This window comes from Podarcis muralis, chromosome 4 (assembly GCF_964188315.1).
Source record: "Podarcis muralis chromosome 4, rPodMur119.hap1.1, whole genome shotgun sequence".
Classification (NCBI taxonomy): Eukaryota; Metazoa; Chordata; class Lepidosauria; order Squamata; family Lacertidae; genus Podarcis; species Podarcis muralis.
In genome coordinates this window covers 14,341,793-14,475,079 of record NC_135658.1, presented here as the reverse complement: position 1 = coordinate 14,475,079, position 133,287 = coordinate 14,341,793, and the positions used below count along the sequence as shown (strand labels likewise).

At 44.8% G+C, this 133,287-nt stretch overlaps 6 protein-coding genes and 1 long non-coding RNA gene across 24 annotated transcripts in view; 4 read left to right on the top strand and 3 right to left on the bottom strand.

The window, feature by feature from the left end:
* Positions 1–368: 368 nt before the first annotated feature.
* CCDC83 (coiled-coil domain containing 83) lies at positions 369–19,330 on the bottom strand. Of its 2 annotated transcripts, none has more exons than XM_077926973.1 (11): positions 19,202–19,330; positions 16,156–16,303; positions 11,013–11,097; positions 9,186–9,354; positions 8,900–9,067; positions 8,601–8,692; positions 7,554–7,622; positions 4,667–4,788; positions 2,717–2,784; positions 1,445–1,623; positions 369–749 (listed from the first exon to the last, which is right to left on the bottom strand). In XM_077926973.1, exons 2-11 carry the CDS (start codon positions 16,272–16,274, stop codon positions 573–575), a joined length of 1,248 nt encoding a protein of 415 aa, XP_077783099.1. In that variant the 5' UTR covers positions 16,275–16,303; positions 19,202–19,330; the 3' UTR covers positions 369–572. The 2 variants fall into 2 exon arrangements, with proteins under 2 accessions (XP_077783099.1, XP_077783100.1); XM_077926974.1 differs by lacking the exon at positions 19,202–19,330 and adding an exon at positions 19,074–19,187.
* Positions 19,331–31,447: 12,117 nt separating this feature from the next.
* On the top strand, positions 31,448–92,948 carry SYTL2 (synaptotagmin like 2). Of its 15 annotated transcripts, none has more exons than XM_077926952.1 (20): positions 31,448–31,592; positions 49,824–50,219; positions 62,332–62,480; positions 65,576–65,705; positions 68,371–68,452; positions 69,899–69,986; positions 70,453–71,322; positions 72,705–76,859; positions 78,212–78,313; positions 79,004–79,051; positions 79,661–79,699; positions 81,126–81,220; positions 82,214–82,333; positions 83,541–83,710; positions 85,183–85,285; positions 86,225–86,395; positions 88,316–88,394; positions 89,906–90,005; positions 91,417–91,622; positions 92,512–92,948. In XM_077926952.1, the coding sequence occupies exons 2-20, from the start codon at positions 50,119–50,121 to the stop codon at positions 92,655–92,657; spliced, it is 6,954 nt and encodes a 2,317-aa protein (XP_077783078.1). In that variant the 5' UTR covers positions 31,448–31,592; positions 49,824–50,118; the 3' UTR covers positions 92,658–92,948. The 15 variants fall into 15 exon arrangements, with proteins under 15 accessions (XP_077783078.1, XP_077783085.1, XP_077783076.1 ...); XM_077926959.1 differs by having other exon boundaries at positions 65,573–65,705; positions 72,705–72,770; XM_077926950.1 differs by having other exon boundaries at positions 65,573–65,705.
* A 1,066-nt stretch (positions 92,949–94,014) lies between these two features.
* LOC114595598 (uncharacterized) lies at positions 94,015–94,945 on the bottom strand. The gene is made up of 2 exons (XR_003706298.2): positions 94,844–94,945; positions 94,015–94,420 (listed from the first exon to the last, which is right to left on the bottom strand). It is a non-coding gene; the product is annotated as an uncharacterized LOC114595598 (long non-coding RNA).
* CCDC89 (coiled-coil domain containing 89) lies at positions 94,410–100,731 on the top strand. Its single transcript, XM_028725998.2, has 2 exons — positions 94,410–95,138; positions 98,953–100,731. Exon 2 carries the CDS (start codon positions 99,262–99,264, stop codon positions 100,351–100,353), a length of 1,092 nt encoding a protein of 363 aa, XP_028581831.2. The 5' UTR covers positions 94,410–95,138; positions 98,953–99,261; the 3' UTR covers positions 100,354–100,731.
* A 1,224-nt stretch (positions 100,732–101,955) lies between these two features.
* CREBZF (CREB/ATF bZIP transcription factor) lies at positions 101,956–106,503 on the top strand. The gene is made up of 3 exons (XM_028725994.2): positions 101,956–103,140; positions 103,792–103,870; positions 105,231–106,503. Exons 1-2 carry the CDS (start codon positions 102,212–102,214, stop codon positions 103,838–103,840), a joined length of 978 nt encoding a protein of 325 aa, XP_028581827.2. The 5' UTR covers positions 101,956–102,211; the 3' UTR covers positions 103,841–103,870; positions 105,231–106,503.
* A 4,344-nt stretch (positions 106,504–110,847) lies between these two features.
* LOC114595593 (transmembrane protein 126A-like) lies at positions 110,848–116,612 on the bottom strand. The gene is made up of 6 exons (XM_028725995.2): positions 116,255–116,612; positions 115,876–115,927; positions 114,341–114,466; positions 112,880–113,073; positions 111,887–112,001; positions 110,848–111,071 (listed from the first exon to the last, which is right to left on the bottom strand). Exons 1-6 carry the CDS (start codon positions 116,610–116,612, stop codon positions 110,861–110,863), a joined length of 1,056 nt encoding a protein of 351 aa, XP_028581828.2. The 3' UTR covers positions 110,848–110,860.
* A 24-nt stretch (positions 116,613–116,636) lies between these two features.
* Positions 116,637–133,287, top strand: part of DLG2 (discs large MAGUK scaffold protein 2) — a 901,719-nt gene continuing 885,068 nt past the window's right edge. For 2 of the 3 annotated variants that reach the window (XM_077926964.1, XM_028725975.2), the window contains exons 1-2: positions 116,637–116,757; positions 121,230–122,273. In XM_077926964.1, the coding sequence (XP_077783090.1) occupies positions 122,255–122,273 (19 nt within the window). In that variant the 5' untranslated portion in view covers positions 116,637–116,757; positions 121,230–122,254. Of the gene's footprint in view, positions 116,815–121,229; positions 122,274–133,287 lie in introns of all 3 variants that reach the window. The other variant, XM_028725977.2, reaches the window with a different exon arrangement.

Below are 133,287 nucleotides of genomic sequence, written 5' to 3'. Positions count from 1 at the left end.
AACATGAGTTTTAAAATACAGTAATGCAAATTGGGTGCATATGACAGAGACGCACGCATCCCGCTGGGAAAACTTGTCAGAACAAAAAATATAAATGTACATTTGATGTGATCTCGTCCCTTTCTACAAACTCCCAAGGCGGTTTTAAACAAGCCACTATCCTGCAGGTTGATTGTAAGAACTGAGAACACGTGTGAAGGTCTTCGACGGCCCTGATAACACTGGTAAATGTAAGTTGCTGCCATGTCTTGTGAGACTCATGGGTCCAGGAGCACTGAGGATTTTTCTCCAGTCGAACGGTATAAAGATTTCATGAAATGGCTACATAAACCTTCAGGGAGGGCAAAAATCAAACCAGAGCCACTTGCAATAGTAATTCAGATCCTGTATTTGGTGCACAGGAGGAAATGGGAATACAATATACGCAATCTACATACCCTTGTAAATGTATCTAATATTAACATCTTTGCTATGCAAGTCAACATTTAAGTGTCATACGAAGGGTGGGGGAGTTCCAACAACCGGAAGCCTATTTTTGAAAAGAAAAGCAGTAGCCTCTACCTTCCTCGCTCTCAATGAAATACGGATTTGATCATCTGGTAGGTGATACGCTGCTGAGGCCGGCTGGCGTCATATTTTTCTTCAAGCTTCGTTCTGCTTGGCATTTCCCTGGCATCCTCGTGAACTGGCATAGTCTGGCCCACCGTAGTCATCAATTTCACTGCCAGGGGCCCCAAATCCTTGTACTCCTGGAGTTCAGATGGACACAGATTAGCATATTACCCAGTAGAAAACATTCCGCCCTCTCCTGCGTCTTAAAATGACCACAGCATAACCAAATAAGCAAATCTCTGATAGAAATAATAACAATCCACAACCGCCACGCTGGTAGTGGCTGCTGCTGGAGGTGTACTAAACAGCTCCTGTTCAAATCCTTGCTCACTGGGTAAGCTTGGGCCACTTGACCCAACCCCTCAGGGTGGCTTGTGAATAAAATGATGGGGAGAACTATATATGCTGCCTTGGGCTCCTTGGAGGCAAGGCAAAGTTATAGATATGATAATTAAACGCTGGGAAATATTAAGTTGCTGCTGCATCATCAGCTAACGAGCACCCAGGCACAAAGGGCCAACTAGCCAATTTCCTGGGGTGCCAAAATTTCAAGAGTGGCTGCCTCAACCCTGCAAAATGTCTTAAGTGAGAGTGCAGGGTGAGATCTCTGCATTCCGGGTAGACTTTGTTGATCATGCACAAGGGGAGGAAATAATATCCTGGTCAACTCCTGACCGTTTTTAGGAGCTATGTTCCTGAGGACATGATCAGGCTCAAAACATTTGTGTGTAAAAACAAATTGCCCAGGTCAGCACAAACCTTTTGGGCACATTATTACCTCACCCTTTCCACCTAAAATCCCAACGCAGAAAAGAGGAAAGTAGATGCTTGCCTTGAAATCATTTGAGTCTTCGTACAGGATAGGGGGTAGAAGTTGACCAACAGAATCTGTTTGCATTTGAATCACTTCATAACTGTCATCTAGCAGATTTTCTCCCGCCTCCTTCCTGTCTGTCTGATCCACGTTGAGGACCATTTCCGATACTAATGATGTACTTTCAGCTTGCACTTCTGCAGAGGCGAGGGGAGGGAAAACACTTTGTGCAATACTCCTGTTAATAAAACTTTGCTGCAACAATGGCGGTGGCGGAGGGGAGGGAATTCTATCTATTACTGCTTGCTGGGCTTTGAAATTTATTCTGCTATGCAATGGGGGGCGGGGAAGCTCAGTCCGAGGGCCACATTGTTTCCTGGGGAAACTTCTGAGGGCCATATGCCAGGGCTGGCAGGGCCGGATACAAAGCTGGACACCTTTGTACAGTAGTCTAATTTCTCCCCCTATGTCCTCCATCTGGACCGACGAGGCATTTTTTTAAAAACCCAGATATTGCCAATCCACAACTAGCAACGCTGTTCATGCCCTGGTATTCATTAGGATGGAATAATAGGACTGTCGCATTGGAAGGGACCCTGAGGAACATTTAGTCCAAACCCCTGTAGTGCAGGATCTGTCCCACACAGGGACTGAACCTTGGCATTATCAGCAACATGCTCTAACCAACTGAGCTGATATATTTACCTGTGTTCCTTCTGAAGCCAAATGAGAATAGTACAGCCTGCCTGGACCTGGTCTACTGCACTTGGCCTAACCATGCAGCGATCAGCTGTTTTATCAGGGATGGCAGTGAAAACTGAACATAACACCCATTTCACTCCCACCCGTGAGAAGCTTGCTGGCAAGATTATTGCAGTTTTAGGACAGCTTCAGTCCTACAGCAAGTGGAATGAAGAAAGGCAATACACACACACAGGACATATTTTGTGTGTGTGTGTGTGTGTGTGTGTGTGTTTTCCTTATCCAGATAGTGATTTGTACACTATTAAGTTTTCTTCCATGCTTGTTTGACCCTTGCTTGCGAGGGGCAAAAGCACTTAACCATACAGTAATGATTGAGTTCAACCTTCACAAGTGAGGCAGAGCATGGCAGAGTTGCTTCTTAAGTCCCAACTTCCTAGCTTTCCAGTTACACCAGCTTCCAGGATGTCTACAGTGGGATATTTCTTACCGAGAAACTATCACGGGGCTGTGAGGGCCGTTTCTTAGGGAGGCAACGCTGTAACGTCTGCATCACTATTACAATGAACTCAATAGAAAGGGGATTACCAGAAAGGCCAGCATATTCCTTGTCTCCAAGCATCTGCAGGCCAGCTCCCTGGGTAAGAAATAACTTTCTGGAAAATTAAAAGGAGAAGAAGCAACATCAAAAAGTTTGAAATTCTGTCTTCTCTTGTAACGTAGAACGGTGGCACATCTTTAAAGTGCATACTCAAGTTGTTGCCACTGGAATTATTCCCATGCATGCCCTGAGCTGTTAACGTTCATATTTTTCTTTAAATACTTATAAACTGCGCTTTCATAGAAATACACGAAGGCAGTGAATAAAACTACAATAAGGCCATTGAACATGGGACTTTTTCCATGAAAGCATACGTTCTGCTACTGAACAACACCCTCTCACCTTCGAAGGCAAGGATCAGGTACCTTTTTGGTTCCCCGGCTCAAATCTTCATCAGGATTGGCCATGTGGACCAAATTTGGCAGGTGGGTGGAGTCGCCCACCTGATGTCACAACGACACCATATGAATTGGCCACCTTGAAGTCCCCAAGTCGGGACTTCAAAGCACCTTGTTGAAGCAGAAGGGGGGTAACCTAAGTTTTAGCAGCGAGGTTCAGTGCAAACCCCTTTGCAATCTTTATGGGGCTTGCAGAAATGAAGTGTTTTCTCCTGCGTTTTAGGAGGAACTTCACTGCAAAACTCTTCCTGAATCATTAGCTGATGAGTGGGAAGGTTATAAGGCTTGCTCAGTGTGGCCCATGCACCAGTTAAATCATGTCGCGTTGGCTGAGCATGCCAGTTCCCCATAAGGAAGTGACTTGCGTAGCCAAACTAACAAGGATTGGGTGGGTGAGTGGGAATCTTGCCCTCTTGCCTTCATTGATTTACCATTTAAAATGCCTTTTGTTTCACAATTGGGATGGTTAGCCAGCAATGAAAGCGGGCAGGGCTTTTATTCCCTTGCCAAGAGCAATTTGCAGCGACTCCAGTCAGCGTGGCAATGATAGCTACTCGTCCAAATTACTGATTAGGGGAGACGACTCGTTTATTCAAAATTAATGCGAAAGAGAAGAGCTGCAGCTTGTTAATTCTGTCCTTTCCATGCCAATGCTGCTCCTCTGAAGGATATTTTCCTTCGTAATTATCAAGTGGCTTACAGCTTTATATTTAGCTGTTTGCTTGCACATTTGTTTATGTATTCGATTTGTCAATCGCTTCCCATTAAATGTCTCGATGCGATTTTGCAGCAAAAGAACAATAATGACGCCAATTGAAAAACAATTTCAAATCCAGTACAGGTATGTATAGACTAGGAAATCGGCTTGAATGTCTCCAACAGGTGCCAGAAAGACAATAGAGACGGTGCCTGTCAGAGAAGCACTGGAAGCTTACATTGGTAAGTAGGCTTTTTCAGTTAATTTGTTTTTGTGAGTGTATGGAACCCAGTTCAGCTACTGATTGATTGATTGATTGATTGATTGATTGATGAGTGTGGCTGTGGAAATGGATAAAAGCTGCCCATCCAAACAATGACTATCTTCAGTGCAGGTAAGAAAATAATGAATTTTAATTTTTATCATCTACAATACTGTCTTATTTATTTTATAGTACAGTACGTTGATTATTGCTTTCATTTTATGGATCAATGGTCTCATTAGATAGTAAAATTCATGTTAAATTGCTGTTTTAGGGGTTGTTTTTAAAAGTCTGGAACGGATTAATCCATTTTGCATTACTTTCTATGGGAAAGCGTGCCTTGGTTTTGGGACGCTTTGGTTTTCGAACAGACTTCCAGAATGGATTAAGTCTGAGAACCAAGGTACCACTGTATGTGTTTTAGTAAATAATAAAACATCAGGATATTGATTGATTGATTGATTGATTGATTGATTGCTGTTTGGCATACTGTAGTTTGCTCAAGGGCCAAAGAGTCAAGTCAACTCTTTAGCTCCTGTGCTTCATCAGTGTTTGTGCAATGCTAGGAGAACACCTTTACCTGGGAACTTTAAGGAACTGCATCCTACGCTCAAAGAGTTTGTTGATGAGGTAGATATTCTCCTTCTCCAGTTCATGGACCGAGGCTTCCAAATCGCTCACTTCCTTTTTGTACCCTGCCACCTGCCACGAGATATGAAACCCAGTGCTGAAGTCCTTTGCCTTCTGCCAAACCAGACCGTTGGCCCACCGAGACAGCCCTATGCTAGGCATTCAACCTGGAAGCAGCTCACTTCTGCAGGTGGCCCAGCTGTGTCCCTACCTGGACAGGGACAGCCTAACTTCTGTTGTCTATGATCTGGTAACCTCTAGGTTGGATTACTGCAATGCGTTATACATGGGGCTGCCTTTGAAGACGGTTCAGAAGCTTCAGTTGGTGCAGAATTTGGTGGTCAGGGGCAAAAGAGTTTGAGCATATTACAGTGGTACCTCGGGTTAAGAACTTAATTCGTTCTGGAGGTCCGTTCTTAACCTGAAACTGTTCTTAACCTGAAGCACCACTTTAGCTAATGGGGCCTCCCACTGCCGCTGCTGCGCGATTTCTGTTCTCATCCTGAAGCAAAGTTCTTGACCCGAGGTACTACTTCTGGGATAGCGGAGTCTGTAACCTGAAGCGTCTGTAACCCGAGGTACCACTGTACATCGATCCTGGCCCGACTGCATTGGCTGCCAATGAGTTTTCGGGCCCAATTCAAAGTGCTGGCTTTGACCTATAAAGCCCTAAAATAGCTAAGGACCACAGTTCCTCAAAGACTGTGTCTCCCCATATAAACTGTCCCAGACTCTGCATTCATCATCTGAGGCCCTTCTTCGTGTGCCTCCTTCACGTGAGGTCCGGAGGGTGGCAACATAAGAGCAGGGTCTTTTCTGCAGTGGCTCCCCCAGGGAAGTTTGGATGGCGCCTTTATTGTAGACCTTTGGGCGCTAGGCAAAAACATTCCAATTCAACTCTGCCTTTGGCTAATTGACATCCGACGCCCTTTTAAATGTGACGTGTGGACATTATTGTTTATTGGTTACTCTCTTTCTTTACTATGTATTTTGTGGTTTTTATATTATAATTCTATGCTGCGAAGGTCAGTGTGGTTGCTGACCTTGAGCCAGACATCCTGGAGAGTGAAGTCAAATGGGCCTTAGAAAGCACTGCTAATAACAAGGCCAGTGGAAGTGATGGTATTCCAGATGAACTATTTAAAATTTTAAACGATGATGCTGTTAAGGTGCTACACTCAATATGCCAACAAATATGGAAAACTCAGCAGTGGCCAGAGGATTGGAGAAGATCCGTCTACATCCCAATCCCAAAGAAGGGCAGTGCCAAAGAATGCTCCAACTACCGCACAATTGCACTCATTTCACACGCTAGCAAGGTTATGCTTAAAATTCTACAAGGCAGGCTTAAGCAGTATGTGGATCAAGAACTCCCAGAAGTGCAAGCTGGATTTTGAAGGGGCAGAGGGACCAGAGACCAAATTGCAAACATGCGCTGGATTATGGAGAAAGCTAGAGAGTTCCAGAAAGACATCTACTTCCGCTTCATTGACTATGCAAAAGCCTTTGACTGTGTCAACCACAGCAAACTATGGCAAGTTCTTAAAGAAATGGGAGTGCCTGATCACCTCATCTGTCTCCTGAGAAATCTCTATGTGGGACAAGAAGCTACAGTTAGAACTGGATATGGAACAACTGATTGGTTCAAAATTGGGAAAGGAGTACGGCAAGGCTGTATATTGTCTCCCTGCTTATTTAACTTATATGCAGAATTCATCATGTGAAAGGCTGGGCTGGATGAATCCCAAGCTGGAATTAAGATCGCCGGAAGAAATATCAACAACCTCAGATATGCAGATGACACACCCTTGATGGCGGAAAGTGAGGAGGAATTAAAGAACCTTTTAATGAGGGTGAAAGAGGAGAGCGCAAAATATGGTCTGAAGCTCAACATCAAAAAAACGAAGATCATGGTCACTGGTCCCATCACCTCCTGGCAAATAGAAGGGGAAGAATTGGAGGCAGTGGGAGATTTTACTTTCTTGGGCTCCATGATCACTGCAGATGGTGACAGCAGTTACGAAATTAAAAGACGCCTGCTCCTTGGGAGAAAGGCGATGGTAAACATAGACAGCATCTTAAAAAGCAGAGACATCACCTTGCCAACAAAGGTCCGTATAGTTAAAGCCATGGTTTTCCCAGTAGTGATGTATGGAAGTGAGAGCTGGACCATAAAGAAGGCTGATCGCCGAAGAATTGATGCTTTTGAATTATGGTGCTGGAGGAGACTCTTGAGAGTCCCATGGACTGCAAGAAGATCAAACGCATCCATTCTTAAGGAAATCAGCCCTGGGTGCTCACTGGAAGGACAGATCGTGAAGCTGAGGCTCCAATACTTTGGCCACCTCATGAGAAGAGAAGACTCCTTGGAAAAGACCCTGATGTTGGGAAAGATGGAGGGCACAAGGAGAAGGGGACGACAGAGGACGAGATGGTTGGACAATGTTCTTGAAGCGACAAACATGAGTCTGACCAAGCTGCGGGAGGCAGTGGAAGACAGGGGTGCCTGGCGTGCTCTGGTCCATGGGGTCACGAAGAGTCGGACACGACTAAACGACTAAACAACATGCTGCAAACTGCCCCGAGCTCTATGAATGAATGTCGGTATACAAATTTAATTTATTGTTATACTATTATTATTATTATTATTTCCACCCAATATCCTTTGAACTGTGGGTGTCGGGGAGTCAAACTGTATGTTCCACCTCTGACCACCCACCACCCTTCCCTGTCTAGGAAGCAGTGGGAGAAAATCGGTCCATCTAGTTCAATACTGTCCACACTGATTGGCAGTGCCTCTCCTTGGAAATCCAGATTACACTTCCAAATACGCTTACCTCCTCCTTTAGCCACTCGTATTCTTTAATCTCCCGGCAGCTGGTCTTGTCGATATGCTTGACAGCATTCTGAGGAAAGAAAGCGTGAAATCGCAGCTGAAGCTGGAACCTTTGCATTGAAGGAAGTGATAGTCTAGACAGGATACCCACAGAGTAACATCCAAAACTTTGAACCATAAAAACACAAAACTTCCTTCTATATATCTATTTTTACATAGAAAAAAGAAAGTGCTCCGATCATGCCTGTCAGGGGTTCAGGAGCAGAGGCGAGGGCAAGGGAGGAAACAGAGAGCGAGGGGGAGGAGTCCGAAGAAAGGATGAGTGATGACGACGACCCGAGATCTCCGAGTCTTTCCAGTGAATCGGAAGATTCACAGAAAGGAGCGCCAGTGGCCAGAGCAAAGGGGGGGCCTAGGGGGACACCCCAGGAGGAAGGGACCAGCGGGGGTTCAGAGGGCAGCAGTTGGAAATCGGGGCCAGCGTCCCCACCAGAGCGCAGTGGAGAGGAAGGACGTCAGGGATCGAGCCCTGGCAGCTCGCAGCAGGGAGGAGGGCATGAGTCAGGAGTGACCACGCCCCCATCGGGGAGCGAAGAAACGGTCAAGCGGAAAGTGGAAGGCTGGGCGCGCGCGCCAAGTTCAAATGCACGGGAAGGCGGCGCAGTAAGCAGCCCGGAAAGGGAGCCAGGTCCTAAAGCCCGACGCAAGGAGACAGGAGGGTCTGGGGGGTCAGCGTCAGAGGAGTCCCGGAGGGAGGAGACCACGGGGGGCAGAGGGACCCAGAGAAGGACGGTCAGGCGGAAAAGGTGGAGTAAGGCGAGGATATTAAGTTGGTGTACGAGGGGCGGAGATTCAGACGGAGCTTCGCCGGTCTAGCCATAAGACGTAGAGTTGCACGCAGCAGCTTGGAAATGGAAACTGTAACTCAATAAAGACTTTTATAAAGCGAACGCTGGCTAGCGTGATCCTCTGTGAGCTGGGATCGGAGAGCAGCTCTGACAATGCCCATAATGATCAAAAGACTAGAATTGCAAAGCCGTATCAGTACCTCAAGCGCCCATTCTTTTTTCAGCTCCATTTGCTTCAGCATGTATCTGTCGGTTCTTTCCTTCGTCTCTTCCAGGGAAATCCTAAAAAACTCTTTAGGGGTGAAAACAAGAAGACAACCCCGGCCATCAGAAAAGAGAAAGGTAAAGCAGAAAACGGGGGAATACGTTTTAGAAGAGACTGAAATACGTGTTCCTTTACGCGCACGCTGGAAACGATAATTATTTCTGGTTCTTGGCCTCCAGGCCGACATCTCTGGTCTTCGGTCTCTGGTTTAAGTACAAGCCCAGGTCAACTCACCAGTCATTTCCTCAAGGTCTTCCTTCAGCTTCTGGATGTCCTGTTCCAGGCACTCAATCTGCTTAGCGTGTTCGGCGCTCCCGACGTTTTTGTACGCCAGCCAGTAATCCACTTCGGCTTGCTTTTGAACGAGTTTTTGTTCGAGGTAATGTATCTGGCACCGCATGTCTGGGGAAAAAGGCCGTGTTCGGAGTGATGGCCTTTGCTTACCCAAATTGCTAATAAGAAATGATCATCTCCCCCTGGGATTTGAGCTAGCAACTGAGGGATTTCAGCGCCAGCTCACCTTTAATAAGTTTTTCCTGATCCCTAACATACTGCCACTTCTCCTTCATTGCTTTTTCTACATCGTCTCTGGTAACAACTTCAACTTTCGCCAACGCCTCTTCCTGCTCCTTCAGGGCAACTAGGAGTGCTCGGATGTGTGAAGTCTGTTCGTTCTTTAGCTGCTGATTCTGAGGGGAAAAGTTTTTTGAAAAAATGTTACTTGTTTCACTTTAATTGTGCCTTTTCTTTGGGATGGTCAAGCTGGCTAGCGAAGCAACATCCAGTGGTACCTTGGTTTATGAACTTAATCCGTTCCAGAAGTCCCTTTCTATAACCAAATTTGTTCTTAAACCGAGGTGTGCTTTCCTTAATGAGGCCTCCGGCCGCCGGTGCCCTTCCACCGTCCGACTTCCGTTCTTAGACTGAGGTAAAGTTCTCAAACCGGGACACTGTTTCCGGTTTTGCGGAGATTGTAAACCAAAGCATTCTTAAACCGGACTGTTCTTAAACCAAGGCACCACTGTATATCGGAATACATTATGGGAAGGTGGGGTATAAATTGCAAACGGAAGCAAGAAATTGCAGAATCGAATATCCAAAAAAGCAATTCACAATAAACCAACATACCCCTCCCCCACCCCTGTCCGCCTCCTGCAATGGTGACAATTGTCAGAATAATCCAGTGGAAATAAATCGATGGATCTCTATCATTCTATTGCATGCAACAAATCTACTTATATACATGCATGTCATTTTCCTGAGTCCGTCGCCTGTCTAACATCATTACCAAAGAAATTAGAGTAGTGATTTTTATCCCCTATTTTGGTTCACAAGTAGCTTCCAAACTTGCTAGTAACTACACCAGGCATAGGGAACCTATTTCTCTCCATATGTTGCTGAACTGGGTCTCCCATCAGCCCCAGCAAGCATGGCTAATGGCCAGCGATGATGGGAGTTGTATTTTTCAACATCAGGGGGACCAAAGTTTCCCCACACCTGAGCTACATAATAATAATAATATACAGCACCCACTTAGAACTCTCCAGCCCCCTTCCCTTTATACAGTATTGAGCTAGATCAGGCACCCCCAAACTCAGCCCTCCAGATGTTTTTTGGAGTACAACTCCCATCATCCCTAGCTAACAGGGCCAGTGGTCAGGGATGATGGGAATTGTAGTCCCAAAACATCTGGAGGGCCGAGTTTGGGGGTGCCTGAGCTAAATGGACCAATGATGTGATTTGGTATAAGGAAGCTGCTTTTCTTCCAAAGAGAGAGGGCAAGTAAACAGGCAACAGCGAGGGCAAGGAGCCCCCCCAAACCGTATGGGCAGAGCCCCTCTTCCTCCTACTCCTGGAACTAGCACTGTTTCCCATCTCCTGATCTACCTGATCCTTTGAACTGCAGATGCTGTCTTGCCTATGATTCCTGGAAGACCAGCTCCCTGCCTTGCAGGCCTTTTTCCAACTGGCCTGGACTGACTCCAGCTACAAATGTGGAGGCTGCTGAGCAGACTCTCTGGCTGGGGTGTTGTTGTTGGGGGAGTTGCTGATGTTGGTTTTTTGAATCTTTATTTTAGACCTTGTTGTATGCGGAAGTTGTTCAGTTCAGTTATGCATTTTTTAAATCTTTTGAAATTTTATTACTACTTCTGTTGCAGGTGTGTATTTTTTGCATGTTGTAAGCCGTCTTGGGCATGGTTTGAATTGTGGAGGAGGCAGCATACAAAGAAAATTATCTATGCATGTGAATAAACCAACTGGGGTTGAACCTAGATTCTTCCGCTTGCATGCAAAGCTGAGCTGTGCTCCCTCCCCCAAATCAAAACAGAAGCATATGTTTACTTACCCTTTCTTTGTTTCGGTCATTCTGCGCTTCCAAGTTTTTTATTTCAAAAAGAAGCTCATCGATGATCTCTTCCTTTATCTGAATTCTGAAGATAATTAAAATGCAGAGGATAAGTGCTACCTGAGCCTCTTCGAGAAAAAGCAGGATACAAATAAATTCAACATTCAAATATTTGTGCACTATATTTTATTTTAGGGACGCGGGTGGCGCTGTGGGTTAAAGCCTCAGCGCCTAGGACTTGCCGATCGAAAGGTCGGCGGTTCGAATCCCCGCGGCGGGGTGCGCTCCCGTCGTTCGGTCCCAGCGCCTGCCAACCTAGCAATTTGAAAGCACCTTCGGGTGCAAGTAGATAAATAGGGACCGCTTACCAGCGGGAAGGTAAACGGCGTTCCGTGTGCTGCGCTGGCTCGCCACATGCAGCTTGTCACGCTGGCCACGTGACCCAGAAGTGTCTGCGGACAGCGCTGGCTCCCGGCCTATAGAGTGAGATGAGCGCACAACCCTAGAGTCTGTCAAGACTGGCCCGTACGGGCAGGGGTACCTTTACCTTATATTTTATTTTTAAATACCCTTCAGTTTAAAAGAAGTGTTAAGACACAAATTCATGTATCCGAAAGCATGGAATATGTAAGTTTCTAGACACCGCAGGAAGCCAGACTGCTCTTGTACTTGCATTCATCACAGGTTTTATTCCTGAAATGTGACATTATACCTTTCACACTGAGGTCCAGCTCCGAGGGCCTTCTGGCGGTTCCCTCCCTGCAAGAAGTGAGGTTGCAGGGAACCAGGCAGAGGGCCTTCTCGGTGGTGGCACCCGTCTTGTGGAATGCCCTCCCACCAGATATCAAGGAAATAAACAACTATCTGACTTTTAGAAGACATCTGAAGGCAGCCCTGTTTAGGGAAGTTTTTAATGTTTGCTGTTTTATCGTGTTTATAATCTTATGTTGGGAGCTGCCCAGAGTGGCTGGGGAAAACTAGCCAGATGGTTGGGGTATAAATATATTATTATTATTATTATTATTATTAATTCAGATTCCCCATGCCAAATTTACTGTGGCAGCTGTGTTCTGCTTCTGGTGTGAGAGGCATCGTGCCAGAGGCTGATTTAGGGCAGTGCGGCGATAGGTTCCAACCCCCCGGGCGCCAAGCCTAGGGTGTCACAACTACGACATAGCGAATTGAGCAGAATGGAAGGCAAGAGGCAGGTTGGAGGGTGGGGGGGACACAGAATTCTGGCCTTGCACAGGGCACCGCTGAAATGTGAAAGACCAAAGTCTGCCCCTGAGTATTCCTCTATCAGTTGCTGAGAATCACAGGGGTAGGTAACCAAACAAACCCCTGTGTTGCAAAGAGAATGTCAGCAATGTCTAGGCAACACGATGTCCATGTACATACGCAATAGACAATCTTTTATAGCATTCCTTCACATAACAAGTCCAAAATGAAACCTTTAGTCTCAAAGTCTCTGAAAATCTTTAAATGAAGCGAGGTACCAGGCTTTGTACGATGAAAGACAAGCTGTGAAGCTTTGTGTATTCAGCAAATATGATGTCCAACTCTGAACAGTGATTCCGGATATGGACTACTGTTTCGTAGAATTCTTTGTCAGCGTGGTGGGAGGATATAGAATTGCTTCATAAACCCATCTTACTTTGAATAAATGTATGTAAATGAAAATATCAAATGCTGTGGAACAGTGCTCATGTAATAATGTAGTCACTAGTTATGGTTTGAAGGAATTCTATAAAAGATTGTCTATTGAATATGTACATGGTGATTGTGTTGCCTAGACATTGCTGATGAGAATCACAGAGGGGCAGACATCTGGTTGGCCCCAGGGAGAAAAGGATGTTGGACTAGATAGGCCAATGATTGATCCAGCAGACTCTTCTTATGATGGGGGGAGGAAAAGTCCTACTACCCACATATGTACAATAAGGCAGAAGAGCCAGTAGCCCCCCAGATGTTCCTAAAGTGAGGTTCTTAATTTACTATACATACTGATAGCACGCACGGTGGAGACTAATAGTGGGTTGGTTCAACGGTCAAGAAAGTGGTTTCTGCACATGCTGTAGAGCAGGGGTCAGCAAACTTTTTCAGCAGGGGGCCGGTCCACTGTCCCTCATATCTTGTGGGGGGCCGGACTATATTTTGAAAAAATAAATAATAAAAGAATTTCTATGTCCCACAAATAACCCAGAGATGCATTTTAAATAAAAGGACACATTCTACTCATGTAAAAACACGCTGATTCCTGGACCGCCTGCGGGATTTAGAAGGCGATTGGGCCGGATCCGGCCCCCGGGCCTTAGTTTGCCTACCCATGGGTAAGAGTGTCAATGGGAGCAAAAGAAGGTGAGTGAGTGTAAGAGATGACAACAACAACAACTGGTGTGCTCAAGCTTCTAGCACCTTTTATGCTGCTCTTCCATATCAGGCTTCTACTCCAGTGTCTTTGTTTTCATGTTTTTCTTTTAATTTGTTTCCTTGTGATTTTAATGACGTGCAAGCCAGCCTTGAACCTTTTGAAGGACAGGTTATGAATAAATAGCGTAAGTAGGTAAACAGCTTCTACTTCCCTAGAAGGGTTGAGATGAGGGTCAAAGAGATGCCAACCTGTGTGTGTAATATATATACTTTTTTTTTATTTAAATCAGGGTGTGTTTTTTAAATTTAAATTGGATTTTTAAAATAAAATGCTTTCGGGGGGGAATCTTTCTAAAGATAGTTTTCTATTTAAGTTACATTATTGTCAAAAGGCTATTCATCAGGAAATATGGATTTGTTTTAAGTTTTTCATGTGTGCTAAAACTCAAAGCTTTTTTTAATTGTTTAACCACATCAGCTAACAAACATGGATACATATGCTATAATGTTATTATTTTAGTTAAATAAGTTGTTTAAGTTGTTCTTAAGGAAATGGTTGTTTTTCTCCTTCCAATAAAGTACAGCAGAAAAGTTGTCCAAATATAAACAGTTAACTGGGCGGGATACAAATAATAAATTATTATTATTATTATTATTATTATTATTATTATTATTATTATTCACCATAATTTCATAACTATCTGTCTATTATCTGTCTAGTATAACCAAATCAGCAATTTTCGATATAACTGTAAAAACTACTCTGAAAATTTATTATTCCATCTGGCTGTAAATATTAAGATTATACCAGCAAGAATGAGTCTTTCTATATAAAAAAAGATTTAAATCAAGTCCTACTGGCTAGTGATTTAAATCGTGATTTAAATCAATTTTATTTAAATCAAATCCACCCTGCTAAGGGGGAAACCCTACACAAATCCAGAGTGGAATCCCTAAGACAGGTGCATGCCTCCTTCCAGCAGCACCTGAAGCCCGGCTGGTGCCAAACGTCTTGCTCTGCTTTCCTTTGTGTCATATCAAGAGGGGCCTTGTCATCTGGCCAGCCCATGATCTCCATACACACCGCCCAGGCTTGTGCCCAGGGCCAGATTTAGGTTTGGTGAGGCCCTAAGCTACTGAAGGTAATAAAAGGTAAAGGTACCCCTGCCCGTACGGGCCAGTCTTGACAGACTCTGGGGTTGTGCACCCATGTCACTCAAGAGGCCGGGGGCCAGCGCTGTCTGGAGACACTTCCGGGTCACGTGGCCAGCGTGACATCGCTGCTCTGGCGAGCCAGCGCAGCACACGGAACGCCATTTACGAGCCAGCGCAGCACACGGAACGCCGTTTACCTTCCCGCTGGTAAGCGGTCCCTATTTATCTACTTGCACCCGGGGGTGCTTTTGAACTGCTAGGTTGGCAGGCGCTGGGACCGAGCAGCGGGAGCACACCCCGCCGCAGGGATTCGAACCACCGACCTTTCAATCGGCAAGCCCTAGGCGCTGAGGCTTTTACCCACAGCACCACCCGCGTCCACGGAAGGTAATGGGGCCCTTTATATGTCCAGCTATCCTTTGTCAACAACAAATTGTCACTGTTTTTTGTGTTGAATATATGCTATATGGTAATTTATGGACCTAATAGGTATCTCAAGCCATTTGCACATGTTGCCATGCAAGCATTCCATGCAGAATGTAGGCACCCTATATATAGAAAGGAGCAAACCAGTGATATTTTAGGGAGCAGGCTAGCAGGTGGGGCCCATTCCTTACATCATAGGAGCCTGCACAACACAAGACACTGTTGCTGGATGTCAGGGTACTGCCATCGGAACAGGGTGGGGAAACAGAGGAGCAGTTGGGTTACAGTGAACCTCCGAAAATCTTGCGGAGCAGTTCCTCTTCCTGTGGTGAGGAGAGCCACACCTCCAGTGGAGGAAGAGGGGAAAGGACCAGAGGATGCTGCTAGGAGCCTCAGCACCGCTCCTGGCCAAGCCGGCCAGGTGTTATGTACTGAAGTTCTCACCCTGGGCCAGCAGGGGGATACTGTAGATAGTTATGCAAATGAAGGATCGAAAGTGACGTTCAGTGATTGGATAGTTTTAGAAAGTTGCTGCAGTTACGTTGTTCTGGAGCTCTATATAAGCAGGCTGACTGAGCTCCTCAGTTCAGTTCTGTTCTGGCCTTTGAATAAACAAGAGCTGTTTGAAGAATCACTGTGTTGTCTGATATTTTCGTCCACAACTTAACAGGAAGCACGCCTCTTCCGTCGCCCACCCTGCGCAGAGGTGTAAAATGCAAAGAAGGAAGGAAAAGGCTGGGGGTGACGAAGCTCTTATGTTGGGGGAGGACCAGGAAACAACCACTCCTGGATTCTGCTAGTGATTGAGGCAGACATGAACTTGTGGCTCTGCACTGTAAATAGTTTTGCACCCAAATAAAACCTGTAAAAGACAGGTCTGAGTCCTGGCTGGTTACTCATGAGCAACCACCACTGCCATCTGACACTGCATGTAGGTTTTATTTTATTTGTTTTATATCTTATATGTTGTAAATGTACATCTGGTTTTTTTCCCCTTTAAATTTTTTGGGGCCCCCAAGAGAGTGGGGCCCTAAGCTATAGTTTGTTTAGCTTATACGTAAATCGGGCACTGCTTGCACCCCAGGGAGGTCACTTTGGTGCTGCGAACAACTGTGGTTTGACTTCACCCCAAGAGGCATACTCCTTTGCTTCTCAAGACAGTCGGGTGCCAACAAGCAACGACAATACCTACTGATACTCTAGCAGAGCTTCTGGAAAATAAACTCGAGGCTCTTTGGACATGTGTCCTAAGGGCTGTTTCCTCTTCCCCTTCTTCTCCTTCTTCTCCTTCTTTTTCTTGTCTTTCGCCATGGTTTAAGTCTTCAGAGACTGAACGAGACCTTGGGGAAGCAAAGAAAACAGATCAGGGCAGCATAGAAAGGTTTTCTCTTGTTTTCCTTGTTCTTATTTTGTTCTGAAACCATTGCATGCATTCTGCAGTCACGGCACCAGTGCTTTTTTTGGGGGGGGGGCCACAGGGGTACACATTTTGTGAATCTAAGTTTGGCCTCATTGAGGGGCAGTATTTCAATATGAGTGGGAAAATGAGAGTACAGTGGTACCTTGGTTTGCAGACTTAATCCGTTCCGGAAGTTTGTTCCAAAACCAAAGCGTTCCAAAACCAAGGCACCCATAGAAAGTAATGCAAAACAGATTAATCCGTTCCAGACTTTTAAAAACAACCCCTGAAACAGCAATTTAACATGAATTTTACTATCTAACGAGACCATTGATCCATAAAATGAAAGCAGTAAACAATGTACAGTGGTACCTCGGGTTACATACGCTTCAGGTTACATACGCTTCAGGTTACAGACTCCGCTAACCCAGAAATAGTGCTTCAGGTTAAGAACTTTGTTTCAGGATGAGAACAGAAATCGTGCTCCGGTGGCGCGGCAGCAGTGGGAGGCCCTATTAGCTAAAGTGGTGCTTCAGGTTAAGAACAGTTTCAGGTTAAGAATTGACCTCTGGAATGAATTAAGTACTTAACCCAAGGTACCACTGTACTTCAGTCACACAATCAATCAATCAATCAATCAATCAATCAATCAGTCTGTCAGTAGCTGAACTGGGTTCCACACAGTCACAAAAAAAGAAAGAAAAAGAGCCACAAAAATGCAAAATAGCAAAAACAGACAGCACTCAGTGTAACACTCAAAACAGAAGTGTGGCACTCAAAACAGAAGCGTAACACTCAAAACGGAGCACGTTTGGCTTCTGAAAAATGTTCGCAAACTGGAGCACTTACTTCTGGGTTTGCAGTGTTTGGGTTCTAAGTTGTTTGAGAACCAAGGTGTTTGAGGACCAAGGTACCACTGTACCCCTAAACATTTTTTTTAGAAAAAAAGCACTGCACGGCACCGTGTGTGAAGTGCTGAAGGCAGATAATTTTAGACCCTGGACATAATTAATGTTTTCGTGCATTATGACGTATCTGAATACACAATTTAAAGTATTGGGTCAAAATTACCATACACAACAGAGCAACTGCAGGTCCTGCAACCTGCTAACATTTATACAACGTGAGCTCAGAGACCCCAAAAGTAATACAAGACTCCTGTGCTTTTAATAATTGTAAGGCAGTTACAGCAAAAAGCAACCCCCCAACTAGTTTTAAAAACACAACTTGTAAGGAATTCTGCCTGTCTATTTAAAAAATGGGTTGTCTCTTCAAATAATCTCCCTGGATTTAATTAGGCTTTGCTGTCCGTTGCCCATGCAAGTTTAAAAACAGAGGCAAAAATTGAGGTGATTATCCCTTATCGTCCTTTGGATTGATACTTATTACATTTACATATTGACCCAGAGATAAAGTCCCGACCAGAAAAGAACAGCAGATTAAGTTGATGGATTATGCTAAAAAGGAAAAAAATGTCTGGAAGAATCAGAAATCAGGAAAACCAAAATTTTAATAAAGAATGGGGAAAAAATTATATATAAACCACTGTAAACAGTTAAAATTGTTAGTAGGATTGGAATAACACTTGTAGTTTAATGGTGAATTTTGGATATAATGGAGATGTAAAAGATTTGGATTATTATAAAAGATGCCGGAGGAAATGATTAACTGTAGGACCCACAAAAGGGAGGAGGAAAGTCCAGGAGATTCTTTATGTTGTATGTAGGGCATGTGATTGTAAAACTGCAATTTGAAAAACCAAATAAATATTATAATTATAATTTCAAAAAATATATTTATTACATTTATTCGCCGCTTTCCGCAAAACAAAAAGAAGTCTTACAAATATGGAAAACACAAAACACAAAAATTTAAAACGAAGGCTATTATCGATTGCTATTGTTTGTTATATTTATTCATTGCTTTCCCCAAGCAAGCCTCGAAGCAAATGTCATAGAATGCTCTGGACCCTCCAATCTCTCACCTATGAGACGACACAAAAACCCTGCACAAACACTATGCAATAGAATGAAAAGACCATTATTCTAGCCCCCAACCCTCTCCCCTCCCTTCCCCCCAATGTCTATGGCAACAGAGTCTCACACCGAATGTAAACTCTGAAAAAGACTCTCTGAATTGGAATTGCTGACTCTATATGTCCTTTTCCTTCCTTGTTTGTTTGTTTTAGATCACAGAAAAATAATGTTATATATATACACACACACACACACCCACACCCACACACACACACCCCTAGGCATTCGCTCCATAACATGCACAGACATTTCCCCTTACTTTCTAGGAGGAAAAAAGTGAGTGTTATGGTGCAAAAAATATGGTATATAGGAAACTGCCGCTCCTCCAAGACATTTTAAAAAAGTTTTTAATTGAAGATTTTCCTGTGTTGCAAAATAAACAGAAAAGGGAAAGTACACAGAGTCTCCACTTTCGATTCTGCAAGTCTTTTTCACAGCTCCTTAATGTCCTCCAAGACATCTGAGTTCAAAGGCTTGAGTAAAAGAAAAGTTTTTGTTTTTTTTTTGGGGGGGGGGTGGCGGCCCAAGCCATGAAGCAGGGGTTTAAAAACAACCCAAAGGGCTCATGGATAAGGTGCGTAAGACAGCCGATCCCAACTCAGCCTAGGATTTAAAACCAGAAGGGGAATAGAACGAAAACTTTGCACAGGTGAGAGCAAGACTATCAGTTGGTACCTATAGCTCAGTTGCAGGGGATGCCCCAATGCACAGGTGTCTCAACATCAGGATTGCGTCATTCCCTTCAGGGGTGTCCCTGGGGGAGCTTCCCACCCCCGCACCCCCGCCCAGGGCAGAATCCTTACCCTATTTTTCTCCTGGGGGCTGGTAGGCAGAGTCTATTACCGGCTGCTGCCTCCTGGTTGGTTCCAGACATAAACTCTCCCGGTCACCATGGTAACCGCATCAGTATGGCCGCCCACAGACCTCCCCATTGATTAATTGTTTCCTCCTACTTTTTTCATTCAGAGAAAAGTCCTCGGCAATTTTTTTGTTGTACAAAAATTAATAAATGGGGAAACATCTCCCTCTTGTGCTTCATTGAGGAACCTCCACGTGGAAAAGGCAAACATTCAAGGCAGCGCAAAGGACAGGGGGAAAGCCTTAGAAATCAGCGTTGTGATAAAGATTTTAAGAAATAAAAACCAGCATTTTGTAGGGCTGTGTTTGCCTGTTACAGGACGCCAGCCTCTTAGTCATCTGCCTGTTATTCCTGGCCTTATTCTGACTTGTTCTGCTGTGAAGCATTTAGGAAATGACCGGCGGGGATTAAGAGACTTACGACTTGCACAGGTTTAAATTGAATGGTTTTTATCTGTTTGTCATTTGTTTGTTTGTTTAATGTGCATGCCACACTTTGTAGATCCCAGGGCTGTGCACAACATAAAAATTCATATAAATGCATATTACTTTCTGTGTTTATGTCATACCCTTTCTCCAAGATCTTTCTCCGTCCCCAAACCTCCATTTTATCAACACAACAAACCAACAAGTTGGGTGATGTTGGGAGATGGTAGCTGTTATGTACTGAAGTTCTCACCCTGGGCCAGCAGGGGGATACTGTAGATAGTTATGCAAATGAAGGATCGAAAGTGACGTTCAGCGATTGGATAGTTTTAGAAAGTTGCTACAGTAACGTTGTACTGGAGCTCTATATAAGCAGGCTGACGGAGCCCTTCAGTTCAGTTCTGTTCTGGCCTCTGAATAAACAAGAGCTATTTGAAGAATCGCCATGTCGTCTGATATGTTCACCCACAACTTAACAGTAGCTGCTTCAAGTAACTCTCCAAATTCATAGCGGCGGGAGGGTTTGAACCCAGGTCTCTCTGGTCATGGTTCAACACTAAAAACCGTAACAGAGGCTTGTTACCACTTTTTCTTCTTCTTACCGCTATACTCATGAGAATAGCCTGACCCTCAGACATGTAGCAAACCCTCATGCTTGCCTTCATAAATTTAAATTTAAATTTTTGTGTCTCACCGCCTCAAATCCACAAGCATTACAAATGCGAAATGAAACAACTGCCAATTAAAACCATCAAAACGAAAGCAAATTTAAACTAATCAACTCCTGGGAGGCTTGTCAAATATGGTCTGTTTTGTTATTTTCGTTCTTATCTCATTGCTTTAGAATAGTGGTGGCGGAGTCTACATCCTGTTCTTTTCCAGTCAAGTCATTTTTTATTCTTATTTTTTTGCAAGCTGCTACTGTGCAGCCGGAACTTCTCCTGCTATTTGATTAAAGGTTTTGATAGTTTCTGGTTTGTGGGTGGCAAAGTGACGGGTGGCGAGTTCGAGCTTCCTTTTTCTGCAGGAGTTGGGTGCACAGTTGAATTCTCCATAGGGAACTTGGTCGCTCCGGTGGATCCGGTGGGCTTGAACTCGCCACCCATCGGCTTCTGGGTGGTGAGCTCACACCTGTCTCCTGCAGGGATCAGTAGCACAAAGTGGTTTGCATCAATGCTTCAGCTAACCTGGCACATTTCCCTTCTATTGTAGCAGCAGTTTCAATGCAAACATCTTTGTCTGATGCCCCCATTCATCAGCTGATGGAATCACAATTAATTTATTATTATTATTATTATTATTATTATTATTATTATTATTAACAATAATAATACAGTAATAATAATTTATTTATAGCCCGCCCATCTGGCTGGGTTTCCTCAGCCACTCTGGGCGGCTCCCAGCAGAATATTAAAAACAGAATAAAACATCACACATTAAAAACTTCCCTCAACATGGCTGCCTTCAGATGTCTTCTAAAAGTCAGATAGTTGTTTATTTCCTTGACATCTGATGAGAGGTGCCACTACTGAGGGCGGGTGCCACTACCGAGAAGGCCCTCTGCCTGGTTCCCTGTAACCTCACTTCTCACAGTGAGGGAACCACCAGAAGGGCCTCGGAGCTGGACCTCAGTGTCCGGGCTGAATAATGGGGGTGGAGATGCTCCTTCAGGTATACAGGACCAAGGCCATTTAGGGCTTTCAAGGTCAGCACCAACACTTTGAATTGTGCTCAGAAACGTACTGGGATCCAATGAAGATCTTTCAGGAGTGGTGTTATATGGTCTCGGCGGCCACTCCCAGTCACCAGGACTGTGCTTTTCTCCAGCAAAGGAATAATTGGGAGCTCACTTTAAGCTCCCGGTTGTTCCTTTGTAGCCACTTGTACCTGCTCCACACCTGATGATGTCACGTATAATGTCACATGTCGGAGTGGATAAGCGTGGTTTGGGGAAAACAGCCTCATGGGCCAAATTGGGACCCTTCTGGGCCAGAAGTTCCCCACACCCACTTTATATCTTCAACACACACACACCAGGCAATTGTGAGGCACACACAATATCATATGGACGACAATAGGAGCAGTGGAAAGGCACCCAGATGAATGGAATGACTCCTAAGGAGAACATAAGACTGAACTGGAGGATATGTCTGTGTGCCCCAAAGTGGTCAGGAAATATTTCAAATAGTATATTCAAATGGTATATGCAGACATGCTTTTCCGCTTGGTTAAAAAGCACCAGTGAATCTAGGTGGCGCTGCCTGAGTCATTTATTAAACCATCTGCTTTCTCGCTCTCCAAGATCTGTTTTGCAGGTTGACCGGTGCTACCACATTCTCTGTTGAAAGATCCACTCCTACAACATCAATATTTGCCAAAGGTAACTTTCCCTTTGCTGGAGAAGGAGGACGTTTGTTTACACTGCCTTCCTGTCTATTAAGAACGGTTGGCTTTCAAACAGCTGCTGGATTCTGTGGAGGTGGCAAGACCGTGCCTTTAAATCAGTCGCCATTGTCATTTGCTACGAGACAGGGCAGCCCCTAGAATAGAATCATAGAATCATAGAATCATAGAGTTGGAATAGACCACAAGGGCCATCGAGTCCAACCCCCTGCCAAGCAGGAAACACCATCAGAGCACTCCTGACATATGGTTGTCAAGCCTCTACTTAAAGACCTCCAAAGAAGGAGACTCCACCACACTCCTTGGCAGCAAATTCCACTGTCAAACAGCTCTTACTGTCAGGAAGTTCTTCCTAATGTTTAGGTGGAATCTTCTTTCTTGTAGTTTGGATCCATTGCTCTGTGTCCGCTTCTCTGGAGCTGCGGAAAACAACCTTTCTCCCTCCTCTATATGGCATCCTTTTATATATTTGAACATGGCTATCATATCACCCCTTAACCTCCTCTTCTCCAGGCTAAACATGCCCAGCTCCCTTAGCCGTTCCTCATAAGGCATCGTTTCCAGGCCTTTGACCATTTTGGTTGCCCTCCTCTGGACACGTTCCAGTTTGTCAGTGTCCTTCTTGAACTGTGGTGCCCAGAACTGGACACAGTACTCCAGGTGAGGTCTGACCAGAGCAGAATACAGTGGCACTATTACTTCCCTTGATCTAGATGCTATACTCCTATTGATGCAGCCCAGAATTGCATTGGCTTTTTTAGCTGCCGCGTCACACTGTTGGCTCATGTCAAGTTTGTGGTCAACCAAGACTCCTAGATCCTTTTCACATGTACTGCTCTCAAGCCAGGTGTCCCCCATCTTGTATTTGTGCCTCTCATTTTTTTTGCCCAAGTGCAATACTTTACATTTCTCCCTGTTAAAGTTCATCTTGTTTGTTTTGGCCCAGTTCTCTAATCTGTCAAGGTCGTTTTGAAGTGTGATCCTGTCCTCTGGGGTGTTAGCCACCCCTCCCAGTTTGGTGTCATCTGCAAATTTGATCAGGATGCCCTTGAGTCCATCATCCAAGTCGTTGATAACGATGTTGAATAAGACCGGGCCCAAGACAGAACCCTGTGGCACCCCACTAGTCACTCTTCTCCAGGTTGAAGAGGAACCATTGATGAGCACCCTTTGGGTTCGGTCAGTCAGCCAGTTACAAATCCACTGAGTGGTAGCATAGTCAAGTCCGCATTTTACCAGCTTCTTTACAAGAATATCATGGGGCACCTTGTCGAATGCCTTGCTGAAATCAAGGTAGGCTACATCCACTGCGTTCCCTTCATCTACCAGGCTTGTAATTCTGTCAAAAAACGAGATCAGGTTAGTCTGACATGACTTATTTTTCAGAAATCCATGCTGACTATTGGTGATCACAGCATTCCTTTCTAGGTGCTCACAGACTGTTTGCTTCATGATCTGCTCCAGAATCTTCCCTGGTATTGATGTCAGACTGACTGGGCGATAATTATTTGGGTCCTCTCTTTTCCTATGAGCTTCCTGCCTGGCCTCCAGCATTAGTCCTCAGCCTAAGAAAACTGATACCTTATTCCCTGTAGCAACTTACTCCCAATGAGTCAGGGGCTGCCAACCATTTTAGTCACACTGGCACGAGTGATGGAAAGATGTGTCAGTTTTGATTCTCTCCGTTGCTGATTTATCCAATCTTAAATTCAGCGATCAACATTCCTGAGGCAATTTGTAAATTTTACTCATCCAGTGTGAATTTATCCTAATAAGCATATTTGTATGTAGTTTGGACTACAAAGATTTGCCAGCAATTCCCTCTAATATAATGCACTTTGTATGTCATTTTCATTAATATATTAATTTTATGCACTTCCCCCAATAGTTTTTATTGTACGATTAAATTTAAATACAACAAATAATAAGTGGTTTTAAAAGGTAAAGGGACCCCTGACCGTTAGGTCCAGTCGTGGCCAACTCTGGGATTGGGGCGCTCATCTCGCTTTATTGGCCGAGGGAGCTTGCATACAGCTTCCAGGTCATGTGGCCAGCATGACTAAGCCGCTTCTGGCGAACCAGAGCAGCACACAGAAATGCCGTTTACCTTCCCGCCGGAGCGGTACCTATTTATCTACTTGCACTTTGATGTGCTTTCAAACTGCTAGGTTGGCAGGAGCAGGGACCGAGCAACGGGAGCTCACCCTGTCGCGGGCATTCGAACCACCGACCTTCTGATCGGCAAGTCCTAGGCTCTGTGGTTTAATCCACAGCGCCACCCGCGTCCCCATGTAGATATAGATATAGATATAGATATAGATATAGATATAGATATAGATATAGATATAGATATAGATATAGATATAGATAGCATTTTTTGCAAGCACTATTGCATCAGAAAACTGCATTGCAAAATTCAGTTAAGTGTGACTTTTGAAGGATTGCTGTGTTTTGGTTATTGCTTTGGAAAGTGTGAATTAGGTAGGTTTACCTTTATATGCAAAAGGGGTCAAATTTCTTTCCAATACATAAGTAAGCACATTTGGATTTGTGAGTGAATGCCATGAGTGTCACCCTCTTTCACTTCTTTGGTTCTCCCCAAATCAGTCCCTGCCTCCCAACACAGAAAGAATAAGTATGTGTGCACACACACTTCACTTTTTCACTTGACCTGGACAAAAGTTGGATCCAGTACAATTACTCTGAATCTTGAAAAAAAACCCGAAAGAGGAAGTGGGAGAAAAGAATTTTCCCAACTCCTTCCCTTCAACTCTGTGTCCTTTTAAGAAGGTAACCACTCTCACCCCCTCATGATCAAGCAGATAGTGAGCAGGGGGATCCCAAGGTCTTGGGGGCACCAGGGGAAGACCTCAAGAGCATCACTGCACCCAAGGGTGCTACCTTGGCAACAGGGGCAGAAGAAGGGGGTGCGGTGGGGGTGGGAGAGACGTGGTGGCTTGGGTGTGCGCAGGCTTCCTCCACCACCACTTGGCAACCCTGGCTAGATGTAGTCATGGAGGACTCGGCCAAAAAAACCTCTGTCCCTGTTCACACTGGAGCCAGTGAGTGGGAGAGGAGAGTCACACTTGAAAATATTGGGTTTCAAGAAGTTCTGTGGCTGCAGTTCAGCTATCATCCGCCATTTTGTTTGCCCGCCAATGCATTGGCCCAACACAATGCCCAGTGCACTGTAGGAAAAACAAAATGGCAGCCATCAGGAGGCTGCCTCTGAAGTGATTTGTGGCTCCTTCTAATTAGAAAATAATATAGTCCACAGCTCTGCCCTGAGGCAGAGCCCTCCACAAACCTTAAGGGAGGGGGCGCCCATCCATCGCTCAGCAGACAAGACCAATGTGGAAAAAGATTTCTTGTCACATCTCAAATGAGAGTCTTGAGGCAGGGGGATGAAAGTCAATGGCCAGAGTATCAACAGTTAGTCAAATGACATATGCTGCGCTAGGCCTGCAAACAGATGACTCAAGCTGACTCAAGACGCTCGATTAAAGCATTTATTGACTAAAGGATGATAAATCAAACATGACAGGCACGCCATTAAGAATCATGAGAACTAGAAACAGGAGAGAGGCAGGCTTTAGGACTTGTAGCTGAAGGAGCATCTCCACCCCCATCGTTCTGCCCGGACGCTGAGGTCCAGCGCCGAGGGCCTTCTGACGGTTCCCTCATTGTGAGAAGCAAAGCTACAGGGAACCAGGCAGAGGGCCTTCTTGGTAGTGGCGCCCGCCCTGTGGAACACCCTCCCATCAGATGTCAAAACGATAAACAACTATCCGACATTCAGAAGACATCTTAAGGCAGCCCTGTTCAGGGAAGTTTTTAATGTGTGACATTTTAGTGTATTTTTGGTCTCTGTGGAAGCCGCCCAGAGTGGCTGGGGAAACCCAGCCAGATGGGTGGGGTACAAATAAATTATTATTATTATTATTATTATTATTATTATTATTATTATTATTATAGCATTCGTATTGGGAGCTTTGCCTGTTCCAGGCCTCAGGAGTGGACCCATTTTAACTAAATGGAGAAACATTATTTCAGGCCTGATTTCTTTCTTTCCCATTGTGAATGCGAGTACCTCAGCTTCACTTCCTCCACCCCCATCCAGCTCACATCATTAAGATGTCCCAAACATTATGACTGACCATTAAGGCAAGCCACCCAACAGCACTGTTATCAAAGCAAACCATTCACGAGGCACTTGCGTCTTGCAGAAACCCTGAACATATAGCTAAAATAGGAGTTCCTTCAAACGCCCCAGCTTCCTTGAAAACTGAATTTTGCTAAATCTGAACTGCTAGGAGACTTCGGTCTTACAGGACCTTAGTTGCAGTAGAAAGTCATTTGTGTAACACCGGCTAAACCTGAGTTGCTAAACAGCTCAGAGAAAAACTTTAACCCTCCCTGAGTTGGGCCCAACACTCTACAAATCCCCCCTGCCCCATACTACCTATATCAACCTCTGGATTTAGAAAAGCATTTATACGCCGCTTAAAATATAAAATATCTGTAAGCGCTGTACAGAAAATTAAAAAAACACGAATATTATAAAGATAAGGGACACAGGTGGCGCTGTGGGTAAAAGCCTCAGCGCCTAGGGCTTGCCGATCGAAAGGTCGGCGGTTCGAATCCCTGCGGCGGGGTGCGCTCCCGTTGCTCGGTCCCAGCGCCTGCCAACCTAGCAGTTCGAAAGCACCCCCAGGTGCAAGTAGATAAATAGGGACCGCTTACTGGCGGGAAGGTAAACGGCGTTTCCGTGTGCTGCGCTGGCTCGCCAGATGCAGCTTTGTCACGCTGGCCACGTGACCCGGAAGTGTCTCCGGACAGCGCTGGCCCCCAGCCTCTTGAGTGAGATGGGCGCACAACCCCAGAGTCTGTCAAGACTGGCCTGTACGGGCAGGGGTGCCTTTACCTTTACCTATTATAAAGATATACAGACACCCCCTACACTTATGGGGGGGTTACATTCCAGGCCCCTCCATGCAATAGCGAAAATTTCGTAAGTGGGGAGCACCCTCTAAACGCCCCTTTTTGCTGTTCTCCAGCTCTCTTTCCAATCCAGACAAAAATATCTGGAGTTGGATCTCTGGAGCTGGCTGGAGGCTGCAGGATGTGCAGGAAAGCAGCTGCTTCTGCTGCGCTGCCCCAAGTGCCAGCCGTTAGGCAGGGAGGCTGAGCAGCATAAACAAAGCCCTTCTGCATCTATGGCCTCTTTGGGGCTTTCTCTGCCCTTACTGATGGGCTCTGGGGTCTCCTCACAAGCCACAAGGACTCTTCAGCTGTTTCCCACCATTTTCTGGTATGATTCAAATAATTTGTTTCCCAGCACCACACGTATATGCGGTTGTGTGTGAGCCGATTGCACATGTGTGTGGGGGTATGCCTGTACAGCTGTACCTTGGTTGTCGAACTTAATCTGTTCTGGGAGTCCATTCGACTCCTGAAATGGTTCGAAAACCAAGGTGCGGCTTCCGATTGGCTGCAGGAGCTTCCTGCACTCAATTGGAAGCCGTGTAAGCAGCGTCGGACATTCAGCTTCCAAAAAAGCGTTGGCAAACCGGAACACTCACTTCCGGGTTTGCGGCGTTTGGGAGCCAAAACATCCGAGTACCAAGGCGTTTGACAACCAAGGTACGACTGTACAATAAAAGCATCACTGCAGACTACTAAGAATAGCAATCAGAAGCGAAATAAAACATTCTAACATAGAAAAGGTATGTCTCAACTGCAATGATCAAGGAAAGCCTTGGGGTGGAAAGGTGTGTCTTCAAAAAATGACCGAAGCAGTTAAACCAATGGTAATAACAGAGGCGGCATCATACTAAGCGGTGTTTTAGCAAATTTGCTCACTCCTCACTTTGATTTTGGGGAACTGTCCCTAAATAAGTAAGGACAGCTAATGGCTCAACATGAGGGGATATAGCAGGAGATTCTTATCCTGTTTCAGAGATAAGAAGTGAGGAAACGGTTTTGCTTATCTGTGCTGCTAAAGCCAGGGGTGGGAGGGAGATGGCAGCCCAGCTTCATGCAGACTTCCATGGTTTATTACTACAAGTTTTATTACTGCAGCCTTCCAACGGTGCTTGGTTCCCAGGCAGAATGACCATCTTAAATTGTGTGATCAAACTTTTAAAAAGTCAGTTTTGGTTTCGTTCAAATGCTCTGGGGCAGGAGAGGTAGGGGAGGGCGTGGCAAGTTTTGTTGCAGCTCACTGAGCAATCGTGCATGCTTTTCACACTCACTGAGCAATCATGCATGCTTTTCACACTCACTGAGCAATCATGCATACTTTTCACATTGAACACAAAAATTGCAGGAATACCTTTGCTTATACATTACAGCATATGTATCCATGTTTGTTAACTGATGTGGTTAAACTTAAAAAAACCCTAAAACCTTAGACTGAGTTTTAGCACACATGTAAAACTTAAAACAAATCCTTCTTTCCTGATGAATAGCCTTTGGACTATAATGTAACCTAAATAGAAAACTATTTTTAGAAAGATTTTTCTTCCAAAAGGATTTTATTTTAAAAATCCGATTTAAATGAGAAAAAAAATCCGATTTAAATGAAAAACAATCGATTTAAATATATGCTTTTTTATTTTTTTTAAAAAATCTTTGATTTTTATCCACCCTGATGTAGGATGAATGCTGAGTGTCATATAACTACCTTTATAAAATCAGGAGGTGGGGAGCGGGGAGCTCAATGAAGGCCAGATATAATCTAACCTCCGCATAAACAGGTTGTCTGGAGGGGCCGACAGTCCACATTCCCTGCTGTGCTTGCTTTCTGAATGCAAAGTTGTTTTTTTTTAATGTAGGGGAGCGCTGAAAAATTCCACTGCCCATCTGCAGCCTGAAAACATAACAGCTGATTGTACCATGTGTTTTGTTAAGACTAGCACCTCAGGACCACAATCCTTTTACGCACATACAACAGGTCTCCATATGCTGGGGGGAAGCATTTGAAACTTTCCCTAACAACAAGGCTGGGAGAGGAGAAAGCTTCTTCCCGCTGCTGCCCAACCAGCGTTTATCTCCTAGCTGAAAATATTCCCGCTTGGTCAAAAACAACCACATATTCTTCCTATCTGCTGCATGCTGCCCTTTCTGCTCAGAATACTGACACGACCACATTCCATCGTCCCAAGTCAGGCCGGAGAAAGAAATGCAATTAGCCTCTTCTAAAACAAACAGAAATCAGCTTAACTTCCTTGTTCCAGTTTATGCAAACCCTCAAATATATCAACACCCTGGTTTCTACTTTAGCACAAGAATTATGCATCTACACTGTGATGGACACCCCCAGATTTGGAGCTGATATTGGTTCAGCTGCTCTGAGGACCCTAATTTCCAACGTCTAGTTTGTAAAAAAAAATGAAGTATCAGTACAGTGGTACCTCTGGTTGCAAACGGGATCCGTTCCGGAGGCCTGTTCGCAACATGAAAAGAGTGCAACCCGCAGCAGCGCGTCTGCGCACGCACAGGTTGCGATTCGCCGCTTCTGCACATGCGTGTGACATCATTTTGCACTTCTGCACATGCGCGAGCAGCGAAACCTGGAAGTAACCCTTTCCAGTACTTCTGGGTCACCGCAGGATGTAACCTGAAAGAACGTAACATGAAGCGGATGTAACATGAGGTATGACTGTACTCAGGAAAGATGCCCTGGTGTGATTAGGGTTGCAACCAGTGTGATTTTTCTAGAAAAAGAGGTGCTGTAACTCACCATGAACACCTCCTTTGTTCTCTTATAATGGCAATGGCACCCATCTGAGAGGTGCCAGAACTGTTCTGAGTTCTGACAAGTTCTGGCTGAAAAATAAAACCCTGGTTGCAACTTTTTTTAAAAAAGGATTCCTGTATTTTTTCACATGGCAGAAAGCTGAATTTTGGTTATTGGTACGCATGTAATCCCAGACTTCAGCACTTCAGCACAGAGGAAGCCAAATCACACATGAGATTGAAGGCTGAACAGAGAGAGCTTACATTCCCCCTTGGCACACTTGAATAACTGAACTAATAAGAGGGGAGGTCCTCTTGTGGAGCAGGAATTGGTTAAGTAGCAGCAAACAGAGAGCAGGAATAAATGGACAGTTCTACATAGAGATGTCGGACATGCAGAAAGGTGAAAGAATATTGGGAAATGATTTATATTGAGCTGAAAAAAATGTTTAAATTTACCTTCCCCCCCAAAAACCAGAATCCTTTTTGTTGGGAATAACCCAGACAGAAATTCCCAGGTGCCAGAAAAGTTTTTTTTATGTGGGCAACAACAGCCGCCGAGTGTTTTGTTGCAACGCCCAAAGGAAAGTAAGTGAGGTCCCTTGTAAAGGAGGTTTGGCAACTTAAGATGTTAATACGCAGGTTCAACTTACAGAATAAGAGACAAAGAAGAACATATATTTAAAGAGTGGAAAGTGTTTATTGAATGTACAGAAAATATTTGTGCACAGCTGAAAGCACTGGCAGCGTTAAAATAAATTCAAGAGAGGGGAAATGATATTTGATCAATGTAAAAGTGGGAAATTGATTTGAATGGCTATAGTAAAATATTGGTTGTTGGGAAGCCATTGGCTGTTTAATTTGATATGTAGAAAAATGAAAACTGAATAGAAACTATACATGTATGTACGTATATGTATATGTGTGTACAGTGGTACCTCTGGTTACAAACTTAATTCGATCCGGAGGGCTGTTTTTAACCTGAAACTTTTCTTAACCTGAGGTACCACTTTAGCTAATGGGGCCTCCCGTCCCGCTGCAGCCGGTGCACAATTTCTGTTCTCATCCTGAGGTAAAGTTCTGAACCTGAGGTACTACTTCCAGGTTAGCGGAGTCTGTAACCCGAAGTGTTTGTAACCCGAGGTACCACTCTGTGTGCGTTTGTGTGTAGCCTTTACCAAAGGTGGCTTTGAAGACACTCAAACTCAGGACGCAAGGGAGAAACGCGCTAAGAGGAAGGCACGCTTGGCGAATCCACACCGTGATCAGCTCTCGCGTGGAAATCAATGTCCGCACTGCGGAAGGAAGTGTGGATGCAGAATTGGCCTCCACAGTCACTTATGGACTCATTTTTCAAACGGTGTTTATGGAAGGCAATCTTACTCGGCTACTAGTGATCGCCAAAAAAAGAGGGGAAAAAAATAAACACAAATGGAGAGATGTGAAAAGTGAAGTCTCCCAAGGAGCAGTAGGGAGACCTGTGCTTTTTAACCTGTTCACCAATGAGGAAACAGTGAGGTGGGGGCAAGCTTGCTTGAGGGCGTTCCCGCTTTGCCTCCGAGGGCCCTCCTAGTCCCCGCTGGCCTCTCATTGGTCCAGAGGGCCCAGAAGGGCGGGGGGGGGGGGCGTTGCGCCTGCCGCGCAGGCAAGGGCGGGCGGCGCACCTTTCGCCTTCTTTCCCCGCGAGGCGCCCGGCTGCCCTTGGAGCTTAACGCGTCGGAGGGCGGCTGCAGTTCGGGGCACATAAACAGAGGCAGGAAAGAGGAGGTAACGCTTTTACCCTGCTGCTCCTCCTCCTCCTCCTGGGCAGCGCGAGCCTCGGAGGTTTCTGCCGCTTCTCGCTTGCTTTCGGGAGTCGCTGCTGGCCGCCTCGGAAGCGGGAAGGGAAAGCGCTGGCGAGCGCCCGGGGGGCTCCTGAGGCGAGGCGGCGGAGACGGCGCAGGTGCGCGTTGCTGAGGTAACGAGGAGGGGATGGGGATGCACCAGCCGGGCGGCGAGATAAGACCGGGGGTGGGGGCGGGGGGCGCGAAGCCCCTTCCCCACCTGGAGGGGCGGGAGAGGGATGCGCGTGCGCGCAATAGAAGTTGGAAGATAAAAGTTCTGGTTGCCCCATTGGAACAATAACGCCGGGTTTCTCTCTATCTCGCTCTAGGATGCTGTCAATCTTTTTAAAAACTGTGCTCCCCCCAATAGGAACCAACTTCCCCCCAATAAAATATTTGTGACTCCCCCCCTAAAAAAAAGTTAACAGGCATTGCCATTCAAATGGTGTGCATGTCCCGCATCTTGTGATCCATCATGTGGACCAAGTCTTACCTGGCCTCCCCCCCCCCAATATTTTATTTAAGTTGGTTCCCCTCCCCCCCCCCCAATGTTTTTAGCTGTATATCTGTAAGCCACCTTGAGTCCCTGTCGGGAAAAAGGAGGGTGTGTCAGTAAATATATAGGAATAACCATAGGATGATTTACTCTGCCCTTAAGGCGTTGCTGCCAAATAGATGGGAATACTGTCTCTCTCTCTTGTAGGAATGGCATTTGGAATGCACTGGGCTTTCGGACTGGCTGTTGATACATGCTAAGGTGGATTGGAATGCCGATTAACATTATTTTTATTTATTAAAATTTATGGTATATCCTTCCCTTCCTTCCAAAGGAGCCCAGCTTGGGCAGCAATTATCTATCTATCTGTCTGTCACCAGACTATAGGTGATATTCAGTGTTAGCCTTACTCAGAGAAAGCCCATTGAAGTAAACGGATATCTAACTTAGGTTCATTAATGTCAGCGGGTCTACGCACTTAGCTGAATGCACAGCTCTCTGTTTTTTTCTTGTGGCACTTTTGTTCTGTTGAAGTAACTCACAGAGTGAAGAACAATAGTAGCCCAGTGGGTAGAACATGAAGCTCTGAATCTCAGGCTTGTGGGTTCAAGCCCCACGTTGGGCAAAATATCCCCACATTGCAGGGGGTTGGGCTAGATGACCCTTGGGCCCCTTCCAAGATTCTATTATTGTGTGGAAAGCTTCCAGCCAAGAGTGCTTAGGACTGTAGCAAGTTCTCCAGCAAAGGACAGAAAGAAGAGGGCACTGGTGTTTGCAGTGGATCAATATCTTGCATCTAAACCTCCAAGCTGGGTTTGTCAAAGTTTCCGCCTGAGGGAGTAAGGAAACAGGAAAGCAGTAATAAACATTTTAAGCTAAGCTAGTGGCTCTGGAATACATGCCAGCTCTTGGTTTACTTCCCGCAAAACGAGAGTTGGGTGTATTAAAGCAAACTTTTCAAAGCCTCAAAGCAAAATCATGCCCATTGCTTTTTCCTGGGGCTGATCCAGGTGTTTTTGTCACATGGAATTCATTGTTGTTTCCAGCCTGTTGTGGAGCAGCTAGACATATTTAGCCTAAGGTAGCATTTCTGCTGGTGGATCTCAGAATTTTCATGGCACTTGTAAAACAGGAATATTTTGTCCTACTGGCGCATGAGATCTCTCACGCAGCTCTCTTAAAACGAGAAGGGGAGTGTGTACACCAGGTGAGCACAAGCCCATCTCCTCCCTCTGCAGGAATGTCCTGACATACAGTGAATCTTAAAAATCGACTTAATTCAGATCTTTGGAGCGTGTGCGCTCCTGTTCACCGATGCTGGGAGTAGGAACATAGGAATGGAACTGAATCAGACCATTCTTCCATCTAGCTTTGTTTCATTGCTACTCTGGCTCTGGTTGGCCTGTGGCCAACCCAAAGGATTTTGCTGCCTTGGGCAAAGGACAGTTTCACCTGCTGAAATCAATTGGACTGGGCACATGAACCTTCCCTTATGCATTGGGATAGCATCACCCACTGCATCTAAGGGCAGCCTAGCAGAGAGTACAGGACAGATTGTGTGGCATACTCTGTACACCCAGGCAGCTGTCTCCTTCTACCAAATGATAGGGCTGGCCTTGTCTTCAGGGTTTCAAACCAAAGTTTTCCCCAGGAGAAACGGGGGATTGAATCCTGGGACTTTCTGCATGCAAAGCTTTCTGTTCCTTTATCTTTTGAGAATGAGGTGGAGGGGGACTTGGATGAGAAAACACAGGTGAGCAGATTATCTTTTCTACAGCAACTAGTACAGTGGTAGCTCGGTTTACGAACCTAATCTGTCCCGGAAGTCCGTTCTTAAACCAAAGCCGTTCTTAAACTGAGGCACGCTTTCCCTAATGAGGCTTCCCGCCGCCGGTTCCCTTCCACCATTCGGCTTCTGTTCATAGACAGAGGTAAAGTTCACTAACTGGAACACTACTTCTGGTATTGCGGAGTTCATATACCGAATAGTTCGTAAACAGGGCTATTCTTAAACCGAGCTACCACTATAGTAGATACTTTTCTAGCAGTATTTCTTAAACTTTATTCTCCAGCTGTTGTTAAACTATTACTCCCCTCACTGGTCCTGCCAGCTAAGGATGTTGGGAATTGTAATCCAATAACAGCTGAGGACCCAAGTATGAGAAACGCTGCTAGGGTAGGGGTGTGGAACATGCACGTTTCCAGGTGCTATGCAGTGTTAGAAACTCAAATATATATAATCTAATCGCCAAATGGCACCTTAAACCTGGGTTACAGTCTCCACAATGGGATGTCTAGGCACCTTTTTTTGTTTTTTGCAGTGGACTTTATTATTATTATTATTATTCATTTAATTTCTACACTGCTTTATATTATAAAGATCAAATCTGTTATAACACATAAAAACATAGAAATGAAACAATCCAGACTAAAACAAATTCAAGCCTCAAATGACAAGTTTGGAGATCCTTCTCTAAGTGACATTTCGCTTTCCTCAGTTGCCAACCAGGCATCCTGAGATCTCCACATGGTTGCAATTGGACCTGGGCCACTCGCAAAATGCGCCTGACGCCTGGCCAGTTTTGAACAGCGTGCTGGAGTACACCTGCCATTTACCCGGGCTGTGTGGTTGGAGTTGATGGGAGTTGTAGTCCTGCAGGATACGGAGGGCCACAGGTTTGCCACCCATTGCCAAGTTTATATTGCTGATTAATACAGAATAGTTGGAACCTTTGAGTTCTGTCTTCTTAGTTCTGTCTTCTCGGTAGTGGCGCCCACCCTGTGGAACACCCTCCCTTCAGATGTGAAGGAAATAAGTAGCTGTCCTATCTTTAAAAGACATCTGAAGGCAGCCCTGTTTAGGGAAGTTTTCCATATTTAATGCTATATTGTTTTTAACACTCGATTGGGAGCTGCCCAGAGTGGCTGGGGAAACTCAGCCAGATGGGCAGAGTATAAATAATAAATTATTATTATTATTATTATTATTATTATTATTATTATTATTATTATTATTATTATTATTAGTTCCTAACATAGATTTTCATATTTTTTTTACTTGGAAAAAAAAGGTGGATTGGCAGTTGTCGTTCTCTTCCCCCATGAATGTGGCAGTTCCGAGTTACTGCCCTGCTAGGGTGTCTGGCTTAATTTGCAGATCAAAAGTAAATTTAGGAACAGAGGAAGACGCCCTATACGGAGTCTGCTCCATCTATCTACACTGACTGTTAGCATTTCTCCAGCGTTTGTCTTTCCCAGCCTGCTGTGTGTTCATGCTTTTGTGTGGAAGCATCTGTGGAAAACTTGGGCTACCATGTGACCCAAGCATGGCGAAGCTGCCTCCCCCTGCCAGCTATTGCTGGGCTACAGCTTCCATCATCCTTGACCTATGGCTGCGCTAGTTGGGGGCTAATGGGTTCTAAAGGCAAGTCTTCAGGTGCTTATCTCAGAGGCTGAAAGCATTAATGGCCATGCATTCTGCCCTTGCAGTCTGCATGCACTTAATGCTTCAGCTTGCATTGGTTTCCCCATTGTCGCACGGCTTATGGCGATACTGGCAGCACTGGTCACGCCTGTGTATTCTGCACACCAGCTTCCTTGTGCTTGTAAAGGTGTATCCTTGGGCAAAGATACCTGCCCTTTCCAGGGAAATATTTGCACACCTGACCCGTGTGTCCAACTTGGGAGGGTGTTGGCGGCTTTCGTGCATGTGTGTCATGAGTTTGCATGTTCTGAGCACTGTGCCCTTTTTTCAGTTTTTTTGTTTTTTTACCTTCTTGAGAGTCTCTGTAAAAATTCGAATTGCACAACTTGCCCTGTTCTCATGCCCCAGTTAAAGGAAAAATACAAATGTTAAAAACAACCTTATGAAGAATTCTTCTGAGTTCATAACCTACTTGCAGCATCAGGAATTATTTTAGCCCTCCGGCAAGGAGATGAATGATGGATATGAACGTTGCTCTGCTTGTCACAGTCTTATCTCTCTCTTTTCTCCCTACCCGACTTGTAAACGTACTGTTCCAGATTAGTAGTTAAAAAAAAAAAATAGAGGGCAGGGCAAGAGACTTTTATGACTTCTGCCTTCTATGGAAGCACATTTATAGAATGGAGATTAACCAAGAACCCGAATGGAGAGATGGAAGTCAAGGGAACCCGCTGTGCTCTACCCTCTTCTGAAGTCCCGGGAGCACATGACAAAAATGTATCCGACTTTCCTCTTGGCAGAACTGCCATGTCTGAAGTTATTTCTGCTGTGCAGTATCAGCTATGGAACTGAAGTTCTCTGTTGTACGCCCAGAGATGAAATGATGTACGCCGCTTTGTTTTGTGTGTGTTCCTCAGGGTTAGCATGCATCTGTGGAGGGGACATTAGAAGCCCCGTCCAGCGTTATATCCTGCTGAAGGTGACATAAATGCAGGGCCGGATCAGTAGAGGCAGATGGCACCAGTTACTTCTCCTTAGCTTGGTGGACGGAGCCACCTCTCTGTCGTCAGCGCTGCCAGAGATCCTTGCGTTTCAGATTGTGCCTCAGAGGGGGGGTTCCCTGGTGCATATTGTTGTCGTTGTTTAGTCGTGTCCGACTCTTTGTGACCCCCTGGACCAGAGCACGCCAGGCACTCCTGTCTTCCACCGCCTCCCGCAGATTGGTCAAACTCATGCTGGTAGCTTCGAGAACACTGTCCAACCATCTCGTCCTCTGTCGTCCCCTTCTCCTTGTGCCTTCCATCTTTCCCAACATCAGTGTCTTTTCCGGGGAGTCTTCTCTTCTCATGAGGTGGCCAAAGTATTGGAGCCTCAGCTTCAGGATCTGTCCTTCCAGTGAGCACTCAGGGCTGATTTCCTTCAGAATGGATTGGTTTGATCTTCTTGCAGTCCATGGGACTCTCAAGAGTCTCCTCCAGCACCATAATTCAAAAGTATAAATTCTTCAGCGATCAGCCTTCTTTATGGTCCAGCTCTCACTTCCATACGTCACTACTGGGAAAACCATAAAAATACAATTAAAAATGTGAATACTTAATGAAATGGATGTGCCAGCTCCTGTCTTCAACTGCAAATCCACAGCCACACCTGGATGAAGCTCATGGCCCACGGATCACAGTTTTAGAACTGCTTCTCTAGCCTGATGAAGCGTTTTGCAGACCCTGAAATTCTTGCACACGTTTTGGTTGGCCTAATAAAGGTGTCGCTCTGATACGGAGTTTGGATTTCCCCCCTATATACTGTATGCTGTTTGCATGATTCCCTGCCCTTCATCCCAGTGAACTGGCTGTTTCCAGTTCGCTTGTTTTTGAGAGTGTCTCGTGAAATTGGCTGTTGCTGCAGTTTAGTGGCTAATTCAGTCCGTTCTTCATTCCTGTAGGAGGGAGTCACCCACCTTTGCCCAGGCATGGTAACTTGCTATGTGGGATTCTGGTCTCTCTTGAAAGTATGCTGTGTACCTTTTCTCAGGTGTTGTTGTTTTTTGAAATTTTCATTCTAAGCTGTAACTTGATCTGAACTGAGGGTGGTAAGAGGAAGAAGTAAGCTGAGAGAACAAGAACGTGACCCCTTTTGTTGTTCTGCTTTCACAGTCTTAATGCAGAACTCGGTGATGAAGCTCATTATGTTATCCTCCGGTGACCTAAATGGTGGAAGCACATGGTTTTTGTCAGTGTTGCCACAGTAAGCTATTAATGGTACTGCTCTATTCTGCTTTGGTCAGACCACCTATGGAATACTGTATCCAGTTCTGGGCACCACAATTTAGGAAGGATGTTGACAAGCTGGAATGTATGCAGAGGAGGGCAATCAAGAGGATCAAGGGTCTGGAAACTAAGCCTTGTGAGGAACGGTTGAAGGAGCTTGGTTCCCCATCTTCTTTCTCCAAACCATGGAAAGTCTTCCTCTGGAGAGTCATGGAACCCCTCCTAAATTGTGGGGGGCAGCTGGCTGCATCATGGCAAGGCTGTAGGAGGAGGAGGAGTTGTGGATAGACTTGCTGTATTATTACACACATAATATTACCTCTCAGCAGCAAAGGTGCATTATGGGGTGCATTTGAGCAATCTGTTAAAGGTGGAATTTTGGTCATGTTAACAGAAGCATAGGCCATAATTATAGGCTGACGGAGGAAAGCAAGAATTGACTGACAACTGCTTTTGGTTTCCTTTAGCCTTTTTTTTTTAAAAACAAGTGTCAGCATGTATGAGGACAGATTGGTCTATAATATAGTTATGTCCTCAGCTGGTATGCGGAGACTGCAGGTTGTCGCAAGACTGCAGGTTGTCGCAAGCGAAAGAATGCTCCCAGGTGGAATTATTGAGTGCTTGAATGTTAACTGATTCCTGCTTAGCACCTTCAGCTAAGGTGGATTATTTCCGTTTGTATACTTGCCAGGAAGTCACTTCTTAGTACATGCAAAAGGCAAGACTGAGGGCTTTTCCACGCTTATCTTTCTCCAGCTCTTTCCAGGCACAGGTCCTCACTTTAAACCTCCATTTCTAAGCATGGTTTTTCTCAATTTGGATTGAAAATTTAGATAAGATTTTTCTGTGGATTGATGTTTGTTCCGATTGAGCACTAAAGAGCAGGTTTTCGTGCTGAAAGCTCTGGGGCAAACTCCCCCCTCCAACAACAACCCACACTTAGACATAGAGTTTTAAAGTGCAGACCTCATCATAGAGTTGGAGGGGACCCTGAGGATCATCTAGTCCAACTCCCTGCAATGCAGGAATATGCTGCTGTCCCATACGGGGAATCAAACCTGCAACCTTGGGGTTATCAGCACCACACTCTAACTAAAAGAGCAGAGGAAAGGTAAGTGTAGATAAGCCCTTAGTTCTGTCCCTTTCACAGCTGGCACCATCCTGAAATATTGAAAGCTTTTGCATCCCTTAAATGTTTTGCTGTTGGCTGTTTCTAATGGCTTTTGTAGTAAATCATAATTATAAATACCGTATTTTTCGCTCTATAACACGCACCTGACCATAACACGCACATTGTTTTTAGAGGAGGAAAGCAAGGGAAAAAACATTCTGAATGAAACAGTGGATGTATCATTTTTGTGCTTCATGCTGTGGCCACAGACATGTGATCTGATGGTGAATTTGGGGTGACCCAATGCAAAAATCCTGAGGATCCCTGTGGATCCGTGCTTTGTAACCACGTTTTTGCACCATTGCAGCCCCAGGCAACGGTGGGTGCGTGATTTTTTGGGTGCAGGCTGTAGCCATGGACATGCTATGTGATCTGATGGTGAATTTGGGGTGACCCAATGCAAAGATCCTGAGAATGCCTGTGGATCCATGCTTTGTAACCACATTTTTGCACCATTGCAGCCCCAGGCAACAGTGGGTGCGTGATTTTTTGGGTGCAGGCTGTAGCCATGGACATGCTATGTGATCTGATGGTGAATTTGGGGTGACCCAATGCAAAGATCCTGAGGATCCATGTGGATCCATGCTTTTTAACCACGTTTTTGCACCATTGCAGCCCCAGGCAACAGTGGGTGCGTGATTTTGGGGGGGCAGGCTGTAGCCATGGACATGCTATGTGATCTGATGGTGAATTTGGGGTGACCCAATGCAAAGATCCTGAGGATCCATGTTGATCTATGCTTTGTAACCACATTTTAAGTGGGGAGCGAAGGAAAAACAAAGAAGGGACATGAGAGGGGTGTGCAGAGAAGCAGCTGGCTAAGAATGAGGGAGGGATTTAACTGGAAGGAGGAAAGAAAGGCAAAATCCCCCCCCCCCCCAAGCCAGCCATCTCTCTCTCTCTCTCCCTCCCTCTCTCCCCCTCTCTCCCCCTCTCTCCCCCCTCCCTCTCCCTCCCCCCTCCCTCTCCCTCTCCCCCAGCAGCCCTGGAGCACAGAGAGGAATTAGAAAGAACGACACTCTGCTTGCCTGGAGGGGAGGGGCTTTCCCTGCTCTTTGTTCCGTTTCAGCAAACAGAGCAAGGAAACAGAGGAGGGTGGGCAGTAAGACCCTGAGGCAGAATGCAGGAAAGCTGCAACTTCCTCTTTTCAGGTTTCCCTTCTCCGTGAAGCCCGATTCGATTTTTGTCTGATTTTTTGGCTCCAGGGACCACACATTCGCTCTATAACACGCACAGACATTTCCCCTTCCTTTTTAGGAGAAAAAATCTGCGTGTTATAGAGGGAAAAATACGGTAGGTGTTTCCTTGGCCTCAAGTCTGAGGGTGAGAATAAGCGTTTTAGAGAGCCTCCCATTCGCAAATCTGGATCCTTCAAGGCAGATGGGATCACCCCCCTGTCACAATGAGAACGTATAAAGGGAAGTCCTACCTGCCAGCTACATAAAATCTTGGGAATAAAATGGGCTGGTAATTTGTTCCAGGCCTAAAACGTGGCAATCACTGTTGGACCATGGCAAACAATGCTTCTGTTTTAAAAGCATGAGAAATACAGGGTCGGTTGGTTTTAGATAAGTCTGGAAGAGGCTGGCCTGGGGTGCACGCTTGAAATTTCTGCAAAAGGGGAAGCAGTCACCTGCTTGTTTTAGACTCATCTTTGTCACCTTGCCAACAAAGGTCCGCATAGTTAAAGCTATGGTATTCCCAGTAGGGATGTATGGAAGTCAGAGCAGGACCATAAAGAAGGCTGATTGGTGAAGAATTGATGCTTTTGAATTATGGTGCTGGAGGAGACTCGTGAGAGTCCCATGGACTGCAAGAAGATCAAACGCATCCATTCTGAAGGAAATCAGCCCTGAGTGCTCACTGGAAGGACAGATCCTAAAGCTGAGGCTCCAATACTTTGGCCACCTCATGAGAAGAGAAGACTCCCTGGAAAAGACCCTGATGTTGGGAAAGATGGAGGGCACAAGGAGAAGGGGACGACATAGGATGAGATGGTTGGACAGTGTTCTCGAAGCTACCAGCATGAGTTTGACCAAACTGCGGGAGGCAGTGGAAGACAGGAGTGCCTGGCATGCTCTGGTCCAGGGGGTCATGAAGAGTCGGACACGACTAAACAACAACAATAATTGTCCTGGAGAGAAAACGCAATGTGAGAAAATGAAACTAATAAAAGGAGTCAGGAGGGAAGGGGCGAGGAGAGGAAGAGAGAGATCTTGTTTTGAATTCTGCACGTCGTAACAGGGATGTAAATGGACAGTTTCGCCAGGTGCTACCCTGAGGTTCCTTTTAGAGTCATATAATTTGTAGAGTTGGAAGGAACCACTAGGGTCATCTATTCCAACCCCCTGCAGTGCAGGAATATTTTGCCCAATGTAGCCAAACCATGGCCCTGAGATTAAGAGTCTCATGCTCTACCAACTCAGCTCTCCCAGCTGTCGTAGTCCCATCTGTAACTCTTAACTGAAAATTCAGAAGTGAGAGATAAGAACCTGAGAAGAGCCTTTTAGCCCATCTAGTCCAGCTTCCTGTTCCCACAATAGCCAACCAATGCCTATGGGAAGCCCCCAGCAGGGTCTGATCACAACAGCTCTCTCCCCCTCCTGCAGTTTACAGCAACTGAGATTTAACCACACAAGCCTATATACATATGCATGTGGAACAAAGTGCCATTGAGTTTCAATGGAGCTTACTCCCAGGTAAGTGGGTATAGGATTGCAACCTGGGCAAATGTGTGTGCTGTTGCGTGCAATGTAGCTTCAGTAAATTTTACTAAGAGCTTGTTTGGTGAATGAGCTGGGCTAATCTCCCTTAAAAATCTGATCAAGGTGCAGAAAACAACGAGGAGACTGCTGAAATGGTAAGAATAGCTGCTGGACAGTCAGACACACTGGCAGGATTGAGCCGTAAGAACCGTAGAGTTTGGCAGAAGATCATATCATTTAATCTGTTGCTACTAGTATATTTTCTTTGAATGATAAATGCATGGAGGCTGGAATCCGGAAAGGTAAACAAAGGCAGTTCTTCCAAAGGAGATCCTAGTCATCGTCCTTGTTGCTGGGCTCAGGTCTCGCAACACATCCCTTGCCAAAGGTTCGAGGAAGGCAAAGTTGTGCCATGGCATTAAAAAACAACAACCCATATCTTTGAAGTTGACGGCCAGTTCCGGCTCATGTTCAAAACAGAGCTTCTGAGTTACGCTGATAAAGAAGCAGGAAATTTAGAGACATGATGATAGGTCTTTCACTTTCTGGAAGATAAGTATCACGATCGACGAATCTATAAAGGTACACTGGCATTTTGTAATTCCCACACTGTGTTTCTCACATGACAACGTCAACCAAATTTCATATAAGCGCAAGCAGCTTGCTTGCTCCCCAGAGTCTTACAACCAACAATATAGACTGTCTCACCCTTTACATATCTAATAGATCACTTAGCTCTGCAGGAGAGGGTGCCTTGCAGATACCATCTTGTCAGGAAGTGTGTTTTGTTCTGTTGGGCGTTTTGTGGGGGGGCATATACCCTTTGGAACTCCCTCCCAGACTCTTACAGCTCAATCCTGCCAATGGGTCTTGCTGTTTAGTAATTGTTCTTACAATTTCAGTAGTCTTCTCTTTATTTCCTATTATTATTCACTAAGAATAATGAAAATGCTTCCATCATCCCTTCCAAAGCCTCTAGACCACTTAACCATGCGCAAAACAGGAAAAATAGTTTCTTACAAAAACACAGGAGGATAGTGTTGGTCCATGTTGTGCTATCATTCTACAAATGGTAGAAATGTATTATTATTATTTTAAATTAATTGAGGAGAACAATGTCTTGGAGAAGAGGTAGGATATAGCTGTAGTAGTAATAATAGAGATTAGCAATTGTGTTTCACTGGTCATCTGAATAATGCTAGTAAATAATAACAGGCGTCAACAGTTGCATCTGTCTAGTGTTGATTGAGGACTTGGGAAGAAGTTTCGGATCATGCCTTTATTATTAGTTGTTGTTGTTTAATTGAATTTAACAGCAGCCTTTACAGGAGGTTGCAAAGAATGATCTTATGTCTAGATGCATAGTCAGCCTTCACATTTATTACAATGCTCAAAGGGTGGGGTGATATTCAGTCTTGTGAAATAAATGCAGTAGCCTCAAAAGTGTTTTAGTGCAGACTGACTGTTGCACATATTGACTTTCATTTAAAATAAAAGCATTCTGGGCTTCATGAATGTCTGTGCTCATGTGTGTGTGTAATTTTGAATAATGTAATGTCAACATGGTAAAAGTTGGAAACGTGTGTGTGTGTTAAGACTGAATTATTATTATTTTCCAACTCCATAATTTTAAAGGCTGTTTTTCAAGGTCTGATGTAGTTCTTAATGCCTAACAATTTCTGAGGAAAAAATACTGCAGAGCAAGCTGAACACGCTCACCAGCTATAATTTGACATCCTCTGTGTTCATGAAACTTGCATTTAAGGCCTTAATTATGTGCAGCTAAATGATGCAGATTAGTTGGTTCCAGCCCGCAATTGTGTGTTCTGGCTTGGCCCATTAGAGGCTGAAGAAGGTCCCACCCTGGCTTAGTTAACAGTCTAGCTTTCAAAAAAAGACTTCAAAATCCAATTTTAATCAAGGTGTGGAAAAAGGTTTGCAAACTTTTAGTTGTAAGGAAAAGAAAAAAAAATGTGTTCCATTCGGAAGGAGCAGAGCTTTAATGTTCACAGTATTGTTACATCTCTCTTTTGGGTTTTGCATATTGAATCTTGGTTCTGCATAAACCAGGTTTCTTCCCTGTGTATATAGTTAGTTCCCAGGTCAACAGGAAGTACTTGAGGAGGTAACTTCCTGTAGAGGTGAGAGGAAGGAGGAAGCGATTGTGGGCTTGGAGGCCCACATTGGTGACATTTCAGTCCACTGTCTTGATTCAAAATGGTAGCTAGCATCCAAAGTCTGCCACCCCCATGTCAAAACCATGCATGTCAAGTTTGGTGACAATCTTTCAAGAGGCAACCAAACCTATGCCCCCCAAAAAACAGGCCAAGTCATGCCGAAATGATACTTCGAACTGCCATCTTGAATCATAATGGTGTTCAGCATCCGAACATTGACAGAGATCACTGCTTCCCACCTCAGGAACCCTTGTGCTAAGTTTGGCAATGATCTATTGAGAGACAAACTATTTTCCAAAATATGAAGTTGGTGACCTGGTGTGAAGGGAGGATAAGAAATACAGTTAAAAAGGATAGATTAATAATGTGTTATCTTGTTTCTCTGTTTCACCTGTAAAGATTGCAAAGTGGTTTACAAATGAAATCGTCTAGATTTTGAATGGCTAGTTGAAAAGTAGCTTATTGTGGTTACAAGGAATGCTTCATAAATACAGTGGTACCTCTGGTTACGTACTTAATTCGTTCTGGAGGTCCGTTCTTAACCTGAAACTGTTCTTAACCTGAAGCACCACTTTAGCTAATGGGGCCTCCCGCTATTGCCGCGCCGCTGCCGCATGATTTCTGTTCTCATCCTGAAGCAAAGTTCTTAACCCGAAGTACTGTTTCTGGGTTAGCGGAGTCTGTAACCTGAAGCGTATGTAACCTGAAGCGTATGTTACCCGAGGTACCTCTGTAGTCAGGTTGGAAGCCCAGGGCTCAAAAGCGTGAAGATGTCTCTGCGTTCTTCAGGTTTCATCTGTATAGTTTCCTTGTCTCCATTCTACCTGAGATCCTGTTAACTGAAGATGCCAGAGAGTGAACATGGAATCTTCTGAGTGCAACAAAACATGTTATCTGTCGCTCTGTGATCCTCTCTAGAGTAATGTTTCGGCTTACCCAGACATCTTCAGGATAAGAAGAGGCTAAAGACTGAACCCTGCACAAATCCAGAGTGGAGTCCCTAAGGTGGTTGGATGGCATCTTGTACGCCTCCTTCCAGCAACTCCTGTAGCTGAGCTGGTGCCAAATGTATTGCTCTGCTTTCCTTTGGACAACATTAGTTGAGGGTCTTGTTGTCTGGGCAGCCAGGAACCTCCATACACACTGCCCAGGCTTGCGCCCCAGAGAGGTCCCTTCAGTGCTGCTACCGCAGCAAAAACACCGCAGGAGTCAGCAGTTACGAGTTACCGGTCTCTGCAGCCACAGCAGGTGCTGTGATTCTCCAGTAGTTTGAGTTCACCCACAGAGGCACACTCCATTATCTTTTGAGATAGCTGGATGCCAACAAGTGGTATTTCGACATCCTGATTTGGCAGCCGCTTGCTTGCTCTAAGCGAGACCCTTCAGTCTCTTAGGCTGCCCAACATTTTGTGGCAGAGGAGAGCACACAAAGAACTTTCCTTGCAGTGAGAAATTCTTAAGAAGATTAGGCCTAAGTCCTTTAATGCGAGGTGCAGTGAAAGCCAGGAATGAACTGCTGCTCTGCTTCTATGTAAAAGTTAAAACGGTAATTACTGGAATGACTTCTGTTTAGCACCTTGCATGTGATAGAAGGTTACCTACTCAGAAGGCTTAAGTAGAAAATCTGGCAGGTAAAAACAACAGTGGGAGTTCTGATAGCGAAAGATCAGTGATGGGATTTAATGGAGATAAGAGAGGGAGGGTTGATTGGTAGTCTTTATAACCTTTCTAGCAAAGTATGAGAGATTCAATATAAAGAAATATTATGTTTATATTCTGGAGAAAATTCAAAGGGAGCAGAGAGAGAGGTTGTGGCCACTGGGGCAAAATCCCTATAATAGTTTGTGGGAAAGCTGTTTTTGGCACTCCCCTTGTCTTTCCCTTTCCATCATTCCTTCTTGCTAGCTCACACTTAATTGCACAAACCCAGACGTCTGATTAAACCCCTTGCAACGTGGATTTTAAAATGTGGTTTCTAGTGTGGATTACTTGTGCTCTAGGACACCCGTGGAATGCTAATGTCAAGTTTCGTTACCAACCCTGGAAGTTAAATGTGAAATGCTTATGAATGCCTCTGGACCCGGGACTGGCCTTCTGACTTGCTCACAAGTCATAGTCATAATCCCTTGGAGTTATCTGAGGTTGTGGCTGTACTTTGGTTTAAAGTTTTAACCCATTGCTGTGTGATAGCATTTCCAGAAGAGCAGAAAATGCTAATAGGACTGTAACAAAAAGTGCCTTTTTGGTCCAGAAGTCTTCAATCAATGATTTAAGGCTTAGTATCCCCCCTTTCCTTTTAACTGAGTATCTGTTAAGGATGGAAAAAGCCATGTTTTAGTTGTTGCTTGTGGCTCTCTTGTCTGGTCTCAATCTCCCTTCCAAGTCTGGCTGCCCCAGATGCAAACTCAGCAGGAAAAGTTGAGCCAGACTGTTCCAGGCTACTGGTGGTGGTGAGCTTCTCTGCTTGTTGCTTTTGGAGACTTTCCAGGTTATTTCAACATTTGGTGAGGGAGAAAAGAAGCAATCTGGCTGCTGGCTACCTGATTCTACTTGCCGTGGCATTAGCTTGAACTCCGGCCACAAGAGTGGAAATGTGATCTATTGGTTCATTCTTCAGTGGGGAAAAATGAGGCCCATGACAAGTTTTTGCCAGCAGAAGTGGGCTTGATTATGCTTGCACTGCTGCTCTGCGGATAGAAGCAGATTTGATTGCAGGCACGAGCCAGGGATATCTACCGAAAAGCCTCTGCAAAAGCCTCCATGACAGATGGCCATCCAGCCTCTTAAAACCTCCAACAAAGGAGAGCCCACAACCTCCTGAGGGAGACCTTTACACTCTCCAACAGCTCTTAACTGTCAGAAAGTTTTCCCCCCATATATTTAGTCAGAATCTCCATTCTTGTAACTTGAAAGCATTGGTTCAAGTCCTGTTCTCCAGAGCAGGAGAAAACAAACTTCTTCCCTCTTCCATGTGACAGCCCTTGAGATAATTGAAGATGGCTATCATATCTCCTCTCAGTCTCCTCTTTTCCAGGCTAAACATACCCAGCTCCTCCTAAAGCTTGGTTTCCAGACCCTTGATCATCTTTGGTCGCCCTCCTCAGCACACGTTCCAGCTTGTCAACATCCTTCTTAAATTGTTTTGCCCAGAACTGGACACAGTATTCCAGGTTTGGTCAAGGCAGAATAGAGTGGTACTATGACTTCCATTGATCTGGACACTAGACTTCTGTTGATGAAGCCTAGAATAGCCTTAGCTCCCCATCTCTGATCCAGCCATTTCAGTATCACCTTCCTGTTGTTCTTTAATAAGCAAGTCTGTTTAAAAAGCCTTCAGTACCATTTGCACCATTCCCAGAGGAAACCCCCGTAGAAAAACAGCGAAGCAGAAGTACTATCTTATTAACTCTTACTTGGCATGCTTACCATGGTGCGCATTTGGATATGTTGAGAGTGTGAGCTGGCAAGCCCCTGGCAAAAATTTCCATGAGCTTGTGGCTGAACCTTGGCAAGCCATTCTCTCTCTCAAACATCTGTGAAATGGGCGTAATAGCCATGGTCTACCTTTTCAGGGTTGTTGTGAGGATTGCTAGAATAGCGTTCAGCGCTTTTTCGGTGTTCAGACCCCTTCGTGTTAAAATAATTATTACGTGGGAGGCAGTTCTGTGTTGAAATGAACATGTTCAACCTGTATCTGTGTTAGAGCCCATCTCACCAGAGATGGGGAACCCATGGTCCACAGATATTGAACTCCCATCTTCACCCAGCCAGCAAAAACCAATGGTCAGGGATGATGGGAGACGTAGCCCAATAATATCTGGAAACATATTTATACGATTTAAACTTACTTAATGGCGCTTTGTTTTTCTATATCTTGTACACTAACCTGGCATTCTTTGCAACGAAAGGTGGTCTGAAAGAACAGCAAATCATTTAAATGGTGATCTCTGTATTGGCAAACTCTATTTATTTCAAAGCATTCCTAAGCTACTTAATAGTTAAAAATATCTCTATGTGTTATGCAAAAATGCAGCGTAAAAACATTAGCACGGTGTTATAAAACAAGTACAGGCAGAGAAACAAAAATTGGGGGAATTCCAGAGTTTTAAGAAGTAAAACAAAAAATTATTTGGGGAAGGGGAAAAACGTATCAGGCCCAAACAGCCCCATGACAACTGAGAAGGCTGACCTGGGATGGGGCGGAGGGTGAGGTGGGATAGGTTGGAATATCTGCAACCCTGAAGAGAAGCAGTTTCATACTGCAACATTTTGTTACAGCCCCCACTTGTGCATGTATAGTAACTGCTATTCAGGAATTGGTACCCTGTGTGAACTTTCATCAAGTGAAGTTTTTTAAAAGCAGCTTATCAGTCTAGCCTGCAGGAGGGTGTGCTAATGTTCTTGTTTTCCTCTTAGCTAGAGCTGGTTGTCTTGTTAGAGTTGTGTCTTGGGCAGCCTGGAAGGACAGGGTTGGCTCCCAGCCTGTTTATGTTGCTTCAGAGTCAGTCATTAGCTGCTGGAATTTCCCCCCTTGAGGGTGTTGGCTGTAGCAGCTTCTTAGAAGCATTTTTTTATGGAGGCTGCATCAATCTGTTGTGCTTACCCTGTACTGTTTTTTCTTCTTCTTGGAAACCACTGATTGGCTAGAGGATAATGTCTGTATTCAATTAATTCATGCATTTTATAGTATCTAAAGATCTCCTCACTCCCCATGAAGGTCAGATTAATCAGTTTGCAAATCGGCTTTGGCATCATAAAACTGCAAATTATTATTGGCATGCTAGAGACACTTGTGACTAAGTGCTAAGGGCTAATCCATACAGTGGTTGTTGTTGTTGTTTAGTTGTTTAGTCGTGTCCGACTCTTCATGACTCCATGGACCAGAGCACGCCAGGTACTCCTGTCTTCCACTGCCTCCCACAGTTTGGTCAAACTCATGTTGGTAGCTTCGAGAACACTGTCCAACCATCTCATCCTCTGTCGTCCCCTTCTCCTTGTGCCCTCCATCTTTCCCAACATCAGTGTCTTTTCCGGGGAGTCTTCTCTTCTCATGAGGTGGCCAAAGTATTGGAGCCTCAGCTTCAGGATCTGTCCTTCCAGTGAGCACTCAGGGCTGATTTCCTTCAGAATGGATACGTTTGATCTTCTTGCAGTCCATTGGACTCTCAAGAGTCTCCTCCAGCACCATAATTCAAAAGCATCCATTCTTTGGCGATCAGCCTTCTTTATGGTCCAGCTCTCACTTCCATACATCACTACTGGGAAAACCATACCTTTAACTATAAGGGCCTTTGTTGGCAAGGTGATATCTCTGCTTTTTAAGATGCTCTATACAATGGTACCTCGGGTTAAGTACTTAATTCATTCCGGAGGTCCGTTCTGAACCTGAAACTGTTCTTAACCTGAAGCGCCACTTTAGCTAATGGGACCTCCCGCGCTGCCGGAGCACAATTTCTGTTCTCATCCTGAAGCAAAGTTCTTAACCGGAGGTACTATTTCTGGGTTAGCGGAGTCTGTAACCTGAAGTGTATGTAACCCGAGGTACCACTGTACTTACCTTTTGTCCCACTCTTTTGTCCCTTCTCTGTTTCTGAGTGTCGTCGTTGGGGGGGGGGGTTGCCCAAGCTTTCCTCTCGAAAACCTGCTCTTTAAAGCTGAATTGGAGCAAACGTCACTTTAGGTTTCCCACGAATTGACGTTTGTTCCAATTGAACTTTAAAGAGTGGGTTTTCAAGGGGAAAGCTGTGGAACCCCCCCCCCCAAAAGGGGGTAGGTGCGTCAGTCATAGACTGAGCCCCAAAATAGTGCAGGAAAAGTACAGTAAGTGTGGACAAGCCCTTAGTTAATAAATAATTCTCTATCCCTGCTGCCCCAAAGCTTTGCTCCCTTGGCCAAGAGGGCTAGAGCATAATATTTCCTTCTTGCTTCTTCTCCGTAGGTGATGCTCACGTTGGACTCCGGAGCATGCAGTTAATCCCATGAGCTGCTGAAGCATGAAGCAAGGCTCCCTTGTAACGTACATGTGATGTGAGCAATCTAGGAATGCAGCGCCTTATCCACAGTGTCTCGGCGGGAGAAGCGCATCTCCTAGTTCTAACAAGAAAACGGAATTCGGGAACTTTTTAAAAACTGCCGCTCGCTTCGGTGCACGACCGCACACGCTCTTGGTGAAGGCTGCTAGGTTTCTTCTCTCTGTGTTGTGAGCAAAACGATTTCAATACAAAAATAGCAAGATGATCGACTTGAGCTTTCTTACGGATGAGGAGCAGGAGGCGATCCTCAAGGTGCTTCAGCGGGATTCAGACCTGAAGAGAGCTGAAGAGGAGAGGGTCAGGTAAGAGCCAGAAATTCCTTCATACTCGGACAAGTAATTCAGTGAGAGTGAATGAGTGTGTAAGAGAGCAACCTGCTAAGTCTTCACCCCCTTCTGGGTTTGCTCTGGCTTACTGCCACTAGTGAAGAGCTTTTCTTTCCTTCCTTTTTGAAATAATTTTTATTTGGTTTTACAAATATAAAATTATAACAATGCAAAATACATACCCATATTGGGAGATTCCTCCGAATCTCAGGACTTCCCGCCTTCCCCTCCATGGGTCCTACTGTCAACCTTTTCAACTGCGTATTATTCAGTAAGCCATATTTTATGTATTTTAATGTATTTTTAATCTTTGTTGGAAGCCACCCAGAGTGGCTGGGGAAACCCAGCCAGATGGGCGGGGTACAAATAATAAATGATGATGATGATTACACTCCATTTTATCCCTAATATTTGCTGCGCTACAAGTGTTATTGCAATCCTACTAATGTTTTCATGTGCTTACATTGGTCTCCCAGGTAAGTTATACATTTCCCCCATTTTTATTAAAGTTTTGGTCTTCTTTGTTCCTGAGCTTTCTGGTAAGTTTTGCCGTTTCGTCAAAAGTCCAGCAACTTAGTTTGCCATTCTTCTCTGGTAAGGACTTTGTCCTCTTTCCATCTCTGGGCTAGTTACATCCATGCGGCTGTCGTCACATACATAAAAAGCCTTCTCTGCTCCTTTGGAATATCGGTACCTACAATTCCTAATAGAAAAACCTCTGGGTTTGGGTTTTTTAAAAAAAGTTATTTTAAACATTTTTTTTCAATTCATTATGTATCATTTCCCAGAATGCTTTTATTACCTTTCACGTCCACCACATATAATAAAAGGTGCCTTATTTTTCTTTACATTTCCATCAGTAATTTGTACTTGTCTTATACATTTTTGCTAACTTACTAGGAGTCAAATACCACTGGCACATCATTCTCATATAATTTTCTTTCAGTGCGCAACATGCCGAGAATTTCAAATCAGTTTTCCATAACCTTTCCCAATCTGAGAGTTGGGTAAAGATAAAGGTAAAGGTACCCCTGACCATTAGGTCCAGTCGCGGACGACTCTGGGGTTGCGGCGCTCATCTCGCTTTATTGGCTGAGGAGCCGTGTGATGGCCTGGGAATCCGATTCAGAGGGTAAACCGGAGGAATCCCAGCCTGCACAGGAGTCCCCGCCTCCAGGGCCGGTTGAACTGGGGCAGGGCCTTGTACAGCTTCCGGGTCATGTGGCCAGCATGACTAAGCCGCTTCTGGCGAACCAGAGCAGCGCACGGAAACACCATTTATCTTCCTGCCTCAGTGGTACCTATTTATCTACTTGCACTTTGATGTGCTTTTGAACTGCTAGGTGGGTGGGAGCAGAGACCGAACAACGGGGATTCGAAGTGCAACTGCCGACTTTCTGATCGGCAAGCCCTAGGCTCTGTGGTTTATTATGCCCCAAATCCCTCGCCCAGTTTATCATTACAGATTTAACCTAGTGAAGAGTTTTTCTAATGACGGGGTGCTTCACGGTGTACAACGTCCATCAACCCCAGCCTGGGTAGCAACTAGGCATGGTGCCTATGTTCTACCTCCACTGTTGGAGGCTGTGTGCCTCTAAACACCAGTTTTCGGGAATTGCAAGCAGTGTGAGTGCTGTTGTGCTCCTGTTCTGCTTACAGGCTTTCCATAGGTGGGTCGTTGTGAGGACAGAGTGCTGGGCTAGATGAGCCAGGCACAATTTGCACCTGGCTTTTGACCACTTGTGACAAAGTGAAGATGCCTGGGCGACAGGATGGTTGCTTGATATTTCCACCATCTGGGAATTATTGGATCTGGACTGTTTTCTCACCCCATCCTGTAGAATTCTATCAGTTATATTTTATCTGCACAATCGGAATAAATTTATGGGACCAAATTGCTTTTCCTGTGAAGCCTGAGCAGAAGGAATCAGCATTCAGAAAAAGAGGTCGGAATAGGCCAATCTATATGTGGACTGTCCCTGGATCAAGTGACTTTTCTTCTTTTATGTTCTCAAAGCTCTTAACCCAGCTCAGGATTGTCGTCTGAACTGGCCAGATGTTTAACTGAGAATCAATCACTGTCAGTCCATCATTTGAGAAAACCAAGACTTTTGAGCTGTGTTGCCCCCAAAATGGCAACTAGGCATTCCGTTTTGGTGACTGAAACCTTGGTTTAAGGAGCTGCTTGGTGCCTAGCTTATATATCTGAATTTCTAACACTGCTTATGGCAGGCATGGCCAAACTTGGCCCGCCAGCTGTTTTGGGACTACAATTCCCATCATCCCTGACCATTGGTTCTGTTAGCTAGGGATGATAGGAGTTGTAGTCCCAAAACAGCTGGAGGACCAAGTTTGGCCATGCCTGGCTTATTGCCAACATTAAGGAATGGTGGGAATTGTACTCCAGAACATCACGGAGAACAACCGTGTTGGCCACCCTGTCCAACAGTTATTGCGTGGGGCCAATACTAGCATATTCATCACAAAAGCATGCTGGCAATTGTAGCCTTGCATTCTGCAGAGTCAGAATCGCCCTACATAGAGCAAGCATCCCTGGAGACAGTGTCGTTTCTCCAACTACACAAGCATTTGTCTTGTCCCACTGTTGCATCTGGAGAAAGGCTATAAAGCCTATGAATATGGGTGAGTGTAGATTCCATTTGCAGCCATCCTGGTTCCATAATGCCTTTAGGTCTGTTGGAAGACTATTGTCTGTCTCCCACCATAAGCAATGTGATCTCCGGACAGCTTGCATACAGCAGATGCCAGTATTTCAGTTTATGGGGCGGGGGCCCTTTCTGTGTTATCAGTCACAGGACCACGCATCTAACAGCACTTTAGCTCCTGCAGAATATTATCGTAAGCTTTTCTCAGTTAAGTTAGAGGAAGGTTCCTGCTGTGCATCAGTCAGGGTTTTTTTGGATGATAAAACATGGAAAGATGTGTGGATCCTGCTTCCAGGCCTTGGAACCCTCACCGTCTTGTGGTTGTCAGACAAGTAATTGCAGCGTAGTAACCCTTAACGATAAAAATAATCGGGCGCCTACTACTTGGACCGTCGTGGCCGCTGGCACCATGTAGTCTACAAGGAAGAAATGTTGTGGTTGCATTCTGGTCTTCCAGCTTTCCTCTCTTGACATATAAGCCCTTGGAAAAAGATAGTCCTGTTTTTCACTTTGTTTGTTTGATCCTGGAAGGAGAATTCCGAGGTGGCTGGTGCTTTACCTCCAAATGCCAAATGTGTCCCCGCATTGTGGTACAGGCCTCCTCCCGTGTCCATGCTTCCATGCAGTTGTGTCTAGGGCAGGAATAGGCAGTTGTCCCCTGCTGCAAAACACAAAGTGAACCAACACAAGCTCTCTATGGAAGGACAGGATGTCTCTTACCCCTGTTTCGTTCTCCCATCCTCTGACTCATGCTGACTCTGGAGCTCAGATTAAAGCTATAATCAGTGGGGAAAGAAAGGAATGGGAAACGTATTGGACCTCAGTTCTGCTTTGCAAAAATTCAGAAGGCCCTCTGCATTGCGAACTGAGAGCCCTTTTGTGTTTGGTTTTATGGTGTGTTTGTAAATTGCCTCGTGACTCCCGTGAAAGGTGATTCATAAATTAATGCTACTGCTTATAATCTAGGTTTAGCAAAACCTCTTGAAATTTTGCAAGACTGCTTAAGACTGGATTTTTGATTTTGAAATCTGGCACTCGCCCTCTTTGCCCTTCCCTCTGAAAAATGAAACCTTAATGTCATTATATTCCTTCCACAAGAGCATCTCTCGGCTCCTGTGGTTCCCAGCAGCTGGTATTCAGAAGCATTTGCTGCCTCCAGCTGTGGAGGGCAGAGCATAGCCATTGTGGGTAGTAGCTGTGAATAGCTGTATCCGCCATGAATTTGCCCAGTCCTCTTTCAAAGTCAGTGCCGCCTCCTGCAAAGTCAGTTCCATGTGGCCATCTGTGGGAGTGAGTTCCAACTTGGTGGCCATCTGTGGGAGTGAGTTCCATGGTTTAACTACGCTCTGCACAAAGGAGCAGCAGGCCAGCAAGCCAGCAAGTTCTCCTGAACTCACGGAGAACAAGGCCATGTTCCGAACCACTGCTGTCGGAACTGGTGCCCCTCTGAATCCCAATTGCTGGGAATCACAAATGGGGAGAGTGCTGTTGCACTCAGGCCCTGCTTGTGAGCATCCCATAATGGGCACCTGGTTGCCCACTGGGATGCTGGACTAGTTGAGCCCTTGACCTGAATCCAGCATGGCTCTCCAGGTGGAGACCTGCCGAGTTAGCAGAACCTCCACGCCCAGGGGACCAGCCTGCCTCTGAATACCAGATGATGGGGAATTGATATTGGAGAGTTGGAGAGTTGATATTGCCTGTGGGCTTCCCATAATGGGCATCTGGTTGTCCACTGTGAGAACAGGGTGACGGACTAGTTGAGCTCTTTGGACTGACCCAGCAGGCCTACTGGGTTCGTAAAACAGATTTTGATTTTTAAAACATTAGCTTTATCCTTCGCGGTTCCTCTGACATTTTGTTGCCTTGGGGTTGTGTCCTGAAAACGCAACGTGCAATTAAATCACCTCTCTTGCAAAGGCAGCCTAGCCATTGTTGGGTCCATCGCCCTGGGAGAAGTGTGCTATATCCTTAGTACTTTTGCAAAGCTAAGCAGCATCTGTTGTGGTTTCACACTGGATGGGGGATGGAGTGTTGAGATTCCTGCGTTGCAGCAGGGTAGATGGGCTGGACGACCCGTGGAGTCCCTTCCAACTCTACAATTCTATTCTATTTATTTCTTGTGTTACTTAGCCAGAGTAGTCTTCCATTATATATTGGAAGGCAGAACTACAAGTAAGCTCTGTGTTATGAGACATGAGGAACTTGAGGGGCTGTGTCAGGTGGTTTGCAGATAAGAGCTGCCAGATTGAAAGCTTGTTTTCCTAGGCACAATAATTAGCGATGGAGAATTCTTGTGGTCTAGCGGTGATGCAGCATGCGAGTCAGGAGATCTCAGTTCTGTGGCTCATTGGATCTGCCTCTGACACGCACCAGGGCTTTGAATCCCTTGCTAACTCCCACCCGTTCTGCCCTTGTGATGGGCACTGAATTGCAAAACAATGTGGAGTCGTAAGAGCATGCTTACTTTGATTTCATGTATTTATTTGGAGCTTTTGTACCCTGCGCTTTAGCCAGAAAGGTTCCCAGGGTAGCTTTCATACAATAAGTTAAAACGTGATAGTCCCTGCCATTAGGGTTACTATCTTAAAAAAAAAGACACCACAACACACAAGGAAAAAGGGATGGGGAGGGAAGAGGAAAGAATCAAACCCGAGCGCCAGTTCTTAAACAGTCTTTAACAATTGTGCATGTTTAGAACTCTTCTCTTGCTCCAAATAGTCTAGGGAGAGATAGCTGAGTCAGTACAGCATGAGACTAAACTAAACTCACACTAAACTCTTAATATCAATTGGAAAGTATGATTTTGTATTAAATTTCTAACTTTTTGAAACTTACAATTTCTTTTAATAATCTCTTAATTGAGTCATGGGTTCGAGCACCACATTGGCCAAAAATATTCCTGCATTGCAGGGGGTTGGACTAAATGACCCTTGCGGTTCCTTCCAGCTCTACTTGGTTTTGTTGACATCAGATGGTGGAACAGCCATCACAGATCAAATAAAGCAGGCAGAGAACTGTTCTGCAGTGTCTCCCAGAATCATCATCAGAACATTTCCCACTGAAGGCAGGTTGAGACCTACTTCAGCTGAGTGTTGAAATGTACTGGAAGAAAATAGGAAGCTGTGTTTATACTGAGCCCAGGCCATTAATCCAGCTAGCTTTGTACTGTCTATGCCAGTGTTTCTCAGACGGTGGGCTGGACCCAACAGTGGGCTGTAGACCAGTTTCAGGTGCTGCAGGCTGTCCGTTGCCTCCTTGCTTATCTGCCGCAGCCCTTAGAGATGTGACGAAAGCCTTTTGGCTGGACCAATTCCAACACCAGCAACATATTGTATGCTGAGGGAAGGTGGCAGGGAGGCTGGGAAGTTCTGGAAGAAGGGAATGGAAGTTTCCCTTTTCTGAGGGGTGATGGCTGTGCAATCAAAAAGTCAGGTGGAAGGTTGGTAATAAGCAATGACAAACCTAGACAGCATCTTAAAAAGCAGAGACATCACCTTGCCAACAAAGGTCCGTATAGTTAAAGCTCTGGTTTTCCCAGTAGTGATGTATGGAAGTGAGAGCTGGACCATAAAGAAGGCTGATCGCCAGAATTGATGCTTTTGAATTATGGTGCTGGAGGAGACTCTTGAGAGTCCCATGGACTGCAGGAAGATCAAACCTATCCATTCTGAAGGAAATCAGCCCTGAGTGCTCACTGGAAGGACAGATCCTGAAGCTGAGGCTCCAATACTTTGGCCACCTCATGAAAAGAGAAGACTCCCTGGAAAAGACCCTGATGTTGGGAAAGATGGAGGGCACAAGGAGAAGGGGATGACAGAGGACAAGATGGTTGGATAGTGTTCTCGAAGCTACCAGCATGAGTTTGACCAAACTGCGGGAGGCAGTGGAAGACAGGAGTGCCTGGCATGCTCTGGTCCAGGGGGTCACGAAGAGTTGGACACGACTAAACAACAGCAACAACAATGCAATGGCCCATCTAGTTCCGCTTCCTGTTCTTACAGTGGCCAACCAGATGTCTCTGGGAAACCAGCAAGCAGGACATAACAGCACTCTCCCCCTCCTGTGTTTTCAAGAAACTGCTAGCCATGCTGGCTAATAGCCATTGATATCTATGGATTTGACTAATCCTCTTCTAAAGCCATCCAAGTTGATGGCCATCACTCTGTGAAGTACTTTATCTTTCCTGAGCCTTCCAGCAGTCAACATCATTCGATGTCCCAGAGTTATAAGAGAGGGAGTAAAACTTCTCTCTATCCAATTCCTCCATGCTGTGCATTCTTTTGTAAACATCTCTCACGTTGCCTCTTACTCTCCTTTTTCTCTAAACCAAAAGGCCCCCAAAGCTGCAACTGAGAATAGAAAGGAAGGAGATAAGAGAAGAATGTGGCTAAAAGGAGGAAGAAGTGAGTGTCAAAGGACCAGGGAGGATGGATGGAGGAAGATGGCAGTTTGGGCGGGGAGGAGATAAAAAGTACAGGTTGTGTGTGAAAGGAGAAGAAATCACTGGAGATTTAGAAAAAATGCTTTGAGAGGCACATGGGTGCGGAAAGGGGCGGATACAAAAGAAAATGTATCCTCTGCTTTGAGCCTCAGGATCATAAAATCCTTCCTAATCAATTCTGCTGAGTCACAATATCTCCAAAGCAGGTGTTTGTACTTAGCTTGTAGAAAACTAAGGAGCAACAGTGATCTGCTTAGGGCAGCCTTTCTCAATCTTGAGGTGTTGTTGGACTACAACTCCCATCATCCCTAGTTAGCAGGTCAGGGATGGTGGGATTTGTAGTCCAACAACATCTGGGGACCCAACAGGCTGGCCCTTAGGGCACACTGACCCACAACCTCCGGAAGTTAGGCATATTGTTCTCAGGTGCCTTGAGTACAACATTACCGTATGAGGGAAAATGTATAACATCCCTTCATGTGATCTACAGGGGCTTGAAAAATACAGGGCTTTATGTTTCTTTAGTTGCATCCTTGCTGGTGGGGAGGTACTTGTAAAATTATGTCAGTCGGTTTTGTGCTGATAAGGCAGGGTGTGGTGTGCATTTAGAATCAAATATTTACTTTTAGATTGTTACTTCGGCAATGGGTTTGCTTAAAGGGCTGCTATCGCTGGCTTAAATGATTGTGTCAACAAGTCCTGATAATTCACTGCATCTGCACCTCCCTAGTATAAGGAGAACTTAGTCTCTACACAAATAGCAAATGAGTTGGTGAAACATTTCCTGGGTTTTACAGTTTCAGATCTTGCAGAAGGGGTGTGTGTCAGATGTTGGAATACTTTCCCCCTAGTCCTTTAGGTAGTTCCCCAGACATTCAAGGATCTCAGAGGGTCAACGCCAGCACTGTTAATTGAACTTGGAAAGTAATGGGCACCTAGCGAAGCTGAAAACTTTGTGGAGCGAGGGCCAGTTTTCTTCTTTGCTGCATTCTGTACCAGCTGCAAGCTCTGAACTTTCTTTAAAGACAGCTCCATGGTCCAGGATCATTGCAATAGCTCTACCACCAAGATATTTTGAGACTACAATTCCCATCATCCCTGACCACTGGTCCTGTTAGCTAGGGATGATGGGAGTTGTAGTCCCAAAACATCTGGAGGGCCGAGTTTGCCTATGCCTGCTGTAGCCTGTTTCTTTGATAAACGGGGTTAGCACAGGAAGAGTAGCCTAATGGCTACTTCTTGTGTTAAGCTGTCTAAAAAGCGATTTAAACCCTGCGCTTTTAAACACAAGCGGTAAGCTGATTCTTCTGTCTGTTAACCCACATATGTGGGTCTGTAGGAAGATAAAATATAGTTCATTATGTTCCCTCACCTACCTCATAAAGCCCATCAAGCACTAACCTCAGTGCTTTTACTAGCTTTTACACAGGATTAAAATCACTCTTCATTATTGCTCTGATCCCATAATTAACCAGCCCTTCCTCAATGAAAAATAAAAAAACCAGCCCCTCCCCTTTGGTACTTAACGCCACAAGCAGTTTGGCTCTGAGTGACTCATCCTTGAGTTGAGTACCTGCACTGCACCCTCTTGTCAGTCAGCAAGAGAACCTGGAGCCAAAGGAAGTGAATCAGGCATTTTCAGATGCATCATTACCCAAATCAGTGCCTTTCTATTGAAAGCAATTCAGATTGTCCTAGTGGCATTCTCAAACCAAGAAAATACCGTATTTTTCCGTCTATAAGACGACCCCATGTATAAGATGCCCCCTATTTTGGGGGACACAGATTTAAGAAAATGGGGGGATGTATCTGTGTATAAGACACCCCCTAATTTTTGACATTATTTTTTAGGGGGGAAACCTTGTCTTATACATGGGAAAATACGGTAATCCGCTTGGATAGCTCAGTTGGTTAGAGCCTGGTGCTGATAATGCCAGGGTTGCAGGTTCGATTCCCAGCTGCATATTCCTGCATTGCCGGGGGGGAGGCGGAGTTGCGTTATATGATCCTCAGGGTCCCTTCCAACTCTGCAAGTCTATGACTCTATAAAAAAATTCTTCTGTTCCCCATCCCCCTCACCACACACACATTGGCTGTTAAGTTGCGGGTGAACATATCAGACGACACAGCGATTCTTCAAACAGCTCTTGTTTATTCACAGGCCAGGACAGAACTGAACTGAAGGGTTCAGCCAGCCTGCTTATATAGAGCTCCACTAGAACGCAACAGTAACCATTTTCTGTAACTATCCAATCACTGAACGTCACTTTCGATCCCTTATTTGCATATGCGGACCTGAGTGAAAACTATCTACAGTATCCCCCTGCTGGCCCAGGGTGAAAACTTCAGTACATAACATTGGCCCCCCCAGTTCATAACCCTTGCAGGGGGGGGGGAAGGTTGCAATTGAAGGAATAGGGTGGACCCGGAATACAACGCATCTCAGGGGTCAAAGGCCACGGTAAAGATGTTTTATATGCTCTGTGCCATTGTAAAAAAGAATATAGATCTACTGGTGTTTTTATGATGTGGTGTCCTCACACTCCATAAAAGCAACCATTGATTTATAAAAACAGTGACGCAGGAGACAGAGCTGAACAGTTAGGAATCCCTTTCTGCGTCGGATACTTAAAGCCCCTAAACTAGAATAACAAAGGAAGACAAGTCATGTGTTACAGAAGCTGGAATTCTAACTCCCTTATGACCAGTCACGTTGATTCAAAGTGGTGCTTCATAACCGCAAGTGAAGAGGGCTGGGCTGGATTGAGAGAGTACATATGTTTGAAAGGTCACTCCCAAGTATTGCTACGAGTTTGTGGGTGCCTAGAAACCCCCTCAATTCCTGGGTTCCAGATCCTCCCCCTAAATTCCTGGGTCTTGGAGTTTAATCAATGCTTGGAGCATTGAGATGGGCTGCCGTACGCTGAATTTAGCAGTGTCGAAACACAAGCCAAACCCGTTTTTTCCATGCTCATGAAATTTCCTGGGAGTAGAGCCATTGTGGAGAACGAAAGGAAGGTAATGAGCGATTAACAAAGCGGATGCTCTATGGCGGGTGGCAGATGAGTATCAGCCCCTTCTTCCACTGGAGAGACAGCAGAGAAAAAGTGTTAAACACAGCAAGCTGAGCCTCTGCATAACAACAACAACAACAACAACAACAACAACAATTTATCATTTATACCTCGCCCATCTGGCTGGGCTTCCCCAGCCACTCTGGGCGGCTTCCAACAAAATATTACAATACAGTAATGCATCAAACATTAAACGCTTCCCTAAACAGGGCTGCCTTCAGATGTCTTCTAAAAGTCTGGTAGTTGTTGTTCTCTTTGATATCTGGTGGGAGGGTGTTCCACAGGGCAGGTGCCACCACTGAGAAGGTCCTCTGCCTGGTTCCCTGTAACTTCGCTTTTCACAGTGAGGGAACCGCCAGAAGGCCCTCAGTGCTGGACATCAGTGTCTGGGATGAAAGATGAGGGTGGAGACGCTCCTTCAGATATGCTTCATTTCTTTTTGGATCCAAGGTGGCAGCAGTCGGAGGAGCAGGACCGTCTTGGGGTGCAGTGCTTTGAGCAGAGAGGCTCAGGTTGTATACATGTGTAAATAAACCGTACCTCATAAAGACACCACACAGGAATGTGTACCAAAAAGGCATATATTGCGGCACAGTGTGCATAACAATGCGTGTATTCGTGGAAAGAAAATACAAAGATGCGACATACTGTTGCTTTGCAAAAAAATGTGTTGTGTTAAGCCAAATTACCTCTTGAGATCCTTTAATGGGGAACGTCTGTTAGTTCCATACATCCCTGAATTTCACTTGTCCTTCTCTTGGGGGCTGTTTTCCCTGCCCTGTGGGGATCCCTGCCAGTAGAGGTTCAGCAAGATCTACCCCTCCCTTATTCTAGATGTCTTTTGAAAACTATATTGTCTATGCAGGCCTTCACAATATAAGTTTCCTATTTTTACTCAATCAGTATGTATTCAGTTTTATTAATGTTTTCATGGATACTTTCTGCTGATTTTATTCTGGTTATGTTGTATGCTGCCTACGTACATTGGTGTTTGTTTTTTTTTAAAAAATGAAAGTGTACAGTCATATCTCGGGTTGAAGTAGCTTCAAGGTAAGTATTTTCGGGTCGCGCAGCGACCTGGAAGTAATGGAGCGCCTTACTTCTGGGTTTCGCTGCTCATGCATACGCAGATGCTCAAAATGATGTCATGCGTATGCGCGGAAGCGCCGAAACGCGACCTGCGCACACGCAGATGCGGAGTCGTGTCTTACGTTTACTTCAGGATGCGAACGGGGCTCCGGAACAGATCTCGTTCGTATCCAGAGGTACCACTGTATAGTAAGGTAAAGGTAAAGGTACCCCTGCCCGTATGGGCCAGTTGTGACTGACTCTGGGGTTGTGTGCCCATCTCGCTTAAGAGGCCGGGAGCCAGCGCCGTCCGAAGACACTTCCGGGTCACGTGGCCAGCGTGACTAAGCTGCATCTGGCGAGCCAGCACCAGCGCAGCACACGGAAACGCCGTTTACCTTCCCGCTATAAAGCGGCACCTATTTATCTACTTGCACTTAGGGGTGCTTTCGAACTGCTAGATGGGCAGGAGCTGGGACCGAACGACGGGAGCTCACCCCGCCGTGGGGATTCGAACCGCCGACCATACGATCGGCAAGTCCTAGGCGCTGAGGTTTTACCCACAGCTCCACCCGCGTCCCGAAGACCACTGTACAGTATACATACATACATACATACATACATACAAGATGTATATTGGTACTAAAATGTTGTCGAATTTTCATACGGGCTGTAAAAACCACCACCACAATCTGATGAGAAAAAAATTACCTAAGATAAAAAATTGTGTGTGTTCCTTGTCTGGTCAGATAGCTACCAAGACAGTACGGTCAACCTTCCTTTGCTGCAGGACATGTTTAATAATCTTTCCACCCCTTCCTCCCCTCCCCCCCCAGGCATTTAAGTGAAAAAGTTAAAGATGAGATCCAAGTTAAGAACATGAGCGGGCAGTGGTTTTACGAAGCCAAGTCCAAGAGGCATAGAGAGAAAATTCACGGAGCAGACATCATTCGGGCGTCCATGAGGAGGAAGCCGTTTCCAACAGGTATGCAGTGTTGACTTAAAAAAGAATAAAAATAAGAGAGCTGTTTTGAAGTGAAGAAAGATGCTTGGCTCTCTGTGTAGAGCTTCAATCAAGAACAAAACTATAGAATCACAGAATTGCACAGGATGTTGGACGCCATCTTGTCTAATTATCTTAACTGCCTTATGATTTCTTTAAAATGTGAAGCTTATATTAGGGTGGGTTTTTTTTTAAAAAATCTAATTAATATATAGTTGACTGAGATCCTAACTGAGAATTACTTTCCAGTCGGAAAGAAGCAGAAGTACCGGCATGCAAGGTTGGGATAGCTCGGATAGCAGGCTTGTTGTTTTTGAATGTCTTAAGTAGATTTTTTTTTTTACAATTTCGTTGTTCTGTATGGGACAATGACAATAAAGATTATCATATCGTTGGGTCTGCTAACCAATCAGACCCAACAGGGGGAATGGATACAAAATCTTATGGAATATGCAGAAATGGCGAAACTTACCGGAAGAATAAGAAATCAAGATAACAAACTATTTATAAAAGAATGGAAATGGTTTATTGAATATTTACAGATAAATTGCAAACAGATAAAAACATTGGCAGGATTATTGTAATAACCTGCAGTTTCATAAGAGTATGTATTTAAAGTAGATAATTCAGTGAGCAAATTAAATGAATTTGGATATGCAGAAGGTATTAAAAAATAAATTTAAGGAACCGCACAAAGAGGAGGAAGGAAGTCAAATGTTGAAATGTTAAAATGATTGTAACTTCGAGAACACTGTCCCACCATCTTGTCCTCTGCCGTCCCCTTCTCCTTGTGCCCCCCATCTTAAGGCAGCCCTGTTCAGGGAAGTTTTTAATGTATGATATTTTAGTGTTTTTTGGTTTCTATGGAAGCCGCCCAGAGTGGCTGGGGAAACCCAGCCAGATGGGCGGGGTACAAATAATAAATTATTATTATTATTATTATCTTTCTCAACATCAGGGTCTTTTCCAGGGAGTCTTCTCTTCTCATGAGGTGGCCAAAGTACTGGAGCCTCAGCTTCAGGATCTGTCCTTCCAGTGAGCACTCAGGGCTGATTTCCTTAAGAATGGAGAGGTTTGATCTTCTTGCAGTCCTTGAGAGTCCCATGGTGCCAACATGGTACCTGTGGGGCACATCTGCAGAGGCCTTCTCCGGTGGCCACAGCCTTCAAGCCTCCCAGCTGTAATTAGGCTTGAAGGAAGCATTATCTCATAGCCAGTAAAATAGGTTGTTGCATGTGTCTGGTGACAGGCTGTATTTGTGGGCCCAAAAACGTTGTTTATCATCTATTGAATCTGTACCCCACCCTTCCTCCCAAAGGAAACCAGGGAGGCAAACGTCAAAATGTCAGAACGCCACAATTTAAAATTAAAAAAAAAAACATTTAAAATGTTGAAAAACGATTTGAAGCGTTCTAAACACAAATAAAAAATCATATACCTGCACAGTTATTGGCAACCTTTGTTTTGCATGAAACTCTAGGATCTTTTAATTTTATTTAGAAGATTTAAATCCCCTCTCCTTTCATTATTACTTTTGATCAAATGACTATCAAGGTAGCTTATGGTAGACAACAAGAGTACAGTGGTACCTCAGGTTACAGACGCTTCACGTTACAGACTCCACTAACCCAGAAATAGTACCTCGGCTTAAGAACTTTGCTTCAGGATGAGAACAGAAATTGTGCTTCGGCGGCGCAGCAGCAGCGGGAGGCCCCATTAGCTAAGTGGTGCTTCAGGTTAAGAACAGTTTCAGGTTAAGAACAGAGCTCCAGAACGAATTAAGTTCTTAACCCGAGGTACCACTGTACATAGATTTTTTTAGGACCCACCCTGTTTCTGTGATCATTGCTTGTTCTAAACTTTTTCAATTGTCGTGGGCCGCCCTGGGACCTTCGGATGAACGGCAGTTAACTTAGCACCATACAAAATACACACACACTCACTCCAAGCCCACACAAACCAATAATAACCATTTTATTATATATATATAATAAATATATAATATATTTAATATACTATAATATAATATCTGGGCGGCTTACAGCATACCTAAAAACATAATAAAAGCATCAAGCATTAAAAGCCTCCGGTACAGAGCTGCCTTCAGATGTCTTCTAAAAGTTATGGAATCCTTTATCTCCTTGACATCTGACGGGAGGGCGTTCCACAGGGAGGGTGCCACTACCGAGAAGGCCCTCTGCGGACTGTAGCCCCTTGGCTGCTGAGTCAGGTCAAGGGATGCTTCCCTGCAGCACGCTTGACAAATCTGGTGCAAAATGGCAGTTGGGGTCCAGTGTTCTTTCTGGAAGGGAGGGAGGAAGGAAGCACTTTGTAGCTCCTCCTTTCTCTGGCCGACGGATGGATGGAGCCTGGATTATCTCCTCACCCGCCTTGCTGCAATGTTCTTCCTGAGAGGCCAGGGGAGCAGCCGCTCTGTGGCTCTTGATCCCCCGGCCCACGGCAGAGGTTCCAAGTATCTCAAAATGCTTATTCGCAGCACCACGTAGAGTTATTTAGGGAAATCATTGCCTCAGGTGGTGATGGCAGCCATTTTAAAAAATACACTAGGCCAATTCATGGAGACGAGCCCTTGCGAAAGACATGTTTAGCCCTGGCTCCTCCTGCCCCAATGCTCCAGTACAGTACGCCGTTTTGCTTGGCTGCTGTAGAAAGTGGAATTCAATTATCCTTCAGCAAGGCTCTTCTTGTTTTTAGATGTCTGGAAATTCAAAGGTGCTGTTGTACTTGTGGGAATGACTTGCGTTGAGGGTCTAAGGTCTACTTAATGTGGATTTCTATGACATTTGTAACTCTTTCATGAATCCCATTTATCATAACAGGGTTTGTTCCAATGGCTTGTGCTTATAAAGCATATTTCGCATGTTAAGAAATAGACCAGTTATTTAAAAACCCCAGGAGTTACAAAACTATGGCAATGCCTTTTAAGACTTAGAATCTTGAATAGGCTGGAAGGTGGGTACTTAATTGTGTGCCAATTTAAAAGCTCCTTGGTATCTGTAGTTTTGAGCATTTACAGAGAAAATGCAAGGTAACCTTTTCCCTGTTTGTTTCAGCAGAACTGAGTCAAAGTAAGTCAGACAAGACAAAGAGCAGCTGGGTGAACAATGTCAATAAAGAAGTTTTCACGCCTCCAGAATTGCTGGGTGCCATAAAAGAGGCAGAGGTGGAATCGAAATCTGATGAAAGGTTAGACACTCAGAGAAACGTGTTGATAACTTTGTTGTTGTTGTTGTTGTTGTTGTTGTTGTTGTTGTTGTTGTTGTTGTTGTTGTATAAACCAGTTGGTCAGTTGAACTGATTCAGAAAATGCAGCCTTCAGCATTGTGACTTAATTAACTGTATATTTTAACTTTACCTAGAGAACAATTTTCAGTGTGTCTCAGGGAACCTAGTTGAGTGACGTAAATAGTTGTCATCGTGATATATCAGTATTGTTCAGCGAATAGAATTGTGTTGTGGGGACTATTGTAGTTGCCTCTGATGGCTAGCTTCTAAAAGACGGAATCTATTTGGGAGAGTATCAGAAAGCAAAATACTGTAGTCAGAAACCGTGTTGTCTCGATGCTAATGGCGAGTATCAGCATCATTTGGTAAACCTACAACGGCCCCTTTATATTCCTCTTGTAGATATTAATTTTTTAGTGGCCTGTTAGAATTATTTGTTATATGTGGCATGATGGGTAATGCCTCATCGGTTCACACACTGAACAGTTTCCCCCTCCCCTTTTTATTAGAGCAAATGTTAGCCCCATCCACACCTATAGACATTCTGGATTAGAAAGGAATGTGCCTCAGATGTGAACTGCAATAAATGAAAATCGCCCTTGTTTAAAGTGAGGGAAGGGCTGTCAATTTCATGAACTGTTCCTTTTCTCCAGAGTAGTATTTACCTACCTTTTTGTGGGTGGGAAGAGAGAAGTGTACTTTAAGTGAGAAGTCCTTTAGGTGTGTCACACAAAGCTGACAATGGAAATTCACGTTGCTGAAAGTGTTGTTGCTATTATTTTGAAGGGTGTGAGTGACCTGAGGCCCCCTTCTCTTCCAGAGTTTCATAGTACATAGCAACCCAAGCTGGTCAGATGGAAGCAATCAGAGCAGTTGTTTTTTGTATGATTTTCCTTCTGGTTCCCTATCTGCAACCAGCCCTGCTTCCCATCTCCTACATCATCCTAAATGAAACTTCAAGGACTGTCCCCTTATGGTAGCCAAGCTTGGAGATGGCACAGGCGTGGAAGAAAGGTGTTTGGCTCCATCTGTCAACTGTGGCGGAATTTTCCTGGGTGCAGCTGTCAAATTGTACTATAAGCCACAGTAAATACCACTTGCCAGGATAAATGTAGGAAAACATCAGAAGTGTTTGGGTGGAGGTTAATTAAAGTAACTATAATGGATATTCATGAAAAAGAGTTGTCTGTTCATAGAGTTGGAAAGGACCCCAAGGTTCCAACCCCCTGCAATGCGGTAATCTCAACATGTGGTCTCCCATCCAATTTGCAATCATACCAGACCCTGCTTAGCTTTGCAAATATGTTAGCAGTTTTATCACTGCACCACTAGGACAGCCCAAAAAAAGTTGACACAGCTGGTTTCCATAAATTTGACTTCTGCACCTTTTGGATTTACTTTGTTTCCCGTTTTGTGGTGCTTCCTTTTGTGGGTGTTTGTGCTAAGATGATTCAGAAACCACACCTGGAATGCAGGCATGTTCCCTCCTTTGCAAACACAGTCACTTCTCAAGTGGCTACTTATATCTGGTTAGGAGGGTTTGACAGCCATCTTTGGCTTTAGGAACACAGGGTGGGGGGGCTGCCTTTCACGTAGCCATGACTCCATCTAGCTCAGTATTATCAATGGAGTAGTGAAACTGCTCTCCAGGGTTTTGGAAGTCCCTGGGTCCTTCTGTGTATAAGGTATGTGAGCTATCACTGAGGCAAGGGCCTGTGTTTTGTTCTGCAACCATGCTCTGTTCACCAAATCTTAGAATTGTAGAGTTGGAAGGGACTGCAAAAGTCGTCTATTCCACCCTCCTACAATGCAGGAATTACAGCTAAAGAATCCCTTTAGCCAACCGTTGCTTTAAAACCTCCAGGAAAGGAGAGTCCACATGACCTTCCATTCCACTGTCGAACTGCTCTTACCATCAGAAAGTTCTTCCCAATGTTTAGCCGGAATCTCCTTCCTTGCATTTGAATCAACTGGTTCGGGTCCTATCCTCTGGAGCAGCAGAAAGCAAGCTTGTTCCATCTTCCATGTAAAAGCCCTTCACGCATTGTGTTTCTGTATCTTTTGTTTAGAGCTCTGGGTACTTACATAGAAAATGGGGGCAGGAGGCAGTGCTTTCTAAAGACCTCTTTGTCTTGCAAAGTTTTGTGTGTGAATGTTCAGAATCGCTGCTTCATGTAGACATAACACAACCCTGCACTGCCTCAGCACAGGAGCTCTGCCTTGCTCAGTAATGTGTAGAAAAAGTGAGATTTTTCAGTACAGAGCTAGTAGACTTTTATATGGAGGTGGTTGGAATTTCTCTATAATTCTTGACTTGCAACCTTGCAAACACTTTTTGCAAATGACAAATCAGATTGCCTTCACTTAAAGCCTTTCTGATTCCTCATTTAGGCATGAAGGGGTATCCTGTGACATTGTGTGAGAGAGGGAGGAGAATCGATTAAATACATTTAAGGTGGGAGAACTTGAGGGTCTGTGCACCCAGCTCCAAGGTCATAATGGCTGAAACTAAAATAGCTTCAGATGCCTAGAGTTCTTTGCATGGGAGCCCTGATATTCAAGCTAGTTTCAAGTGTGTGGCATAGCAGCCTCCAAGTAATGGGCTGGTTCTTCTTTTTCTTTACAGCCCCAAAGTGTTCAGTGCAGCCTCTGACGCATTAGAGACGCCTCAAGAAAAAGCAAGGAAGTTAGCTGCCTCACCGTCTAAGGTGAGTTCATTGTCAGTGTCTTGGATGGAAGACAATGAGAAAACAATACGGGCGCCATGATCTCTGTTATTGCCAAAGGAATTAACTACATCAGGGGTAGGGAACCTCCCCTCACACCGCCCAGTGAGCCGCCAGATCTTAAATTGCCAGGGCAAATTTGGGCTGCCCGCCTGCCAGCTGACATCACAGTGGCGTCAGGTGACATCACAGTGGCGTCAGGTGAAAGCGTGGCTTCAAAGAGGCTTGCTCCAGGATTAGGAAGGGGTTCTCAATGAAACCCTTGCCAAAGCACGTTTCCCACCTAATTTTAACACGGGTTTCAATGCAACCCCTTTCCTGATCCTGGAGCAATGAATGACCTCACTACTCTTCAGCTAATGGGATCAGGCGGGGAGTGTACCTTCCTCCAACAAATGAGCAACTGGGAGTTCATTTTAAGCTTCCTTTGAAACTATATCGGTATCCCCCCCCCCCCCCCGTAAAATTACTTTGACATGAATTGCATAGAGAGTAGTGGAGCAACCAACCTTTTGAGCTGAAATGTGGACTGCAGCTATGGTCAAACCTGAGCAACAGTCACAGGCTGTAGCCTGGAAGTTCTGGTTAGACTGGAGATATTGGATACGTTCCCACACGCTTTGGTATTTATTGAAGTGGGAGGGCCTCACTAGCATGCAAGCAATGCACTGATGTGTAAATGGTCAAATATATCTCACTATAAGGGTCCGTATTTGTGTGTTCAATATTTACTTGTGCTTTGTTTTTTTAGCTGCCCGTTTGCAAATTATGGATCTGGTCCCATCGCTCGGTAGTGTGTGTGTGTGTTTTAGGGATTCCCTCATCTTTTAAAAAGCAGCAAGCTTTTGTTGTCCTCATTTTGGAACTCGGGTTGTACTTCTGGAACCCTTGGATGATAACCATTTCCTCCCTCCTTTAAAAGAAAAAAAATTAATGGGTTTCCATGGTTTCCACTTACAGGAAAAATGCTCCCCTCAAGCCCCCTTTTTATATATGCAAGTTTAGATTTTTGTGTTGTTTTAGATTTTTCATATCCCAGGGTCCATGGAAGTCCCACTCACAGTAATTCAAGGTTCTTCAACAAGACCGTTTCCTGCTGCCACCCATTTTCTTAGCACGCTTTTAAAACCACAGGAAGAAAAAGACAGGTTTATTCTTGGCTAAATGGTAAGCAGGGAGGGAGCTAAACCATGTCTGGTTTCGGCCAGTGTGTGAAGCCAAAACTTGGGTTAACTCAGCACAGCATTGGAGTAAAAAACCCCTTCTCTGGAAGCCTGAACATTCACCTGGTCCTGGTAAGCCATAGTTTGTCTTACTGTGACCTGCAAAACATGCTGTTACGTTTTCCATTTTCCTTCCTTCCTTCCCATGCTCTCTCTCCCCCAGTAATACTGTAGTGTTAAGCGGAACACTCTTATTTTGTTCTAGCAAAGGAAAAACCCATTCAATGAATCAACTCTACTAGAAGATAATGCAAAAAATGAGCAGCCTGAACATGGAATGGCGATGGAGAAAGGTGAAGGTTTCTAAATACATAATCTGTGTTGTTTCTGTGGAGACACTGAAAACATGACCAAGTGTGACAAAATACGTTTACATGTTGGGTGTCGTGTTAATGACTCCATGTTCCCAAGGAATTGTTAGGTTTCCCTTTTTTTGCAGTATATAGGGAGGTTTTTATGGCATGGCGCGACTATAAAAAAATAAATAAAAATCACACAGTCACACAGAAACCTACAGCATGAAGTGGAGTGGTTCTCAGTCTGCTACATGCCCAAGTTAAAGCTTAAACTGGTCCTGCCTTGTTACGTTGCATTTTTTAAAAACTTTAACAAGCACGTTCATGCAAATCCTTCCCCAAGACACACAATAATGCTTTTACTTAGTTGCACGTCCCCCCCTTTTTTGCAACTAACGTGTGTCCCTTACATGTAGTGTGTTTTACCCTTTGCTTTGTGTGCGCTTTGCATCTTGTTTTGCAGACCCGCATTCGGTAGAAAACCGGTCCAAGGTAGATGTAACAAACCACAGCAGGGTAGAGGAGCCTCAGCAGGCTCCTGCAGAACCGAACGACTTGCATAGGCAGGCAGGGAAGCCACCTGTGCCCAAAGCCAGGAGACACATCCACAAGACGTCAGACGTCAGCTTGAAGAGCGAAGAGCCCTTTCCCCAGGCTCCGAAAAGGATCAAGCAGGTTAACGGCCAGGGCTCTCTGCCCAGGGGCATCCTGAAGCGCAGCTCCAGCTCCAGTTCCACCGATTCCGAAGTGCTCCGCTTGAGCCAAACCTTGGAGCCCTCCGGCAAAAGCGGATTGCCAGCCCCGGCCGTCCTTGAACGTGTTGCGGAGAAGAGCCCGCCTCCTCCAGGCGAATCCGAAGGCTTCTCCGAAAACTCGTTGGAGAGGCTGAAGCAGGTCCGGTTCTCCTCCAGCGTCAGTAGGAAAGAGCGCCCGCCGAGCCTTGAGTTGCACGAGGGCAAGGAATCCGGGGAGTTCGTTTTGTTGGACTCTGACTACGCCAAGGCCAATGGGAACAGAGCGGGTGATCTAGGTGCACTTCAGAGTCGCCAGACTCTCCCGTCTAAGCCTCCTCGCGCCCATTCTCCAGCCTTAAACAGTAACACTGAGAGCCAAGGAGAGGGAACAGCTCCAGGTTCTCATGGTGCCAAGAGCTCTGGCCTGCCACCCAACACATTGCAGCCTGAGAAACATTCTGTTGCAGGACCTACAATTCCAAGCGACTCTCCTAGCAAGACCTTCCCCTCAGTGAGGGAAGAACAAACCGATACCACGAAGCCTCAGATCAAAACTAAGCCGCCGAGCCTTGAACAGGACAACTCGAAAAGCACACCTGGTAAGAAATAATAGCATATCCCAGTGAGTTAACAGTTTAGTGAGATTTTCAGGCCCCTGTCTAGCTGTCTGCCATTTGGAGGGATCACTAATGCTTTTACTATCTTAACCCTGATCAATTCAAGTCCTAACCGTTTGCTTGTTTTCTCGCTTCCCATCACCACATCCCGACACACTCGCTGATCACTTTTCTTCAAGATGCACTCCTTTGGCTGCTGTGCTGCCACTGATTTGAAATCATATCAGAATTGGGGCGTGCAGGTTTTTAAGTCTTGACAGGGGCAAAGCTTGCATTTTGTGTAATTGGTAAGTAACTCTGTTTAAGGAGGAGGCTGAGGTTTCATCTAGCTTTTTTTGTTGTTTAGAATATGGGTAGGCAAACTAAGACCTGGGGGCCGGATCTGGCCCAAACGCCTTCTAAATCCAGCCTGCGGACGGTCTGGGAATCAGTGTGTTTTTATATGAGTAGAATGTGCCCTTTTATTTAAAATGCATCTCTGGGTTATTTGTGGGGCCTACCTGGTGTTTTCACATGAGTAGAATGTATGCTTTTATTTAAAATGCATCTCTGGGTTATTTTGGGGGCACAGGAATTCATACACACACCCCCGCAAAAAATATAGTCTGGCCCCCCACAAGGTCTGAGGGACAGTGGACCGGCCCCCTCCTGAAAAAGTTTGCTGACCCCTGGTTTAGAAAGTACAGCCAGAGTCTGCACTGCAGTCCCCTCCCTCCACTTCCTGGTTAAGAACACAAGAGACCTGCTGGATCAGACCATTCCAGTTCAGCCTTTCCCAGTGACCAACGAAATCCCTTGAGCAGAACATGAATAGAATTGTATAGAATTGTAGAGTTGGAAGGGACCGCAAGGGTCACCGAGTCCAACCCCCGGCAATGAAGGAATCACGGCTAAAAAGAGGGAGCTTTCCCTTGCTTGCATAATTTGCGGTTGAGGCAACTTATTCTCAATAATTACTAGTTCACATTTATTTAAAAGCATATTACCATCATTGCTAACATTTGAAATAAATTGATGGCTTTTTGGGGGGGAGGGGGAGCTTGTATTCCAGCTGGAACTGCGACCTTGAATTGATTAACCGATTGGCTGAAAATCTTTTCAATCAGGCAACAGAATCCTTTTTAAACAAATACCTTTTTCATTATAAATACATCTTAGAAGAGGCATTTTATTCCCACTCTCATCCAGAAGGGAGTTGCCTCTGTGAAGCTAGCTGCTGTGTCGCAAATGCACTATCTTCTGCTTAGTCTCATGCTGATTTTATGCAGATCTGGCCCATTCATTACAATCAATTTGATTGCCTGAGGTTTCTTTAATTAGGCAGTTTCGCAACAACAACAACAAAAATTGGTTGTCTCTTGCAGACCAGCAGCTGCCTAAAACAGAAGACCCTCAGGTGCCAAAAGTTGGCTCTGCAGACCTTGAACAAGGTAAGCAAGCTCTGGTTGAGGCTCCGAGTGCTAAAACGGTTTCCAAATCTGACAAATACACTGCTGAGATCTTGAAGGCAGCCGATGAGTCCATATCTAAGGTGCTCGACTGGTTTAAAAGAAGTTCCAGTGATGATGAAAAAGAGACGCTTCCGCAAGACGCGGGACTTGCAGAGGAAATGGATATACCCAAGGCAAGAGAATCTGCTGCAACTGCAAAAGATAAAGGCTGCAGTTCAGATATGTTAAATCTGCATTCTTCTGTACGTGAAAGAGAAGAGCCAACCAGCAAGGACTATCGATTCCACGAAATGGTAAACGTTCCGGGTGGGTCGCCGTTTACAAAGGATGGAAGTCCAGGCAGCCTGTTACTAGAAGATCAAAGCAAAACAGGAGAGGTTGCTTCCTCTAGCTCTCAAGGGCAGGACATTCATTTAAATGAGAGAACATGTTTCCAGGCCATTGGCCAGCCTGCAAACGAGAGAGATGAAAGGGCTGCGGGAGGCAAGGTTGAAACAGAGGACAACAGTGCTTTGTGCAAAGAACCGAAGATGTTGGAAGATGCAAAGGGAAAACCGGGTTGGAAAAGTGTTGGCTCTTCTTTTGGAAAAGTAACAGAAAGGGGAGATGTTACGCCCGATGGGGAGGAAGGGGTTAAAGCTTTTTCGGAAGGAGCAAACTCTGAGCATCGATCTGGAGAGATATTTAATGAACCTAAAGGGGAAAAATCTGGGCATCTAGATGACAAAACCATGCAGCACCCCAGTAGAGGGAATCTCCTTACCTTCCCTCAAGATGAATCCAAAGAATCAGAGGTTCCAAGAAAAGTCAAGAATATCAGGGCTTTCTGGGAAAGAGAGGCGATGAACCCAAAGCCTGCAAATAAGGAAGGCCTATTAAGTGAAAGCACTCCTGGGAGTAACCGGATACCAATCTATAAAGAGGAACGCAGCAGAATAAAACCAGTGGGTGGATCCTCAGGATATGTTACTGGAGAATCGGATAACGAACAAGGCAAGTATAATTTAGTAACCTTCAGAAAAGTAGAAATTGGTGCAGATGACTCGGGACCTGATGATAATGGCATTAAGTTGCCTTCAGGGAAAGTTCGACCAAATATAATGGATAAATCCAAAGGGGGCCGTATTGTTGATGAATCTGGCAAAATACCCCTAAGTGACCAGAGGAATAATGCATTTGCAGAGTTGCTGGATGCAAATAATTTGCGCCCAAGACCCAACCTGGTTCCCTCTAAAGAGGATGGAGGTTTACAAGCTGACGGTCTGGAAACAGAGAGAGCGTCATCTGCTCTGCAGCAGAAGCCACACTTTAAGATCCACGCTTTAAAGGAAAAAGCAGACGAAGAGGCAAAGGCTCAGATGCTCAATCCTTTGCAGTTCAAAAGCCTGAGAAACTTTTGGGATGTGGGGACTAAGCCGCAGAGCGGGATGGATGAAGCCAAGGTGAAGGTGACTGTTCCAAGGGACAGGCAAAGTAGTACAGGAAGGTATCTGAAAGAGTTGGGAGAAGTCAGGGAAGGAACTAGCCAGGTGGTGTTGGAAGGTGAACAGCAAAAACCCATCCTCCAAGGGTTTGACGTGAAGGAACAAAAGGTATTGGAAGCAAACCGTGTTGTCCCGAAACAAGCAGGAGGGACCGCTCTCTTCACAGTGAATGCTGTGCCATTAGGAAATGTAGAATTTGCACCTGCAGAGGGAAAGACTGTGCGTCCGGTGGAAGAGTATATAGAAAAAACAAATGCTCCATCCAAAGTACAGCACAGTCTGTTTAACAGTGGCATGCAGAAACTGTTGAAAGAAGCATTTCAGGAGTCCTTGCTGGCTTATCCTCTGGCGGACAAGAAAGGGGTTCCACAGGTGGAGTTAGCAACAGAGGTGCAAGCGTCTTACAGTGACCAGAATCAACAGCAGGGGGCTGTTTTTGCAAGTGCAGATGGAAAAGTCTCTGAGGTTCCAGAGACTGTAAGCAGATCTTTGGTTCCACCAAAAGCTGACACCACTGCTTTTGTCACTAACTTAGAGAGGCTGCTAAAGGACACCTCAGATGAGAGCTCCTCACCCAGTCGTCACATAGTGGCGGATGTTTCTGAACAAGCACATTCTCCATTGGAAAAGAGGCGTTTTTTTAATAAGGTGATGGAACGCAGCCGTGACACGGATGAAAAAAATAGCAGAGTGGAGTCCTGGGAAACAGATGGAACAATACAAAAAAATGTCCCACCCAAGGATAGACTCATATTTAAAAAGCACTTGGGAGATTCATCTGGATCAACAGAAGATTCAGATATGGTGTCTGGAAAATCTCCCAACAGGGAAGAAGGCCAAAGGGATCTAAATGCTACTTCTCAGGAAGAATTCTTCCAGATTCCTTCGCCAAAACTGATACTGCCTGACGCTCGTCTCGCCAGTCAGAACAGAGCAAACTCTCCCACGAAAGAGGTTTTCGAGACAGCAGCAGAAGCTAATGTTCCATCAAAAAGGCAAGGCAACGATTTGAATGCCAAACTAGCCTTTCTTTTGGAGGAATTGCCAAAAACACCCACAAATGAGAGTATTTTGAAAGCACAAATTGACAGTGTCCCCGGGGAACTGCAGCAGAGGTCTTCTGAGCAGGCGACCAGAAAGATCATTCCTGTTTCACCCCAAATGGCCAATCCTCCTAAAGAGACTGTTGGTGGGACACTTGACCGAAGTTTAGATACAGACGAAGACAGTGGCAAATTATTGACTACAATGCAGGGTGGGCCTGTAGGAGAGGCCGCTGTGCTGTTGTCATTTTCAAACCAGGAAAACATAAGAGCTCAAGGGAATGTTGGTGAGCAACCTACAGAAGTGGCAGAGACGGTCGTGAAAACTGTTAAACCAAATTCGGCCGAGCATGTGGCATTTAGAGACAGTTTAAGCAAACTGCTTAAGGAGAGCTCCGAAATGTTGCTCCAAGACATTGCAGTTCCTAAGCCAGCCCATGGTTCATTACAGCCCCATCAGAACACAAGTTCAATTTATGATAAAGAGATAATTGAGATGATAGAAAAAGCTACTGCTCCCTCCAATTTCAGGCAAGCTGAACTCAGAGCCAACTTCCAAAATCTGCTCAAGGAAGACGTTGAAGTTCTTCCAAAAAGCCAGAAAGACTCAAGCAGCGGTCATGGGGCACAAACAGAGAGTGAGTCTAATCGGACTGTAGATTTAGTTTGCCCGCAGGGAATTGGCTATGGTCAAGAGATTAATGAAACTGTAAACAAGGAAGTTGCCCCATCCAAGTTGAAGCAAAGAGAATTTAATCCAGGCTTCCGGAAACTCCTTGAAGAAACTGCCCAGATGCAGCCTTCTGAAATGAGATGGTTGGATATCAGAATGAAGGAGAACCTCCATGGTGCCCATGGCTCAGATAGCACGACGGGCCTTCTTCCCCAAGAAGCAAATGAAACTGTAACAAAATCTGTTGCCCTAGAAAAAGACGGTTCTGTATTCAAATCCAGCTTAGAAAAGCTTTTTGGAGAAATCTCTGGTGCTGCTTTGCTTCTGTCCAATGAAGAAGAGAAGAAAGTGACTGATGTGTCAGGATTTCAGGTAGCAAAGGGAGGTTTAGCCGTAAAAGCGCAAACGTCTGTTGAGAGCGTGCCGAGCGACTTTCGAACCGAGGTTAAAATACCGCTCAAGGGCAAGACTTTCAAGCAAGATAACCAAACTGTAGACCGAGAAAAGTTTTCTGGCACCCCTGAAAGGAATGCGGTTTTCCAAAAAACTATTCAACTTAACCTAGCATCACCTAAAGTCCCGCTCCTGATAAGAAGGGAAGATTCTTTCACTCTTGCCAAGGCAGGTAAGAGGGAGGAGGAATATGAAAAAGGGAGAGAAGATTCTGCTACTGCCAGTGCCTGTCTCGATGGTGGAAGTGAAAAAGAGGGTGCGGAAGAGGGGAACACCCCTAAAACAAGACAGGTTGAGCTTCTTGCCACCCGTCACGCTGATGGCAGCGAAGAGGATGAAGATGCCAGGAGCGTTGAATCCAACCTTTCAGATGAAAGCCGCAATTCTTTTGTGGGTTTCCAAAGAAGTTCAACTCGTGAGCAGTTTTTGAATTATTTGATCTTATCTCTGGGTGGTGTGTATGCTTGATGAAGATTAACCCAAGGGGGAAATATTTTTAGTACATTAATAAATCAATAGTAGACAATTAGCCCCCCAATGTCCCAATCGGGGGTATTGCTAGGTAGCTAGAAGATGCTGAGGCAATGACACAAATATGCCTCTGGGCAAATTGAGGTGGCAGGTGCCTGGTACCCTGCTGGCACAGTGCTTTTCTGTGCACTCGGCCACCCTGTAAACAAAGTCCTATGGTTTAAAAAGTGTGTTTTGGGCAGCAGGTCCCTTTGCAGGTCTGGAGAACCTTTGACCTTCCAGATGTTGCTGAGATACAGCTCTGATCAGCTCCACCTCCAGAAATCGTGGCCAATGGCCAGGGATGATGAGAGCTGTAGGTAAGTCACACCCAGAGAGCCAAAGGTTCTTCCACATGTGGTCTAGTGCAATAAACCCAATTAACCCAAGTAACAATTTGCCTTTGCATCGTTTCTCTTAGGTAGTTATTCCCATCTTCTTGGGACTCTTTTCCAACCCTTCACCTTGAATTAAAAGCAGGACATGCATACTGCTTTGCACATATGTGTATTTCCCCATAATCTCCCAGAACAATGGATAGACACCCTCCTTGCAGCTGCACAATAGGCTTGCTAACTTTTGCATCTTAGAATCCTGCCCTCCCCTTTGCCAGTCAGTTGGGGCTCAGGAAGGGAGCTGTGCTCTCTAGGCAACGGCAAACATGGTACCCTCTAAATCAGCGTTTCCCAAACTTGGGACTACAACTCCCATCATCTCTAGCTAGCAAGACCAGTGGTCGGGGATGATGGGGGTTGTAGTCCAAAAGCAGCTAGGGACCAAAGTTTGGGAAACACTGCTCTTGTTGTTAGACTCCAGCTTCCAGCAGCCCCAGTCAGCATGGCCCAGGGGTCATGGGAGTTGTAGTCCAACAACATCTGTCAGGCAGCATGATGGCTGCTTTCATTTATTCAACTTATTCGTTGCTTCACACAGAAGCAACTTAAAAAAGTAAAATGATGTGTGCTACATAACAGCTTAATCTTTCCAGTTCTCACTTTAGCTCAGCCTTCTTGGTTCCCTGGATATTGTTGGACTATAACCCCCATCGTTGCCTTCCATCATGGCCGTTTATCAGGAATTATAGGTGTTGTAGTCCACCTGTATCTGAGGACCCAAGGTTGCCTTAGCCTCTTAGCTGAAACACCTGTGGGTTCCTACCCACCAAAGCTATTTATTTATTTTCTTAAAAGGGCTATGCTTGTTTAAGGTACATGCCTGTGTGTTGTGCAGTGTTCATGTGTTTTTGTCTTGAAACAGGTTCGGAAGAAGAACTAAACCCTGTAAAGGAGGCTTTGAAAAGGAGTTCAAATAGGCAGATCCCTTCCAAAAGTCTAGAGGACATACCATCAGCCACATCAAGTGAGCAAAAAAAACTTGTCTGACGTCTTCCATACTCCCTGAAGGTTTTCTTAGAATTCTTTTCCCCACCTGCCTCGCCGTCGTTAAGAATTGCCTTTGGAAGGTCTATGCATCCCAAGATACTTTTTTTTTAAGGGTTGTATCCAATGTAGCACCAAGTTAAAGTCACTTAATGGTGTTCCTCTGGGGAAATGTGCCGCACCAGCATAATGTAGATTGTGCAAGCACTGGCACCAACTATAATGGACCCTGGGCTTCCAGGCACCCACAAAAGCCTGCCCGGCTCCCAAAGGGCCTCTGACGTGACTTCCAGTGCTTCATGCGGCCCTGGAAGTCATGCTGAAGACCTTTCAGGGCCTCAGAAGTGGCATCCGAGGCCTCACGGGGCCTCCGACACAACTTCTGGGAGAAACCCTGCAAGGCCTCAGACGCAACTTTTGGGGCTCCTAGGTGTCCACAAAGTAACTGCCATGTAGTCTGTGCTAGAAAGGATGGCATGGCTGCCTCATTTTCTAAGGTGCATTTCTTTACCCTATAATATTTCGTAAGAAAAAGGCTTCTTCTGTGCGTTTGCTCCCGAGTTAGCATCTTTCTTTTCCACCTCTAGAGGCCTATGTTGAGAGCCCACAGCGACCTCCCTAAACAGCAGGAATGTCTAACTATGTCAACGTTTCCCCCCCTCTTGTGCAGATAAAGGAAACCTCCCAAAGGAAGATTTAATGCTTAGTGCGGAAGACGGTAACTATTTTATTTGTGCCTGCATGAACGTAACCTGCTTCAGTAGTGTTTCTTCGTTCTTAGCAGCAAAAGACTTTTCTGCCTGCCAGGTTTTTAGATAAGAGTATTGCATGATTTAGACTCCTGGGTGATGTTCATCTGCGTGTCTATAGTGCTGTTGGGGTGTATGGGAGGGGTTGTGCCTCTGTTGGGGGACATGCTGTTCTCCTTCTGGGGCAGTTTGTCCACCTTGGGTCCCCAGCCTGCACTCAGCTCTCACCTGTGGCTCCTAGACACTGTCAGCATGCGACACCCCAGGAAATGGCTTTGACTGGCCAGCTGAAACAGGTGAGGCCAGCCAACGGGTCTCAAACCCAGGGTGAGTTAGGGACTTCCCCTGTTTGCGAAGACAGGTTCTGGCGGATTGAGTGGACAAGACCAATCGTGGGTCCAACAGTCAAGAAGGCGGTTTCTGCATTCTACAGTGCAGTAGGCATAGAATTCTGAAACAATGATTGGGGGGAAAATAGCTGAGGCATCGCATGCAAAGTGTCCAGTTCACCTGTGATTATAGCACAGCCAATAGCGGCATCGGAGTGTGACAGTATTTAACGTTGCAATTTTGACCAGATCAAAAAGCAGATCAGCCTGATGAGAACGCTCCAGGAAGTGAGTAATAATGTCCCTTCCTGCACACAGTAGCTCAAACCTTTTGTGGCTTCACACTCTTTTGTTGCTGCTAATATTGGCTGACTAATAATACATTTGGAGTTTGTTCTTGTTCTTGTTGTTTTACTAATGGCTTGTATCTTGTAAAGCTACTTCTGCCGCAGGTCATGCATATTTAGTGTGGGGTGTGTGTGTGTTCCGTTTGCTGTTTGCAACCAAGTTGTAATTGACGGACTTGCTGTGGAATGGGAAGATCTCTGAACGTTGAGCCTTTTAGAACCACCTCCTGGGATTCTTGCAGTATCAAACCTTGATAGTGATACTGGATGGGAAAGGGAAGGCCCAGTAAAGAAGAACTGGCAGCATCATGAAAAAGGCTCTTTATATAACTGAATAGCACAATGCTCCATCATAGCTATAGGACCTGGGGGCAGAAGGACAGTCCCATACAACTTGCCAGGTGCAGGCAAAATTTGTGCATTTAATTCAGCCCTCTATCAAGAATGGTTGGATGGTGTCTTGTATGCCTCCTTCCAGCAACTCCTGCAGCCAAGCTGGTGCCAAACATCTTGCTTTCCTTTGGACCACATCAGTGAGGGTCTTGTCGTCTGGGCAATCTAGGACCGCCATACACACTGCCCAGGATTGCGCCCAAGGGAGGTCACTTTGGTGCTGCTAACACAGCTGTTTAGCTTCACCCCCAGAGGCACATTCCATTTCCTCTTCAGACAGACCTGATGCCAACGATACTGAGAACCCACGACTGTAGATTTCCAAGTACTGACATTTGAAATAACTATCTGAAGTCAAATATCTGGGGAGCCAGTGCCACGTAGTGGACGACATGCAAGAGGAATCTTGGGTTCAAATAAATAATTAGGTGGTGGTGGGGAGTTAATATATTAAGCAGGGGAAACCCTTCTCTGCCATAAAGTCAAATCAGTTCCTGGCTAGAGAAAGAGTCACTTCAGACATAATGAAGTAACAGGAGATACTTGCACCTTCTTTTAGTGTCTTCGGGTATCGTGTGTGGGAGGCTTTTTAAAATATACCCACATCAGGAAAAACAATGTGCAAACAATGTGCACCCTGCAGATGTTGCAGACTGCATACACCATTCAATCCCAGCCAGCATGGCCAATGGGAGTTGTAGTCAATCAACATCTGGAGGCCATTGTGCCCTGTATAGGATGGCTGGAAGTGTTGGAAGGGCATGCACAGCTCGCGTCTGTGTCCTTCGTTGCAGCTTCCTTGTGATATGTGTTGCAGCTCCTAGTAAGTGCATCCTGCATGTTGAAGTTCTCATGCATGTCTTCTTCATTCCCCCCCCCCTCCAAAAGCAATCTATGACTCGTCCCCGTCCCCGTCCCCCCCCGTATTAGAATCTAATTAGCTCTCTAAACAAGAACTGCTGCTTTTTTTCCAGTTTCCACAGCACCTTCTTTCCCTGATAGCCAGTTCTCACATCCGGAAAATATCAAAAGGATGAGCAAATCAGTCCCAACATTTACGCAGGAGGAGGTAAGGGTTTTTGTTTGCTTGCTTGCCTTTTGCTCATTTGAGAAATGCAGAATCTTGACTGCCTAATTTCAGGGAGTGCTGACTGGCTCAGGAGAAATACTAGAGAGACTTGAGTCTTTTAACACTGTTACTTAGCTTGTTCCTGAGAGGTCAGGGTGAAAGAGCAAGTCTTGAGGATTTCTGGCAGTGTATCTGGCAATGTCTTGAATCAAGCAACGCAGCACCCCTCCAGATGTTGTCAGCTGGAACTCCCATCATGCCTGACAAATTGTCGCAATGGCTGGGAAACTAGGAAGGTGCCTTATACTGAATCAGTCTGTTGATCCATCTAGCTCAGGAATAGCCAATGCTTCGCCTTCCAAATCTTGGACTACAGTTCCCATCAGCCCCAGCCAGCATGGCCAATGGCCAGGGATGATGGGAGTTGTAGTCCAGCAAAATATCTGGAGGACACCACATTGGCTACCCTCCTGGCCTACACTGGCTGGCAGTGGCTATCCAGGGTTTCAGGTGAGTCTTTTCCAGCCTCACCTGGATTGAACCCAGGGACGTTTGGCAATCAAAGCAGAGGCTACGGCTCTTTCTGCTGATGGGAAATGGAGTCCAAGAATGGCAATTCTGCTTGCTCTAATCATAATCATAAAGGCTAAACTGTAAAGCTAAGCAGGGCATCCACACTGAGTAGTGTATTGTCTTTGAGGTGGGAGTTTGGACTTGGTGTCTTACTGGTCCAGGAACAGGGATGGCAGCCGATATACTGAACACACATTTGTCTCTTTCCTATTTTCTCCGTGATTTATATATTTGAGACAGCGAAGTTCTTGCATGCCTATTCATTAATGGTTGTCCCCTACAGTTTTGCATCGCAGAATGGCGAGCCTACTTTGGCAGACCTACTTTGTTAAAATTGTGTGCCGCATGGCAATATATTTCCCCACTTTTTGAACACCTGCACAGACTTCTTTCTCTCTCTCTTTGTGTAATATCTTGTAGAGCGATGACAGAGAAACAGATACAGCGTCAGACAGCAGTTACCCACTTGGCAGAATCAAGAAGAGCCCCAGTTCGCTAACCAATCTTAGTGGCTCTTCTGGCTTGGCGTCCTTGTCTTCTGTATGTAGACGAAAGCTTTAGTTAATAACACTGCTTTTGCTAACACTTCGTTTTATTTAACTCTGCAGTAGCAGCAGAGCCTCTGTTTAATATTGTGATGTGTGATGCTTGATGCGATTGCAGTTGACTGTTAACTAGTTGTAACATCCAGATTCTTTTTGCTATCTGAATTAACTTCTCATTTCCCATTTTCTGTTCAGCCTAACCTTTTGGGGCCCTTCAGAGCATTTGTAACTACTGCTCCTAAGCATTTATTTCAGTGAAATGATAAGCCTGACTTTGCCATTAAAGATATTTTTGGCAGGGAGCTGTAGCCATCCCTGGTGCCTTAAGAGTTATGCAGCCAAACCATGGCTAAGGAATCCATGGTTTGGTGTTAGGTTGGAACTGGGAGATCATGTTTTGTGATTAACCACCAAACCAGAATTGGAAACTATGGTTTTTGGCTGGCAGGATGTCTGAATAGACAGACCATAGGTAGGCACATTCCTATTGTTCCTGGAGAAAACAGGAGTCATTATATGAACCATGTGAAATTCTATATGCTGATACAGAATTCTGAACCTGTCCCGGCTTCCTATAGTCCATGAGAGTTCAAAGTAGACCAAAGTCCTATCTGAGCCCTGAATTTGCTGGGCAGACTCAAGTGAGCTCCTCTTGCGATTCTTAAGTTTTTTAGCAAATAAATCTGTAAAATGGGAATAACAGCGACCTCTAGCATAACATCATTTGAGAATAAGCAAGATGAGGGTTGTAAAGCAATTGTTATGCTGAAACATAATGGTGGATAACCAAGCTGCCAATCACTTTATAATTTATCAGGTCTGAGCACAAATTTCTAAGTGGTTTGTGAGTACAGGCAGGAAGGCAGATGGAGGAAAACTGCTAGCATATCTGAGAGCAGAGGGCGATATGTATATTTTTTTTCTGGGTTCCATCCAACAAAATCACTCTTTGCATGTGTAGTGTTTGATGATTTCCCATCTGGTTTGAAAATGAGCATGCATTATTTGAATATAAACTCTTATCTCTCCCTGGGATGACATCTGCAGAGGGACTCTGAATTGTTCTTTGCTGCCTTCAGCTATGCGTAGATGAAGTTCAGCCATGAACTTAGATTTATTTCCCACCTTAAAAGAGTCTGCAGGAAGGGATAAGGATTTTTTTTTTTTTTAAGGGCTTGTTCTCTACTCGGTGACTTCTACAGGTCAGCACCAGCGTGATGAGTATCTACAGTGGAGACTTTGGGAACGTGGATGTGAAAGGAAACCTCCAGTTTGCCATTGATTATGTGGAGCAACTGAAGGAACTTCATATTTTCGTTGCCCAGGGCAAGGACTTGGCAATTGCAGATGTTAAGAAGCAGCGTTCAGATCCGTAAGTGTAGGTGGGGGGTGCTGTGTGTGTGTGTGTGTTCAAACCTAGCAGTTCGAAAGTGTGTCAAAGTGTAAGTACCGTATTTTTCGCCCTATAGGACGCACCTAGATTTTTGGGGGGGAAATAAAGGGGAAAAATATTTTTCCCCCCCCAGGCACGGGGCTGGGGAAGCTCAGGCTTCCCCCTCCCCCAGCCCCCAGAACGGGACCCAGAGCCATGCCGAAGCTGCGTGCAGCTTTGGCATCGCTCTGGGAGCTTGCGGGGCTGGAGGAGGGGGAAGCCCTCCGCCAGCCTTCTAACCAAGTCGGGGGACAGCGGGAAAGGCGCGCTGCGCCTCCTGCTGTCCCCCGAGTTTGCGGGGCTGGCAGTGGGGCTCTCCTGAAGCCTGCATTCGCCCCATAGGACGCACACACATTTCCCCTTCATTTTTGGAGGGGAAAAAGTGCGTCCTATAGGGCGAAAAATACGGTAGATAAATAGGTACTGCTCCGGCGGGAAGGTAAACGGCATTTCCGTGCACTGCTCTGGTTAGTCAGAAGCAGCTTAGTCATGCTGACCATATGACCCGGAAGCTGTACGCCGGCTCACTCGGCCAGTAAAGCAAGATGAGTGCCGCAACCCCAGAGTCAGCCACAACTGGACCTAATGGTCAGGGGTCCCTTTACCTTTACCTTTATCAAAGCACAATTATGCAAAACTAACATATATAATACAAAATTGCTAAGATGCATCTTTGAAACAGATTACTTTAAACCAGGAAAAGTTACAAATGTGGTCTAAACAAAATAAAAAAATTCCTTCCAGTACCACCTTAAGAGACCAACTAAGTTTGTTATTGGTATGAGCTTTCATGTGCATGCACACTTCTTCAGAGATCTCCTCCAAATTTTTCATTCCAAAGGGCAGTAGAATTGGCCCATTTTGCAAGCAAAGTTATTTTCAGATCTTTTGTTTCCTCTTACTTGATTGTAGCATTCAGTAGCGTATTTACAGGGTATTGTACTCTATAAAACCAATCAGACAGGCGTGGGGGAGGGTCTCACTCTCCAGCATTTGAAAGCTGACAAATTTAGTGGAAGCCAGCAGTGTTGAAATCATTTGACCATCTTCTTCCTAAGGAGAAGTGTGTTTGACACCTTGAGCTACTTGAAGGTAAGGCATAATATAAATAAATAGGTGAAACCAAGCAAGACTGGAATGATCTTGCACTGAACAGTTTTTAATAATAATTTAAAAATTCTTTCCCGCACAAGCGGGTATCCCATTTTTCACGTTTCAGGCCTGGGAACAAACTTGAGTGCTTCGTAATTATAGATACCCTTTTGAAATTCCCTGTGTAAGATTGGCCTGTTCAGTTTTAAGGCTTGGAGAGCTGCAGACTAAAGGTGCTTGTTTTGCTCTTGGGTTTCCCTGAAAGCCTTCTTCCAGATTCAAATGTTACGTTAACCAGACTGGTGGTTAAATCTCCTTAGGTATGTGAAGAGTTACCTGCTAACGGAGAAGTACAAACTGGGCAAAAGAAAAACGTCGGTGAAGAAGAAGACGTTGAACCCTGTCTTCAATGAGATATTAAGGGTAACTTGTATAATTTATAGTATCAGAATGAATGCAGCACATAGTCATGGTTTGTTTAGCCTAAGCATGGTTTATTTGAATGTGCGAGCCCAGCTCAGTAAACTAATTCATTTTCTGAATGATAGCTTGGTTTAACCAGAAGAGGACAGCACAGTGGGGCAGTGGTGCTTATATGACCTCCTTACAGCTGAGTCACTGAGGATAATGGGGAGGTGGGCATAGTGCAAACACACTGGCAGGAGTGAGTGCCAGGTTGGCCCTGCTGGTGTTCCATTGTTCCATTAAAGGTAGATGTTGGCAATTTTTTTGCTCTGTAGGATGCACTTTTTCCCCTCCAAAAATTAAGGGGGAAATGTGTGTGCGTCCTATGGAGCGAATGCAGGCTCCTTGGCTTCAGCGATAGCAACGCGAAGCCTCCGAAGCGCAGAGGGAGTGCTCCCTCCGCGCTCTGGAGGCTTCGCGTTGCTTTCACTGAAGCCTGGAGAGTGAGAGGGGTCGGTGCGCACTGACCCCTCTCGCTCTCCAGGCTTCAGGGATAGCCGCCTGAAGCCTTCGGAGAGCAGCGCGAGTTCCCGCTGCACTTCGGAGGCTTCGGGTTCCTTGCGCTGAAGCCGGGAGAGCAAGACTCTCCTGGCTTCAGCAGAGAGGGAGAGCTGCGCAGTGCCCCTTCAGCCAAGCGGGAGGAGAAATGGAAGGGGCTCCATTTCTCCTGCCGCTTCGCTGAAGGGGCGCTGAGCAGAGAGGGGGAGAATCTTTTTTTCTTGTTCTCCCCCCTCTAAAACAAGGTGCGTCCTATAGAGCGAAAAATACAGTAAATCCAATCTACCCCCACCTCTCCGTTGGAATAGCATGCTTCATCTGCAGCTCACAGTTCTAACACACAATTCTAATTCTGTAGATAAATGCATACTTAAAGTGTCTGTTTTGTCTCCTTTGCAGTATAAAGTTGACAGGGCTCTCTTGGCGTCCCAGAGGTTGAATGTCTCCGTGTGGCACAATGACACGTTTGGACGTAACAGTTTCCTGGGCGAAGTGGAGCTGGACTTGGGAGAATGGGACTGGGATGACAGGCAGAACAAGCAGATGATTTGGTACCCGCTTAAGCCAAGAGTAAGTTAATGGTTTTTGGTCCATAATGAGTGTCTTTGGGCCAAACTCTCTTCTCCCCCTCAGTGATTTCATAAATGAGTAAATAGCAACAGCCAAAATTCTGAATCATACGGCTACCAGTTTATAATTCCTGTACTATCATTTACATTCATAGGAAATATTTTCATACCAACAATTATCACTGAAATTAATAACCTCGCCCAGTGTGATGAATTTCTACTTTGGCTTCTGTATAATTTGCACCAGTGCTGCAACATGTAGTCCACAGGTAGGCAATGTGGTACCCTCCAGATGCAGTTGGACTCTGGCTCCCATCAGCTCCAACCAAACCAACATGGCCAGCAATAAGGGATGATGAGCTTTGTAGTCCAACATCATCTGCAGCGCACCACGTTGGCTACCCCCGGTGTAGCTGATTAAAAATATTTCTATTAAAAAGGTGTCTGAGATTTAACCTGGAAGCAGATGTAAATCTTTCCCAATACATATTTTCCTAAGGTTGTTGTCATGCTGCAGTTTGCGTGGCCCCCAGTAGGTGGCTTATCAATGTTTCTTTTATCAGCTGATAAGCTCAGCTTGCACCCATTTCACACACAGTATTTGTGAAAACACACAAATAAGAGATGCTACAATATTAGGTTTCATAGACAGTGGGTTGTTTTTTTTAAAGAGAGTTTATTAGGCAATATATGCCAATACAGAGGGAGTGGGTGGCGCTGTGGTCTAAACCACTGAGCCTCTTGGGCTTGCAGATTAGAAGGTTGGTGGTTCAAATCCCCACGACAGGGTGAGCTCCTGTTGTTCTGTCCCAGCTTCTGCCAATCTAGCAGTTCGAAAGCAGGTAGATAAATAGTGCAAGTAGATAAATAGGTACTGCTGCGGCAGGAAAATAAACAGCATTTCCATGTGCTCTGGCACTCGTCACAGTGTCCCGTTGTGCCTGAAGCAGTTTAGTTATGCTGGCCAAATGACCTGGAAAGCTGTCTGTGGACAAACGCCAGCTCCCTCAGCTTGAAGCAAGATGAGCGCCACACCCCTTAGTCGCCTTTGACTGGACTTAACCATCCAGGGGTCCTTTACCTTTTACCTTTATATATCAATACAGTATTCAAAATGAGTAATAGCAATGTGGAAAGCAACTGGGTATCAATAATGGCAATTACAAAAAACAAAAACTGGACAATTAACATTAGCCCAGTTAGAAATTAAATAGCAGTTAGAAATTAAATAGCAGTAATTAATAATTTAACCAAAAAGAAGAAAAAGAAATGAGCTGACGTAATCTAAGGGTTTTATTCAATGCTAGTCATATTGAAGAATATATCCACTGAAGTTAGTGGATCTAGGTTAGTCACGTTCAGTAATTTCAGTGTGTCTCCTCTCAGTAAAATTTACTTGAATGCCACCCATTGAAATTAATGAGTTATTCATTAACTTCAGTGGGGCTACTCTCGAGTAGGACTAGCATTGAATACCACCCATAGTTAATAGGAGCAATGTATTTAATGTCCCATTTATTTATTCAGTTTGAGAAGACTCATATTCATATCTTTTCATAAAATTAACAAAGATGAATCCCTCTCTGTCTTACTGTTCCAGAGTTCCTTTAAACATTGTCCTTTCTTGTATAATTTTCTTTTTCCCTTTGAAGAACCCAAAGCATCTTGAGTAGGAGGTTGCCTGTTCCCGTAATTAAATAAGCCATTGCTTTAAATGGGGGCATTCCCTACCCCACTCTCACCCCAGTATTTTCATATAAAATCCTTGCAGCTAAATCATGACATAATAATTTCTTTCTGTCTTCTGGAACTGTGTCTTTGAGATACGTTAGTAAACCTATTTTGGGGTCTAATTGGACCACATATTTCAAGATGTTGCTTGTATTACATAGTCATTGGTTTTTTGTTTTTGTTTGGTCAGACTCCACTAGCTGGTCTTCATCTGGAGAACAGAGGGGACATGAAAATAGCTCTCCAATATGTTCCACAGCCTGTTGGGGGTAAGTATATTTCTCTTACCCGCTTTCCAAGTTTGCTTCATGGGGTGTTTTGCCTCCCTAATTCAATGGCATGTCATTCAAACCTGGCAAACTATGGTTTGCTCAAACTATGCCTTGGTTACAAAGCAACCAGGATGAAACCATGGCTTCTGGTTGTGTTATGGGGTCCTCGCCGCGGGATCACATTCACCCGGTGCTATACCAGCTGCACTGGCTCCCGGTGGGATACAGGATCAGGTTTAAGGTGCTAGTTTTAACCTTTAAAGCCCTATACGGTCCAGGACCCTCGTACATATGGGACCGCCTCTCTTGGTATGTCCCATGGAGGACCTTATGGTCTTCAAATAAAAACATCTTGGAGATCCCGGGCTACAGGGAGGTTAGGCTGGCCTCAACCAGAGCCAGGGCTTTTTCGACTGTGGCCCCGATCTGGTGGAACGCTCTGTCACAAGAGACTAGGGCCCTGCGGGACTTGACATCTTTCCGCGGGGCCTGCAAGACAGAGCTGTTCCACCAGGCCTTTGGCCAAGGCACAGTCTGACCCCCTCCTTCTGTAATCCTCATAGAACTCTAGCCCAGTGGTTGCCATTAATTTGACTCTGAATTGATTTTAGAATGAATTGATTTTAGAATGTATTTCAATTAATTGATTGTGATTTTATGTAAACTGCGTTATTTTTACTGTTGTTAGCCACTCTGAGCCTGGCTTCAGCTGGGGAGGGCAGGACATAAATAAAATATTATTATTATTAAACGGTTGTTTGGGCAAACCATTGGTTTCCATATTCAAATGAAATCGCATAAACCATGGCTTGTTGCAAACCAGGGATGGAGGCCTCACTCCCACGAGTCAGCCTGAGGCCCCTCACTCTTTTAACGGTAAACTAAGATTGTATTTGACCTTCCTCTAAGTTTACTTGGCTGTGAAGTAGTATGGAGAGACTCCTAGATGTTGCTGGAATTCTGTTCTCCCTCTGTGTGGCTGGTGCAGTAACCTTCTGTTCGGTGACTGAACAATTAGCTTACAATGGGTCAACCTCAGGCTGGAGGCAGCTAATCCTGCACACCATCATCTGAAGCTTTACTGTGTCGTGTGAGTGCGACCTTTGAAGATGGCACCCGAGGCCCTACCCATAGAAGGTGCAAAGATCATCGTTTGCATGTGATTATTGGAGCACTCACATGCATGAAGATGTGCCATTGTTCCAGTCACTCAGACAGATTGTACATAGTCAGTGGCCGTTGCAAAATGAATCACAGAGATGGTTGGGGTGAGGGTGACCTTGGGAAGAGGTTTGGTCTGGAGCGGGTGTGTGTGTGTTGTCTTGTAGGACAGAGAGGCCTGAGATGTCTGACCCATGCTGCATTCAATATCTTCGCAAGACTTCAAAGTTTTGCTGTGTATCTTATTTGTTGTTAACAAGAGGAAACACGAGAAGGAAGCTTTTTGAACAGATCAACCAACCATGTTGTGCTCTGTTTTCTTTCTCCTTTTTTTGTCTGTTTCAAAGGTAAAAAGCCTCTAGTCACTGGAGAAGTCCACATTTGGGTGAAGGAATGCAGTGACCTCCCAGTCCTCAGGGGCAATAGACTCAACTCTTTTGTTAAGTGGTAAGAACAGGGATTCAACCGAATGAAGGTGTAATTTGGCAAGGTTGGGTGTCTGACTCTTGGAGCAGGTCCTGGGCACTGCCGGAATGCCAGGAGTGAGACAGCAGTGAATCACACCATCCAAGCTGGAGTTCACTTTTTATTAACAAAACCAAAATTGACACAGGAGTGTCAGGCCTAATGAGCCCAGCAACTAATCTCTGGTAGGTCTTGCCCCCATGAAATAGATGCTGAGACTGTAGGTTCTTGCCTCCCCACAGCTGCCTACATCCCTTCCTCTCCAGAGTTTTCCCCAAGCAATCTGAGACTGTGCCTGCATGAAGTGAACTTCTCCTCCACCCTTTTCATGCCTCTCCTGGTTCTGGGAAACCAGGGGGAGGGGAGCTTGTGGAGGGAGTGTCAGGCCAGAAGCTCTTTATTATCCAAAGCAGCTCCCAACATGTTTGTGGCAATTTCTGTCACAACATCATAGCCCCTGATGGGCTGCAGCTGTGAAATCAGTGAAGATGCGTATCAACAAGATATTGAAAAAATGAGTTCAAGCATGAGCCTGCATGCCTCTCTCTGTTTAATGCACATGTGGCAATAGCACACCTGCAAACTGAACATCAATGTACCACCTCTTGTTGCCTGAGATGCAAGGGGAGGAGGTTTCCTCTTTATTTTTTGCAGATTTATAAACTGCTTCATGACAAAAGTAGCCAAAGTACAAAAAAATATGTTGATAAAATATATAATGCAAAAGATCACAAACCCACTAAACTTAAAAATAATATAAAGCTGGTGATAGAGTTATACAATTATATACCATATTGGCCCGAATATATGCCTCACCCACAAATAAGCCGCACCTTTAAAATTCAAGGGGGAAAAAGAAAAAAAGACAATACCCGAAAAGTTACAATCGCTAAAATCACAAATCGCTATTCAATTGCTATAATTCCACAGGCACTCACACCCATAAATGGCAAATGTAGAAGAAAATCCTATGGGTAACAGAGAAGGCCCGCAAGCTCGCAAATCGGCAATAAAATATTTTTTGGTTCCCTTTTACCATTTGTCTGTTTCAGCAGCAATATCGTAAAAGCCAATTTTTGTAAAGTTGCGAATTTAAGCCACCCTTGAATTTTTCACGGTCGGAATTTGGGGGGAAAATGTGGCTTATATTCGGGCCAATACGGTAGTTGTTCCACAAGATGGCTGGGTCACCTCTATCAGTGTGCCCTCTCTGTTTTATCGAATCCCTTCTTTCTTGGTTGCAGAACTAGTTTCTTTCTTTACTTCCACCAAAAGTCACCCGCCCACCCCAGATTACTGGGACAACAGTTTCTTGTGTGGTATGAACCAAGTCTCAAGTGTCTAAGGTTATTCTCATGGTCATTTTCCTCCCTCTTCCCACTTTTATCCGAAGTACCATCCTTCCAGACACAAGCAGGAAAAGCCGTCAGAAAACAAGAGCTGTAGCGAAGACAACAAATCCAGTGTTCAATCATACAATGGTCTACGATGGCTTCAGACCTCAAGATTTGAAAGAAGCCTGTGTGGAGCTCACTGTCTGGGATCACAACAAACTAGCTAATCACTTCCTTGGAGGCCTCAGGATAGGACTTGGAACAGGTAATGTCAGATAAGTGGAAGTTCTCCCCACCCCCCTAGTGTTAGTAAGTGGGTGAAATTTCAAAATTATTATTTTTTTGTGGGGGGGGGGGAACTACAGAGATACAATAGTCATCTTCAAATATTTCAAGGGCTGTCACATGGAAGAGGGAACAAGCTTGTTTTCTCCTGCACTGGAGGGTAGGACTCTAACCAATGGCTTCAAGTTACAAGAAAGGAGATTCCAGCTAAACACCAGGAACAGCTATTATAGTAAGAGCTCTTCGACAGTAGAATGGTCTCACTTGAGAGGTTGTGGACTCTCCTTCCTTGGATGTTTTTTAGCAGAGGTTGGATGCTTTAGCTGAGACTCCTGCATTGCAAGGGATTGGACTAGATGGCCCTTTGGGTCCCATCCAACCCTACAATTATATGATACTATGACCCAATGGCTTTGAATTATATGGCTACAATTATATGATACTATATACATACAATTATATGATACTATGACCCAATGGCTTTGAAACAAAGTGCTCTTGAAATATTGGGCAGGATTCACCTCACGAGCCCCATGTAAGGATTTCTGCTTGTGCAACAAGTGCTGGATCTGCACTGATCTTAAAAAACACACACAAAAAAAGCTAAGAAAAAACATTATATAGCTCTCAATGCAATTTTCCATTGACCTCTGTACATCGCCCCTTTGGTGTCACATTTTTATAACGCATTTATAACATTATAACTCACCAGTATAGATTAGTCCAAGGTTTCTCCTGGTTGTAACCCAGAGCGTAACTGCTTAAGGGAGGTAGCTTATAGCACTTTGCAGTTACTGTTGTGTAAACGACAGATAAAAGGCAATGCTAATTCAATCTGGTTGTTTTTTTAAAAAAACCCACTTCTTTAGGTAAAAGCTACGGTACTCCAGTAGACTGGATGGACTCTACAACAGATGAAAGCAACTTATGGGAACGAATGATTGATTCTCCAAACACCTGGGTTGAAGATACGCTGCCACTCAGGATGCTGATGATGGCAAAAACACCGAAATAGGATGATACACCTTTTGGACGCTTCCTGTTTGTACGGCTTGCTGGCGTTTGGGTGGAAAGAAGAGCCAGGCAAAAATAGAGAGGAACTTGGGGTGTGGGGGGGTGCACATTGGCTGATATATTCATTTGTAATTTCATCAGAGGGCATATGTGTCTGCAATACAATTTTAAACTATTTTACTAAATGCTGCTTTGATAATGCATGTCAACTCCTTCCTGCCCTCAGGTACTGTTATTAAAAATTAAACTTTATTAAAGATGAATTAAAACTGTAAAATATATATATTTAAAATATTGTGTACTGTTGCCTTCTGTGGCCGCCTTGAATAACATATGGGGGGAGGGGGGAAGTTGGCGATTTCACTAAATTTCAGCATGCATTTACTGTCTTTCACTGGTCCACAGTCCCCAAAGTGAACAAGTGAATGCACCTGCCAACATGGTGCTATTGTGCGTAAAGCTGAATCTAATTGTTGCATGTATCCCATCTTCCTTTCAAAAACAGCCTTTTATTGTTCGAATTGGTGGAAACTGTAATGAGCGGTTGCAAACATGGATGTTAATGGTAAGCATCGGTGTGGGATTCAATCTCTTGTGTATTAGGCTGGAACTAGACATTGCATCTGGGTTTCACTGAAGAACAGCCACCCCTGTGTCTTGCTTCCCTCCCTCCCTCTAAGGCCTAATGATTACTCAGTGTGTGACATGACAGCATCCGGCAGAAAGAAGCATCTACAGCTGTTTTGGGACTACAATTCCCATCATCCCTGCCCACTGGTTCTGTTAGCTAGGGATGATGGGAGTTGTAGTTCCAAAACAGCTGAAGGGCCAAGTTTGGCCATGCCTGATCTAAACTATTGGTCTCTGCTGGTGAGGGTTGGGGCATTCCTAAACATGACAGGGGAAAAAGGAGAAGGAAGCTTGGGGCTGAGTGGGGCAGTCCTATCTCTTCTATAAAACTGTAGTTCCAGCTTCTGTTATGTCCACATTGCACAAGTTATTAGAACTGAAGAGCTCTAAATACAGTAGCTGCAAAGATGGAACACTTTTACAGATTGTTCAACTTACTAACGACCTTGAAATTGCAGATTCTCTTCTTCCCCCTCGCCCTTTTTAGTAAGCAAGACCCTGTTCACATCGTTCAAACAGGGCTCATCATCACTCTTATCGTTTTACTAGCTTTTACTATTGGTGAAGCTAAAGCGAGACATCAAACAAACAAACAAACACCTCGATTGCAAAATGTGCTGCTGGCTTTTTCAGTGCATCAGGGCTTTAAAAACGTTCTCTAGTGCCACCATTTGGGCAAAGCAGGAAGCGATACTTAAAACAGGAGCAAACACTTTTATGCATTGTAATTGAATTTTGCAAGATTTGGAACTTTATTTGTTCATGGTTTCTAAACTCAAAAAGTCTGTTAGAAACTATGTATATGCTCAGATGAGCAAGTGTTGAAATTGCAAGAGAGACAAAGCGTGGTGCATTCGCTCTTTGTGCTTCTTTTGTGTGTGGTACATTCGCTTTCCAGTTGCGTTCTGTTCTGAAAAAGAAGTCAAATACAAAACTCCCCCCCCCCCCACTTTCAGTTATGCTTGGATATATCTGGTTCAGCCTGATAGAGGTTCGCTAAACACCTGAGCGTACCTGAGCTTACTTTCTGGTTAACCCAGAACATCTAAGCATCAGTTTGTACTACCTTACCATGGATACTGGTCTGTTGTGCAGCTGCTGGTGGGAAGAGTTATCTGGCCTAATGATGTGGAACTGAAGAGAAAGCCGAATAACTTGATGTCAGAAACTGCAAGAGAACTTTGAGTAAACATAGCTAGGAAAGTACTGATAGCCCCATTATGCAAGCTCGTCTTGCCCATACAGTGGTACCTCGGGTTAAGTACTTAATTCGTTCCGGAGGTCCGTACTTAACCTGAAACTGTTCTTAACCTGAAGCACCACTTTAGCTAATGGGGCCTCCTGCTGCTGCCGTGCCACCGGGGCACGATTTCTGTTCTCATCCTGAAGCAAAGTTCTTAACCTGAAGCACTATTTCTGGGTTAGCGGAGTCTGTAACCTGAAGCATATGTAACCTGAAGCATATGTAACCCGAGGTACCACTGTATTCTGATTCTTTTCCTCATTGGCAAGTTACTGCTTTTTTTTTAACAGCCTGGTTTTTAAGAACATAGGTACCTTTTATTTCTTCATTTGATTCTCAGGGACACGATATTATTTCAGAGTTGGCAGTAATAGTGGTGAGCTGCTGGTCATTTTCAGGCTTCCTTTGGGAGGGAAAGGAAGGAGACATCTATCGCAGAGGGTCACAGCCAAGGAACGTGCTTTCCAGAGCTTGTTAAGCTTCCAGGATGCATTCTTTCTTGTTTGGCCTCACTGTACACTTGGCAAGGAGTCTGCTTCAATCCTATTGCCATGGAGATGCAAACTCAACAAGGCTGTCAGACCAAGATAGTAAAAGAATAAAGGCCTGGTAAGGAAACATTTTATGGCTCTTTGATTAACTTTTTTTAAAAAAATATTTATAAACGCTATTTTAAAATGGCAAAACCAGACAGTTACGTATGAGTATAAAAGAATCAGGATGACGCCAATATCTGTTGAAATGAAATTGGATGCCCTTTTCTGAATGTTGTAACAACAACTGGAAGAATTATGATGTACAAATTTGTTTTCCTTATAAGAGCACTGAACTTATTGCAACTTATTTTATAGGTTGTAATCTTGTGCACTCCTGTTTACCTAGGAGTAAGCTCCACTGAACTCAATGGGGCTTACTTCTGAGTAGATATGTACAGAATTGTGCAGTTAAGAGAGTAAGAAAACCTTCATAGTCAAATCTTTATTTTCTCTCAGGCTAGATTATTCTTTAATCCCTCAATTCAACCCAATCCAGCTTCAGGGATCTGATACCACTCTGGTGTTGTGGGAGTCTGTTCCCAAAACAGAGTTCCTTTGACCATTTTTAGGAAAGAGTAGTATGTTCATTAGTTATGCTTTGCCTTTTTACCATTACATTGTTTAGCCTTGAAACATTATTCAATACGTACTCAGAGGCTCTGCTGATTAACAAACAAGCATAGACAGAGCTGTGATAAGAACAACACACTCCCCCACCCAATATAATAATTATGAATTGTGCTAATTGGACAGCATACATATCTGCTCCCAGCATGCATGTGATTAAAAATTGGAATTCTAGCAAGCATTGGGATTTCTCATAAGACTATAGTGTGGGTAAAATAAGTTATCAGGAGAGAAAAAGAGCCACATAATTCAATTTTTACGTAGTACCTCCCTTCTCTCTCTATTCTTTTAATTCCCAGTTCAAACCATATCCCTTCCATAAAGTGTTTTTGGTCTTAACCCTTTAACCATCAACATAGCTAAAATTAAAAACAAGTACATTCAATTGTGCTAGCTCCCAATACCCATCCTAAAGCTGTCCATTGACTCTAGGCATAATATAGTAAATTTCTCAGGTCAGGTGGAATTCTGCTCTTCTGCTTATGCACAGTATAAAGAATCACATATATGAATGCCTTTATAATAAATGATAATCTGAGGCATTCCCCACTTGCCCGAGCAGTGAGAACTAGTAGGAACAGCGTTATCAGGGCTCATCTTCCTTTGGGGAAGAGATAACTGGAAGCGAATGCCATATTGTAGTATTTGGTTTACTTGCAGATATACACAAGTAGAGCATAAGTGGAAGAGTGTAGACCAGGTCTGGTCAACCTTTTTATGCCTACTACCCACTAATGCATCTTTCTTGATGGTAAAAGGTCCTTACTGCCCACCAGTGCTTGATGGAAGGAGGATTCAGCTTGTGCCGTAGAACCCCCTACCGCCCATCTAGAATCCTGAAACTGGGCGGTAGGGACCAGGTTGACAACCCCTGGTGTAGACAATGCTGAGCTAGAGGGACCAATAGTATGACTTGGAATGAGGCAGCTTCCTATGTTCTTGTGATGAAGGCAAACAGTATACACATAAAAAAAAATGTCCAGTAGCACCTTAGAGACCAACTAAGTTTGTTCTGGGTATAAGCTTTCGTGTGCATGCACACTTCTTCAGATACGAATTCTGAATAGAAGAATCTGAAGAAGTGTGTGTGCACATGAAAGCTTATACTCAGAACAAACTTAGTTGGTCTCTAAGGTGCTACTGGACATTTTATTTATTTATTTTCACTGTGTCAAACCAACATGGCTACCTACCTGAATCTAGTACAGTGGTACCTCGGGTTAAGTACTTAATTCGTTCCAGAGGTCCGCTCTTAACCTGAAACTGTTCTTAACCTGAAACACCACTTTAGCTAATGGGGCCTCCTGCTGCCACTGGAGCACGATTTCTGTTCTCATCCTGAAGCAAAGTTCTTAACCCGAGGTACTATTTCTGGGCTAGCGGAGTCTGTAACCTGAAGCGTATGTAACCTGAAGCGTATGTAACCCGAGGTACCACTGTACACACATTGCTACCAGGCAGCTCTCAGAAAAGAGGCACACTGCTCCCCCAAGATACAGCCTGCTAGATTGAGCCAAAGGCCCATATAGTCCAGCATCCTATTCTCACAAAGGTCAAAGAGATGTCTGCAAGTAGGACTTGAGCACAACAGCACTCTCACATAACTCGATTATTTATGAACAGGTCTTAATACCAATCCTTGGGAGGACTCCACTTTCAACATTCCTCCCATTGGGGGAACTGTCCATTTATTCCCACTCTCTGCTTGTTTGTTTTTTTAAAACCACCTGCCTCACATCAAAATTATTTATTTTGATACGGCCCCCACACCTCTCTCTCACAGGCACCTCTCCAAATTCTGGGTGGTGGCTATTTTTTCTTTCCAAACACATTCAAAAGAGATCTGCATCAACAAACCCATCTTTTAACAATGAACTCCTGTAAAAAGACATCCGCTGCACCATTAAGGGCAGTTAACATTCTTTTGTCAAACCCCACCCAAATGGAAATCAGGCCTTGCTTTTAAAGGAACCGCCTACACAGTAATTAGGTGGCAATCTAATTACACAACAATATTGTTGTGGACTGCTGAACTAGGCAGATAGATTGCTGTTCATTATCTCCTTAAATAAAATATTCAGCTGCAAATGTGTTGTTGTAGCTGGGGCTCTATGAATGAATCACTAGGCTGCTGCTGAAATACCGTACTTCTATAGAAACTTTAGTACAAGGTTATATGAAACAATGTATAGAACTATAGTATAGGTTTATCAGTGTATATGGCAAAGTGTCAGTATAATGCATTTATAGCCGAATCATATGCACATTTATTTTTTTAAAAAAGTAATAATTCTGGGACACAGGTGGCGCTGTGGGTTAAAGCCTCAGCGCCTAGGACTTGCCGATCAAAAGGTTGGCGGTTCGAATCCCCGCAGCGGGGTGCGCTCCCGTCGTTCGGTCCCAGCACCTGCCAACCTAGCAGTTCGAAAGCACCTTCGGGTGCAAGTAGATAAATAGGGACCGCTTACCAGCGGGAAGGTAAACGGCGTTCCGTGTGCTGCGCTGGCTCGCCAGATGCAGCTTGTCACGCTGGCCACGTGACCCGGAATTGTCTGCGGACAGCGCTGGCTCCCGGCCTATAGAGTGAGATGAGCGCACAACCCTAGAGTCTGGCAAGACTGGCCCGTACGGGCAGGGGTACCTTTACCTTTAATAATTCTATCTCGTCTTTCAACAACAAGGGTTTAAGGCATCTTACAACAATTCTAAAATACATTTTCCAATAAAATCTCAGCAACAACACACGTAACAGAGAGCCGAAAGAAACAAGTGCCATCAGCACCAGAAACTGTTAGGGTAGAAGAATATTTAAGGCAGTGTACACACACCATACATGGCTCCCCCCAAAGAATCCTGTGAATTTTTGTTTATTTTTCACAGAGCTACAATTCCCAGCACCATTTTAAAAAAAACTACAGTTCCCAACATTATTTGGAGTAAACCACATTCTTTAAATATATGGTGTGCATGCAGCCAGTGATGAACACTGAATGGTGAAACAGGAATGCCTTCATTGCTCATCTTAACGCCCAGACATAAGGATCCAGTTGGACTTCCCAAGGGAAGGAGAATTCCATAGCTGTGTCGCTGCTACCAGGAAGACCATTGACTTCAATGGCCCTATCTAAGCCTAACTCAGGAAAAGGGAAGAATGAAGCTAAGAGTCACTTAGGGTTTAACAGGGAATACATCTTTTTGTTGGCGCGGGGGTGGGGAATTAAATAAGAGGTGAAGCTCTCATACTGTTTATCTTCGATTAGGAAACTAAGCACCGATTTAGTGTGGTGGCTTTCGTTCCTGGCCAGGCTGGTGTGTTGCATCGATTCCCTGCTCCCTTGCAGATCTGCGTTCCCCACCTGCAGTGCAGAAGGAATGCAACAAGGTCAGGAGACCCCTGCAAAGCCCGCTGGTTCTAGAAAGCCCATCAGTTCTTGGCTTATGACATCACGGGATTCTTGGAACGTTTGCACCAACTGCCTTTCGGGCCAGCAGCAGAAATTTTGAATGCTACTTGAGGGGGAAGCGCTGCACAACTCGGCAGCACTGAGAAGAGGCAGCAGTTCCTCAACATGCCTCAGGATGGGAAGAGTCCGGGAATGGCCATTCCCAAGGTACCAAAGGAGGTAGAAGAAGAAGAAGATGATGATGTAGACTGGAGCATGGGAGAGCCCTTTGAGACCTTGGAGAAACTCCAAGGTCTCTCTGACGGGGAGAAGGGGGAGAAAGCCATGCTCCGCTCACGGCTCCATGAGCAGTCCCAGCTGATCTGCATCCTCAAGAAGCGAGCGGACGAGCAGCTCTTGCGCTGCAAGGCCCTGGAGGAGATCAACATGGACCTGGAGGAACAGAGGATGGCGGATGCTATGCGGCTGGAGAACCAGACGCGGCGCGTGCAGCAGCTGGAAGAGCGCTTCATGGATCTGGCTGCCAACCACGAGGACATGATCCACTTCAAGGACGAGCACAAGAGGCAAAACCTGCAGCTGAGGGAAGAGAACCACCGCTTGCGGGTGGAGAACCAGAACCTCTTCTGCCAGGCTTTGGAAGAGAAAGAGGCCGAAGTGGCCCAGCTCACTTCTGAGCTTAAGAAACTCTCGGGTGAAACCAAGTCCTTAAAGGAACGTTACGAACAGGACAGCCGCCGCGCCCAAGAGCGAGAGAAGGAACTTTTGGAAGCCCACCTGCAGGAAGCCAAATCTAAGGCTGAGGAAATCAAGTCGCTGAGAAGCCGGCTGGGTATCCTGGAAGAGAAACACAGCCACGTCACGGAGGAACTGCAGCAAGCGGAAAAGAAGCTAAGAGAGGTGGACTGCACCTTGCAAGCCAAGGTGGAGAAGCTGACCAAGGAGAAGGAGGAGCTGCTAAACCTGGCGATGGACAGAGGCAAGGTGCTGCAGGACAAGCAAAGGGAGATTGCGGAGCTGGAGAAGAAGGCGGAAGAGATGGAGAAAGCCAAGCAGGCGGCGGAGCTGCGCTTTGAGACGGAGGCTGTAGCAGTGGACTGCAACCTCCGGGTGCGAGACCTGCGGAGGCGGCTGGATGGCACCCAGCAAGCCTACACTGAGCTCCGGATGCATTTTGAAGCCTACAAGAAGCACAGCACTGAGTTGCTTACGAAAGAGAAAGAATTAAATACCAAACTCCGACATTTCATAGCGTAAGCCTTTGCTGTCAGCTTTGCTCCTAACAGACCTACAGCCTTTGAGAAAATAAAATAATCTTTTACCAGATCATCCCCCCCCCCCCTATTTTAGATACCAGTGTAAGATAATTTTGTTTAGAGTAGGAAGGCAACCATTCTTACGTTGCTGAGATTGAGATATGTGTTTTTTGGATGTATTTTTTTCCAGTCGCCATGTCAAAAAGAAGCGACTAATAAATATAATAATTAATAAAAATAATAATTGCAGTGGCATCAATTGGGCATACTACTGGATGGAACTGGTAAGGACCAAGAAGCAAATGATTACAAGCAACAGGTATATAAATATAAATTGGTAATTGAGCTTTTTTTTTTGTTGAGTTGTGGGGTTTTTTTTTGCCAAAGTTGTAGTTGAGGTTTCTTTCTTTTTTTTTTTGCAAAATCTAAAAAAAGAAAATGAAGTTTTCCAGCTATTTTAAAGGAAATTCACCAAAATCTAGACTTCCGATATGGATTGCCATACATCTGGATTGTACCTTACATTCAGCGGTTATTATCCCTCCCCCCCCCCAATCTGAACACTGTTTTCCGGCAATGCCTGGAAAATTCTGGACGTTTGGCAGCCCTATAAATAGTAGTAGTAGTAATAATAGAAGAATAGGACGTCTCTTTTTTTTCATGGGAGAAATGTGAAAGGGTATGTGCAGCGCGGGTGGCGCTGTGGGTAAAAGCCTCAGCACCTAGGACTTGCTGATCGAAAGGTCGGCGGTTCGAATCACCGCGGCGGGGTGCGCTCCCGTCGCTCGGTCCCAGCGCCTGCCAACCTAGCAGTTTGAAAGCACCCCCGGGTGCAAGTAGATAAATAGGGACCGCTTACTAGCGGGAAGGTAAACGGCGTTTCCGTGTGCTGCGCTGGCTCGCCAGAGCAGCGGTATCACGCTGGCCACGTGACCCGGAAGTGTCTCCAGACAGCGCTGGCCCCCGGCCTCTTGAGTGAGATGAGCGCACAACCCTAGAGTCTGTCAAGACTGGCCTGTACGGGCAGGGGTACCTTTACCTTTACCTTTATGTGCATGCCACCTAGAGCTCCTTGAAAGGAAATAAATGGAAAAACTGAGTCCTGCGGTTGGGGGGGGGGGAAGGAGGGGTACAAAATAAAATAATAAAATTATTATTATTATTATTATTATTATTATTATTATTATTATTATTAATTGACTTTATATAGCGCCCTATACAGCGAGGTACAAAATAAAATAATAATAATAATAATAGTTGTTGTTGTTGTTGTTGTTGTTGTTGTTTAGTCGTTTAGTCGTGTCTGACTCTTCGTGACCCCATGGACTAGAGCACGGCAGGCACCTCTGTCCTCCACTACCTCCTGCAGTTTGGTCAAAATAATAATAATAATAATAATAATAATGATGATGATGATAATAATAATAATAATAATGGCTAAATATTAACGAGCATAAACAAGGTCCGTCATTTACAAGACCCACTCCTATGCAGAATCCCCTCGTCTTTAAAGCTCCCGCTCTGAGGTAAACGAGGGGGGGGCAGGAGGAAGGTGCCGCCTCCGCCATTTTCTGCCCCTCGAGGGAGCGCCTTCGAGCCAGTGCGCAGGCGCCAACCGCCCGGGCCCGCCCCCTCCGCCATTAACGGCCCGGCCGAGTCGCGAGGCGGGCTTGCTTCCTCATTTTCCCTCAGAGGCGCAGAAGGCGAGCGGGGGAAGAAGCAGCCGCGCTTTCCCGCTGAGGCGGAGACGCAGCAGCCCAGGCGGGCCCAGCTGATTCAGGCGGCGGGGAGGGCTGGGACTGAGGCGGCGGCGGCTGCGGCGGTATCTCGGGCCTGCCCGCCCGCCCGCCGCCGCCATTATGCGCCACAGCCTGGCCCAGCTGCTGGCCAGTTCGTCGGCCTGCCCATCCCCGAGCAAAGGGCCGCCTCCCGCCAGGAGCGGCAGCCGGGCCGAGGCGGGCGACGAAGCCGCGCCGCCGCGCCGCGAGGACAGCGACGATTCCTCTTCCCTCGAGGAGGCGGGTGGCGCCGAGCTGCTCTTCCCGGCGGGCCTGGAGCTGGACCTCGACGACTGGCTGGAGGCGGCGGTGGTGGCGACCGAGAACCGGCCGGGCTGGTTGGCGAGCCCGGAGCGGGCCTGCGCGGAGACTGAGGAGGAGGAGGAACAGCCGAAGCAGCAGCAGCAGAGGCCGCAGCAGCAAGGCCGCCGCCCCGCGCGGCCAGCGGGGAGCAGCCGCCTGAAGGCCGCGGCCGCGGCTCGCCTGAACCGCCAGCGGAAGAAGCAGTACGTGATGGGCCTGGAGAGCCGCCTGCAAGGCCTGGCGGCCGAGAACCGCGGCCTCCGCGACCGCAACCGCGGCCTGTGCCGCCGCCTGCGCGACCTGGAGAGGGAGACCAGCTACCTGCGCGCCGTGCTGGCCAACCAGAGCGCCCTGGGGAGGCTCCTCAGCCGCTTGGCCGGCGACGGCAGAGTGGGGCTCCGCATCAGCAGCAGCGGCCTGGTCGACGACGGGGCGGCGGCGGCGGCAGTGCTGGAGGCCAGGCCGGCCTACGAGGCCAGCGGCGACCACGACTACGCCCTGCCGGTGGTGCCCGAGGGAGGCGAGCGCAAGAGGCCGGCTTCCCCCAGCGCCGGCGGCATCTGCCTGCACGTGGATCGCGACCAGGTTTCGGTGGAGTTCTGCTCGGCTTGCGCCCGGCGGGCGGCGGTGGGCTCTGCTTTGGCGGCGGCCGCCTCGCCTCCCTCCACCGCCGACTCCTACTCCTACTCTACCTTCGCCTCCAAAATGTAGGGTCAAGTATTCCGCTTCTTCTTCGCTCCTAACTACGCAGAACATAACATTTTTTTGTCTCGGGGTGTTTGCCCGCGATCGCCCAGGGGGTGTGTGCTTTATAGTGGAGGAGGCAGTCAGAGGACAGAGCGGAAGAGAGAGGGAGGAAAGCAAGCCGCAGCAAGCAGACATAAACAAACGCGCAGCGCACAAACGGGGGGTGTAGTCAGAAAACTGGCATGTTCCTTCCTTCCCTTCCGTAGCAGAGAGTTAAAAAAAAAAAAAAAGCGCAGACCTTCGCGGGCGTGTGAACAAGACGGATCGATGCCGGGGTGCCTGTTTGGCCGTGTTGTAAACAGAGGACCCGTTTTTTAAGGCACACAATGGTCAGGACATCTCTCACAATGGCACGCAGATGGCACAGTTCGAGACTGCCAGGTGGTTTTGTGATTGCCTGAAATGGCGGCACCTGGTGTTGGTTGCCAGTAAAAATAATGCTCTATCTGGCAGATAAACATCTAGCCTGCATTTCTGGGCATTGTAAACATTGACATCGTCACTGGACAGACTTAAGAGCAGAATAGTAATACCGTGCAGCAGGTAGTTTAAAACATGCATGTGAAATTATATCGCATCTGTTATACATTACTATTAAACTTCTCTGACAGTTTCTCTTTTAGGTGGTTGCCCTGCCAGGCTCCGTTGTGTAGGGGTTAAAAGAACAGTCGCTTTCCACCTCGCAACCTGGTAAGGATCCCTATATTCCCATAATGTGGTATCAGACAACTTTGCATTGATGCTTACTCTGGGGTTTCTTATTACTTGGTCTGGACCAGTCTTTAGAAGAGTTCAGAAGCCCTGGAGACATTTTGTAGAATCAGTTTATCCTGATTGCGCAACTTGCAATTTAATGGTTAGTCAAGCTGCATAGCCGTTTCCAGTCATTCATTATTTTTGGAAAGGCTTTATCAGGACAGATGTTATTTTATGCAGAGTTTTTACAGAGTAGGTGAAGTTTTCAAAAACAGGTGCTGCTTAAATGTATGTTTGGCCATACATTTGAATGTAGAGAAAGAGGGATGAAAACCAGTCTACTAATTAAGATGGTGAAGATGAACTTTTTAAGGTACAAATAAGCCCCATATATTCATCTTTGATGTTGCATTTCACCAGTGAAATAAGGCTCTAACTCAGCCTTTCCCAACCTTGGGTTCCCATTTGTTGTTGGACTGCAACTCCCATCATCCATAGCCAGCAGGGGCAGCAGATAGGGATGATGGTAGTGGTAGTGCAACATCTGGGAACTCAAGGTTGAGAAAGGCTGCTTCTTACTATTGCATCTATGCTTAAAACTCCCAAACTCCTCACTATTATCTTCCCATGTTGGCTAGGGGTAGGACATGTCCAAATAAAAGTACCAAGATCCTGACATAGTTGGGTACTTTCTAGCTTACTAATTAAGAATGTAAATGAGAACAGTAATTTTGCAAGCAGGAGTGCTCAACCATACTGACCCTTTGCACTGTTATGTACAGTTTGAAGACTGCACTGCATGAATATTACTAAACACTTATTTATTCCAAAAAATTAAGTCTTCTATCACAGCCCAGTGGAATTAGTTTTCATGATTAAGGCACATACAGGTCTCTTAAATTGTTGTAGCAAAATGAAATTGGCATATCAATCTGATGTGTTCCTAAGGAGAAAAAAAATAGGTGAACAAATGTTCATCTTCATAGTGTTCCTGCAACTGTCCATGTCTAGGGTAGAGGAAAAGTTTTTGTCTTCAAACATGTTCAACTTTTTCTGTTGTATTAAAATGGTTAATACTTTAATTTCTGTAAATTGGGGAAATAAGGGGTGTGAAAATGTAAAGTGGGGTTCCACAAAGAATGTTAAATTTGGAAAAAGTATGCCTCCTAAAGGAGGCTTCTCCATATTATTTTTGTTCTCTTGGTATTTGTGTGGAATACTCCCTGTTAAACACATAATCAGTTATCAGAATCAGGAGTTAATTTGAGTACAAGGAGATACGATTCTTTGTGAAACCTCACTGTTTAATAAAGTATATGTGTATTTAGCATCCTTGTTTTTCTTTATGCTGAAGTGGATACAGCTGTCATGGGGCAGAAGAGACGGGACCAGCTGCTGGCACACTTCCTGCTTTATTTTAAAAGGTAGTATGATTAAAAAGGGGGAAAGGTAACAGGGCTTTTGCAGCATTTTACTTTAAAACAACACTGCAAAATTATGTGAATGTTTTGAATAATACAGTCTATCAAGAAAATGAGTATAATACTAATGTGAAAAGTAACAGTGTGAAAAAGCACTTGTTCTCCTACATCAATTTCCTCCTTATTCTCAGTTGATTGTCTAAATTATTTGAAGTACATATTTTCGGCATAGCAGAGACCATGAACCTCGCCTGAACTATAAATTCATTTATATGGCTGTTCATGTTTTGGGTTATATCTGTAGTGCAGGTGTATTTATCTGCCTATCTCTGAACAATACAGAGTGGCTGGCATCCCTTTCCTGGGGGAAATTGCAGCCCAACGCAGGACAAATCTATATACTGGTACATATCTTCGGTTAGTCCCCATATACCAGTTGCTGTAAATGAGTGCAATCTTGGAAAGTCCTCTAGCTATTCATAACCCGTGCTTGATGGCATGGGAGCATAACACATGAAATTGTATACTAATCAATTTTAAATTATACTCTTATTCAGCATTCTGTGTTTATAATGGGAGCAGTACGTTATATACATTCCCATCAATGCTCCTTATGACCCAGTGCTGTTGTTTTTCAAAAGCTAGGGTCAACATCCCCTCCTTTTTGTTGCTAGTACCTTTCCAGTTGACAGGCCACAATTGGCTGTCACCGTCCTGCATAGTTTCTGAAGTTGATGCATTTTTACAATTGCTTTTCACAATAGACATTTTTGTTAATGTGGTATTTCTGTGAAAACAGACATTCTCTCTTTTAATTTTGTATTATTGAAATACTTTGTTAGATAAAAAACATTCTGGGTAGTTGATCCACCTTGTGTGTCATTGCCCCTTGAAGAATAAGCTGTTGCATCTGTATACAAAGGGAGTGGCTGCTTGTTTTTCAACAAGGCAAATGACACACTTGCTTAGCAAAAATCTCAAAAATATGACTGCAGGGATTTTAGTGCCTATTGAAGCATGTTGAAGCCAAATAAAATTGCAAACCTTTTTTTTCTTGCTAATCGGTTGAGTATTGTTGAATATTTTCTTGAAATTGAAGCCTTGAATAATAGTACTTGAAATATGTGTGAATGTTTCTGTGTAACTAGTTGTGTCATACCTATGAGAACACAGTGTCCTAATAAAAAAAAATGTGTTGATCTTCCAGTTACAGGCTCAAAGGATTTTTTTAAATCTTACATTATAAAATTTTAATTTCATTGTATGGCTTTTTAAATGTTGACTGGTGTGACATAGTTGGAAAATAGTTGGTGTGATATCAAAGCAGCATTGTGGTTTATGCAGCTCATTTCTTGCTGTAGCTGGGGTTGGATTAATGCTGCTGTTCAGAGCATTTTCTATATATGATCAGTGATACACTGGCTATGTTAAGAGTTGCTGATTTAGGGTTATTAACCAGAGTTTGCAGTAATGTAGAAAATCACTTACCATGTATTTTATTCACATCCTCTTGCTCAGGTCATTAAGAGGTCACATTACATTTAGCTCTGCACATATAAGATAATTGTGTCCAAAAAACACCCTCGCTTTGTGCTTTCTAAGAGTCTTTTAAATACTTATGTCAGCAAACCTACGCAGTTCTTTAAAATATCCCTTGAGTAGCCAAACACTTTCATGATTGCTTTAAAATATTTTAATGTTGTGACGACCCTGATGTTTTGCAGTAGGATGTTAAGTACTTTTATAAACAAATAAGTATAATAATGTATAGTAAAATACAGTCAAAACCACCTGTTTTACCATCATGTGTGTGCAAACAATAATAGATTAGGAAAGCATTAATAACATTCGAACAGCAGGAAAAAGTAAGCTGCTGTAGATTGCTTACTGTTTGCTATTCAGCACTCAATGCTATTTTTACGTTAATGTCGGCTGTTAAAAAATTATGCATTGCTGTGCTGGGAACATGTTACGATTGCACTGGGAGCTGGTTAACCAGCTTTTGCTGGCTACCCTCTTTTTCCAAGAATAAATTATTGAGAGCAAGTCGGTAATAAAATAATTCTGTTTGCAACAAGACTAGCATAAGGCCCAATTGGTGCTCTGCCATAAAGTTCAATAGGCTCATCTACTCATCCACCTTTTCTCCAAGGAGCTATTGGTGGCATAAGCAAAATGCCCTCAAGTTTTCTGTTTAGAGTATGTTCTTTAATGCAGACTGGTGAGGGCCTGAACAGACTTCGCTCTAGACATCTCCCTCTTAGATATCAGTGGCTCCTACCTACGAATTAACTTTCCAGACAGCAATGGAGCATCCTCCTATTCATTACCATTATAGAATGTATTTATATATCTATATCTATATATCCTATATCTATATCTCTTCAAGAGGCAAAACCAGCAAAATACTATGCCAAGCATGATTTTTGCCTATAACTTGCCTATAACTTGAATAATGTTGTGCTGAATCAGTTTATGGGACACAGGAAAGTGACTTACACTGATTGAGGCCTTTGGTCCATCTAGCTAAGGATTGTCAACATTGCCAGACAGGGTTTCAGACCTGGATTGTTCACATTCCTTCATTGAGATGCTGAAAAGTGAAGCTAGGAATTCCTGCATGCAAATCTGATTTTCAAAGAAGGAAATACAGTGGATCCTTGGGTTATGTTACCTTCGGGTAATGTAAACTTTGGGTTGCAAATGTAGCAGACCTGGAAGTGGGTTTGCTGCTCGCGCGTGCACAGACGCGGTCCTTGGTTATGAAATTATTGGGATACAGCCAGGCCTCTGGAACCGATCCCGTTAGTAACTGGAGGCACCACTGTACAGTGGTACCTCTGGATATGCACACCTCTGGTTGTGTATCCTTCGGGTTATGCACACGGCAAACCCGTATTTTTCTGGTTTTCGCTGTTCCGTGTGCAATTGGAGGTACCGGTGCAGCTCAAATTTTATCTAGTACAGTGGTATCTCTGGTTACGAGCTCTGCTAACCCGGAAGTAGCTGCTCCTAGTTGCGAACTTTGCCCCAGGAGGCGAACGTAGCGGGAGGCCCCATTAGCGAATGCGTGTCTCAGGATAAGAACGGTTTCAGCTTAAGAATGGACCTCCGGAACAAATTCAGTTCGTAACCAGAGGTACCACTGTATTACCAGTGGTTGACTTCTTAGTATCAGGTAGAAGCTGATAGTTAATAAGACTTCAAATACACCAGCTTTTGAACGTTGTCATTCTTTTTTGGCCTGCACTATACCACCGTTGGGAAAATAAGGCCTTTTTTTAGTATCTCACTTAGAAAATGTGATGTAAATATGTGTGTATCTTAATACCGCAAATTAACCTTTCTTGTTTTTTTTTGTTTTTTTTTAAACAGCTTAGTAGTATCGTGGGGGGAATTCATTATTCTGCACGTTATAACTTCCTGGACAGATGGCATCAAAGTAACTGTGGAGAGCCATGTCTCACATTGGCATCCAACAAAATGAATACTGTTTCCATCTGCTACCATTTAACCAAAAATAGAAATCTTTTGTTTGACATTTTTGGATTGCAGCAAAACATTTACTTGTAAAATGTTAGGTAAGGTTTATCTGGTTTTTAGTATCCAATTTGAAAAACAGTAGATAGGATGTATCTGTCTTGTTCCCAAAATTGCTAAAAGGTTTGTTGGGGACATACTCCATGTCAGTTAAAAAACAAAAGCAAACACCTTTACACTATTGAACATTTGTCCATTTAGACATAAATCATGAGAAGGAATGTTCAGGTTTCCTTCTTCAACCCAAGGTGCTTTACACAAGGGTGTAACGTTCAGATTCTTATATCTGATGATGCCAAGTTGAATTCTCACTTGTTTGGGGGCTGGGTTGTTGGATTACTTGAGCAGGGAAAAATCCCTGCCAAGCCAGAGTTACTAGCATATTAAGACCAGTTTGCAACTAATATGAAACCAGGGTGAGGACTGACAGTCATTTTATAGCTTAGATGCTGCTGCCATACACATACACATTCTCTGTCTCAGTGGAGCACATTCTCAAAGTTGATTATAAACCATTTGAATATATAGCGATTTTGTAGTAGCATGGTCTATAAGAATGGAAAATGCATTTGTTTAAACAGAGGGGTGGTCCTTCTGCCTTGAGTAATGTGGTCAGATTGGTGTGTTCTGTGTTCTAGAAAATGATATATAATTCACATAACCCATGCTGTGATGAGAATTGAGAAGAATGTAGAAATAGAAATATTTACCTTACACATTTTATTATGTTGAACTGTCTTGAATAAAAAATATTTTAGCAAGATAGATTAAAACATTTAACTGTCAGCAGGAACAAACATGGGCCACTGCAAGTAGGGGGTCATAAATACCACTTGCCATAGGCCAAGCAGTTTTCCTTTTATTCTGGTGGCGTCCATCATGGGAATTGTCCAGATCTGCTAATCCTTAAGACAGTACAACAGGGAGGTTAGCAGGAGCTTGTTGTACACTGGGCGTTAAATGATGCACAATCAAGATCTCTTCCTTCCCTTCCAGAGGAATATGGTCAGGTAAGCAACCTGCAGGGCACTGAAGAGCTCTAGGGAATGTTGTTCTTTATTTACTTAAGCGCTGCCCAAGCGGGTTACAACAATAAAACACAATACAGTATTTAAAACAGTTTAAAACAACTTCTAAAACAACATCTCAAAAATGAAACCCCAGAGCTTTTCAGTGCTCTGCAGGCTGCTGCTTTGTCAGCCACTCCTTGGAAAACCTTCCTGGAAGATGGCCTTGATGCGTTGTTCTCCCACCCGTTAATGGAAGCTACTCTTTTTAAAAAAAGAAAAGGTAAAAGCAAGACACACCAGCTGCTCACATCCATGGTATTATATACGGTAGGATTCCCTGCATTGCAGAAGTTTGGACTAGATCCTCATGGTCCCTTGCAACTCCACAATTGTGTGAGCAAGAGGGAAACCTCTGTCCACTGTCACCACAAAGGTTTCTTCAAAGTACAGTGGTGCCCCGCAAGACGAATGCCTCGCAAGGTGGAAAACCCGCTAGACGAAAGGGTTTTCCGTTTTGGAAGTGCTTCGCAAAACGAATTTCCTATGGGCTTGCTTCGCAAGACGAAAATGTCTTGCGAGTTCCTGCAGGGTTCCCCCCCTTTTTCCCAAGCCGCTAAGCCGCTTATCAGCTGATCCGCTAAGCCGCTTATCAGCTGATCCGCTAAGCCGCTTATCAGCTGATCCGCTAAGCCGCTAATAGCGCTAAGCCGCTAATGGGCTTGCTTCGCAAGACGAAAAAACTGCAAGACGAAGAGACTCGCGGAACGGATTCTTTTCGTCTTGCGAGGCACCACTGCATACTAGTCTCCTTCATCACAGGGTATTACTTTCCACCTATCCCCCATACCAAAAAGAAAGAAAGGAGGAGGAAAAAAAGCACAAGCAAAAGTACTGGCCCTTCACCATTAGGTCCCAAGGCTTGCTCAATATGCTAAGAGCTACTTTAAAAAAAAAAAAAAACTAGCAGGATGATTTACATAAAGAAAAACCAAATAAGTAATGATTGTATAAATTCAAATTTTATCTTTTATTTCTTCAGGGTCTTCTCCAGGCTGGGGCAACTGCAGCATTTTAATGTATATTTCATGACTTTTTGAGGTCAGGTATGCTCCAAATGCAATTTGAAGGATTGCAGCAAATTTCATCTTTTTGTAAACGGGTTTGCAAACCATCATCCAGTAGCGCAGCATGTTTTCTTGGCCTGGCATGGGAGTTGTTAAATACCTGGGGTGGGGTGGAAATAAGAATTAGCTTGACAATTGCAAACACTAGGCTACTGTTAAATTCAGCCTTTATTAAGAAAGTTATCTGATGGAGCAGCAGTTTACAAGCTCTCTTTAGTTAACCAAGAAAGTAAATAAAGTCTCTTTGTCAGTTGTCTTAAGATTAGGCTTTCAAAATAGGTGCTAGCCCACTCTTAACAAATTGTATACTAGACACTGCATCTCTTTCTGTGTACTACCTCATAAAATTATACTAAAAGTGAAGCAAAAACTGAGCAAATTCTATATACAGACAAAAGATGTGTTAATTAAATGCAGCCACAACATGTGAAAGGGGACCAATTTACATGATGCCAGAAAAGTGTTCTACAGACTAGTGGCTCTATATTGTTGCCAGAAAACACTTCATTAGGCACAAGCTAATGATGCGGACTTTGTTACACCTATTTATTTTACAACCAGTTGTTGGTCCAGTAATCAAATTTCCCTTTCAGGTGGTGTTCAGGAATGAAAGAGCAATAGCAAGTGCTTGTGATTCAAGCAGATTAACCCAGACAATGGATGTCTGAAGAGAGTGATGGAGGGGAAGCTATACTCGGAAATCAGTTTAGGTAATCCCAGAAAACTGAAGTTAGATGTGGAAAAACAATGTGTGCATTTTAAACAAATTCCATTTTAGGGATTTCCCATGTAAGGGTGAACAGCTCATGGTCACAACACTGGTAGCACCCCCCTCCATCCCCTGCCAGCAGTGCAATGGATTTCCCAAAACTGCACATGTAAGAACTGAGTTTACATAGAGGATTAAAATCATACCTTGTTGCAAGAGCTGCATTCAAAGGTAGAGCTAGGAAAATTGGGTAGAACCAACCTATTACTCCTCCAATTAAACCACCTCTGATCCAGGCGCAAGTTGCACAATTTAGATCACCTGAAAAATGAAATAGGTAAGCTGGAAAACTCTTCTAAGTCTGACATAAATTTGCAGACAAATAGCATTATGAGAATTAAGTGATGTATTGACAGCATCCCTATTGCAGGCTTGCATCACAGCATCTTAAAATCTGCTTTCCTAATTTTGATTAGGCTGATAAGCTGCTCAGATTTCAATAGCACCCGTCATAAAAGTATTGCTGCAAAATGTTCCTGAGATTCCCTAAACATATGCCACAAGAGGGACCGAAGTGTGCCTTGAAAAGAGAAGCCAATGCATTGGGCGTTCTAGCACTGTAGACTGCTCTCCACCAAAATATGGACAGTGACATGATCCAGAATCATCACTGTTGCTAACTGGGTAAGATGGAAGGTTGAGTATTTGGAAGTAATTTTAACAGCATTATTTTGCAGTTTACACTCAAAGAGGACTAAGATAATCTTTTTGAATGCAAGAAGGCTCTCCATGTTGGATGCCAAAAACAGTTACCTACATCTATATAGTGAGTTTCTTTTGGGATGCTTCGGAAAAGTATAGAAACAACAGTAACACCAAATTGCAGATAAGGCGCTGAAACACCACACTGTATTATTACTGTTTTAAAGAACTGGTACTCTTCCAGATGTGAGGTCTTGCATACCATCAGTGGGTGGGGCACCCCCCACCTCACCTGCACCTTAAGCTCATTTTATTTTCTCAAGAAGAGTAATACAAAGAGCTAAAGGAACAAGTTTCCATAGCCCTACATATCTGGGGAGTAATGCAAATAGCCTCTTGTCTTGTGAGTAGGTAACCTTGTGCCAGTGTGGCTAATACATCCTTCCCAGCACAGACATTTCAAAGGTTACAGTTCACTTTGAATGCAGATAACGTACCTTCCATTAAAGGCCGATTAATCAAACACTCATAAGTGGCCACAGTTGAAATGAACGGTAAAACAGCCATGGGCAGAGCAGATACGATACGAGCTTGGGTTATATTCAGGACACGTCTAAACAAGCTATTTGCTACTAAGCCGCAGAGACTTCCATTTAAAGCAAGGAACATGGATCCACTTTGAAAAAAACTCCTGTGGAAGAAAAGGAAAAAACATTTCACCAATTGCTAATAGCTGTGCATGTACAAACATGGTGAATTAGGAGAGTTGTATCCTTGTGTGCGGGATGCGGGTGGCACTGTGGGTAAAACCTCAGTGCCTAGAGCTTGCCGATCGCACGGTCAGCGGTTTGAATCCCCGCGGCGGAGTGAGCTCCCTTCTTTCGGTCCCAGCTCCTGCCCACCTAGCAGTTCAAAAGCACCCCCGGGTGAAAGTAGATAAATAGGTACCGCTTTATAGCGGGAAGGTAAACGGCGTTTCCGTGTGCTGCGCTGGTGCTGGCTCGCCAGAGCAGCTTCGTCACGCTGGCCACATGACCCAGAAGTGTCTCCAGACAGCGCTGGCCCCCGGCCTCTTAAGTGAGATGGGCGCACAACCCTAGAGTCGGACACGACTGGCCTGTATGGGCAGGGGTACCTTTACCTTTATCCTTGTGTGCTGTGCAAAGAAGCACATTTCTGAAACCAGACAAATACTGTATTCTTGGGGTATATCCCTCAGTGCTACCAGTATGTTGCTGTGTCCTATTAGAGCTGACAGATACAACCACTTGCAGTACGGGACAATGATTTTCACAGCCACAACAAAATACTTCGGATTGCCAGGTCTATGCTTAGAGTGAACAGTTGTCCAATACTCTGAGGCTCCAATAGAGGATGCAAGCATATGAGCAGCTATAGAAGGAGCAGCAGGAGGGACCATAGTAAATACATCACTTCAGCTTCTAAGGACAACGATTGTCACTGGCAAGAAGCCTAGCAGATCCTCAAAACTGGTTTGAAGGTTTTTACATTTCTAAATAGCAAGAGGGTTTTATGTTTTATACATGATGGAGTCATATATAAAAAGCAATGTGTGGTCTTCAGTTATTTCAACTGACAATACATTTTCTGAAGTCCTGGGACCTGTCTTTTAAGTTGAAGGATGCAATTAAAAGTTAAACTAAATAAAACACTAAAAGTGTCATTTCAAGTCACATTGGTTTCAACATCCAACATTGTCCTTAATGTTTATCTTGCTAATCCTGCTAGTCAGGTAAAATAGCATTCCCTATTTTTGTGAATGGAGGAAACCAGAGACTTGGCATAGGCTTCCATGTGGTATTTTGTACGGTATCACGTGGGCTCCATTCTTCACAAACTACATGTACAACAAGGCAAATTCTTCAATGCTTTGGAAATGGGAACAGCAAAAAATAATCCCATTTTAAAATACTTTTAAATTTGCGAAGGCCACTCACTGATCTGCTGCTGAAAGTCGCTCAAACCTTTCTTTCAGGATTTCAGATATGTCTCTACTTGCAATATGGACTTTTTTTTCTGAAGTAGGTTCGATAAACTCTCCTGCCATCTTAGTTCCTGGAGCACTGGGAAAGAAAACGAAATGGTGCTGATTACAAAAATGAGTATGTATGCATGTACATCAGACACACCAGCAATATGATTGAAAGAAAAACATTTAATGACCCAGGCATTATGGTTTGTGAAATTTATAGTCTAGAAGCCAGCAGATGCCCACATTATGTCAACTCTTGCAATCTACTGCACAGTATAGTCCAAGAAACAGAAGACAGTATTTTTCAGTGTATAAGACGAGGTGTCTCCCCCCCCCCCCCAATTTTTTAAAGTGTCAAACCATGGGTCTTATACATGGAATGTAGCAATTAAATATAGAAAAAAATACTGTAGCCATAGGGGCGGGGTGCACCGCTGGGCCTCTAGCCTGTCTGCCTCCTCCCACTCAGCCCACCTTACAGGCAATCCCTGATTCGCATTGGGGTTAAGTTCCAAGTCACTGAGCATGACTGTAGTGCACATAACCCCACTACGCCTTCCGCCTCCTTCCGGGTCACTGCAATCTGCACATGCAGTGGTTGCATATCAACTGCATGCACATAAATATGTTGTTGCTTGTACAAGCGATAATTCCAAAATTTTCCATCCCAGTTTCTAACTCTATTTACACCTTGAGAGCCACATTTTCCAGGCAATGGGAACAGTTAAGAATTGAGCCAGTCTTCATACTTCTTTAGTCCTTCCCTTTACAAGGTCATGCATTGTGTCATCATGCTACTAAGAAAAAATCCTAAATTCACATTTCTTCTAAAGAGACGTAGTCAACCCTCCTACCCTCAATTACATTTGTATATTTTATTCGTATTTCATTAACAGTCACTGCTGTTAACTGCTATACGTATTTGTTGCTGCCCTCCATCTGTCTCGGGAATGAGCCTTTGGGGGTGTAGTCAAGCTGCTGGAAGGCTGCAGCACCTGCTGTGGCTGTAGAGACTGATATGGGAGAGACATGTTTTGTTGCCCCTGGGGCAGATTAAGGAGTCTAGTTGTGCTGCAGCAGTAATGCATCATGTCTTCCCCCTTATCAATCTCTTCAGCCACAACAGGCACTGTAACTCTCCAACCTTTTGACTTCACCCCTGAAGGCACACTCCTCCACTGTCTTCCAAGCCTGACAGATGCCAACAACAGTACTTTAAATTTTTTTAAAAAAATAAAATACTATGCTCATTATATACAGTGGTACCTCGGGTTACATACGCTTCAGGTTACATACGCTTCACGTTACAGACTCGGCTAACCCAGAAATATTACCTCTGGTTAAGAACTTTTGCTTCAGGATGAGGAAAGAAATCGTGCAGCGGCGGCACAGCGACAGCAGGAGGACCCATTACCTAAAGTGGTGCTTCAGGTTAAGAACAGACCTCCAGAACGAATTAAGTTCTTAACCCGAGGTACGACTATACTAATTTTCACTTACCACAAAGCAGCGGAAAAGCCACACCCATAAATGATTGCAATTCTATACACGCCTGCAGGCACATAAGCCCCAAAGGAATAAGGCTTTAATTTTAAACAAAGGGAAACAGCCTCATCAGGGAGGCCCCACCGAGAGCCGCAGCTACCGGGGACGGGGGACGTTGCCCCGGGGAAAGCCTCCAGAGGAGCGCTACTGAGGCTCCCAGCCTGTGTGTGCCAAGCTGGGTTACTGACCCGGATGAAACAGAGCCTAGTTTCGCCCCTGCCCCCACCCCGTAACCTCAAACCCACCAAATTCCATAGTCGCCCCACATTTGACGTCCAGCGTGACCTTGAGCGCCGCTTCCCCCATGCAAACATACCCGCCGGGGAAAACTCACCTCGAGCCCTAGAGCTCTGCAAGCCGTTAAAAAACTTACTCCGCTGCCGCGGCGTTCGCCTCTGGTTAAAAAAAAAAGGCGACTCGGCTACCGCACTAGCCAGGCGCACGCCCTTCCCGCGGGGGCCGCCATCTTGGACGATCACGTGACGTCCCCCCAACGACCCTCGGCTGGGTTCCGATTGGCCCCTCGCCTGCTGGCGGAGCCGGGGGAGGGGCCTGCCTCCGGATTGGCCGAGCGGCCCGTCGTTCCTCACGCCGGGCAGGGAGGGGCCCCCCGCCCGCGTTGCTAAGGGACGGAGGGAGGGCGGGAGATGGAGGAGGAGCGGCGGCGGCGGGCGCGGTAACGGCCGCTCCATGGAAACGCGGCTGAGGCGGCGGTCGCGGCGGAAGAGGAGCAGCAGCAGCGAGCAGGCCGCCTCCCTCACAGAGGAGCCCTCGATGGGGGCGCAGCAGCCCGCGCGGCCATAAGGCGACCCAGGCGGCGGCGAGGAGGGGCAGCAGGTGGGGCGAAAGCGGCCTCGGCGGGGTCCGGGTGGGAACCTGTGGCCGCCCGGCCAGGTAGCTCGCGCCAGTTACCTGAGGGGGTTGGCCGCCCGCCGCGAGGGCTGATGGGAGGCGGGAGCCGCGCGACGACGGCGGGGGTGGGGGAGGGCACACGGGTTCCTCACTGACTCTTATGAGGGGTGTGTGGGGAGGATGGGGGGCACAAACAGGGGGTGTATGTGTGCATGCGTGTGTTGACCCCCCAAATCATCACAAGCCACCCTACGAGTCACTGGAGTCCAGCAACATGTAGGGTTTTTTTACTCAGGATCCCCATTGTGGCTCTTATGGGGTCACTCAGGGCACCCCATGCCAGACAGGAGTGCATGTGCGTGTGAATATGTATATGGAGATTGCCCCCATCACGACCCTTCACATGAGGCTCTGCAGTCCGAATACACACACACACACACACACACACACATATACTGGGCAACCAGAGTGTCGTCGTCCCCCCAATATATATATGCAGTATGGGGGACAATGACTCTCAGGTTGCCCAGTATGGCTCTCATTTGCAAAGCTAAGCAGGGCCTGGGATGGTTGGGTGGAGGACTGAGTGTTGAGATTCCTGTGTATCACCGGGTTGGGCTGGATGACCCTTGGGGTCCCTTTCCAACTCTACAAATTCTATGATTGCAAGTGGGTGTCTTGGTCACACAGGGCAGCCCTTGCTGGACAGAGATTTCTGTGAATTGGGGGGTGTGTGTGGAGGAGGTGGGGCTTCCCACATTCCAGCAGCTCCATGCTTGCTCCTGTCAGGCAAGAGGGTGCTTCTTGCTTGTGGCACCACCCCAGCTCTCCCCCCCAATCACAAGCCTCCCTCGCCCTTTTCCCACCACTCCTATCCCAAGCACCTGCGTTAAAAAAGCAACCCAATACTTCCCACAATCATGTAACATCCTCTGGTTGCCTCCACCCCATTAGCCCACCTTACAACAAAATTATCTCCCTTTTTATTTATTCCCTTCCCCACAAATTTTCTCTGCCTCATTGGGGTCTTTCTCACTGGTGCTGTCAGGAGAGGACTTCGGGACATGTCCAGCCCCTTCCCCTTAGTGAACAAGGGGAGGGGACAGTGGTGTAGCGTGGGTTGTCAGCACCCGGGGCAAGGCAAGTAATTTGCGCCCCCTAACCCGTGGATTTGCGCCCCCTAACCCGTGGATTTGCGCCCCCTAACCCGTGGATTTGCCCTAACCCCAGATGTTGTGTCCGGTGCGGCCAGCCCCCCCTGCACCCCCCACGCTACGCCACTGGGAGGGGAGCAAACACAGCAGGGCTGGCTTAACAAATACAACTTGTAAGTAGTACATACCAATATGTAAATATGGTTGGTTGAGGCTATTAAGTCTAGAGTCAAAGGTTAACTAATTGCCCCTGTGGAATTGTCTTCTCTTCTCCTCAGTTTCTGGCCACTTCACATTGGTCTCTTCCCCGACCCCCAAAAACTTGCATCAGGCCCTGCCTCTGTTTTCTGCTTGCTCCACTCTCTGCAACCGTTAGTACACTAACTAGTTTGTAAAGTGATCACCAGCCCCAGCAGCTCTTACTGACCTTGCTCACATCATTCATCTCCTAGAACCACCCTACGCATGGTGAATCTTGCCTAGCCACTGGTCCAGTGTTAGAAACAGAGATATGAAAGCTAAATGACACCTTAAACCCAGGTTATGGGTGCCGCAACAGAGTGTGTAGGCACACTTTTTATATAAAAATACAAAGCTGAAAATGAATGAACTGCACCTAAAATCTTATATTCATTTTTCATATCGTCTAGTCCTCATCTGATGACTGCAAAAAACAAACAAAGCCATACTTCCCCTGCCTGGTCCTCTAATATTCTTATGAGGGTCCCTTCTCCAGTCTTCAGAGAGTGGCTGGAAGTGGGGAGGCAGAAAAAGGTCCTCCTTTTCTACCAGCAGTGGCAGTTTTAATCTGAAATCTTGGGCACAGTACTGCGCCAGATTTCAGAAACTGCTCGCATTAATGAAATTCCCAGTTGCAAAACGTGCCTAGAACAGTGGGAGTTTCGAATGCTGCACTGGTCCCATCCCATCTTCTTATGGGTTTTCTGCCCTGTCACTAGCTTTTTGCAGTCCACCTTGCTGGCTCATACCTTGCTGCTAACAGCAGCCACTCTTTCCCCACTCTGCTTTTGCAGCTGAAGGGAAGAGGCAGATGGCAACATTCAGGGGTCTGGCATCTGAAGACTGTATCAATTTAAATTCCCTTTGTATGCATGCAGTTAACTATCACTTCATGCAACACCTATCTCTGTCCCTCACCTGCGTTTCTGACCCTTAAAAAATATATATATTTCCCTGAAACTCACTTTGGCCACTTGTGTACATTTGATACTGTTTCATGTTGTCCTTCACAACCACTCAGCTTATTCCCACAACGCTTGTAGTTACACTGACACAGCTGCCATATTTCCTACATAACCTTTTATTTTTTTATTTTTTGCAACCTCACACCATTGGGCACATCTTGCCTTTATACTCTGTTTATCCAATATCCCTTCAGATCCTTGTACATGACCCACTTATCTAATCCTTTCATGTCCCTTCGCTCCGTAGAAACACAGAGTACTGCTTCATGCAGCCCTCTGCTCCTGCATTCAGTCTCCTTGGCCACTGATCCCCTTTCCCACATTCTCAAACCTTCCATGTTTCTACAACGGTGACAGTCCCCCTCAAGCTTGCATATCTGATGATTCTACTCCTCACCTAAGGACCCAGGTCTCCATGTAGTCATCAAATCCAGCATCGCCCTCTCTGCCTGAATGCAGTGTACCCTTCTGATCCTATTTTTGTATTCCTTCACCACACAATTCTCTACACAGCTGTTCCACATCAAATACATAATGCATCTTTACTACACCCTTGTGCTTTTTCACACAATTATCTAACTACTTTCTTAATGCCGGTCCAGTTCCTCAACCCTGCTCCTATGCTGAAATCCCCAGTGGTTTAATATCTGCCTAGGTGTTCTCATAGATAAACTCTGACCCACCTGCCTGCGCATTTGCTGCTATTTTACAGCCACAGCTGCAACCCAACTTCATTGTGTGACTCTGTTCTGTTGCTACAGTTAACTTCCTATAATACACTGTTTCACAAGTAGCACTCTGATGAGCTTGCTTCCTGGTCTTTGGTCCTTCAGTGACGCAGCTCCTTGCACACTCTTCTTCAAATGCATCTCTACCCTGTTCTCCACAACTCTGAATCCTAATTTTCTGAATGCCATCAACTAGCAACTTGTCCCAGTCACTCTCATTCACCCTCTTCCGCTAGCTCTGATTCTACCTTCTTTATATTTCCCTCTTAACATTTTCTGCTTCCAAACCCTGATTACTTCCCTGCTGTTTCAATGGACAGTGTTCTCAATTCTTATCTCCTTTATGTTTTCCTTCTCAAGTTAAGCTTTCATATGGACATTGACTCCACTCTTGTCACACCCCATCAGTCACCTCCTCTCCGCTTGCACAGAATTTCACTTGAAACTGTCCACTTCTTCTAAACAGCCTTCCCCAAACCTTAATTTATTTTGCTTTGCTTCCTAAAGTCAGCCTTGTAAACACCCCCCCCCCCAAAATGTTACTGGCCTGAAAAATGTTTTACTAGCTTGTAGTACTGTCTGTGCCCCCTCCTTCACAGCCATCATGGAAATATGTTATGTGCTGTTAGTCTCTTAGGCAGGGAGTTGGGGTGGAAATGGGCTGGTGGTGGAGGGATGAAGCGGTCAGTCCCTCTTCTAGCAGCCAGCTAACTCACCTGCATGGAATTCCTGGTCACTTACCAGGCAAGTGGTTAAAAAGAAGGCTACTTTAAATGTCTGCACTTAGTTTATTACTCTAATCTTTCCATTGCTGCACTGTACACTAGGATTTGCCCCGTCCCACTAACTTTAAAGATCTTTCTTGAGCACTACTCCCTCAGAATCCATATTTGATGGATGCTCTTTACCACTACCCCATTTAGCAGATGCCTCTAAAACTTTATTCTAAATTCACACTTTTCTCCTCCTTTGTTCCTCTTAATGTTCACCCCAGTGTTCTTCCCACAAACATTTTTTGTGCAGTTTGTAGTTCCTCTTCCTCTTAAGCCATCCTTTCATTTCAATTATAAAGAGCCAAACTATCAGAATATGAGAATAGGTCTTATTATTGGGAAACAAATATCTGTTAAGTGATAGGAGAATGATAGGAAGTTGTGAGTCTGCTTCAAAGCAATTCAAAAGCAGTGGAAAATAACCCCATTGTACCATTTTAACTCTTTGAAGATGCAGTGCAGGGTTACGTGTAAGATGTACCACTGTGCTTCACATTTATAAAGTGTAATATTTGGAGACTAATTCCCCCCTTAATCCTTTATTTTCAATGTTTTGGAAGGGAAAAACTGTCAATTGCATTTTTTTTTCATTTGCAGGGGAAAAAAGAAGGAAAATAGGAGGTTATGGTGAGGCCAGCCAGCTGCACCAGCAGACAGGAGAACCTCCGACTGACTTCATGGCCTGCTCTGTTAATATTCCAACATCTCTGCATAACATTTGGAGAAGCTCTGCCACAACCTTGCTCCTCTCTCATTAGGCAGCTGCTGCTGAGCAAAGAGTGAAATGGCAAGCAGTCAATGACTCCTGTGCACAACAGTCTGCTCCACCAGCCTGCCCTGTGAATAGCACTGTCACTTTAATAATTCCATGCTGAGGGATTGCTTTCAATCCTCTTGGGCTTAATACAAGCAAAGATCAGAGGGACATTAAAGGCCAGAAGGCTGGGTGGAGAAAATAAAAATGAAAGTGACTGCTGTTTGGTAACCGAATGAAACCTGGGAGGTTTTTTCCTCTCCTAATACGCAGAAGACCATTGTGTGCATCCAGTGCTGTAGCTAACTGGCAAAAGTCACCTGTGATTGCAGCAAAAAAGGTCCCTTTCAAGCTCTTCTGTCTTCCTCGGATGTTTATTTGGATTATTTGAGAACTGGTTTTAAACTTGGGTGATGCTGGAATGTGCTGAAGTGGATCATTTGGACTGCCAAGACTTGGACTGTGCCTTAATTGTATTTCCTACATTCACTTAACTTCTTAAAAAAAAAAAAGCCCCTATTCTGTCATAAGAGAGAATCTTATACAATTTTGTAGGCTGACGAGTGTTTTCTCTTGTATATTTTTATAGATTGGGAAATATTTTACAGATTTTGACAAGTGTTCTGGCAAAAATTCTCTTAAACTTTTTTTCTTCCTTTCTGTTTCCATGGGTTGTGTTGGAAGTTTTTAACTGGACAAAAACTGTGAGTGCCATTGTGGGAAATGAAGATGTAGAGCTCTCTTCCAAAGCTGAACTGTGTGTTTTGAATTGGATGGCAGACTTCTGACCTTACAAGTCAATCCCAGCGGGACTCTGTTGATACCGGTAAATAAGTGTTTGCGTCCAGTGCCAGAAATAACAGCGAGAATGCCAGTCAAGAAGAAAGGTGGGCTATGAAGCTTCCTATCTCATTTTTGTCTTATCTTTTTAACAAGCTGGATTTCTCATACATGCAGTTTTACATTAAAAGCATTTGAATGGGAGAATGAAATTGTTGTTTGTTTGTTTTTCTGTGGAGAGGTGAAAGAGAAGCATTTCATGCATTTTGTTTTTCATGCAAAAGTATTCTTTACTTCAACTGGAATGTTTTAAAATCTGCTAGGACACATTTTGATCTCAATTGCTGGTTTCTCGCAAGCCTTTGTAGTTTATGTAGTACCAGGGTGGCTGTGGGTGGGGTATAGGAATGAGAAACCCTGTAATCTTGTACATACAATAATTCCAACAGTAAACATTTTTTTATAAAAATAAATAGAATTTCTCTGAAGTAAATTTGTGGGCGTAGGGTTTATGGAATAGCTTCTAAGTGAGACTTGATTTTTTTTAAAAAATAGTAATTCAAATCAGTATTTAATGGTACACTAAAATGATAAAATCTTTCTGATTTGTCATTTTTCATTACTTTAGATATATTTCTAAAAAGTGCAACAGTATACCTGTTATAGCCATCATTTAGCCATTAAAGTACATGGAATATGTTTCAAGATTTCCCACTACAAGGTTTATACGTAAAATAAAACTGCTCATGAAAACAATATGATTTGAATAATCTTTTTTTTTTAAAAAGTTATCTACTAATGAAGTAATGTTGGGAGTTGTGTGGCTGTAGCTAAGCAAATTTTTTTTTTTAAGTAGCCCTACATTTCCCAACTCCGTTTTACAAAAATGTGTATATGATATATAACAACAGTGAGATGCTCATCCTAAAGATGAGGGGATCTGAAGAAGGGAGGGCTTGGCTGTTGTTGGGGGTGGAGTTCTTATAATGCATCTTTGTTCTAATGCACATAGAGACACCTCCTCCTCCCTTGCTTACTGGCATCCCCAATGCTTTCCCCTTTCCTTGTAGGAATGGCAACCATTTACTTTGGGATATAGGAAGGCGGTGCCTGCAGCCCTAGGGACACAATTGGCTTGCTCCCTGTATCTTAACCCATTGGGAATCCTATTTGCATAGCTCTGGGTTACGCTACAGTGGCAACCTGTTTTTCAGTTAGGGTTGAAACCTTTCCTGAGACCCTGGAGAGTACCACCAGTCAAAACAGATAGCTCTGAGCTACATGCTTCAGTGGTCTGACTTTGAACACGTTACAGCTTCGCATGTTCAATGTCGCCATCAGTCCCTGCCTTGTGAAAAGCATGGATATTTCCCTTCAATAGCAGCCATGATCAACAGAGGTGCAACACATTTCTAGAAAATGGTGCGGTTTCTCTTACTGGTGGTGGTGTTGCTTTTGCTCATTTGCCACAATAATTAGAAATCTGGATGATTACTATGGTGCCTGTTCTGAGAAACATGGCTTGGAAGGCCTGGAGCTGTGCTGACATATCTCCTGTCAAGCGGTTGTTTACTTAGAATAAAAGCACAGGATAAGCATTCTTAGGACAAGGCTAACATTTCTGGCGCCTGTGCCAGAAACAGTGATTATGTTGAGAGTTCAGCCACTTTTGGTAATCTACGAGATCTCCCATCACACACGCATGCTAGAACTTACTCATTCACGCCAAATCAAAGGACGGCTCGGCACATACGGACACAGGGAACACTGGACTGAGCTGCCGCCTGTACTGAAATTAATGCTTGAGCAAAAACTCAGCATGCAGTTTCAGAGTGCAGATGGAGCCCTGGACTGAGGCAATCACATGCACTCTCTTTTTGCCTCCATAAGCACCTTAAAAACCTTGTGATGTTAACTAGCTCCTTGATTTTGGGAACATTTCTCCAGAGTTTTCTTACACAGAATAACTTTCCCCCTGAAGTTATCTGAACATATACCCAGAAAAACTGGTTGCCCTCCCACTTGGGGGCTTTGCTCTCTTGTGGCATTAGTTCCAACATAGCAGTTGTTTTAACATGTAGATGGCAATTGTCTTTTCTATTTTAGTTCAAGTGTAACCTAATCTGGGCCAAGAAAGCCAAGTGATTTGCAATATTAAAGAGCAGCCTTTCTACATTAAACAAACATATCTCCCAGTAATGTATTATTTCATGTTACAGAAATATAGCTGAGATGTCTGAAGTCATAAGGACCCTAAACTTGTTTCAGATTACCGTATTTTTCGCTCTATAACACGCACCCGACCATAACACGCACGTAGTTTTTAGAGGAGGAAAATCCGTAGGCATGCCACCCGTAGGCATTTCCTCCATAACACGCACAGACATTTCCCCTTACTTTCTAGGAGGAAAAAAGTGAGTGTTATGGTGCAAAAAATACGGAAATTTAAAATTGTCTTGCAGAATAGCATGGCAATCCTGTTTATAATGAATAATATTCATCCTAATCAGTTGAGGAAAGCCAAGAAGCATAAACAGAAGCACCCAACTGAGATGGTACAAGATTTTGGTGCCTGAGCAGAAAATCTAAATGGTGATACAATTAAAGTATTGGATCCTTCCTCCGACCAAGGAGGTTTCTTCTCTCAGAGGAAGGGAGCTTGGATCCATAGAAAGCTAAATAATTGAACTGCTGCCCTTTAATATTGACTCACAATCTATCTCTGCTTGCCTAATGGTGGGGCTAGCTTGTAGCATCCAGAGAAAACTTTTCACAAAAGTTGTTACCAGGAATGTCCAGAATCATCCTGCTTCACGCTGTATCTGAACAAGCAAGCAGCCGTAAAGGTAATATTTTGCATGGATGTTAAGATGACCAGACAGTGTCTGAAACATTCAGGAGCTGACTGCTCTGTTAACAGAACATGGCTTAGAAGTGGTGTATAAACTGGTAGCATTCACTGCAAGTCCTGTAACTCATATATTAGTAGTGAGGTTTTGTACATTTACAGTAGTAAAACATTGTTAGTAAACTACTAGTAAAGGTAAAGGGACCCCTGACCATTAGGTCCAGTCGCGGACGACTTGGGTTGCGGCGCTCATCTCACTTTACTGGCCAAGGGAGCCGCCGTACAGCTTCCGGGTCATGTGGCCAGCATGACTAAGCCACTTCTGGCGATCCAAAGCATCACGCGGAAACGCCGTTTACTTTCCCGCCGGAGCGGTACCTATTTATCTACTTGCACTTTGATGTGCTTTCAAACTGCTAGGTTGGCAGGAGCTGGGACCAAACAAGGGGAGCTCACCCCGTTGCAGGGATTCGAACCGCTGACCTTCTGACTGGCAAGCTCTAGGCTCACAGTGCCATCCGCATCCCTTAAACTACTAGTAACAATAGTCAAATATCCTTTAACGTTCATGGCTTGTGTTAGGGACAAAATTTGCAGTGGCACACTATTAAAAATCACATTGAACTCAGTGAAACTTGCTTCTGAGGATTTCCACTGAAAGTCTATTAAATTTAGCTCAAGAAATATTGGCACAGGTTTGCCCCCACCTTGCAAAAAAGAAGTATTGTGCTAATAAGGAATCTCAGGAAGACAGGTTGGCATGGATTGCTCAAATGTGCATTATGGATAAGCGTGCGTCCCCTCCTTGTTTCGTTTGTTATTTTGACGGGGCATTCATTTGCTGATCAGATCTTTTCTGATGTATACATGAGAGCTGTTCTTAAGTCTTTGTGCACTGGAATGCGCACTGCATGGGCTGTGGCAAAGGGGCAAGGTCTTGTCGCAGCACCTTTAATTCCAAGGTTGATGCTGGAGAAGAGTTCAGGGATCACTTAGAGTTGTGTTTCATGCTCAAGTGCAGGATGAAAGCAACAAGCCCCAGCCCCCCTATTGAGAGTGGGGACTGCGGTAGCAGTGGGGCTTCCAAGGAACACACATGCACAGTGCATTTGCAAGGCCACCCGCACCCCAGGCATTTCTAAGGCACACAGAGTATCTCAAGCGTAGTTGAAGTGTGGGGATGAGACCCTGCACCTTCTCCAGTTCCAAGGGTGGGAGAAAGGTTGGAGTTTACCCTTCACCACACTCACCATGGCAAATGACCCCCTACCTCTTGTGAGCATGGTTCTGTGGACACTTGCAATAAGTCAGCTTTTTAAAAATGCATTTTTGTAACTTTTAACAAGGCAGCAGTTGTTTAAAAATGTAATTTTTTTAATAAAAAGAAGAAAAAGTTTAGTTGTGCTAAGCAGGCAACAGGCCAGTTCTTCAAGCATCAATAGCATCACAGCTTCATGGGATATTGGACCATGGTTAAATATTAGGCAATCAGGGCTGGCACGCTGGGGAACTCTGCTGGCAAGTGAGAGAAGAGATGATCCGTGCAGTGTGTTTGCCTGTGTATGCAAATACGACAATAGGTCTTATGTGTAAAAAGGGAAATTTTGAAGCAATGGGAGATCAATACCTGCCGTTTACCCTTTGAGAAAATCTCTTGCTGTCAGTGGCCTTTTATTTGCCAGTAAAATTTTCAGGTGTTTTTTTTGAGTGAAGTGAATTTGGAATATTTCTCCACTGTTTTGTTTACTTCATATAATTTTGTTATAAGGTTGCAGAAGGAAAAACAGGCAGTTTACGAAGGCCAGATGTGAGGTTTTATTTTATGTAGGAGTGCTGGCAGCCAGGTTGCTGGTTGTCTCCAGTGGGGCTGCAGTACAAAAGTGGGTAGAGGCCAAAAAACAACAACCCTACTTTTTAAAAAATATATATACAGGTTGTGGATGGGTGGATTATAAAACCCCTTTGGCACAGAATCACAGCAAGGGAGCTGTAGGAATGGCCAGCATTTTCTTTTGTAAATAGACAGAATTTGCAGGGGATCCCACGAAAAACTTCTTGACATATCAGTCATTGAAAAATAAAATAAAAATTACATGAATAATACTTTAAATGGGAAAATGTTGGCGGGGAGAGAATGATGGTGAGCACATTGGTCATTGTACAGAAAGGCAAATTCAGATCTAGTTTTCAAGGTGGCTTCTATTTACTGGCCAAGATGGACCTGCAGTCTCACTTGGTATATAAGGAAGCTTATTGCGTTCAAACGTGGTTCTCCACCTGAAGTCTTTAAGTAGTAAATTCCTGGAAAAGCTTCACTGCTTGGCTGTATAGACAGGTCTAGTTTACACAAACATATTGTGCTTATTGTGGGCAGGTGGATTAAAGTGGATCTAGGAAACCAAGCCAGATGTGTGATGGGGAGAATGTGTTTGCTTTATACTGCAATGCTCAAGAAAATTATTGTTTTAATGCCAGTAGAGGAGTAAAGTTTATGTCTTATATTCATGGGTGGTGGTGGGATATTATTTAACATATATAGATTGGTGCTTGTTGATAACTTTGCTTTATGGGTAAACAAATGTTGCCCTTACTTTTCAGTTCCCCATTCCCACTTAGCTCTTATGACGCGGATATTTACCAGGCTGCCAGATGGGAAACATCAGGTGGCCTAAAACTGTTTTGAAAGACAATACATTTTGGCTCCGTAATATGTTATTTCTCCCTTCTAATATACCCCCCCCCCCCCAATAATAATCCCTTCCCTGCTAATGGCTTTTAGGTGGCTTTTTGCAGACTTAAGAAGGCAGTGGGGTCTGTGTCAGAAGTCCCATGTTATTGACAAGGCTTTAATTTTCTGCTGCATCACATGGCAGTCTTAGCCTGTGGCATACCATTGCCTTGCATGCTGTTTGACATATAGCTCACGTTTGGATCATGGTTGTAAACAATAGCACCAAAATCTAGGGCTTATTCTCTTTGCTCTGCGGGATAATCGGATGACTGAAAAACACTTAAATACAGGGATGCTGTTTGTGATTGCTCCGACAAAGAGTGATCTCACTTAGACACGGTGAGCTAGTTCGAATAGGAAGCAGCAGTGGCGTAGCGTGGGTTGTCAGCACCCGGGGCAAGGCAAGTAATTTGCGCCCCCTAACCCGTGGATTTGCGCCCCCTAACCCATGGATTTGCGCCCCCTAACCTGTGGATTTGCCCTAACCCCAGATGTTGCGCCCGGTGCGGCCGGCCCCCCCTGCACCCCCCACGCTACGCCACTGGGAAGCAGCACAGCTCACCTTGCTAAGAATTTGCAGGCGCAGTAGAAGAAATAAGCCATTGGGGAAGGCTTTTTTTACAACTCCATCTATTGCAGGCCATCAATTTCAGTGGGACTTATTCCCAGAAATGTGTGAATAACACAGTAGCCTCAGAATTGGTTTAATATAGTCTCTCAATCACCACTGAGAACTATATAGTTCTACGGGTGGGGCTGGGACAAATCAAACAGAGAAACTGCAATAAAATGTTGCAGTGTGTCATGTTCCTGTTCAGGCTTCTAGCTAGCCCATCCCTCTTCCAGAACACCCCATTCCACCTCACCCGTTTCAATTCCTTTTCTTCTGATCGCCAACATTTCACAGCCACTGAGCATGCTCAGTCCTCATTTGAATGTTTTTGAGTTCCTCTTGTAGGGTTTTTGTATTTATTTATTTTTTTGCAAATCTTCGGGTTTCCTTTTGGCTTCATGAGGACCATAACTCAGACAATGAGTTTACAATTAGTATATCAGATACTAAGGACTCTCCCCTTCCCACAACTGCAGCTCCCAGATTCATTGAGGAAACATCTAGCATTTCAACTCCCAGCTTAGAGACCCAGGGTAGGAGCTGAACCATCTAAAATGGCAGATCTAGCAACTCTAGGGTTGCCATATTTTGAAGAGCAAAAAAGAGGACACTATGACAATTCTCATTTTAAATACCCTTGCTATATATGTAAGCTATAGAAGCTGTGATATATTGCTGAGGCGGGCAGGAGAAGAGAAGAGGAAAGCAAGTTTTCAACCATCAGTTATGTCTATGTCTCATCCAGAAAGTATAGCCAGACACATTTTGGCAAATTTAAAATATGCTAGTACAAAGTTGGTGTCAGTTTGCAATAGTTAGTTATGCTCTTCAGGAGCTCACAAGTAGGGATGGATTAATTTGTATACAGTCAAACCTCGGTTCCCAAACGCCTCCATTTTGGAACATTTTGGCTCCCAAACGCCAAAAACCTGGAAGCAAATCTCCGGTTTTGAACGTTTTTCTGAAGCCGAATGTACGACGTGGCTTTCGTTTGAGAGCAGGAAGCTCCTGCAACCAATCGGAAGCTGCGCCTTGGTTGTGGAACACTTCGGAAGCCGAACGGACTTCCAGAACGGATTATGTCTGACAACCGAGGTTTGACTATTTCGGATTGTCTCAGTTTATTATTTTCCCAATCTTAAGTACAGTCCTCTGCATTTCCACATCAGTTTGCTTTTTTTAAAAAAAAATTCCTCGTGAAATTTCATTAGCATATTTCTCCTTACACATATTTCTGCATGCCTTTTTGCCCAGCAGATGCTAGCTTTGTAAAGCAATTTCCAGCAATAAAATAACACATTTTGCATGTTATTTTCACTAGCGTGTGCATTTTGATACCCATTTTACCCTCGTAAACCCATTTTTGTACCCCTTAAATGGCTGGAGAACTTGAATAGCATTGCAAATTTTGAAAGATGACTTTTCCCCAATTTGCATATAGTTTTGGAAACTGCAAATTGAATGCCTTGACCCCAAGGTCCACCCCTGACTGGAGAACATTGCTTGGGAAAAAGCCACAAAGAGGCTGGTCTGGTTCATAGCTAAAGGTAAAGGGACCCCTGACCATTAGGTCCAGTCGTGACCGACTCTGGGGTTGTGGCGCTCATCTTGCTTTACTGGCCGAGGGAGCCGGCATACAGCTTCCGGGTCATGTGGCTAGCATGACTAAGCAGCTTCTGGCTAACTAGAGCAGCGCACGGAAACACCATTTACCTTCCCTCTGGAGTGGCACCTATTTATCTACTTGCACTTTCACGTGCTTTTGAACTGCTAGGTTGGCAGGAGCAGGGACCGAGCAATGGGAGCTCACCCCGTCGCGGGGATTCGAACCGCCGATCTTCTGATCGGCAAGTCCTAGGCTCTGTGGTTTAACCCACAGCGCCACTCCGCTATTTGCTTAGGGGAGCATATCCTGTCATGCAAAGTCTGTGGCTCAGTCACTGAACTTTGCATGCAAAAGCTCCAAGGTTCAAACCCTAGCATCCCCAGGCAGGACTGGGAGAAACCAGTGATCTAACCCTTATTCTAATGCAGCTGCCAATAGGTACTGGACAGGGGTCAAAAACCAGACTTCCCATTGAGCACCTTCATAATCAACTACAGTATTCTACCGATTTACAAGCTGTGCACAATGGCGGACTTTGGGCTCTCAACTTCCAGCGGCGCTGTGCGTGCCTCTTTGTGCTCCATTCTACAGAATTTTCACACTACCCTAAGGCTACCCGAGCAATTGCATATTCATGTCATGGAACTGCAGAGGGAAAACCTGAAATTACGTAAACCGCGACACAATAATAAACTCATATTTATAATGCATTTGCATTTTTTTTCCTGCTTAAGCTGGATTGCTGCAGCTTAGCCACTCCAAAGCTAGACAGCATTTCTACTTTGTTAGCTAGAATTTAAAATAATCTGATTAAAACGATCCAATTGCTGGTGTGTGTTCTAGGGCTACAGTTTGCGCCACTTTAGCTGGTTAGTATTTTGCCTCTGTGTTGGCATAGGCTCGCCACCTTTCAGCACCCGAGTCACAGAAATGTAGTAGATCATGGGTAGGCAAACTAAGGCCTGTGGGCCAGATCCGGCCCAATCACCTTCTAAATCTGGCCTGCGGACGGTCCAGGAATCAGCGTGTTTTTACATGAGTAGAATGTGTCCTTTTATTTAAAATACATCTCTGGGTTATTTGTGGGGCATAAGAATTCATTCATTCCCCCCCCCCCCCCAATATAGTCCAGCCCCACACAAGGTCTGAGGGACAGTGGACCGGCCCCCTGCTGAAAAAGTTTGCTGACCCCTGTAGTAGATGAACAACTTTCTTACAGGGGAAATCAAGCGGAAGGCAAAGTTTTGCCTGTTTCAACACCTTCTTGCTATACTGTTATTAAAAGGCATAGGAGCCAGGAAAGTTTAAAAAGGAAAGTTGGCAACCCAAATTTGATTCCATGAAGTATGTGGGATGGGGACCCTCTTTCCCACCCCTCAAGCTGCTGTTAGCCCCATGGTGTGGGTGTCCCCCTCTCCCATGCCAGGACTAATAAGATGTAGGGAAGATTCAGCAAACAGTGTGGAGGAAAAATAGTTATACTATATTGACCCATTCCCCCACATCCGCAAAACTGGCTTGAAGGCAACCTGAGTGGAGCCTATATATGGAGTCAGGTTGTTTGTCCATTTTAGCTAAGTATTATCTAGGCTGACAAGCAGTGGCTATCGGAGGTCTCCAGCATAATCTGTTGCTGGCTATTAACTGGAGATGGCCAGGATTGAACTTGGGTCCGTGCAGAACGTGTGTTGCATCACTGATCTTTAGCTAGGGCTGAGAGAATGTGCCTATTTCAGTTCTCCCAGTTTCTCATTTTTTCCAATCTTAAGTTCAGTTCTCCATATTTTCACACCAATATGCCATTATTATTATTATTATTATTATTATTATTATTATTATTATGCCTCATGAAAACTCATCAGCATTTTAGTGCAACTTCCTCCTAATATACACATATCTCCATGCTTTTTTCCTAATACAGTGGCACCTCTGGTTACAAACTTAATTCGTTCCAGAGGTCCGTTCTTAACCTGAAACCGTTCTTAACCTGAGGTAACACTTTAGGTAATGGGGCCTCCCGCTGCCGCCATGCGATTTCTGTTCTCATCCTGAGGTAAAGTTCTTAACCCGAGGTACTACTTCCAGGTTAGCGGAGTCTGTAACCCGAGGTATTTGTAACCCGAGGTGTTTGTAACCCGAGGTACCACTGTATACACTTTTCAAAAGCAGTTTCATTTCCGCATGTCTCTCCACACACCCTGCGAATGTATACATTCCATGCTCACTGTACCACATTCTATATTCAGTTTTGTGTTGTGGTTATGGTTTTTTTGAATTGTTAGTTGCTTGGTATCCAAAGGTCTCCAACTGACGAATAACACTCTTAAAAAGACAAAAACAAAACAAACAGAATAAAAACAGCCCCCACAGCAGCCACAGGAAGCTTGGGCAGTACCAAACTCTGGCAGCTACGTACAAGTTACTTGGTTGGAGAACGGCATTGCAAAATTCGGAGAAGTACAAATTTCAAAGGATGGCTGCGATTTGGTTTGCATATTGTATTAGACAGTGAGAATTAGGCAGGTTCTCCTTTAAATGAGAACTGAATGGAATTTCTCCCCCCCCACTAGTAGTGGCACTTCTTTAGAATAAAACAACCCCCCTAAATATCCCCATGGTCCCCAAACACCTTTCGTCTGATTGAATTCAAAGCTCTCACCCCCACCCTTGAAAGTAAAAATTGAAATATCATGAGGTTTTCTCACAGATGTCTTGTAGTTTGGCCATGAGACACTGAAAACAATTGTGTCTTTGAAGGCTGGAGAGTTGTTTTCTTTGATTGCTTTAACAACAACAACAATTATCAGTGGGTATATCTTGGGAAAAAGTAGATGCTGTGGAAGGAATTTACAACTGGAGACGTGCTGGGTTTTAGCACTTGAGAAATGTACATTTGAAGTAATTTCTAAGCTGTGGGCTGGGACACCCTAGACTGCAAGTGTGCTGTGGGGCCCACAAACAAACCAGAACTTTAGGTTTGCACATTTAAACTGGATTAACACCCTTTGTCCTGGAGCAACGATTCCACTTAAGATAACAGCCGTGGACTTTCTTGTGCTTTGGAAAAGGGACAGGGAAAATACATGAAAAGTTGGATTGCTAACAGAAAGATGTGTAGAACCTTGTTAAGCAAAGTGAGGTGAATGCAGGGCCGGATTTAAGTTTGATGAGGCCCTGAGCTACTGAAGGTAATGGGGCCCTTTATATGTCCAGCTGTCGTTCGTCAACAGCAAATTGTCGCTGTTTTTTGTGTTGAATATATGCTATATGGTAATTTATGGACCTAATAGGTATCTAAAGCCATTTGCACATGCAGAATGTAG

Coding starts and splice junctions, on each gene's coding strand:
- LOC114595593 (XM_028725995.2), bottom strand. CDS start 116,612: ATGGAGCGGCCGTTACCGCGCCCGCCGCCGCCGCTCCTCCTCCATCTC. Junction 113,074..114,340: donor CGACTTTCAGCAGCAGATCA/GTGAGTGGCCTT, acceptor TTTCTTCCACAG/GAGTTTTTTTCAAAGTGGAT. Junction 112,002..112,879: donor TAATCGGCCTTTAATGGAAG/GTACGTTATCTG, acceptor TTCATTTTTCAG/GTGATCTAAATTGTGCAACT.
- CCDC89 (XM_028725998.2), top strand. CDS start 99,262: ATGCCTCAGGATGGGAAGAGTCCGGGAATGGCCATTCCCAAGGTACCA.
- SYTL2 (XM_077926950.1), top strand. CDS start 50,119: ATGATCGACTTGAGCTTTCTTACGGATGAGGAGCAGGAGGCGATCCTC. Junction 65,706..68,370: donor GAATCGAAATCTGATGAAAG/GTTAGACACTCA, acceptor TTTTCTTTACAG/CCCCAAAGTGTTCAGTGCAG. Junction 90,006..91,416: donor CTCAACTCTTTTGTTAAGTG/GTAAGAACAGGG, acceptor TTTTATCCGAAG/TACCATCCTTCCAGACACAA.
- CCDC83 (XM_077926973.1), bottom strand. CDS start 16,274: ATGGCGAAAGACAAGAAAAAGAAGGAGAAGAAGGAGAAGAAGGGGAAG. Junction 9,355..11,012: donor ATGACCGAAACAAAGAAAGG/GTAAGTAAACAT, acceptor TTTTCCCCTCAG/AATCAGCAGCTAAAGAACGA. Junction 9,068..9,185: donor TCAGGAAAAACTTATTAAAG/GTGAGCTGGCGC, acceptor CTTTTTCCCCAG/ACATGCGGTGCCAGATACAT.
- CREBZF (XM_028725994.2), top strand. CDS start 102,212: ATGCGCCACAGCCTGGCCCAGCTGCTGGCCAGTTCGTCGGCCTGCCCA. Junction 103,141..103,791: donor TCTACCTTCGCCTCCAAAAT/GTAGGGTCAAGT, acceptor CTTCTCTGACAG/TTTCTCTTTTAGGTGGTTGC.